The following is a 144179-nucleotide window of genomic DNA, read 5'->3' as shown; positions in this document are numbered from 1 at the left end:
GTCCGGGAAGATCCCGCATGCCGCGGAGCGGCTGGGTCCGTGAGCCATGGCCGCTGAGCCTGCGCGCCCACAGCCTGTGCTCTGCAACGGGAGAGGCCACAGCAGTGAGAGGCCTGCGTACCGAAAAAAAAAAATAATAATAAAAGAAGAAATACAAGTGATGCTATACACCTGGAACTAACACAACATTGTAAATCAACTATACTTCAATTAAAAAAAATTTTTTTAATTTTTAAATAAAAAAATAAATAAAAGAAATAGAAGTGAAATGTATTATTTGAGGTTAAGGAGTAACCACCACAAACAAACAAAAATCCCTTACAAACAGTGAGTGGACTACTGATGAAAATGATTATCCCCAGGAAGTGACACTTGGCATAGGAGGTGGGGGGAGTGGCAAGGAGTCTCAGAGAAGCTTGTATAATTTTAAAGGTTTTCTAAGTTTTTATATTGCTTTAATAAAAACAAATGTTTAAATGCTTAGTAGGAGGAAAACAGAAAAAATACACTAAAATGTTAATAGTGTTTGTTTTTGAATTATAAGAATTATGGACAATTTTGGATTTTCTACAATTCTACATTTTCCAAGCTTCCTATCTCTATTTCTTCTGTCATGGAAAAAAATCATTATTAAGAAAATGTCATGCCTACTGTATAGCACAGGGAACTATACTCAATATTTTGTAATAACCTACAAGGAAAAAGAATCTGAAAAAGAACAGAGATATATATACGTATAACTGAATCACTTTGCTGCACACCTGAAACTAATACAACATTGTAAATCAACTATACTTCAATAGAAAATAAAATTAAAAAAATGTTTTTAAATAAAAATTTTAATTAAAAATAAATTTAAAAAAAATTTTAAAGATAAGAAAAAAATAGGCTCTCAAAACACACACACACAAAGTGATGACCATGGGCTTGCTGTAAGGTATTATACATGCAGATAAAGAACTTAAAATAACATGTATCTGAAGGGAGGAGGCCAAGAGGGAAGGCTGGACTTTGCAACTACTGGTAGCTGGAAGAGGCCAACGCTGGACCTGAAGAGAGGAGGCTGGCACTGGTTTCAGAAAGGAATGATTTCTGCACGTACACAAAATGGAGGGTTTGACCAGCCATGGGTTTCCTGAGCCACTCCTGGATTTTCCCCCACTGAGATCCTCTGCTTCTCTAGATCTTTCTGTAGGATGAGACATGCATATCCATTTTCCTCCCTTATTTAAAACAACCAAGAGAAAAACCTGACCACTGCAGAGACCACCAATGAAACCTTCCCCATTAGGACATACTCTTCCTGGAGCTGCTACTTCCTGCTTTTGCACTGGCTGGTCCTGTCTCACACAAACCGGACATGATCTTACAGAGTTAGCTCCACAACCACCTGACGGCTGTTCCTACAAGTGGTCAAGTCAAGACCATGCAGGCTAAGGTCTTCTATGGGATGGTCACCACATATGGTGTGGTTAATGCAGAATATTATCAGAAAGTAACTGATTACCATAGTGGGTGCCTTTTCTAGCAGTCTCCATGCTGGCACAACTATCAGTGCCTCCAGCAAACCTGTCTTACTGGGACTTCAATGTCATGACCATGGCGTCTATCTCTGAGCCTTTCTTTTAATACTTTTTCTGCCAGTGTCCCAGAAGAGCATATTCTTTCATGCAATATCCAGCAAAGATTTTCTACAAAAGTCAGTAGTCAAAGATGCAGTGTTAATTGAACATCAAAAGGGAAGCATGCCAGCCTACTACAAAGAGGCCCTTTAGAAATATCTATCATTTCAAGGCACCCTGATGAAGGCCAATTGAGAATATTTTTGCAATGTTTCAAAATTTGAAGGACTGTTACGTTTTTCCCCCATTGCCAAGACTTTATTTATTAATTTTTTTATTAAGGTATAGTTGACGTACAACATTATGTAAGTTTCAGGTGTACAACATAGTGATTCACAATTTTTAAAGGTTTTACTCCATTTATAGTTTATAAAATAATGGGGACTGTTACTCTTTTGAAGGACTTTTTTACTGATCCTCTGGTGTGCTTTTTTCATTGCAGGATATAAAGAGATTTTGAATTATGTGCAAGTTTTTAGGAGTTACAAAGCCTCACCCCTCAAATTCTTTTCTGTACAATGGAGCAGTAGAAGCTATTGAAATATTAAGGGAGTCATGGCTACCTTCTCAGTGGTTTATCTAAATGTCAGCTGGGATTCTTTTGGTCAAGATCTTGCTTCTCAAAGTGGACTCCACAAACAAGCAGTGTCAGTATCTCTGCACATCACTTAGAATCTCAGGCCCCACCCCAGACCTACAGAATAAAAACCTTCGTCCAGGTGATTTGTACGCACAGTAAAGTTTGAAAAGTACTGGTTTAGGAGAATCCAAGGCTGCTTTGGGAATGTTCTCAGCTGTCAAAACAGAGGATCTATATCTATGAATTTTACGACTAACTTCTGAGCATGCTCTAATGGTTATTTGATATTTAAAATAGGTTACATTCTCATAATGATTGCAGTATTTCAGATTGCAGTTACTCTAAGCATGAGATGCTATGCCAAAAGGTTTGCAATCAACCCCTCATTGCCTTGGTGATTCAGACTCTTTTAATTGTGTTGCAGTAGACCAGAGAGACTCCCATCTCCCAAAGAGTATTCAGTTTGGGTATGGAAGCCACTTCTCAGTCACTACTGGAATTTTCCTTTGAGAAGCATTTATAGAGTCGAAACAACCAAGTGAAGAAAGAAAAGATGGAGTTCATAGCTGATGCAAGTCAAGCAACAAAGTTCTGGTTTTACCATCTAATCTGCCATGGCCTCTGAGTTCTTACCTGCCAGCCCCAATGTTTCTCTGATCAAAATTACAGAATGTTGAGGAAGATGGTGTTTGTATGTTTTCTTACACGTGGAAATATTTTGCAAGACTGGATTCTAATGAATCTCTTCAAAATCACAACAAAACCTCAGTTTTAACAAGATACACACATGTTCAGAAGAACCGAGTGCAAAAGAAAAAGTTTACCATCTAAATAAAAATAACCCATACCTGTGGCCCAGTGAAAAGAAGGGACCCCAAAATTCAGTGTATGTTTTGGTTTGTTTGGTTTCTTTTTTTTTTTTTACCACGTGGACCAGCATGCAAACATATATCAAAAAAAAGAAGGGTGAATTTTGCAGCCATGATGGACAGAAACCATCAGAATACCAAAGATCCTGGATGACTTAATCTTGTAACACTGAGCCACTTTCCTTCCTCTTCCACTAAGTATCTTTGATAATGAACAGGTTTCTGAGAAAATTATAAGGTTTGGTCCCATTTTTTAAGGACTCTTCTTCATTCTGAAGAAATGCTACAGTTATTGTTCAGAAGCTATTATTTATCATCCATTTCTCAATGGTCATTTTAAATTATGTGGTCAATTAATCTGTGTTGAGCTCATGAGTATAATTTTCAATGGCCTTTGAAGAGGCAAATGACCTGTCTTTCCCTCTTATTTTTCCTGTTGTGACCATAGTAGGTATATTAATACTATGTCATCATGATAGCTGTTTAATGTATAACAAAAAATTAAATAGGAGTTTCTGGAAGTGTCTAGAAGCTTTTTGAATATAAGAAATTCCAGGGGTGGGAGAGAGACAAAATTTTTAAATCACAAAGTTTGTGCTAAGGACATAATATGTGCAAAAATATTAATAGAGCCTTTCTAATCTTTTGACAAGTTCTACTGACAGTCATTTGAGAATTCTTGTTTCTGGAGTATTCTTTGAAATTCAGTAGAGGATCTATTGAGGAGTCTGCAACAGGGAATAAAGAATGCTGACTTGAAATTTGTAAGTCAAATGTACTTTCCCCTCAATCCTAAAATTCAGTCCACCAGAGTATAAGTCAAAAATATAAAATGGAATAACTTTCCTACTGCAGTGTGGTGTGGTTAATAGCACAGACTTTGAGGTCAGAGAGACTTGGCTCTGTCACTCAGAAGCTGCAAACTGGGGCAAGTTACCCAAATGCTCTAAGTTTTAGCTTCCTTACTTGTAAAATGGAAACCAAAATGTCCACTTCCTCAGACTTTTTTGAAAATTAAATAACATAATTTTTTAGTAAATCCCAAGTAAACCTCAGTGAACATAGGTATTATTATATTATTATTAGGTACCTGGCAATATGTAGTTGGACAATGAAAGAGATAGATATTAATAAATATTGTTATTACAGATATTGTTATCAGATATCTACCAATATCTGGCTAGATAATGTAAAAGACAAGATAGTTCATTCACAATAGTTACATTTCATGACCTACATAAAGAAAAAGCTAAAAATATACCATGTCCCTGGAAAGGAAAACTGAATAATTTAAAGGTGTCAAATCATCCTAAATTGATTTATAGGCTCAATGATAGTCCAAAACCATTTTAAAAAATTTTTCAAAAGGATCTTAAAACATATTTAGATGAATAAACATGCAAAGTAAGTTTAAAAATGAAAAATAATAATTATGAGGAGAAATATAACATGTTCAAACATTAAAATGTTAGAGTGCTACCACAATTTTTATAATAGTACTAACACAAATTAAAATATATGATAAGGAAAACTTCTCAAATCAAAAAAAAGAAAGAGGCGCTTCCCTGGTGGCTCAGTGGTTGAGAGTCCGCCTGCTAATGCAGGCAACACGGGTTCGTGCCCCGGTCGGGGAAGATGCCACATGCCGCGGAGCGGCTGGGCTCGTGAGCCATGGGCGCTGAGCCTGCGCGTCTGGAGCCTGTGCTCCGCAATGGGAGAGGCCGCAATGGGAGAGGCCACAACAGTGAGAGGTCCGCGTACCGGTTAAAAAAAAAAAAAAAAGAAAGAAAGAAAGAATTATTCATTAAATGACTCTAGGGAAAGTCACGGGCTTAGAGATCATTATTTATAGCCCATACCTTATACTATTTCATTAGATGCATATCAAATGAATTTACGAACTAAATGTAAAATTCAAAATATAAAAAGCAAGCATGAAATGAAATATTTATCAGATTTCTGCAAGGAGGAAGCTTTCTAAAATTAAAAATAGTGAAACAAGTCTCCAGTAAACATATAAACAAAAGATATGAATAGACAGTTGCCAAAGAGAAATTAATGCATGTTAGAAATATAGAAAAGTCTAACGTCATTAGAAGGCTTTAAAATTTTTTCAGAATGAAATGATTAAATCCAAATAGATTCCATTTTCATCTCTCCACTTATTTCTTATTTCAAGAATAAAAATACTGAATGCTGGTAAGGAGGTATTAAAACAGGCACTCTCAGACTCTCTGGTAGTATAAACTGATTTAAACCATTTTGTTAGTAGTACATCAAAAATCTTAAAATGACTGTATCTCTCAACCCAATAATTCCACTTTTAGAATTATTCTCCTTTAAGAAATTCCTATATACAAAACTTGTAATGTGAAAATGTACAATAATCACAAAAGTATTTAAAAAAGAAAATTGAAGATACCATAAATAGTAATGTGATTAAATATCATGGTTTATGATTAAACTTTGGAAACATTAAAAATGTAAAATTTACAATGAGGAGAGGAAATAATATGATAATTTTTAAAAAGAAACAAACTTCAATACAAAAGCATAATAAATGTGCAAAAATATTAACTGTTTTTGGATGATGGAACTACTGGAATTTTTTGTATTTGTTTTTTAAATATATGTTCTGATTTGTCTATTATGAACATGTTTAACTTTTATGATTAGAAAAAGATAAAGTACTTTTGAAAACTCAGAAAGTAACATATTTGTTTTTATAACAATTCATGCTTTTCTGTCTATGTGACAAAGATATAAAATAACAATTGCCAATTTATATTTCTTCCCGGACCACATGCATAATTATAGACTCCTAGGTGTCCAAGTAGAATGCTATTATATACATTGCAATAAACTTTGATTAAAAAACATGCTTTGTTTGTTTTAATCAGCAGATATAAAAGAGTACCTGCAATTTACATTTATAATATTTTATAGATAACTTCAAAATTAAATCATGATAAATAAGATGATTGGGAAAAGAAGATACACAGAATTATAATGTGAGTCACATTTTAATTTTTATTAAAGTTGATACCTATTTAATTTTTTTCCTTTTTAGTTCATGATCATTTTAGTGGTTCATGACACGAAAAATTAAAATTGATGACTATGGAGAAGATGTTGAGTTTTCCAAATTATTATTAAAATATAAAAGGTTTAAAATTCTTATTGAGCAACAAAAAGCATCCAGCAAAGATTTTCAAAAACATCTGTAAAATGAAAAAAAAAAAAATGTGGGGAGCTATTAATAGAGAAATGAGAGAAATGGAGCTATTCCACTGGGAATGTTCCCAGATTGTAGCAAACATTACCATGCAGTAACCTTCTGAGGGTAATTATGTTTGGAATATTTACATTTGGACTAAATGAGCACTGGAGGAAAATGCATTGTAATTAGTAGTGGATAAGCTTGCTAGGACACAACTTGCTTCAGCCAGCAAACATAAGATATCCAGAGAATATGTTTTTTAAGTCAGTTTCAATATTTTACAAGACAATTATTCATTTATGTGTCCCATTTGGCATGCAAAACTTTTACCAGAATGCTTCCAGGAGAAAAGTTACCCTGATTGTGGGGAGTTTGGAATTAATCAGGCTGGAATGGACAAACAATTATGTATATTACAGTTTATTATTTTGAACTTCACTGATTTAAGACACGATCATTCAAGTCTGACTGGGCTTTTGTTTTCCTTGGAATCATCAAGGGAGAAAATGTTTACAAGGCAAATGAGTATCATAAATGAGAATCTCCTAAACAAGAAAACTAATTTTAAACACATCAGCGCATTGACTTGCTATGAGGGTCAAATGAGTTTCACTCGAATGAGCCACACCTGCGAGGAAGGAGACAGCACAGCCCTGAGGAATGAACAGCAGATGAGAGGATGTGTGTGGAGTCTGCTGCTTTAACTCCTGCAGGCAGCTCAGCTCTGGAGATGGGTGGGGACTGGAGAATCAGCATGGTTTGAACACAGGTCATCTACACACAGAAGGGTCCACCACTGTCAAATAGGCAATGGTTGAGGGTGTTGCAAATATAAGGATAGCACTATATCCTGATGTCAAGACCAGCCTTCCATGATTGCATAAATGCATAATATAAATGTGAATTTTAGAATCCTTTTTGAAGAGAGGAAGCAATTTATTTGAGGGTACTTACATCACAGAATCTGTTAACTACATATAGTCATATATTCACTTTAAAAAATTAAAAAGGAACTCTCCTACACTGTTGGTGAGAATGTAAATCGATGCAGCCACTATGGAGAACAGTATGGAGGGAGGTTCCTTAAAAAAACTAAAAATAGAGTTACCATAGATCCAGCAATCCCACTTCTGGGCATATATCCAAAGAAAACTCTAATTCAAAAAGATACATGCACCCCAATGTTCATAGCAGCACTATTTACAATAGCCAAGACATGGAAGCAAACTAAATGTCCATCGACGATTGAATGTGGTATATATACACAATGGAATATTAGCCATAAAAAGGAATGAAATAATGCCATTTGCAGCAACATGGATGGACCTAGAGATTATCATACTAAGTGAAGTAAGTCAGACAGAGAAAGACAAATATCATATGATATCACTTATATGCGGAATCTAAAAAAATGATACAAATGAACTTCTTTACAAAACAGAAATGACTCACAGACATAAAAAACACATTTATGGTTACCAAAGGGGAAAGGGTGCGGGGGGGAGGATAATTTAGGAGTTTGGGATTAACAGATACACACAGATAAACAACAAGGTCTTATTGCATTGCACAGGGAACTATATTCAATACCTTATAATAACCTATAATGGAAAAGAAGCTAAAAAAGAATAGAGATATCAGGACTTCCCTGGTGGCACAGTGGTTAGGAATCTGCCTGCCAATGCAGCAGACACGGGTTCAATCCCCGGTCTGGGAAGATCCCACATGCCGTGGAGCAACTAAGCCTGCACACCACCTGAAGCCCGGGTGCCCTAGAGCCCACACGTCACAGCTACTGAGCCCATGCACCACAACTACCGCAGCCTGCACGCTCCAGGGACCACATGCCACAACTACTGAGCCCACATGCTGCAACTACTGGAGCCCGCAAGCCTAGAGCCCGTGTTCCGCAATAAGAGAAGCCACCGCAATGAGAAGCCCGTGCAGCACAAGGAAGAGTAGCCCCCGCTTGCCTCAACTAGAGAAAGCCTGCATGCAGCAACGAAGACCCAACACAGCCAAATAAATAAATAAAGACATGTGGAATAAATTAATATCGATTTAAAAATCAATAAATAAAAAGGAATAGAGATTATATATATGTATAACTGAATAACTTTGCTGTACACCGAAAACTAACACAACATTGTAAACCAACTATATTTCAATAGAAATAAAAAATTAAAACTCTACATAAGCTCTTTGTGAAATAAGAAATATCCCTAATTGACCTTCTGACCAATGGTGAGATGGCTATTGCTCAGCAAAATATTTTGATAACAAACTGAGGTGACTTTATAAGATGCATTCTTGTCACTTGGGGTGTTTTTTTAATTTAACTTTTTATTATGAAAATGTTCAAACATACAGAAATATAGAGAGACTAGTATAATGAGTCTCCATGTATCTATCACCAAGTGAAAACAATGATCAATATTTTGGTGGCATGGACTTTAATTAGAATTACCACTGCAGGGTGTGTCTCTTTCACCTTATTATCTGGAATACCAAGCATAGTCATGACACATATATAAATGAGTGACTTAATGAACAAATTTCAAACTAAAAGAAAGTAAGAGGGAAATTCCCTGGCAAGCCAGTGGTTAGAACTTCGAGCTTTCACTGCTGTGGGCCTGGGTTCAATCCCTGGTTGGGGAACTAAGATCCCTCAAGCCATGCAGTGTGGCCAAAAAAAAAATAAAAAATAAAAAAATAAAAGGATTTAGTTCAGAAAATTGTAATAGGAAAAAAGGGCTAAACCACTACTGGAAGAATACTGCACTCTAGCAGACCGATTTGATATAAGAACTGGAGAGATAAAAGTGTGAAATAGAGTAAATCACAATCCAACCATATACCCACCACAAAAAAAAAAAAAGAAAAAAGAAAAGTAAGCTGATCCACTTTCCAGGGCCCAGAAGGAAAGAAGAAAAGAAATAAGTCAACATGTACCAACTTTCCTAAGAATAACAGAGAACCTATTTTGGATCTGTAGAAGAAGGACAAATCAGGAATGAGGGTTGGGATTGGTGCAGTAATGGTGTACTGCAAGTGCAAAAAGGAAGCAAACAGGATGAAAGAATCAGAAGAGGGTAGCAAGAGGGAAGAGATATGGGAACATATGTATATGTATAACTGATTCACTTTGTTATAAAGCAGAAACTAACACACGATTGTAAAGCAATTATACTCCAATAAAGATGTAAAAAAAAAAAAAAGGCATCAAAAAAAAAAAAAAAGAAGCAGGTAGGGATGACTCAGATAAATGGCAGAAGATGGATACTTTTAAGGAAAAGAAGCAGGAAGAGCTCTGTCAAGTGAAAGAGCCCTGGAAGCAAAACAACAAGTGTAGTGAGTGCCAAGACCTTGTTCTCTAATGTCATTCCCTACAGAAAGGAAGGAACCAGGGCTTTTAAGAGGAATGACTGATTCCAGGGCTGGCATGCTATCATACTGAATCATACAGGTGTAGTCTACGCCCCTTGTTTCACAGACTAGTAAATGTGCACCCAGGGAAGTTATGTAACTTTTAAAAAGTCATAAAGTTGTTCAGAGGCAAAAATCAACATTAAAATCCACATCTCCTGATTACAAGAAAGTTGCCTTTGCACTATGCCGTATTATTTATGTGTGTATGTTTATATTTATAATATTGATATTTCTTTTATTTAGTTAATATTTTATTTTATGTTTTATGTTTATATATTTTATATTTACACTATTATATTTATTTATTAAAAAACACATTTAAAAATGAATACTATACTATCAATACAAGCTCCTTGAGAGCAGGGTTTTGTTTTTTTTTTTTTGATTCATTCACTGACATTTTCCCAGTGCCTATAAAAGTAATGACGGGGGCTTCCCTGGTGGCGCAGTGGTTGAGAGTCCGCCTGCTGATGCAGGGGACACGGGTTCGTGCCCCGGTCCGGGAGGATCCCACATGCCGCGCGCGTCCGGAGCCTGTGCTCCGCAACGGGAGAGGCCACAACATCGAGAGGCCCGCATACCACAAAAAAAAAAAAAAAAAAAAAAAAGGTAATGACGTATATTCAGTGCTTACGAAATATTTCTTGAACAAATGAATGTAGGGGCAAACAGTTATAAAATGTCAAAACCAGTAGTTATGTGATATTTTAATTAAGCTGGTACTATATGAAGGCAAGTACTATCTTTTGTTCACTGTCCTATCTTAGGCACCTAGAACTTGGGCTGATATCAAATATTTAATTAACACTTTGAAGTAGCTATGAAATGGTGATTGATTTGTACCACAAACTTTATTTTGACCAGAGGCAGCATGCTGTGGTAGAGAGCACTAGTCCAGATGGGTGGTCTGGGTTAGGAACTCAACTCTGCCATTAACCAGGCTTCATAGCTTTGGATAAGTTCCTTCAGCTCTCTGGGCAGTGCTACAGTGAAAGGGTGAACCAGATTTCCAGTCTCTAATTCACCTCTAACACACTAAGATTAATCTCCCCACACCTTTGCCAAAAAAATATTAATAATTTTGCAAGACTCTAGAGGTAACAGCTTAGTAACTCACTTCTTCTTCTGAAAACGGTCATATCAGATAGGTCACGAGGGAGCCAAGATATAAAGTTGGGTTACAACTGCTCTGAGCAATTTTCATCATCTAGATCACAGAGGTGAAATGCTGAAAAACAGACACCTTGGCCGTGGCATAAAACACATCTAGTAGCAAAATCTTCTAGCCCCTACAGTTAAATGTGAAATGAATCTAAACACAGATGTTTCTTTCAATTTCAGAACATCAGAATATGGAGAGTTACATAATGTCACTTAAGCATAGAATAGAGTACATAACAAAACAGGTCAACTACTATCACTGTCTAAACCATTTTCTGCATAAAACCGACCATCACCGATAAACTTTACTTAGTCATTGGTTCCCGTTCTACTCAGCTATGTAAAATCCATCCTAGGCCACAGAGTCCATTTTTTCAAGGGTTGCCACTGGTGTGCTTTACTGGTTTCATATACCACCCACCACCATCGCCACTCCCAATCTGACTTGTCTTGAACGGAAATAATATTAATCATTCATTTATTATTTGTCTGTGAGTTGAAATTTTATCATATTTAGAAAGTGATGACAATAGAAGTCTGAAAGGCAAGGTGTGTCAACTCTAAAAATTGCATTTTCTTACTGTTCTCTTCATGATTTTTAAGACTTCTTCTATCAGCATAGGCAAATGGGTTGGAATTCAAGTTTGACATTTAAAAATATAATCTAAGTTCTAGTTCAAAGCTTGACACATGCAAGGTTGAATGGTGGCCATATGAAGAAAAGGCAACGTCACGTATTTTCAGAGCAGGTTATGATGTTTACTCCTCCATGGCTTTCAATATAATGCTCCCTCTTTTTGCAATGAATTTCCCTCCTACCTCTCTATCTGTAAAATCCTGTGCATCCAAAACCAAGCTCAGGCATCACCATGTGTCACAGGTCGTTTACAACATTCCTCTCCTTACACCTGATGATCACCTCCCACACTAACTTGCTTGGCCAATGAGAATAACAAATGTGACACAAGCAAAGACTTGAAAAGGATTATGAATTGAAACTTACTTTCTCTTGCTCTTTTGGGTACACAGCAACAATGTCAAGAAGCCTCTGCTTCCCTACTACATGTTGGAGACATGTAACCCAATTGTTCCGGTGGCTCCTGCCATCCACCACACACGTGAGTGAGGCTGTTCACAAACAACCAGACCCCAGTGACACACCAGCTGAATGTAATCACATGAGTGAGTCCAGGTGAGACCATCCAGATATGTCCAGCCAAAATCGCTGGTCTACAGATTTGTGAGCTAGTAACCGATGATCCTTTTCAGGGACTAGGTTTTGGAGTGATTCATAATAAGCAAAAAGGAGCTGACAGAAAAATTTGTTTCTATAAGTGAGGTGTTGCTATAACAAATATCTAAAATGTTTGACAGCGGCTTTAGGGGGTAGGCAGCCAGCGGAAGCTGGAAAAGCTGTGGACCGAGGCTGTTCGTAAAGACTGGAATAGTAGCAAGAAAGCGGTTAGCAAAGGCTGGAAAGAATGCTGAACCAACTATTAGTGGAGACTGGAACAAGAATAAGTAAACTGCTGCAGCAGGCTGAAAAAATGGTGACCCATTAGTATAGTAGTCCAACAATTCACAGCTGCCACCTGTGGTACTTTGGAAGATAGCAAATATACCTAATAAACTTGTGGAGCTTTTATGGAGATTTCCAGGCAGTACCAACTGGTTTCTGCTAGCTGTCTATTAGAAGGTACTGTAAGTCTGGAAGAGAGTGGGTATATGTATATGTATGGCTGATTCACTTTGCTGTACAGCAGAAACTAACACAACATTGTAAATCCAACGTATATGCTCCAATATAAAATTAATTTTTTAAAAAACTACTGTTAAGAGACAGATGAGCTAAAGAAGGAACTGCTCAGTTTGTAAATAGAATTTAGAAGACAATGACCTTCATGCCCAGCAGGAGAAACTTTAAGAAAGTAAAAGTGCGTTACATTTTATTCAATTTAAAAATTTTTTATTCAATATTAATTTGTACTTCCCTTGAGTTTGCAAATTCTTTTACTAATTCTGCCATGATGCTTTGTTAGAAAAAGTGAATCTCTGAGGTTACAGATGAGGTCATGGAAGCTACTTACCCAATTACCCAGCACGTAATAAAGCCAGGATTTGATCTCCAGCTCTCTGGATTCAAAATTAGTTCTCTTTCCTTCTCCCCTGTTTCCCTAATTCTATCAATCAAGAGAGCCTTCCAATTTATGAGTTATTTAACTTAAAATAAAATGTATCCTATTTTTTTCATTGATAATGATTCTCAAAATATACACAAGAGTTTCACAGAACTGAATCTTTTTAATATTCAAGATGGGTGATAGAATGATACATTATGTATGAACGGCTGTTATATGCTTTTTTAATTATAATACAGAGGAAATTACTACAGTGTCCCGATAGCTTGTGCTGTTGAAGGTGGACTCTCTTTGATATCTGACCCGTAATGCTCCCCTGGTATATCTTCTGCTGTTTCTGGCTTAGCTTCTTCCTCTTTTTCTGGATAAGCTTTTTCTCTGTTTTTTTTTTAATTTGGAAAATTCCCATTTAGATTAATGAAATGGAATTTTCCCTGGCAGGAGAACAAGGAAGAAATGGATGTTGAACCGCAGGAAGATATAATATTAAACCTACTTAGAAAGGGAGGAATACATTCAGTTAAGATGATTGTTCCCTTTTTTTTTCCCTCCACACAGAGAACTTTATTCTTGGAACAATTTATATGTTATTTTCCCTGGAATCCAGGAACACATAATAAATTTCTTTAAGTTTTTCATTCTTTGAATTTTCTCATAATCTCCGTTCTCCTGGGATTTGGAAATGAGAAAAGTCTCCATCTTTTAAAAACATGAATACAATAATAATTAAGCCTCCTACAATGACCTTTATGTGTGGCAGAAGAAACTTCAAGAATATAAAACTGCACTGTATTTAATTTAATTTTTAGAATTTTATAATTCAACATTAGTTTGTGCTTTCCTTGAGTTTGCAAATTATGTCTTTTACTACCTGTGCCATGATGTTAGATTTAAAAATTAATGCTCATCAAATGCAGTTGTTTTGTCATGTATCAAATATCTTAAATATTGTAGAAGAAAGAGAATTAGAGCATAACTCATAGTTTATCATATTATTTGGTATCGTTATAATGCATGTTTCTCACTAGAGGCACTATTTAGTAGCATTTTGGCCAGAAAGATAATTCCCTGTGTGAGATTGTTCTGAGCATTGCATTAGTTTATCACGTCTGGTCCCAACACACTAAATGGCTACAGGACCCCAGAGTCACTGTGATAAGCAAAAATGCCCACACACATTTACAATTACCCTTTGGGGGTGTCGTATTGTCCCTGAGGATATTCATTGATACAGTGCAGATTTGAGACATCCCAAACTCTGTCTTTTTCCCCTCCACATCTCTCCCAGTGAATTACAGGAGTCCCTAGGGGGTATCTCACTTGTGCTCATGGAATAGACCTGTCCTCTCCTACATGGCAGCAGCTAACTTCCTTCCTCCTGCTTCAGCTTTCTGCAGTGATGTCCATCTCATCACTGCTGGTGCTTTTTCCTGCGACAGCTCTTTCCAGATGCACACTGGTACCACTGGCTTCTCAGAACCTGCCTGTTTCCTCCACATTCTGACAGTTAGTTGTGAACTAAAATATGCCTGCCATATCAGTAGACAAAGGATGTTGCAGCCATCAAGCCATCACATTACAGCCACCCTGCGGTGAACCCTGAGGGAACTCAGGGTGGAGGCAGGATGCCCCCCCCATCTAGCAGTCAGCTGCTGCAGCTACCCCTACGGTGCACCCTGAGAGGACTCAGGATGAGAAAACACAGGATACTGGCCGCAGACAGCTGAGGTGCGTATCAAAGGAATAATTTCAGTGAGCCCAGACTCTTGCATCTTCCCATATATAGAAAAGTGCTAAATTCCTTAACTTGAGATATCTGGTTTTCTTTTATTAATAGTAAGCTTTTAACATTCCAACTACCTGGTCTTTTGTTGCAAAAACTCTGATGTATCCTGGCTCCCCCCTTGCCCCTTCAGAACAGTTTCTCAGCATTATCTGAGATGCTATGTCCCGGGCTTGAAGATCTCAGAGTGCCCACCGAATAAAACTAACTCTCAACTTTTACGTTGTGCATTATTTTTCAGTCGACCTAGTATTAAGTGAGATGAACGGTATGCTTTGGTAAGTTTCGGGGGGGAGGAGGTTGGAGCTGAGAGCTCTAGCCTTTCATCCCAGAACCTGTATGTAACACTCTCCTCCCTTAGGATGAGTTACTTCCCAAGAGCATCTCAGCCCCCACCGGATTCTGGATTCCATGAGAGCAGGGAGTTTTGAGGAACAATACCTGGCTTATTGCCAGTGTCAAATATTTAGAGCTTGGATTTATCTTGAATTCGTGTATTAAAGTTCCTGAATGAAGCAGCAGCCTCTGCTAGACCTCTAGATATACTCAAAAGTGTCCCATCCAAACAGAGTCCTATTTAAATTCCCAGACTGAGACACTCCTCTATAATTTTAGCTTTTAAAAACTTAGTTGAAATCTTAACTGTGTGCTCATCTTATGCTTCCAAGTGCTTATATTTTTCTGTTGTCCCAAACTCAATATGTCCAGAACAGAAGTATTATCTTTCTCATCAAACCTGCTAGAAAGTCTTTCCAACTTCTTAAATTTGTGGAGGAGGGGAGAGGAATCAGTAGTATAATCATACTTCATGAAAAACTTTGAGGTAATCTTTGACTCTTCCCTTTCTTATTTTTATTAGATACTAATTATTATATGTTAGTAATTCCTTTTTAGTGACCTAATATGTCACTAATTTCAACGATACCTTTATAAATTAAAAAAAAAATTTTAATTAATTTATTTAGTTTTGGCTGCATTGCATCTTCGTTGCTGCACGCGGGCTTTCTCTAGTTGCGGCAAGTGGGAGCTACTCTCTGTGCAGTACGTGGGCTTCTCAATGGGTAGCTTCTCTTGTTGCAGAGTACAGGCTCTAGGAGCACGGGCTTCAGTAGTTGTGGCACGTGGGCTCAGTAGTTGTGGCTCATGGGCTCTAGAGCGCAGGCTCAGTAGTTGTGGCATGCGGGCTTAGTTGCTCCGCGGCATGTGGAATCTTCCCGGACCAGGGCTCGAACCCATGTCCCCTGCATTGGCAGGCAGATTCTCAACCACTGTGCCTCCAGGGAAGCCCCCTCCTTTATTAATATTTTCTTAATTCTCCAATTACATTCTTTCCACATTGCCATGACACTTTTTTTCAGACGTTTATTGCCTTGAACTGGATTAATCAACTACCTTGTGACTCAGTTTCTCCTTGATTTATTCTGCCCTCTACCCTATCAAGTGAATTTTCCATCAGACCATATACAGCTCTGTACCTACTTGATCAACTATTCCTTGATGTCACTCATTTTACAAATATTTATTGGACACCTATTATGTACCAGCCCTTGTTCTTCCTTTCCTTATTAAAAAAAAAATCCTACTTATTTAGTATGAAATTTATCCTGATTACTTTAATCCACATAACTCTTTTCTCTGAACTCTTATTCCACAATAGCTCATAGTCAGAAGTACAAAGCTTGGAATTATATTATTAATCAATTGTTTTCACAATAACTTATAAATCCTTGGAAGACATACATCATATTTTACTCCATTTACATATTTTTATATTATCTGGAACAGGGCTAGGTACATTACAATTGATTATGAATAAATACTTGTTCACAATTTTTATTGAAAGCTTAGATTCTCCCAAAAATGAGCTAGCTGGTATAGAACATATAAAATCTCCATTCATTGATCTTGGCTGGTTTCCTATAGGCTGTGATGTTTCATGTTTTTAAACAAAATAATATCTTGCTAATTAAATTTTTTAGGATGGATGTTACTGAGTTAACTCATTCCTTAATCTCTCAGCACTCCTTTAAAATTATTTAACACTTATTTGTGCAGTGTTTAACACTTATTTAAGTTAAGTATTTAACACTTATTTTCATCCTATGTTATAGAAAAATTATAATTAATGAAAGTACACCTGCAGAAAAAGTTTATTAAATTGCTTTTGTGAAATGTGATAAGTGAATTGAAATTTTACACAAAAGAGCAAAAGAATGAGAATAGCCAAGGAGAAAAAAGAATAGCCAATACACTACTGAAGAAAAAATGTGCATAGATGGATGAAGATAATTTACCTACTAGATTTCGATGCTTATTTAAAGTTTCACAAGTGTGTTAGTGGTGCAAAGATACACAAATATACCAATGCAACAAAAATAGGAACCAAACCTCAGAGACAGACCTTCACATATGTATATGAAAGAAGTCAGAGCTGCAGTTTTAGAGCAATGTGGAAGGAATGGACGACTTAATAAATTATGCATGGAGAGTTTGCCTTCTATATGGACCCGCATCATAACCAAAAAAATAAATTCCTGATGATTAAATACACATAAATTTCTAAACTTTCTAAAGAAAATATAGATTATCTTTTCAAACTTGTGTCACAAAAGCGACTTCTTAAGACCAAAAAACGGCACCATCCATAAAGTAAAAGAGACAAATACAAGTCTCTTAAAATATAACTTCTGTTGATTGGAAGACACCATTTTTAAAACGTAAAAAGACAAGATAGAAACCAGGGTAATACATTTCCAACACATTTTAGCTAGAACAAAGTGTTAGAATCATATACATCTATAAAACGTCAGTAAAAAAAAAAAAAAAAAAAGCCATGCAAACCAATAGAAAAATGGACAAAAAGCATGGGTACCCATTTCATAGAAGATGAAAAGCCAATATTAAGTAAACATACAAAAAGATGTCCCGCTTCACCTGTAATCAGGAAAAGCCTGAAATATCATTTTGCACCCAAAATATTGGCCACAATTTTAAAGCCTGACAGACCAATGTGCTGGTGAGGATAAGGGAAAACAGAAATTCTTAAATACTGCTCATGAGAGAGTAAATGCGTCCAACCTCCTCTGAGAATAATTTGACATTATCTAGTAAAGGTGAAGATGTACCCACTTAATAGCTAGCAATTCCAACTCTAGATAAATACCCTAGACTACAGAAACTCTCATATATATGCAACAGTACACAGGGACTAAAATATTCATTGCAGTACTGGTTTTAATAGTGAAAACGGGAACCAACTCAAAAGACCATTGACAGGAGACTGGATAAATAAGTTGTGGTAGATACATAAGGTGGAATACTTAATTTATAGCAGTGAAAACAAATGGACTAGAGTTTCATGCAGCCAGATGAATGAAACAATGCTGATGAAAAAGAAAGTGACAGAAGAATACATAGACTGCAGTTCCATTTATAAAACATGTATATAGAAACACATACAAAACCCCACAAACATATTATTTAGTGATACATAAGTTTTTTGGAACTACAAAGAAAAATAAAGAAATAACAACCCATAATTCCAGATAATGGTTACCCAGGAAGCCAGGAGTGGAGTAAGTGGGAAGGCTGGTGATGTTTGGTAATGCTAGGATCAAAAATATGTTATGGGGCTTCCCTGGTGACGCAGTGGTTGAGAGTCCGCCTGCCGATGCAGGGGACACGGGTTCGTTCCCCGGTCCGGGAAGATCCCACATGCCATGGAGCGGTTGGGCCCGTGAGCCATGGCCGTTGAGCCTGCGCGTCCGGAACCTGTGCTCCGCAGCGGGAGAGGCCACGATAGTGAGAGGCCTGTGTACCGGAAAAAAAAAAAAGTTACGGTTTTCATTCTTAAGCCGCGTGATGCGTAGAGGTGTGTTTATTTTACTTTTCTTATTTATACTGTGCATATGTACATTATATATTCTTTACATATATGAAATAATTAAATGAATTTGTTGTTACCATATGTAATAGGCGTTTAGCTAACTAACTGTGCTCCTGGTTTACATCCTGATTCTGAAGTGGGTTTGTTTGCCTAAATTGTCTGGATATGTGCCTGCAGTGGTCACTTTCAGCACAATTTCTGCTTTGTGTGCATGGTTCCAATAACTGAGTGTAAAGAAGACTCGCTCTTTACAGCTCTGTCTTCTTACTTCCTCGAGAACTCACATCCGAACTCTACAGAGTAAGACTATCCATGGGAACAAGCAGAAAGTCGGGGTGGTTGTGATGAAACTGGGGACTGGGATTATTTCTATTCATTCTGTATATCAATAATTTGGGAGATTTCCACTTTGCTCTATGCTGGGTGGTAATGGTCTACATGTCTACAATTTCAAAATAACATTTTCAAAAATAATCCCCTTCTTTTTTACAACTCTTCCCACACTCCGTATCTTCAGGAACATATGGTAGTTGCCAGAAAAAGCCAAGTGAATATCTGAAACATTAATGCGCCCTGCTGCTATAATCACAAGAATAAAGAAAACTGGGAATCCAGCAATCTCCTCACACAACCACTGCCGCCTGCCAGCTCTTATAGCAAATAAAAACCATCATCACTTCGGGGAAGGATGGTTGCACGGTGACTAAGCAGACAGATGGCAGGTGTGAGTCAAAACACTCTGGGGTGCCAGCTCAAAGCATTCTGCATTACCCACTGCTGGAGAAAGAGAGAAGCAAAAAACCATCGCCCAGTGGACGAGGAGTAAAGTGCTAAAAATCCAACCAATAGACACAAATACAAAAGGTAGAGGGGACAGCCAAGGTTTTAAGTGTTGTAACTTCTTAACAAATTCTTCAGTCCTGCCCTTTGATCTTTCTCTGCCTTCATCTGATTTAAGCCTCTCCCACCTTCCTGGCTGGTGTTCCCAGGGAGGCACAAAGAGATTATTGTTTCTCCGCCGTTACATCCCCGCCTGGGCTGGGACCACCTGTTAGAGAGGTTAGCCTGCTGCATTCCTGGAGGGCACTGTCCCAAGGCCACAGGAACGAGGTTAACCACATCCTCGCCTGGTCAGCATCCCCCATGGCCATCAGAGCCTTAGCTTTCCGTTCCTGTCGTCGGGGGCAGGGGGGACCAAACCTAATTTGTGTGTGCTGGATGCTCAGAAGAAAACAAAGATTCAACCACTCTCTCTAATTTGCATAACTCTTTTCCCTATTGCCATCCCAAAGATTAGCTTTCACGAATATGAATGTAATTACAGAAAAGGGCCCTAGGTGGAGCCTCAGTACTGGTGGCCACAAATGCAAGAGCAAATGAAAAAGAACATACATCAAAGTCCTCTAAAAATGCCACAACAAACGACAGCATTTTACCCCCAGACTTGTGTGTTGCTGATACTGTGCTTCCGGTATAGGAAAAAGCTGAATATAGAAAAATACATGTTTCGCTTAAGAATAACTCTCAAAAGAGTGTGTTCCCTAATAAAGAATGAAAGCACATTATTCTGGGGTGAGCAGATGTAAGCTATTATGTATAGGATGGATAAACAAGGTCCTCCTGTAGAGCACAGGGAGCTATATTCAATATCTTGGGATAAACCGTAATGGAAAAAAATATGAAAAAGAGTGTATGTATGTGTAACTGAATCACTTTGCTGTATAGCAGAAATTAACACAACACTGTAAATCAACTATACTTCAATTAAAAAAAAAAAAACAAGCACATTCATGCCGCTGTGGGTATTCTGTCTCAGGGGGTTTCTACGAGGCCGTGTTGGGGCGGGAGGGACTGTCCCTAACCTCTTAGCATGCTCTCCTCACCATTTCTCCTTGCTCCTTAGAGGGACACCACCACTACCTTATTTTTAGGGTAAAAAACCTCACATTATAAGAGAAATCATCAGAATTATTTTTAACGACTTTAATAGGTTACAAACGGAAGCCGCAAGATGTCAAAATTACCTTTTTCTGTACTTTTTTAAAATCTTTGTCACCATGGCCAAAGAATCCAGACAGACTTATTTGATGTTGAAGCCTTATTTTATTCTGAGGAATCTATATAGCACTTAGACAGAAAAACGTATTTGTATTTGTTATCACATGTAGAGATTATTAATGCAAAAGTGAGATTTGGAAGATTTTGCCAGCCAATGACAAATAAGTGGTGGAAAAGTGGTAAAGTGAGAATGCCTGCCTAAATGCAGGATTTCTGCATTCTGGGTAGAATTCTTTGGGTCTGCAGTTGGAATTCAGGACATACATACTGATCCTCTCTTTATTTAAAAATCTTGATATGTTGCTCATCATGATTCGTTTTGCCTTAATTTTCTAAAATACTTTAAAATATTGTAAATATTTTTGTAAAATGTTGATTTATTAAATATATTAAAATTCTTAAAAATATCTTGAGAATCGAGTTTTTTGGTGCTCCTTAAATTTTGCAGTTGAGGTGATGGCTTTACTCACCTCATCCTGGTCCTGGACCTGATCTACAGACAATTATTATTATTATTATTATTTATTATTATTATTTTTTTTTGCGGTACGCAGGCCTCTCATTGCTGTGGCCTCTCCCGTTGCGGAGCACAGGCTCTGGACGTGCAGGCTCAGCGGCCATGGCTCACGGGCCCAGCCGCTCCGCGGCATGTGGGATCTTCCCGGACCGGGGCACGAACCCGTGTCCCCTGCATCGGCAGGCGGACTCTCAATCACGGCGCCACCAGGGAAGCCCAACTCTTTATTCTGAAATAATTTTAGACTCACAGAAAAGTCAGAGGGTAAAGAGACCACCCACACATCACCTCCTCAACTTTTCCCAGTGGACATCTCACACAACAATGGTACTTTGATCAAATGAAGAAATTAACATCCATACATTACAAAATAACTAGAGACTTTATTTAGATATGACCAGTTTTTCCACTAATATCCTTTTTCTGTTCCAGATTCTAATCTGGGATACCATATTGCATTTAGTATTCACTCTTCTTTTTCTGCTGTATGATTATACTAAAATTTATTTCTCCATCCTTATATTTATAGACGATTAAGTTGTTTCCATTTTTTTCATTAATATATCTGATATCTTTGTGTACATGTATGATGTCCCTGTGCACATACATGTAACATGTATTCTTCAAAGCAGTTACACCAACATATATCTCACAAAGAAGTGAAAGTTCCCACTGCTCCAAATTCTTTCTAACGGTTGGTATCTTCAGCCTACCTTGTTAACAATTTTATGGGTATAAGATAGCACCCATTTTTATTTAAATTTACATTTCCTTTACTACTCGTGAGACTGAGTATTTTTCTTGTGTTTCCTATTTTGTGAAGTGCTTGTTCATATCCACTGCTATTTGATTTTTTGGTACTGATTTATAGATATTTATATTCACACACACATACTTACAGCTCATGAAACTGAAAAGTATAATTTACTAAAACTGACTCATATATAACCATATAAGAAATAATCTCTAAACATTAAGGAAACTGAAATGGTAATTTAAATTTTTTTCCAGAAAAAAAATGCCAAACCCCATAAAATTTACAGGTGAATTCTATCATACGATCCCAACTTTACACAACTCTTCTGCTCATGAACATAACTATAAAATCTTGGAAAAGTATTGATGAACCGAATTTAGGTGAGTATTAGATTTATAATATATTCTGACCCCAAATCACCTGAAGATGATTAAGTTTGAGGGCTATATGATAAAATTTAAAATGAGTGGTATTAGTAAAGCTACATAAATAGATCAATGGAACAAAATATACACATTTGAAACACACACATTTAGAGAAACTTGATTTATGGTATATTAGGCATTGCAGGTAAGTGAATAAAAGAGAGTCTAAGATCATTATCTTAGCCTGGATTCTTGGAATCCAGAGCCTAGGCAAAAGCTTAAGGGCTTTTACTTTACTGGGAGATCTAATTCTAGGGCAGCAAAAAAATGATTTAAAAAAAAGCTGGCGGGGGGGCGGGAGAAGCAGTGAAGCTGTGAAGGCGGGGAAACGAATATACTTCTGAGCTATCCACAGCTTCACATAAAGACATGGTTGTTTGCTCACTGCTCAGTGATGCTGGACATTTTAAGACAGGTTATTCAGCTCATCATGGATGGTTCACAGTAGCCTATCAGTGGGAAGACTGGGGAGAGAATTGATCTGCTGTTCTCTCTTGTCTTCTATTCCTCACTGGTCGAAGTTTGTCTCCGAAACCATGAACCCCAGCACAATTCCAGGCAGTATCACTTGACCTCTTTGGGCCACCTCTAGAACACTCACGCCAAGATCTCATACCTTGTAGTGTTGGATTTTGTCCAGAGTGGGCAGAGGCAGGAGGAGCCAGAGACTCTATGGGTCCATTTGGTTTGGGTCCGTGTTGGGCTGCACCCTGCAGGCCTTCAAGCTCTGTACCTGCCCAGCCTCAAGACCGAAGAAAGAGCCCAGAGTCAGCAACAGAGACATTAATGGTTTAATGGATGGGAGATCTTACATGTCTAAAGCAAGGTCCTGGAGCAACACCCCACCGTGTGCAGCAGGCGGCAGGCAGGACATGGCAGTAGTCTTTGCTATGGGGGTGGGGGTGGGGCGGGGGTGTGTACAGGGGGAACTGACATCAGGTTGGCTCATCTATTACCAAGGAAACCAGCCGAGGAGCTTGCCCTTCACCATCCCTTTGATAAGCTATCGTGGTGGAGATGTTCTGATCAAAGATCAGAACAATCACTAGCTGAGCCAGGGGCAATGTATTGAGAGGGAAGGTCAGTCATGTGAGCAGGGTATAGGTGAAGCAGGGACTGGTCCAGCAGGGGATGTACAGAGAGCAAGAAAACAGCCATCTTGAGTGGCTTGACCATACAGCCCGGGTTCCAGATCTACTGATGTTCCCACAGCGACAGACATGATGGGGGCAATGCTGGAGCTGCCACTCTCCTTGGGTAAGGTCAAGACAGCTGCAGTGCTGGTAGAGGAGGCATTAGCCACAGCAGCCAAGGAGCTCCCCAAGCACCATCAGTGGAGGACCCTGGGCAAGGTGAGGCTGAGTGAATCTGAGGAGCCCCATTTATTGGCCCCAAACAATTGGACGTCCACATGGGACAATATGACATCTGATCCCACCTCACACCTAAAAAAAAAAAAAAACAATTCTAGGTAGAGTCAAGATCTAACTGTCAATAGAAGACAATTCAGGAGAATACACTTATTTCCTGAAGAGACAGATTTCTTTAACAGGTCTCCAAAAGTACAAACCATAAAGATTTTAAAATTTTATATAACATTTATGGTTAAGAATCTACTGTTCATCAAAAGACTTCATAAAAAAGACAGAAAAGACAAATGACAAATGTAGAGAAAATTTTTGCTACACTTATAACTGAGAAAGATATTTAGGCTATATAAAAAAAAGTATTAAAATCAGTAAGAAAAGGACAAACAACCAGTAGAAAAAAAGGCAGATGCTATGAACAGTATTTAATAGAAGAACACAAATGGCCTGTAAACATATTTTAAATACTCAAACTTAACATCTGAAATCAATCAATGTAATACATCAAACAATATAGGACAAAAACCACATGATCATCTCAATAGATGCAGAAAAAGCACTTGATAAAATTTTATCCTTCATGATAAAAACACTCAATAAACTAGAAATAGAAGGAAATTCCTCAATTTGATTAAGGGTATCTATGAAAAGCTTCCATCAGACTTAATGATGAAACACGAGATGCTTTCTCCTTAAGATCAGGAACAAGAAAAGAATGACTGCTCTTGACACTTCTATTCAACATTGTATCAGCTGTTTTAGCCAGGGCAGTTAGGCAATAAAAAAAATAAAAGGCCTCCCGATTGGAAAGAAGAAAAATTATCTCTGTTTGTAGATGATATGATCTTTCTTGTATACAGAAAATCCTAAGGATTCTATTAAAAAACTATTAGAACTAATAAATGAATTCAGCTAGGTTGCAGGACACAAGATTTATATATCGGGCTTCCCTGGTGGCGCAGTGGTTGAGAGTCCGCCTGCCGATGCAGGGGACAAGGGTTCATGCCCTGGTCCGGGAGGATCCCACGTGCCGCGGAGCGGCTGGGCCCGTGAGCCATGGCCGCTGAGCCTGCGCGTCCGGAGCCTGTGCTCCGCAACAGGAGAGGCCACAACAGTGAGAGGCTCACATACCGCAAAAAATAAAAAAATAAAAAAATAAAAAATAAAAATAATAATAATATATGCCACAAAAATCAATTGTATTTCTAGATAGTAGCAATGTACAAACCATACATGAAATTAAGAAAACAATTCATTTTACAATAGCATCAAAAAGCATAATATATTTAAGAACAAATTTAACAGAAGTACAAAAAATATACTCTGAAAATTAAAAATCATTGTTGGAAGAAATTAAAGAAGACCTAAAATAAATGGAAAGACATTATGTGCTCACAGATTGGAAGGCTTAATATTGTAATGATGGAAGTACTCTTCAAATTGGTCTACAGATTCAATGCAATCCCTATTAGAATCATGGCTGGTTTCTCTGCAGAAATTGACAAGCTGAACCTAAAATTCATATGGAAATGCAGGGAACCCAGAAGAGCCAAAGCACTGAAAAAGAGCAGAGTTGGAGGGCTCACACTTCCCAATTATAAACCTTACTACAGGGCTTCCCTGGTGGCGCAGTGTACAGCAAAAAAAGAAAAAAGAAAAAAAACTTACTACAGTCCTGCAGTAAGCAAGACATGTGGCACTCGAATACAGGTCACTTGAATAGAATTGAGAGTCAGAAATAAACTGTCATAGTCAGGGTCAACTGATTTTCAACAAGGTGCCAAGACAATTCAATGGGAAAAGAGCAGTCTTTTCAAGAAACAGTGCTGGGACAACTGGGTATCCACAAGCAAAAACATGAATTTGGAGCCCTACCTTACGCCATACACAAACTTCAATTCAAAATGGATCAATCTAAATGTGAGTGCTACAACTATAAAACTTTTAGAAGAAAGCATAAACATAAATCTTTAGGACCTTGAACAAGTCAATACTTTCTTAGCTATGATATTAAAAGCTCAAGCAACAATAGAAAAAAAATGATAAATTGGACATCATCAAAATTTAAAACTTTGTGCTTCAAAGGACACCTCAAGACAGTGAAAAGACAACCCACTAAATGGTAGAAAATTTTTGCTAATTCTATATTTGATAAGAGACTTGTATGTAGAATATATAACAAACTCTTACTACTCAATAATAAAAAGACAGTTAACCCATTTTAAAAATAGGCAAAGGCTAGACATTTCTCTAAAGAAGATATATATATATATATATATATATATAGCATGTATAATACAAATGTCCTATAACCACGTGAAAAGATGCTCAACATCAATAGCTATCAGGAAATGCAAATCAAATCAAGCTGAGATACGACTTCACATCCAGTAGGATGAATATAATCAAAAGACAGATAATAAATTGATGAAGATATGGACAAACTGGTGAGAATATAAAATGGTAATGGCAGCCCCCATGGTAAAACAGTCTGGCAGTTCCTCAAAACGTTAAACATAAGAGTGACCATATGACCCAGTAACTCCACTCCTAAGTGTATACCCAAGAAAAATGGAAATATGTATCTATACAAAAATTTGTACATGAATATTTAGAAGTATAAACAGCCCATATAGTGTATTTCTATTTAACATTAACTGATGAATGGATAAATAAAATGTTGTATATCCATACAATGGAATATTATTTGACAATAAAAAGGAATGAAGTGCTGATACTGATACATGCTACAATATGGATGAACCTTAAAAAACATTACGCTAGTGGAAGAAGCCGGTTTATATGATTCCATTTATGGGAACTGTCCAATGCAGGCAAATCTATAGAAACAAACAGTTACCAGGGTTTAGGGTCTTGGGAGGAAATGAAAAATGACTGCTAAGGGGTACAGGGTTTCTTTTAGGGGTGATGAAAATATTCTAAAATTGCTTGTGGTAATGGTTGCATAACTCTGTGAATAAATCAGAAAGTACTGAATTGTACACTTTACATGAGTGAATTGTAAGTTGTGTGAATTATATCCCAAGGAAGTAGTTACAAAAAAATTTAAAAGTGCTCAACCTCATTCAATAGCAGATGCAAATTAAAACCACAAGGATATTTTATTGCAAACAAGTGGGGAAATTCAAATATTGGAAAGTGCCAAGTGTTAGCACGATCACAGAACAATGAGACTCTCATCCACCGCTTATGGGATGCAAATTAGAAGCACCACTTTGGAAAAAACTTCGGCAGTAACTTGTTCCATATCCTATGACCTAGCAAATCCTCTCTCTTGCATATAAACACCAGGAGACCTATGCAATAATGTTTATAGCAGCTTCTACCACAACAGCAAATGACTGGTATGACCCAAATGTACACCCACTGGGGAATGGATTCAATTGGCTGGGACAAGGCAGACACCTTACGAATCGTCCCACAGGAACTGCCCACAGTAGTAGAGGGGACATTCTGTAAATGGAAATTGGGTGCTATTAGGAAAGGAGAATGGCCAAAAGCAACCATCACCACCACCATGAAACAAACACCCTCTACACACTAGGGTGTCTTTTTTTCAATTGGTTCAGAACCCACAGGTAATATGGGTATGATTACCTAACTCCCTCAAACTCAAACTAAAAAGCAATGCACCCTATTATTAGCCCAGCATGAGCCCGGAATCACAGAAAGAATTAATGAGGGTAGAGAAAATGGGGGCTTTGTCGGCTGTTTTCAAAGGTTCAAGATGGGACTCTGTGGGGTGAAGGCCCCCCTCTCTCTTGCTATGATCAGAGAAGAAGAAAAAGCAGGCAGAAGGCAGCTCTCTCTCTACTTGTCCTCTGGCTACACCGCCCTGTCCCAGAGAATCAGGAACAGGAACAGAGGAAGCCACTGGTCCTTCCACCCTTGAGCTGGTTCAAAACCTGCATTACACACATTAACCACACTCCCCCAGGCGAGGGAGAAAACCACACTGACCCATTCCTATCTCCTCTGGCACAGAAGTAGATGCTGTGTGTCTTCTTACTGCTGAGAAAAGTACTTCCTTCTTTCACCTGAAGTGGGTTCCCAGCTTCTCTTGCCACTAATCATTTGTTTTCTAAGTGTGACATCTTCCCAGTTGTCCTTTCTATTAATAGATCCTCAACTTGTCCCACCATCTTCCCAGGTGACACTGGTGTCACTGATTTGCTCCATCATCACAGCTTCCTCTGAAAGCATCTCAGGAGCTCATCCTAAAGCACCCACTCCTCCCCTCCACCAGATGTAAATAGATCTCAGTGTCAGCTGAAGGTCTTCACGCCCTGAATCTGCAAACTTGGATCATCTGGCAACACTATTCACCTAAGGTGGTAAAACCCATGAATTGTGACTTTTAGGCAGGTTTTTCTTACTTAAAAAAAGGTGGCAGGGAACCCACTAAGCCACAGAGAGAAGGAGTTTTAAGTGGGTCTGCAAGAAAAAAAATTATATGTATGTGTGTGTGTATATATATATATCTTGTAGTAAAGTCATGCTTCAGCAATTCAAGTGGATTTTACACTTTAAAAATTCAACTATTTCACAGATAAATGTCATCGTTGTTTATGAAATATTTACTTATTCTCACTCAATACTCTGTGACAGCTATGTCACATGCCTGTAAAAAGGCCTTTTCAATTTTCTACAAATACATTCAAAGTTTCTTTGGTCACCGTTCACATCAGTATTTAGAGCTAATCACTCATCCTACACATCATTCTCTCTGTGAGATTCCTGAAATATCATTTTACTATGAAGGACCCTATTTTCATTTATTTATTTATTTATTTATTTATTATATGGTACTTGCTTTCAAGAAGATTTTTGAGGTGGCTTAAAACATAAAACATAAAAATAATGCAACTACAATAGTAAAAGAAATTAAAAGCCATGCAAAAGAAAGGAAACAAATATACACAAAAGGAAGCAAATACAGCTACACTGATTGAGCACTAACTTGAGCTTTCTAGCAACTAAAGTAAAAAGGGAAACAGAAACCATACCAACCCTTGAATTAGAAAGACCGGTTTGGTTTCATTTTACAACCAAATCTAAAGGGAGTTTATCCAAAAGGAAATATTCATTAACTTATTTGAAAAGTATTTATTTAATATTTACAATATGCCAAATCCTGCAGAAGATAATGGGAATACAATTTTAAACATTTCAAAATGGTCTCTTCTCTCAGAATTTAGAGTCTACTGGGAGAGACAGACAGAACAAGTAATCAAATAAGTAAAAATAAATCACAATTGAAGACATGTACAGGGAACTGAGAATAGCCAAGATTCAGTCAGGAAGTCCTCCCTGAAGGGGTGACATTTAAAAAACAAGTAAGAACAGACTTGTGGTTGCCAAGGGGGAAGGGCCGTAGGGGAGGGAAGGATTGGGAGTTTGGGATGAGCACATGCAAACTATTATACATAGGATGGATAAATAACAAGGTCCTACTGTAGAGCACAAGGAACTACATTCAATATCCTGTGATAAACCATAATGGAAAAGAACATGAAAAAGAATATATATATTTATAACTGAGTCACTTTGCTGTGCAGCAGAAATTAAATACAACGTTGTAGATCAACTATACTTCAGTAAAATTTTTTTTAAAAAGTAAGAAGAAAAATGTCATTTCTGCATAGAGGAAAGGCCCTAAAGTACTTTTACAGAAGATGGGATTTTTGAGGGGCAGAAACTCAGAGTGTGATTGTAGGATATATCCTGCTTAGGCACATCGGAAGACAGGCTCTAGATTTTTAATTAACATATCTATTTATTTTATTTTTATTTTTTAAAATATTTATTTATTTATTTATTTGGCTGCATCAGGTCTTAGTTGCAGCACGCGGGATCTTCATTGTGGCGAGCAGGCTTCTCTCTAGTTGTGGTGTGCGGGCTCTAGAGTGCACGGGCTTAGTTGCCCTGCAGCATGTGGGATCTTAGTTCCCTGACCAGGGATAGAACCCAGGTCCCCTGCACTGGAAGGTGGATTCTTAATGACTGAACCACCAGGGAAGTCCCCATACCTAAATATTTTAAATTAGTATACCTAAAGATATACCTAAATATATTTGTAATATTAATATACCTAAATATTTTAAATTAATATACCTAAATATATTTTAATTAATATACCTAATTTTTCATTAATATTCCTAAATATGGAATTGAGAGTCAAGGGAGATTTTTAATGTGAGGATGGCTGGAAGTTAGATTTACCTAAAGAAGGAGCAGAATCTGTTTGCAAGAGTCCTAAGGGTACATGTCTGCTTACTTAGACTTAGGTGATTTTGCCTGAACTCAAAGGTTAAGAAAAATGGTTTCATTTTGGTAACTTCTCGCTTTATAATTGCTTTCCTTCCCCTATCTCCTCCTTAAGTAAAAGAGAGGTAAGTAAGAAATGCAGTTTTACAATGGAAACATTATAATTCAGATTCATATTTGAAGTTTGAATAATTTAGAGACTGAAAAACCAAGATGAAATTATATGAAATGGCTTCATTCTTTTTTAGGCTGCTGAGAGAGTAGGGGCAGAGAGGGAGAGTGCAGGGGAGAGGAGAAAAGGGGCAAAAGGGGGAAGAGTAGGAAGAGTATGTGTGAGAGAGCCTCTGCTTTAGAAGGAGTATGATGCTGAAAAAAGCTGACAGGCAGAAAACACGCCTAAGTGGTGTTGCTATAGTTACCGTACCATCTGTGTTCCTGCCTACCCCACGCCAAAGAGTTATATAACCTTGAAACTAGATAAATATGAAAATGGACTTCACAGTGAAACCCGTTATTTTTGTTATTTTTAAAAAGGGTGGTCCTAAATCAAAATGAAACACTGTACAAATGCTTTTTAGGTCTACTTCCACATGAATTATTCTAGGAGGCAAGAACAATTCTCCTTGAGGGCATCAAGGAATCTCTGAAGTATTGCAGTGGCCCTGATTTTCAAATCTTTGAGAGGCTATTGTGCTTATTCAATTTACAATTAGGTGATGTCTCAGCAGTTGATATATTGATATGTTTTCAATTTCAATTGATTTACAAATAAGCCAAAGGTAAACTAAAACACAAGAACTGTTCTCTACAAGGAAATGAGACTCCATTGACCCCAAATCCAATTTTCCTCAAATGTGGGAGTGTCCAAAGAATATACTCTTCCAGACACAGGGAAGATAATATTCTAAATTCATCTCTCACTAGAAATGGAGCTTTTTTGTGCAAGTTTACAGGAACTGTGATCCAAATTGTTGTATCACAACTGGCAGAAAAACCATCCCTGACCCATCCCACCTACCCACGGGCCCACAACATGATATTGATATAATAGAAACGCCAGCCACAAATAAGCAACTTGCAACCATGATAAGTGAGAATTGGGTGGCTGTTGGATTTTGCCAGAGTTTCGTCCCCAAACTGCTTCTCAGTCTCCCTGGGAAAATTCGTGTTTGGGTCCCATGAAGGGCAATCATTCCTAAGACTGTATTTCCAGCTTTTAGCTTCTCCCAGTAGATATCCTGCAGGGACCTCAAAATTCACATGTCCAAGGATTAATTTTTCCATCTCCTATCACTCGTTCCACTTTACCTATCCCAGTTAATATCCAAGCCAGAAAGCTCAAAGCTACCTTCAGCTTTCCCACCTCCAAACACTTGAGCCATGTAGCTTAGGTGAGTTATCTCACCTGTCATGACTTAGCCTGAGTTTCCCTCAGTTGCCAAAAAGGTCCCTTTCTTCTCAAGTTAGTGATGAAGGTTAAATAAGAAATTGTGTGGAGAGTGCTCAAACAGTGCCTAGCACTAGTAAATGCTCAGGAGATGGTGGTGGTTTCACGAGTATTACTCACTGGATGACTGCACAGGATTCTAATCCATCGTCCTGAGGGCAGAACTTTCCCACTCTTTCCATGCTTACTCTCTGCTCCTTTTAGGGTCTGGGAGGGGGCACAGTAAATAATCATTTACCTATTGTAGTTTTCCTCTCCTTGTGTCGTCACTGCGTGTTGGGTATGTGGGGAGCAGAAAACTTGTCTATTTTTTTAATCAATTTTTTAAATTGAAATATAGTTGATTTACAATGTGTTAGTTTCTGGTATACAGCAAAATGATTCAGATATCTATATCTATATATTCTTTTTCAGATTCTTTTCCATTATAGTGTATCACAAGATATTAAATATAATTCCCTGTGCTATACAGTAGGACCTTGTTGTTTATCTATTTTATATGTAGTAGTGTATATCTGCTTTCTTTTGCCACACATAATATATTAAATGAAATGTGTACATTATAAGACAGTATGAATAGTATAATCCATTTTTTAAAAGTTTGTAAATAAGCATACTTATGCATAGAGAAAATCTGAAAAGTATATATGCCAAATATAAAGTGATTATTGCTCATGGGGTAGACTGTGGGAGATTTTTTTCCCTTTCTGCTTCCCTGTGATTTCCTAAAAAGACAGTGGTGTCCCTGGGCTGCTCTAGAGCCCCAGGTCCTAGAGGTGTCCTGTTGTGGAGCCATCCAGGCCCTGCTCACTCAAGCCCAAGTCAGGCAGCGGGGACATCTGAGGCCACTGGGCATGCAGCCCTGGGAGACCCAGGCCAGGGGGCTCCTTACCCCCCTCTGCAGCACCCCTCCCTTTTCTCTCCTAATTTATCCCTCCCGCCCTTTGGTAACCATAAATTTGTTTTCTGTGTCTGTGACTGTTTCAGTTTTGTAAATAAGTTCATTTGTATCATTTTTTAGATTACACCTATAAATGATATCGTATGTTATTTGTCTTTCTCTGACTTACTTCACTTAGTATGATAATCTCTAGGTCCAACCATGTTGCTGCAAATGGCATTATTTCACTCTTTTTTATGGCTGAGTAATGAGGCATGGAGAAAAGTGGCGACAAGTGTATTTTGCATGTGGCTGGAACGTGAACTGTGTTAGGAGGTGGAGAATAGTAGATTGTTTCCCAAAATGGTGGCATCAATATTCCCCATCCCACGAGCTTTTCACAATGTGATTCTGCCACTTCTCTCAAGAGGTAGTGCCTGTTTTCTCTCCTCTTGAATCTGGGCTGGCTTCGTGACTTGCTTTGACCAATAAAATGTGACAGAAGTGACATAAATCTTATAGTTTCACGTAAAAGATTTTATAGCTGAAATTCTCCAAGAATGTTGCCTTGAGCCCACCATACTGTAAGCGATGTGGAGAGGCTACCTGCGGTGAAGATCAATGTGCCGTGGCCGACAGCCTCCGCTGAGCCCAGTCCCCAGCCAGTCCTCCACATGGGCACAGCCCCGTGAACGATGCTGGGAGAGATCGGCGGAATCACCCAGGCAACCCACAGAATCGTGAGAAAAAAAATAAGCCGTTGAATGATTAGTCATGTGAATGAATACCTCCATAATCTTGTTCCCATCTTCTTACAGTTTAATTTCCTACCCCTTGCCCTTGACGTTGCATAAGGAATTATTCAGACAAATATTAAGATTTTAAGTTTCTTCATAGAGTATTATCCAAAACCACCTTGAATTTTCAATGTTTTGGTAAAGCTGTAATATTCACAGCGAATTTTTAAATGTGGGGAATTGAGACAATGAATACCCAGATGTTAAGTGCCAAGGTGAAATCTGGGGCGTGGGAATTCAAGCAGCTGAACAAGCAGGGTTATCATCCATAGACTGTGGGCACCCAGGAGAGTCAAAATGTGAAGAAAACTTTGAACATGTGTGGTTGATTATATCAGTTTGATCAAACACACTCAAAAGAGAGATGATTCCTGCTGAGCCAATCAGGAAATGAAAACAAGTCTGAAAACGTTACGGCAGAGTCGGTCACTAGGATGCACATTTCACCTTGAGATGCAATCTTGGTGGAAAATTTTAGTTTGGTTACTTCTTCTCCTGGACATAAAATTGCTGACTTAATCATATTAATCCGCAGTGGAAAGAAACCAAAGGCTTCTCATTTAAAATAAATAATAATGCAATAAATATTTAGAGTACTGTTGAATTGGTCTTCAAAACCTGACTTTGCAGGTTGGGGAACTGATGCTGAAAGGTCTTTTCAGAGGTGGGAGATGGGCGGGTAGAGAGGCTGACTGAGGAAACGCTCACAAATCACCGGGCATCCTATTGATCCGGGGTGGAGGCTGCAGAGAATCCTTCCTGCTGTAGGAGAGGACAAGTCTGCCCTGCCTAGACCCGGAAGCCTCAGGACAATCCTTACACAAGATTTTTAGGTTTTAGTTGGTGGGGCATGTATTTTGTTTTCCTAACCCTTCTTAGACACATACATACCTGTAGCTACCTTCTTTCCTATTCTTGGGTCTCTGAAAACTTATTTTCTTCATGTTGGGCATTAGATGCCCTTGCTGGAAGAATTCAGACCTTTCTGCTGTCACGATAAGGCTTACACTGCATTTCCCTTGCCATGCTGAGAGCTGCTGAGTAGTTATAACTGGGGTGGACGCTAGTGCATCAGAAAAACAACCTGACCTTCGGTGTCTGGCTGGCTGGCTGGCAGACCCTTTAGAAGTCATTTGCTTTTTGGTTAAAATGTCACAAGTTACTGTGTCAAGGAAATTTGATCTTTGGCTTTTTTGAAATCAGAAACTCAGATACCCCCTTCTTTTCACTAAGTACTATATTTTTTGGTCAGGAAAAAGTTCCTTTTTCAGATGAGTTTATATAAATGAACATCTTTTGTCATTTACTTACACACCAAAATCTGGATAGGAAGTTCTGCTAGTAGTAAACGTTAAGTAATGCCATTACTTATTACCACATTTTTTTAAAAAAAAGAAACGATTTCAGTTTTGGACGTTTATTATTTTCAGAATTAAACTTTGGGCTCCAGTTTTGAGATAAAACTGTTTAAAAGGAAAACACACGTTGTGTTTTTTTGTTTAAAAGGAAAACACATGTTGTTTAATTGTTTAAAAGGAAAACACACGTTGCTTCTTTATTGGAATAGAGAGAAACAAGCACCCCTCTATCTTTAGAATTTTTCAGGCCTTTTTTTTTTTTTTTTTTTTCTCACTGTTGTGGCCTCTCCCATTGCGGAGCACAGGCTCCGGACGCGCAGGCTCAGCGGCCATGGCTCACGGGCCCAGCCGCTCCGCGGCATGTGGGATCTTCCCGGACCGGGGCACGAACCCATGTGCCCTGCATTGGCAGGCAGACCCCCAACCACTGGGCCACCAGGGAAGCCCCCTTCAGGCCTTTTAAAGAGGCTTAGCTGCTCACTTCACTATGAGAATCCCATCCATCTCTCCCCAGCACTCGTTTTATAAGAACGTAAATAACCTTGCTCCCCAACACGCCCGTCTGCACAGAGGCCTGGGCTGTTCCCTGACTCACTCTGATCTCTGTTGATGCAGTTTGGTTCAGCTGGTCTTAAAATTCTCTGCAGTTTGGAGCTTCCTCCCCTTGGCTGATTCCCTGTAGTTTCAAAACCACAGCAGTGGACCTCTAGCCTTGCAACAGAGCATGCATAAACAAAAAGCCAGCAGCCTGACGGATAGATCCAGGGATGGAAAGCAGAGGGCTGGAACCTTAGGCTCAGAATGCACAGCTGGACAAACAGCACATCTGGGCTCCCAGTGTACCTGGCAGAAGGGAGAATTCCTGGCTCTTCTGATTTCTTTTTCTCTTCATTAGCATCAGCTTCCTCCCTTCTTTAAACCCACAATCCTGTTGAGCACTCCCTCCATGGACCTATGGCCTGACTGGCTATTCCAGCCTTTCTTCAATTCTTCCCTCAGAGGCTGGGAGGCACTTCCATACAGCTCGACCCTAACCTTACTGGGACAGCTGCACCCAGCACCCAGGTACCGCACCCTTGGGCATTCCATCCGTTATGAGACAAGAAAAGTAGCAGGAGACTGGAAAAGGGTCCTCCCTGGCCTCCTAGGAAGACAGCAGCATCACCTGGATCAAGGTGTGCCAGGATCAGCTCTTCAGTACCTCTGGCTCTTTCAGTCTGTAGTTCATCATCGGATTATTCATGTAGAAGAGTCTCATTTTCCATAGTCTAGATTCAGTGTCAGCTTCCTGTAAACAGGAAAATTGTCTAACCCACTGAGTTGCCCAAAGGGCCTGGCATATGGTAACTGTCCAAGGCATTCTGACTTAACAGGATCCAGAGCCTCCTCCAGAAAGACCACAGTGTAAACTGAGGGCAGGACCATAATCACATGCAGCATCACAACAGTGGTTTTCATAAAGATTCCTAAAGTGTCTCAGCAGTTATTACTCAGGGGGAAAATTCTCTTATGACTTACAAAATCTTTCTTTTTATTTTACTTTTTTTCTTTTTTTGTCTTTATTTTTTTTTAATTGAAGTATAGTTGCTTTACAAGGTCGTGTTAGTTTCAGGTATACAGCAAAGGGATGTATATCTATTCTTTTTCAGATTCTTTTCCGTTATAGGTTATTACAGAATATTGAATATAGTTCCCTGTGCTATACAGCAGGCCCTTGTTCATTATTTATTTTATAGAGCTTTCTTCTTTTTCTTCCCCCCAGAATTCAACCTAGGGATCTGGCTCCCATCCTGGCTGTAGATCAGAACCACCTGGGGTGCTTGTCAGAACTATAGCTGTTCTGCCCCGACCGCCATTCCCCTCACCACCGATTCTGAGGCGTTAGATACGGGATGCCGCTGGAAAATACGCATTTATTTTAAGTTGCCCAGGTAATTGTCTCACGCCTGGCAAGGTTTGGGTCCACCGGCCCCAGAGAACGCTGAAATGCAGAGCCGTGTGCTAAACCTCCCAGGGCCTGCAAAATTGCTGGGGAGGCCAAGGGTGTAGCACTCTTTAACAATCAGCTTCCTATCAGGGTTGGCTCAGGGAGGGGTGGAGATTCAGGTTGATCATTTACACTAAACATACATTTACTGTTGGTGCTCGAGGTGACTCCTCATGGGTAAGCAACAGGATTTTCCCTCGTGAGATAGGCGCCTTTCCAATTCATGACATTGGACGTTAGGATGTGTATCTGAAGCTGGTGGACTGAGAGGCAAAGGAATGAGTTAAGGTCTGTTGCAAAATAAAAGTTCTATGAGGAGAAAATGTTTACGAAGGGCAGGAAGCATGTACTATTTGGAAAGTCTCTGTTTGCCCAACAAGGCAAACTGCTTAGACACATCCAGGTGAGTCTGACTAGAAGACAAGCAATGGCCATACCCCCGTACTGGCGGGGTTTTTTTTTTTTTTTTTTTTTTTTCGGTACGCGGGCCTCTCACTGCTGTGGCCTCTCCCGTTGTGGAGCACAGGCTCCGGACGCGCCTGCTCAACGGCCATGGCTCACGGGCCCAGCCGCTCCGCGGCATGTGGGATCTTCCCGGACCAGGGCACGAACCCGTGTCCCCTGCATCGGCAGGCGGACTCTCAACCACTGTGCCACCAGGGAAGCCCCCCATACTGGCTTTGATTCCACAGCGTGCCTGCCTTTCCAGGCCCAGGGTCCCGACTGGCAACCGGCCCTGGCCTCTCCCTGCTGACAGGCATCTCTCCCAATTAGAGGAGTCTCTTTTGTCATTCCTCATATTTCTGTCCACCCTCATCCATCCCTCAACAGCACGGTTAAGTCAAGAGAGCCATCTGAGTTGGCGCAATGCTTTTCCTATGGTGATTATTAATGATTCATTCATACGCAGTTGATCCAAGAGCCATATTGATCTAAGCAGTCACACAGCTATATGTCCATTAGCTGTTAGGATTCCCAGACACTGAATCAGTCATGTCTCAGCCTGGCAGCCTTTATTATATAGTCTTATTTTCCACTTATGCAGCAAATATACTTGTGGACACAAAGTTAAAAGAGACTGGCTAGAATCTTATCCATTTATGCACCCAGAAAAGGCAGGCCAGTTAAGTCTCATTTCTCATGTAGCCCAGCAAAAGGAGTGATTATTGCACTTCTGCACATGGAAGCCACATCTCCAATGTCAAGTTAGAGAATTTTAGAAATGTCATTATGCAACCTGCTATAGTTTTAGAGATATGCTGCCTGAGTTAATGTCTGCCTTTCCATACCCTAACTTTACGTTTGCTTCTGCAAAGACTGCAAGACATTTTGCTGACATTCTTATTCTGGAGCAAAGGAGGGCACACTATTACTACCCTTTTTTATAGTGTTGAAAGATTCCAAAGAAGCTAATTGGGAGAATGAAATAGAAATTGGATGGAAGTCTAAAGTCCAAGCGTTACCAAGTCCAAGCTTGTACTGCTTGCTGTACGACAGGCCAATAAATCAACGTGTTGGGACAAGGAATAGTGATTTTATTTGGAAAGCCAGCAGACTGAGAAGACGAAGAACTAGTGGCCCAAAAAACCACCTTACCTGAGTTAGAATTCAGGCTTCTTTTATACTAAAAGTTGGGGAGTCAAGTCAAACATTTCCTGGTTCTGGTCAGCCTCTGCAGGGGATGTGTTCGTTTCTTCCTCCCTGCAGTTATTCACAGGTGGGCCTGGTCAGGATGTTTCCTACACTCTAAGCAAAGGTATTTTAGCTTAATGTTCATTACCTGGGAGGCAGGGTTCCCAGCAATGGGCCATTACGTATAATTTAAGCTTATAGGCAACATCCCTTACTGATTAACTTATAATAGAATACAATGGTTCTTCCCTATTACACAAGATTGCTGCTAACTAGTTATTTAACTTTGGATGGTCACGACTCATCGTGCTCACCTTTCTCAGTCATGCATTTTTTTCACTCAATATACATTTCTTAAATTATGTGCAAATATTTAGAGCCAAAAGATCTCATAAATAAAGTGGTCCAGGGACTTCCCTGGTGGTGCAGTGGTTAAGACTCTGTGCTCCCAATGCAGGGGGCCAGGGTTCGATCCCTGGTCAGGGAACTAGATCCCACATGCATGCCGCAACTGAGAGTTCGCGTGACATAACTAAGGAGCCCGAGTGCCACAACTGAGGAGCCCACAAGCCACAACTAAGGAGGCAGTGAGCTGCAACTAAGAAGCCTGTGAGCTACGACTAAGGAGCCCGCCTGCCACAACTAAGACCCAGTGCAACCAAATAAATAAATAAATAAAAATAAAGTGGTTCAGGGGTTCACGCTTTTGGCATAGAAGGACAGAGAGGGTCTCATGCATTTGAGACCAATGTGGAGGCTGCACCCTGGGCCTGCCTTGTGCCTGGTGAGGTCACTCTTATCTTCAAAAATGTTCCCAGCAGTTCACGACTTGTGAACTTGATGAATATGGCCCTTTGTTATAGAAACAGATGCTTTTCCTTATTCTTATTAATGGCACTGAAATAAATCGTCCAATGAGGTTCCAGTCAAAAGGCTTGGACTTCATTTTGTGCAGGACAAGTCACTCCAAAAAGTCACTCGGAATGGTATTTTTGACATTCACATTTAGGATCAAGTGATATCTGGTGCTCCAGCTCCTCTCTGGCTTCACAGCAGGTTGAAAATGTTTCTCACTAATTATGTCTCAGTCCCATGACTTAGAGCTCATGTTTTGGCCACGTACAGCCTTCTTATACAATGTCTGACATGTCCTGTCTTCCACACAAGGTCTGATAGTATCCAGGAATTGTGTGCGTATCTGTCGTATTTCACAGTTCAAGAAAGGACCGGTGTCTGGCACACATGTAGACCTCCAACACTGGTGGACAGTATGAAGGAGGAGGGCACGAACGGACACAATTCCTGCTCCATCCCCTGTCACCACCTGTTTCTTTACTCTTCAGGCCACAGGACCCTCTCCTGCAGAAGGAGGGGTGAGCCTCATGATCTTGGGCCCCATGTCCTGCTTCTACACACAGTCTGACAGAAAGTGTTCTGGGTCTGGGAGATGGGAGACCTGGCCATGCATAGCACATAGTAGGCATGCACATGAAAATGGATTCACTGAATGGAGCCTGCATTCTAGTCTTGGATTTGTAACTAACTAGATCTTGTGTGATTTGGGGTGTAGGGTTCTAAATCTAAGTTTTCCCACATGTCAAATAGAGGAGTTAGACAAGGTCACCTTGACTACCTTTTTTGGCTCTAAGATTCTATCATTTTATGATTTTATATCGTATCTACCCACAGCTTGGATCCATGGCCTGATCTTCCTGTATGGAGCCTGATAGCCAGTGAACTGCTGCATGAAGGGTACTAGAGAACCTCTCTGAGTCTCGTTATTGTCGCGTACAAAGGTGGACAGCAATCCTTCGGCTGTTTTGTGGCTCGAGTGAAATAAGGGACATGAGGTTCCTAGAAACATTTGTGACACATAGAAGGTGCCCAACAAATAAGCATTGTTGCTGTTTTCATTATTTTTTTTTTTGCGGTACGCGGGCCTCTCACTGCTGTGGCCTCTCCAGTTGTGGAGCACAGGCTCTGGACGCACAGGCTCAACGGCCATGGCTCCCGGGCCCTGCCGCTCTGTGGCACGTGGGATCTTCCCGGACCGGGGCACGAACCCATTTCCCCTGCATCGGCAGGCAGACTCTCAACCACTGCGCCACCAGGGAAGCCCAATTATTAAATAACAGTTTTTCCTCTGCTCTTTTAGCTAATAGAACTTTGCTAAATCAACTGGCCTTAAATTAACTAGAGTATATAGCTCCGGTCTCTACTCTAAAAATATTCAGTCATGGACAAATGACTGTTTGTCATTTGTTGGGCAAATCCAGATTCTAATAATAGCTCAGCCACTTACTAGCTGTGTAACCTTAGACAGCTCGGTTAACCACTCAGAACCTCAGTCTCTTCATCTGTAAAATATGTATTATTATGCTTCTTCTGCTGGTTTTCTGTGAGGATTAATTGTATGTAAAGAATCTGGCATAGGAGTGGCTCAAAAATATCAGCTATAATTGCAAGTCCATGGTGTTAGGCAAGGCTGGGGTCAGGTTTTTTAATAACTTCACCATGCATGGGAGAAAACAAACGCAGTCTATTAAATTCCATTCTTCTTACTGCAGCCTGCCTGCAATGATTTCGTGCAGCATTCCACGTGATGGTTTTATTCCTCTCACACCACCTTACCTGGGAACTTCCAGATTATTGTCAAGGGTCTGACAGTAAGTAGGTGAGAAACTTTAACCAGTTCCAACACTAAGGATAGTTAGTGCAGCCTACCCCCCGTAACAACGCCTAGGCAATCCAAACCACTTAGTACTACAAAACATCATTTTGATTTGACTTTGACATGAAGCTTGGATGTTATGGCGACAAACTTCCTCTCTCATCAAGTTCTGCTGGGTATAAAATCAACTGCCATTTCCTGAGTTCCCAGCAACTGAAACAAGGAAGCAGCCGTTCAAAAACCTACTTGGTTTCAGAGAAGCCCAGCTTGGTCCATGTTAAATATTTGCTACAGAAATCCTCCAGCAATCCACGAAATGCACAGAACCAAAAACTGTTTACTCATCAAGTGGGAAATGCGTGAAGAATTGACTCTATGAGTTCAGCCAGCGCTGGCCAGTCCCACTCACGTGCATGTGATCTTCCTGGCCATCTAGAGGCCTGGGGGCAGCCGTCGGGGACATCTACTGCAGCCCCTGCTGTGAGTGGCTTTGCCCAGGGGACCTAAGGCTCTCTGCTGAGAAAGGCCAGATTTACTGGGACTCTCTTTACCTGAGAGGCGGGTGCGGGGCCACCTCTGCAGGGCGGTTAACCCAAAGCCAAGTAGCACTCTGTTTAGCCCACAGCTAATAAAGGATCAACCAGGCTGCCCTTTTTTAGAATCAGAAATGAAAATGAAAATGAAAATTCTTTTCAGAAATGAAAAGTATCAAGTACATCTCTCTTCATTCTTATGACAGCCTCAAAACCCACATCAAAACCCAGCTGTTCGAATAAAGATGCAGACATAGAGAATGGACTTGAGGACAGGGGGAGGGAGAAGGGTAAGCTGGGACGAAGTGAGAGAGTGGCATGGACATATATACACTTCCAAATGTAAAATAGACAGCTAGTGGGAAGCAGCCGCATAACACAGGGAGATCAGGTGTTTTGTGACCGCCTAGAGGGGTGGGATAGGGAGGGTGGGATATGCGGATATAAGTATACATACGTATAGCTGATTCACTTTGTTATACAGCAGAAACTAACACACCATTGTAAAGCAATTATTCTCCAATAAAGATGTTAAAAAAAAAAAAAAACCAGCTCTTCAAGTGCCGGGAGAAAGCCTTCGGTCCTGAAACTGCCTGAGATAGTTAAGCAAGGACCTAGAGAAGGAAAGAGCCACATTCCCTTAAGTGAGTGAAACGGACTCTTTTAAAAAATATTATGTTTTAGTTTATAGTATATTAAATTATAATCCATAATTTCTGAGAATATTTGGGGGCAATAATGTACAGAAAGAGTCATACTCTCTTTAACCACCTGACAGTATTTGTACTCTTTTTTTTTTTAATTTTATTTATTTTGGGCTGCGTTGGGTCTTCGTTGCTGCACACGGGCTTTCTCTAGTTGTGGCGAGCAGGGGCTACTCTTCCTTGCGGTGCGTGGCTTCTCTTGCTGCAGAGCACGGGCTGTAGATGCACAGGCTTCAGGAGTTGTGGTGCACACGCTCAGCAGTTGTGGCACGCGGGCTCTAGAGTGCAGGCTCAGTAGTTCTGGCGCACGGGCTTAGTTGCTCCTTGGCACGTGGGATCTTCCTGGACCAGGGATCGAACCCATGTTCCCGACACTGGCAGGCGGATTCTTTACCACTGCACCACCAGGGAAGTCCAGTGTTTTTACTCTAGAGATAAAGCTTTTGTGTAAACTTTCGAAACAATGTTTGCACGAACTTTGGAACCCGTACCTGTCAGATCCTTCTACTTCAGTTACTCCTGGAAAGCAACTTATTGTGACTTGATTCTTTTCATGACATTATTGTGCTTTCCCTCGGGAAGATGGGTTTGGAGCGTTCGGTGATGTGAGACAGGGCCGCTGGAAGCTGGGTGTCGGCCCAGTCCCCAGCCAGGGGACAGTGAGAGGGGAGAGGCCACATCTGCCACCTCAGTTTCCAGAGGACACTCTGGGCACGTATACTGTGGTGCGTGACCATCTGAGCTGTTCAGTTATGTTTTTTCTCCATAGACGTTCTCTGTTCTCTCCCACTGCCCACTTCTCCCCAACACAGGGCGAGATGGGAAGCAGAAGGGTCTGCAGGCCCTGCTGGCTTTTGTTTTCCAAAAGCCAAACCCATGGAAGAGGACAGGGCTTGAGGCAGAGGCCGACCCCTGGAGGACCTTGGGAGGAGGTAATTAGGCTTACATTAGGCATGAATGGGACTCTCATGATGGGACTAATGCCCTTTTAAGAAGAGGAGGAGAGGCCAGTGTGATCTCTCCTTCCAGCGCACGCAGCGAGGACAGGCCATGTGAGCAAGAAGGCGGCTGCCTGTGACTGCAGAAGCGGGGCCTCACCGAGAATCGAATCTGACAACACTTTGATCTTGGACTTCCCAGCCTGTAGAACTTTGAGAAATAAACATCCGGTGTTTAAGCCACCTAGTCTATGGTATTTTGTTATAGCGGCCCAAGTCGCCTAAGACAGACAGAGAGGTCTTCAAAGACCATTATTCGGAGAACTTTTCGTCATTTTTAGCACTCTGTGGGCCTCCCTCCCAGACTCGGAGGCAACCGTGGAAGGGAGAGGAAGGGCCCCAATACTGACTAAATGAAGCCCAGGTCGGTTTGGGTAGAGGCCTGAAGTAGAGATGAAGTGGATGGATAGATTATAGAAAAAAAGGGACCTCCCTGGTGGTCCAGTGGCTAAGACTCAGTGCTCCCAATGCAGGGGGCCTGGGTTCAATCCCTGGTCAGGGAACTAGATCCCACATGCCGCAACTAAGAGTTCGCATGCTGCAACTAAAGATCCCACAGGGTGCAATGAAGATTCCGTGTACCACAATGAAGACCCGGTGCAGACAAATAGTAAATAAATAAATATTTTTTAAAAGGTTATAGAAAAAAACGAATATTTCTTGCGTAAATGCATTTGTGGACAGAATCATTTCAGCCAGTATAGATAGTGCTATGGTCTGAATGTTTGTTTTCCCTGCCCCAAATCCACAGGTTGAAACCCTAATCCTCACTGATGATGGTATTAGAAGGTGGGGCCTCTGGGAGGTAATTAGGTCATGAGGATAAAACTCTCATACACAGGATTAATTCTTCTATAAAAAAGACACCACAGAACTCCCTAGCCCCTTACACCATGTGAGGACACAGTGAGAAGTCTGTGACCCAGACGTGGGTCCTCACCTGACCCTGCTGGCACCTGATCTCAGACTCCCAGCCTCCAGAACTGTGAGAAATAAATGTCTGTTGTTTATAAGCTACCCAGTCTATGGCATTTTGTTATAGCAGTCCAAACAGACTAAGACAAGTGGATTTCTATTCTCAAATCATCCTGAATTTTAATTTTGATTTACACTGATCAGAAGTAATAATAAATGGGATTCTACTCTATCCTTTGTATTTTACCAGAAAAATGTCATATTCATCTGGAGCCAGTGCTCTTGGCACCAGAATAAGTGCTTTTCTGCTTTTTGTTCTGCCTTTTTTTGTACGCGGGCCTCTCACTGCTGTGGCCTCTCCCGTTGCGGAGCGCAGGCTCCGCGGCCATGGCTCACGGGCCCAGCTGCTCCACGGCATGTGGGATCTTCCCGGACCGGGGCACGAACCCGCGTCCCCTGCATCGGCAGGTGGACTCTCAACCACTGCGCCACCAGGGAAGCCCTTGTTCTGCCTTTTAAAAGTCATACAAGGGACTTCCCTGATGGTCCAGTAGGTAAGACTCTACTGCTCCCAATGCAGGGGGCCCAGGTTCAATCCCTGATCAGGGAACTAGATCCCACATGCATGCCACAACTAAGAGTCTGCACACTGTAACTAAAAGATCTGCATGCCGCAGTGAAAATCCTGTGTGCTGCAACTAAGACCTGGCGCAGCCAGAATAAATAAATAAATATTTTTTAAACAATTAAAAAAAAATATATATATATACAAGGTCGGGCAGTTTATTTAACCTCCCTAACCCTGTAGTTTTTCATCTGCAATATTGAGAAGGCACTTATTGAACTGACAAGAACCATGCACAAATGGGGTAATGATAGTCAGTCTCTGGCTGTTTCACTCCTGGTCTCTATGGCTGTGCCACCAGGAATTAGTTTCTTTACCCATGTTTAGTCAATGCTGAGTGAACAGTGGGTACTTGACAAACAAATGATGATGAAGAAAATTCTTATTGATAATAATGCCCTTGAGGGCTTCCCTGGTGGCACAGTGGTTGAGAGTCCGCCTGCCGATGCAGGGGACATGGGTTCGTGCCCCGGTCCGGGAAGATCCCACGTGCCACGGAGTGGCTGGGCCCGTGAGCCATGGCCGCTGAGCCTGCGCATCCGGAGCCTGTGCTCCGCAACAGAAGAGGCCACAACAGTGAGAGGCCCGCGTACCGCAAAACCAAAAACAAACAAACAAAAAAGTCCTTGAACATTTGTCAAGTGTTCTGTTGTTCACAAGACAGGTCCAAATATTTAATGTGGTTTGATACTTTTAGCAACGCTATGAAGTAGGTATTGCTATGCACTCCTGTAATAGGGAAGAACAAATCTGACTCTATATTGGATCTATTCCTTTAGCTCTAACCCCTGTGCTTCGCAGCCTGTGCTGAGTCATGCTGGCTCTGCACCGTTTGTAAAAGAACGTTGCCTAGAGCCTGATATGTACAGAATAGCCTATTCTCAAGTCTCTGACCTTTAAGAGTATAACATTTTTCCGTTCCTATAAAGATAAAAAGTTGCAGAATGGAGAAAAACATTTCTTTTGTTGGAGGTTTATAGGAACATAGTGACCTGACCGTGGTGGACAGCTGCAACAACAAAGGATTCCGGCACCAAGAAGTCTGCAACAAGTAACCCAGCCCCTCCCTTACCTTGCCTTTAAAAGTGCCTTGCTGAAACCCTCTGGGAAGCTTGGGGGGTGATGCAGAGCTTGTTTTAGGTCCCATATTCATACTCTTGAGTTCTGATTTCTTCCTTGATGATAAAGCCACCTCTTTTAACCAGAAATTAGAAATTGAAATGTTGTAAATGTTGTTTTCCTCATTTTGCTTCGTAATAAACACTACATAATGTATCTGGTTCTTCTAGCTCTCTTATGAAGGCTCTTACAGAAAACACTAAAATAAAGAGTATTTGTCGTCAGCAGCCCCGGGGCTTCCTTCTCAGACCCGTTTCTTACTCCGTCCTGTCTTCCTACTTCCTTGTTCCCTTGTGCTGCTTGGTTTCTTTTCTTGCCTGAGGAACAGGTTGTTGCCGGCGGGGACAGTGGAGTCACATTGCCTGGTTCATGGCTCTGCTACTTACTGGCTCCATGACCTCAGCAAATTCCTCAACCTCAGACTTCTCGCCTTTAAAACGTGGAAATGTGGAGTCACTCACTTCCTAACGTGACTGCAATGAAACGGGCTCACATAAAGAACCTGGCATAGCGCCTGTCCATTAGAAACTGTGCTGTACATGTCAGGTGCTGTGGTCTCTCAGGAAAGGCCCCTGATCATCTCATCTGGACTAAAGTGTGTCAGACTATTTTTGTTACAGGCGTTTTTACATTTGGTTGAATGCTATGGTCCTCAAACTCTGAGACCCACGGAAACTGCCTGGGAAGCTGTCCACCAGGCTGGGTTCTGAGTCAGTAAGTGTGGGTAGGTCCAGGGCTGCCCCCCTCCAAGGAAGCCCAAGGGGACCGGTGTTCAAAAACCACAAGTATAACAGGAAGAGCAAAGGCTTTGGAGGCAGAGGCCAGAGTCGGTTTCAAGTCATGTGACCTGGGACCTGACACTTAACTCTCCACACTACATCCAAAAACTAGGCATAAAAATACCTCTGTCATGGGGTTATTATTCGAAAAAAGTAGAAAGTGTATAAAGGCCCTGGCACCATGGGGTCTCAGTGCATGAGGGCAGTGTATACAGAAGGAACCTCAGAGAAGTTCTAATTAAGTCTCTTTCCATCAGAGAAGGAAAAACAGACTTACATGGTTAAATTAATAGATGCTCAAAAGACACTCACTGAAAGGTGACCAGATCTTGAACATCAGAGCTGGGACTTGAGTTTGTCTTTCCTGTGAGAGTCAAACTCAGAACCTTAACAAAACTCCAGGCTCCAGCACTTCACGACAAAGCTCACTCTCATATGTTGTGTGATTAGCGTGTAACCCTCTCCGGATCTTTAGAAGGAGGAGTGATCACGACACAGCACTAGATTGGTAATGGTGGAATTTTACGCAATCAAGGAGGGAAGTATTACCTACTGTACTGTATGATTTGAGGGCAGGACGTATTAACTTCCTTCCTCTTCACACTCCTCTTCCTGACCTCCTCCTCCCTCATCCTTTGGCAGATGCTCTGTGTTCAGTATGGAACTGCAGCCAGAGGGCAGCCAGAGGGCTTCCTCCTAATCTCTCAGCATGACGTTCTGAGCTAAATACTACGCTACCCTAGAAATCTGGTACTGTACCTGCCATCGCACTATTGTGAACAATTTCTTGAATTGAAGAAGCGGAGGCTAACTGCCTTGTCAGCACAACCTGAAGTGGCTGGCTATTGTCATGAGTAGCTCTTCCTTAAAAATGAAATGTTTCTGTTCATTTCCATCCTCAGAGTTGCAAAGAAAATTTGGAAATACTCTACACATTTTGAATACACATTTTGAATTTTAAAGCTGAGAGGGATCTAAAGAATTGTGCTTTCAATCTTTTTGGACCACAGTGCATAGTAAGAAATACATTGACATATGACCTGGGTCTCACACACACACACACACACACACATAATCTATTTCACATTATTATTTGTATTTATTCTATTTCACATTTTCATATCTGTTAGACCTATTAAATTGGTTTCTTGATCCATTACTGGGTCATGACCTGACGTTTTAAACATCCTGCTATAAAGGTGACAGTTCGACCTCTCCATGTTATACGGAGAAACACAACGAAAGCCCAGAAAAATGAAGTAACTTATCCAAGGTCGCAGAGCAAATAGATAGAACAGCAAATTCAAAGGCAAAGAGGGCTGAAAGAGGATGCAGGGGAGGTCAGTAAGGGTAAGGGAGTGGGGGTGGGGGTAGAGGTGAGTAAGCCAGCGCGCCAACATGAAGCTCTGTGTGTGCTCACACAAACTCCACAGGCTGTGGGAGTCCAAGAAGCATTTCAAACAGGCAGCTAACAAACAAAGTCTATGTTTTCAACTTCTGGTGGCCAGGGCACTGCGGATGCAGTGGGGCTGGAGAGCAGGGGAGAGGCAATCTCTCCTCTTAACGTCATACCTTCTCTCCTCCCTTGTCACAGCATCTTTCCAACCCTCGCCACACTCCCATCGAAAGCAAGCATCCCATCCCTGGGCTTCCTGTCTTCCTAGGACAGCCTTGCACTTCCTGATAGCAGCCCTGGTGATGACAAAACCCATTCGGATGATCCCTCTAACATCAGGATTCACAGTTCTATGCTCTCTTGACTCTGATGACCCCTATTCTAACTGCATCACCTGAAACAAGGTCATGCCTTAGACCATACGAGCACTAGACCCTGTTCCCAGGTCTTATCCTATGGAATTGCCCAGATTCATCTCATTTCTCCACTCACCCATCTCCAATTCCAGCAAGAATTCATTAAATGCTACTAATGTGCAAGGAAATTCATGAGGAGTGGAAGATACCAAGGTATGTAATACACAATCCTGTGCTCAAGAGGATCCTCATCTTGGGACAGACCAACAAATAAAGAATTAAAATCCAGGGTGGGGCTTCCCTGGAGGCGCAGTGGTTGAGAGTCTGCCTGCCGATGCAGGGGACACAGGTTCGTGTCCCAGTCCGGGAGGATCCCACATGCCGCGGAGCGGCTGGGCCCGTGAGCTATGGCTGCTGAGCCTGCGCGTCCGGAGCCTGTGCTCCGCAACGGGAGAGGCCACAACAGTGAGAGGCCCGCGTTCCGCAAAAAAAAAAAAAAAATCCAGGGTGATATATGCCATGCTGCTGGTGGTGGCATAATAATAGTTAACATCTGTTTGGTGCCTCTTATGACCAGGCACTATTCTACATGCTATGTGGGTACGAACTCAGTCCTCTTAAACAGGTAAAGGCAATTTAGCTGGTAAGTGTCAGAGCCAGGAATCACAGCCAGATACCCTGGCTCCAGAAGGCATGCTAATAACTATCAATGATAAAGAGAGACACATGCTGCTGTGGGAGTCTCTTAGAGGGGACCTCATGGAGAACATTCTGGAAACGATGACCCCTGACACGAGTCTTGAAACATGATTAGATTTAGCCAGTTGGAGACTGTGGATGGGAAGGAGGTGATCCAGGTAGAAAGAGCAAAGAGTTGGAGGTGAAAATGGATAGACAACATTATGGGTAAAGCAGACAGTTTAGCCTGGCTGGAATATAGGATGCATGTATGGGTAAGGCAAGAGATAAGGTGGGCGAGATACGAATTTTACCAGTTTTTGTTTCCCGGCACACAATGTTTGGGGCTTCAAAATGCTGTGAAATGCTATGGCCTCCTTGAAATCTTTCTTCATCCCTGACAGCCAGAGGTTTATCGACTTCTATTGTTTTCCAACTCTTGTTCCTACAGCATTTGCACTGGGCCACACGCTGTCGTGCTCTCTGCCTTGTCTCACCCTCTGCGGGGTGGTAAGCATCCCCTCCTCTGACCTGAACCTACCGCAGAGCTTTGCACATAGTAGATACTTAACTTCCTCACCCAACTAGTTCCAGGAAGGATTCAGGGGAGCTTCTGAGTACCTAACTGGCACACTGTATAGAAAAAGCTCTGAGAAACTGAGATAAGCCCTGAGTCAGGTCTGTTGACGGAAATGAAATGTGCGTTTCCTGGGTCATGGAGGTCGGTGGCCACAGGACATGGAAAGGGCAGTTTTTAGGAAGGGCTGGGATTGTAACCCAGGAGAGATAGCAGGCAGGTCCACCGAGCAGAGGAGGGCTAAAACCACTTTCTGATTTGGTGGGGCTCTGGCAGCAGAAACACAAAGAGCCACAGAAGTGACCCAAGGTGGCCTGGACGTTTATTCCCTGGGAGGATGTTCCAGCCCAAGAAAGCCGCTCCTGGTCCCCTGTCAGGGCTCAGCCTAAAGATTGCTTGTACAAGGGACTGACTCGGGCTCTGGCAGAGGCAGCCTGGAGGCCTCGTTATGAATGTCCGCAGGGGATGGTGGCCTCGGCACCAGCACTCAGACATTCCTGGGTTGCTTGGGTGCCACCCCACTGCTCGGGAGGCCATGAGGCCCGTGGATGCTTTAACTTCGGGACCGCCACAGAGGGGATCACGTCCTCCTGGGGTAAGGGCAAGGGGCTCAAATGAGGCTTGGGTTTCAGACAATGAGCAAGAAGGCCTAGACTAACGAGGTCATGAGTTTACACCTGGACTGTCTTCCCTGGCTGATGTGCTTAGAAAAAATAAAGGTTAGACTCCAGCTGAGTGGATCGTATCGCGACGGTGACCTCCATGAGGCCACTTCTGGGCAGGATAACTCTGCAGCTGGTGGAGTTTATTGGTTAATAAAAGTGCAGGCTTTGGCCTGGGGCCCAGATGCAAATGAGGCTCTGCAGCTTACTGGACAAATCATTTCATCTCTCTGAGCTTCCATGTCCTCATCTGTAAAAGGGGAATAATATCTCTCTTAAAAGAGTTGCTATGAGGATTAAGTGTCATCACACCTGCAAAATGCCCAGTGCAGTAACTGATACTTATTAAACACTGCACAAGTTGTGGTTATTTATTTTTACTTCAAGAACCATTGTCTCAATTTTAAAAAAACAACAAACTTAGGGGTTGGGTGATTGTATCATGTGGCAGGTAACTTTACTTTGTCTGCAAAGTAAAGTCTGTTGTTTTGTTTTTGTCTTGAGGGGAAGAATTAAGACCCCGGTGGTAGCACAGTTTAGCTTCAGTGATAATAGCCTTCCTCTTGCGTGGATTCAATTGCTGATACTTCCAAGTATGGTAGTTATCTTGTTAAATAAGAAACAGGAGGGTTACATTCATGTTTCTTCATACACTTACAGGGATGTGCACATGCAAAACATTTCTTAGGATTGATATGGATGTAAATATCATAAGATATCGTTAAGTCAATGTCATAATCATTTCAAAAAGTTTGGCAAGGGCTAGCATTATATTTATACACTTATTAAGAGAGATATCAATTTTAATTTTGACTGTACATATATGTATGTTCTCTTACACAGAGAACTGAATGCTCTATGCTCTGTGTCCTGCTCTTTGGGAGAATTATGAATGATATAGGAAAAATAGTATCTTTGTTAAAACATATCTGAAAATAAATTAATGAAGATCAAGATATTAAAAAAAAAAAAAAAAAAGCCACTGTCTCCCCCTGTTTGTGAGCTACAGCACACAACAAACTGTGCCGGTCAAAGGATTTCTGGATTTATATTTTTCTTCACATTTTATATTTCTTTTTACAAAATCTGTTTTAAGCCACCCCTGATTTCTTCATGGTTTTATTTTATAAGAATGTGGGCTGAAGCCACCTTCTTTGGCCGTGCTGGTGAGCAGGAGGCCCAAAGAGCTGTTAAGGACGTTTCCTTGGCACAATGTCACCGTGCAGCTCAGGACAGATGGCAGGGCACATACAGCCACAGAGAGACGCAGGAGCCCGCTGGAACTGTGATGCTGCACCCGGCCTTGCCCTTGAAAGCCCAGGTGAGACGGATGCTGAAGGGCGACCGTAGCAAAAGGCAGGGGAAGGAGAGACACGGAGGGTGCTGAGGAGTGGGAGGCAGGGATAATAAGAACCAGCGTTTCCTGGGATTCTCAGCTCTGTGGCAGTTCCACCCAAGGTTCTTCATACACATTTTTCTCACTCCATCCTCGTGATGACTATGTGAGACTAGACCATTATCCTGTTAGGAGGATGTGGGCAGAAGATACACCTCAGGGATGTCAAGTGACTTGCCTGAGATCACACAGGGGCTTGGCATCCACGCCTTCCTGGTTCCAGAGCTCATTCTTTTCCTGGGAAGAATGACAAAGCTTCAAGGAGGTGGTCCTAAATCTTCACCAGCCACTGCCCTCAGGGACCAGACCTCGTTTTCCTGATGGTCACATTAGGGGGTTGGACAGGTGATCTCCACGATCCCTTCCACCTCTCACATGCTGCCTTTGTCACTTTGGGAAGCTCTGTTCAGTGATCCAGGGAAGCAAAAAGAAAATGCATGGAGTATCTATTTACTAAGGGCCAGATATTGTCTCTTACTCTATTCAATTCAAATATGAATTTTCACCCAACTTTTGATTATGAAAAATATCAAAACCTTGATTCAACAATTATTAAAATTTTGACATATTTGGTTCTTCCATACCTATCTATCTCTCTACCAAGCTATCTATCTATCTATCACCTATATGAATTTTTGAAATGAAGTAATGGACATCTCAAGATTTCACCCCTAAATATTTCATCCTGCAACTCCTTAAGAATAACAATATTTTCTTACATAAGCATAAACCATTATCACACCTAAGAAAATTAACAATAGTTCCATATATATATCCAAGTTTACTAGCCAGTCCAGATTAAAATTTCCTTGTCCCCAACTGCGTTTGTAGCTTTTGCCTGTGTTTTTGAACCCAGATCCAATCAAGTTTCACTCACTGTATTTGATTAAGCAAGTTAAACAAGAACAGCCCCTCAAACTTTGCTATGTTTGTTTTGTTTTCTGGCATTGACTTTTCTTAGAAGAGTCCAGGCCAAAGTCTGCTGGAATAACCCATATTCCGGATTTCTCTGTTTCCTTGTGGTGTTACATCACTTTCCCCCCTGATGTTTCCTGTAAACTGGAAGCTGGGTCTAAAGACTGGATTGGAATTATGTTAAACACCTTTGGCAGGGATACTTCATAGGTGATTTGTGCTTCACATCACTTCAATCAGGAGACTCAGTGCCAGGTTGAATATGACGCTAAATATGATCTCTTGGCTAAAGCGACAGCCCACAGGTTCTCCCACTGTAAGGATAGGATTCTCTTGAAAATCTGTTTGGCAGGGTGTGGACCATCTATCTGTTCTGTACTTGATAGTATATACATCCATTGATATGTAATAGTATATATTGTTTAATTGATAGTTGCAAATTGGTGATTTTCTAAGTTTTCTTTTCTCCTTCATTTCTTTGCAGGCATACCTCTATAAACAAGAGCTTTTCCTTACCTATTGGGGATGAATTACATTTCCTTTTAAAAAGGAACGAACTTTCAGAATAAGGAGTCGCTACAGTCACTTTTGATGGTGGCAAATTGGTTTTTTTCTGTCTTTCTTTGAACAGTGGTACAGACTTGTGGCTTTTTATTAATTCAATTTTTATGATCAATTGCACTCATTTTTGGTGCTCAAATTGCCCCAAATCTGGCCAGAGGGAGCTCCTTCAAGCTGGCTGGCTCCTGTGTCCTTTGAGATGTCCCCATCATTCTTTGAGCACTTCCCTGCTTTTTGGCACAAGAAAAGGTCCTGGGCTCACCATGTACTTTCCCGCCCCAGAGCCAGAATTAGCCATTTCTCCAAGGAACGCTGGGATCTTTTATTGAAAAACAGTATTTGAAATCCAAGATCTCTGTACTCAGGGAGCTATTGTACTCATTGCCATTGTAATATCATTGCCTGTAAGCTCTTTCAGTGGCCAAAGCTAAGAAATGTATTTAAATCATGAGTTCATACTGATACTCTCAATTCAAATGTAATATTACATGGCTTTTCTTAACTTATAAAATTTTACATTGTACCTCTTTTCTCTTACATAGAAAAATATCCGTTTCTAATAACATTTACATATTTACTAATTTGCTACAGTTTACAATAGACATAAAGTAGATTTAAAATGCAAATAGCAGAAAATTACTTGGTGAATTTTAGATTTTTTTTGAATGGGTATTTCTTTTTGTCCTTAGAATATATTCAATTAAAGATGGGCAATAAGAATATTGTGTTCCAATGTCACTCCAAAGAACTATTTTTCTGTATATATTATGTCATCCATATGATATATAGTTAGAGTAACGTGTTTTGGTTTGATTTCAAATTTGGTTTGCTTTTATTTTCTTTGTCAGTAAATTTTAGTTTTGAACAGGTAAAACGTGTTTGAGCATTTATGTAGCTCAACTTCAAAATTACATAAAAATATAGCTAAAGAATTCAACTAGACTCATGCACGTCCCCTTCCAGCTGCCCTCTTCTTCTCCATCTCTAGGTAACCAACGATTTTATCAATCTGTTGGTTTGCTACTTTTTAACTGTACATGTGATTTCCTCTCCCTTTTGACACTAAAGAAAGCACTCTATGTTGACTGCTCTGTGCCTTGTTTTCTTCCTCCCTAATGATACTTATCCTGAGAATCCATTTGGTTCCTAAATACCTTCTCCATTCTTTTTCTTACTGCATCCTTTATTCAGCAGTCCTACACTTTTGTTGCTATTTAGTCTCAAAACAAGCGGTTTTGCTCGTATTATTTTATTGGGGCTCTTTTTGCCTTTGTTCATGGCCTTCTGGTCCTCGGAGGCATTTGAGGTCCTGACGTCTGCTGAGGTTTTCCAGTGGGGTGGAGGCCGGGAACCCAGGTGCGGTTGATTCCCAAAAGAGTCATTACATCAACCCACTTCCCTTTGGTGGAGATGAGGATAATGAGGAACCGAACTCAGCTGTTTTCCCTCAGATCCAGCCCCAGGCACCCTGGGCTTTTTCCTGTTTAGATGGAGAGCTGACGTGTAATGAACAAGGGGAGGGTGCAGCTTTAACACAGCTTGGTTTTAACTTCTGGTTCATTCCCTTCCTTTCTCTAGTAGGTACAAATGGGAATCGTTTCCCTCTTGTGCTAACTTAAAGGCAATTAAAAAAAGAAAAACGAAACACAAGATTTTACTAATATTCCAAAGACATACCATTTGGTTGAAGAAAGATTTTACTGCACACTGAAGCTGGAGCTTCCATTTTCAAATTTAATGTTTCAGATTTCTCAGAAGAGCTTTAACTATTTAGTACGTGAGTTTTCTTTAGGCTGAGTTTTTTCCGTGCTCATCTCCAAAATTCTTTTTTTTTTTTTTTTTTTTTTGCGGTACGCGGGCCTCTCACTGCTGTGGCCTCTCCCGTTGCGGAGCACAGGCTCCGGACGCGCAGGCTCAGCGGCCATGGCTCATGGGCCCAGCCGCTCCGCGGCATGTGGGATCTTCGCGGACCGGGGCACGAACCCGTGTCGCCTGCATCGGCAGGCGGACTCCCAACCACTGCGCCACCAGGGAAGCCCTCCAAAACTCTTAACACACACATTCTCTCCTTTTCTTTTTCTGCTGTGTTCCATTCATCAGTCTCACAGGAGCCAGGTTCTGCCTTTTTTTTTTAGATAAACAAATGTTCTTTCTTGCTTGCTGGGTAATTCTTTTGCAAATATATTCTTTCAAAGTTCATTTCTTAAGTTATCTGTCCTGCTTCTGCCCTATTCATTAAAAAAAACAAGGTGGAGAAACCATTTTGGTTAAATGAAAAGTTTTTTGCCTTTCCCTACAACAATTTTATTCTGACCTTTGAGAGTAATATGGCAAAAAGAAACGAATGCAATGACGTGTGTTCATCATCTAATCCACGCATGCTAGGTGCAGGACTGCCGCCTGGCTTGTGAGTTACTTAAGCTTCAGCACACGCAGAATAAATTAACTGAGCTCTGAATAGATCACTTATTAGTCCTTGGAGGATAACTGTCTCATAGGAATCTGGAGCCCTGTGTGAGGGTCAGCATCCTTTTCAGCCTTGGAGTCAGGAGCAGTGGCAAAGCAATGATGATTTCCTGGCCTGAAAGGAAGGGAAGGGGCTCATGAGAGAGAAAAGGAGCATGTGTGGGCCAAGAAGATAGAAGAGTACAAGTGAGAGCAAGTAAGGAAGAGAAGAAAAGAATGGGAAGCAAGGAGAGGAATGGAAGATACTGCAGGAAACGAGCAGAAAGGGTCTAAACTGTGTTACAGACGTATGTCTGGTGGAAAGGACTCTCCTCTCAGGGTTGGAAACCATGTTTTCCACTTGTGTATCTTCTGCACGTGGTGCTATCCAAGGAATCTGAAGTGGGTTGTAAATCAAGAACTTTGGGAAATACAGTGGCTCTTTTTATTAGTAGCTATTATTTACAAATGCTTACCATGTACCAGGCCCTTATTCAAGCACTTAGCACGGGTTATGCCATTTAATTCTTACCCCAAGCCTAGGAATTGGATTTTATAATTATCTCAGTTTTCCTTCTGTGGAAACTGAGGCAAGGATGCTGATTAACTTACTCAAGGTCACACTGAGCAAATGACAGTTACTGTTTTTGGCCACTCACCCTGTCTTCCTTGCTGGCAGAACCCCAGTAGTTTGGGTTGGCTATATGCCCACCCTCCACCCCAATCCTTGGGGATAAAGACCTAAACCCATCTTGCCTCTGGCACTCTCCTTCCTGATATGTACTTTCCCAGCCTCCCTTGGCCATGTGACCCAGTTCTGATCAAAGAGGTTTAGGGAGAAACCCACTGGTGGGCTTCTGGGAAAGCTTTTCCTCTGTGCTAAGAGGAAAGCATATTTTCTGACTGCCCTCTTCTTTCTTCCTACTTGGGATGATAGTGTGACAATGCCATCCTCGTGGCTGAGGCAGCCACCTTGCAACCATGAGGCAACGAGCCCAAGGAAGAACATCACTAGGTTGAGGATGGCACACTGGAAACTGGAAAGTGTCCTGGGCTTTGAGGACATTGCTGAATTGCGGTGATCAACCTGGATTCACCTCCCTATCCTCTTCTTGTTATGTAATATTTCACATCAAATGTCAGGATTGCTGCCGGAAATTTGTTAGATTTAGCCAAACCTACAGCTGCATGTATGTTAACTGTTATGCGAACAGAAGTGGATTTTGGACACAGGTAGCCTGTTTCTGTTTTGGGCTGATAGGCCGCTATTCAGTACCACAGAATTCTGTCTGCTTCAGCACCTCCCACCCTCAACCTTGACTCCACATACACAGTTGTTACACTTGATTGAGGAACAAAGGCAAAATGTAGCAAACTGTAGGAAAATACACATTGATGAGATGTTTAACTACCAAAAATATTACGTATTCTACTAAAACCGGAACAAACATGATACATATTGCAAGTAAACTTTATTTTTTATTTTATTTATTTATTTATTTTTGCGGTACATGGGCCTCTCACTGTTGCGGCCTCTCCCGTTGTGGAGCACAGGCTCCAGACGCACAGACTCAGCGGCCATGGCTCACGGGCCTAGCCACTCCGCGGCATGTGGGATCTTCCTGGACCGGGGCACGAATCCATGCCCCCTGCATCGGCAGGCAGACTCTCAACCACTGCGCCACCCGGAAAGCCCAGCAAGTAAACTTTAGATCATACTACAGAGATTTCTTTCTAGGGACCCATACTCCATGTCTCTGCACTGTTCGCACATAACCACTCACTCACTGGCCTTTGTGCTTCTATCCAGGACTTCAGTTTGTGCTAAAACTGTTTTATTCCACCTCTAATGCACACACTCTGTTTTATGAATCTTCATATACCCGACATCTAGTAGAGTGCCTGGTACCTAGTAGGAAATTGATATATACCAGCGGTATGGAATTAAAATTGCATAATATCCCCTCTATTGAACAGCTATCCAATTTACATGCATCTCAGGAAGTACAAAGACATATTCATATTTTTATGGTCCTGAGAGATGATTTCTTAATAATTATTAAACATTTAAAAAAATGCACATTGCTTAAGAGAGGAAGTTTGATAAGTTGCTAATAGAGAGCAGGTGCTCAACAAATAAACTGAACTGAACAGATTGGCTCCTAAAAAGCTACACGTTCGGGGCTTCCCTGGTGGCACGGTGGTTAAGAATCTGCCTGCCAATGCAAGGGACACGGGTTTGAGCCCTGGCCTGGGAAGATCCCACATGCTGTGGAGCAACTAAGCCCGTGCGCCACAACTACGGAGCCTGAGCTCTAGAGCCCACGAGCCACAACTACTGAGCCCACGTGCCACAACTACTGAAGCCCGCACACCTAGAGCCTGTGCTCCTCAACAAGGGAAGCCATGACAATGAGAAGCCCACGCACCACAACGAAGAGTAGCCCCTGCTCACCGCAACTAGAGAAAGCCCGTGCACAGCAACAAAGACCCAACTCAGCCAAAAATTAAAAATAAATAAATAAAATAAATAAATAAATATTTAAAAAGCTATACGTTCACCATATGATCCAGCAATCCCACTCCTGGGCATATATCCAGAGAAAACCAAAATTAGAAAAGATACAGGCACCCCAATGTTCACTGCAGCACTATTTACAATAGCCAAGACATGGAAGCAACCTAAATGTCCATCAACAGAAGAATGGATAAAGAAGATGAGGTGCATATATACAGTGGAATATTACTCAGCCATAAAAAAGAATGGAATAATGCCATTTGCAGCAACATGGATGGACCTAGAGATTATCATACTATGTGAAGTAAGTCAAAGACAAATATCATATGATTCAGTTATATGTGGAATTTAATTTTAAAAAATGATACAAATGAACTTATCTACAAAACAGAAACAGACTCACAGATACTGAAAACAAACTTATGGTTAACAAAGGGGAAATGTGGAAGAGGGATAAATCAGGAACTTGGGATGAACATACACACACTACAATATATAAAATAGATAACCAACAGGGCCTACTGTATAGCACAGGGAACTGTACTCAATGTCTTGTAATAACCTATAATGGAAAAGAATCTGAAAAAGAATGAATATATGTATAACTGAATCACTCTGCTGTACATCTGAAACTAACACAACATTGTAAATCAACTATACTCCAATAAAATCTTCAAAAAATAAAAAAGCTACATGTTCTGGGAAATGTAAATTGTGGTTCAAGTAAAATAAGGCATTCCCACTACATTGTTTTCAGGGCAAGAAGAATGTAATGGGTTTTTCAAATATGTCTGGTTTATAACCAGAAAGCAATTAACACTAGAAGGACTAGAGCTTCATTATTAAGTGCTTCATTTTGTCATAAACTTAGTGGTACCTGGGCCAGATCATAGCTTCCCAGTACAGTGAGCACATTCACAGAGAAGTCTCATTCCCTAACCTTGGTGTTAAATGGGATTCCACTTAATGCAAAAATGCCTTCCCTCCAAAAAGATGCTGTTTAAACCTGACAGCTCTCACTGCAGTGGAGACCAACGTAGAGTGACGGCTGCAAGTTAAGTTGCTCTGAATAAACAGGCTAGAGATGGATGCAAAACTGAGGAAAAGAAGTGCTAACCTAATAAAGCGCTCTATACTTTTTGTCGCCCTTTGATTTTACTTTTTAGGAAAGAGTTGAGAAATTTAAAGGTAAAGAGCTCATTGTTTTTTTCAAAATCATTATAGCTCAAGGTATTGAGAAGTACTAAAAGCAAACGTTCATCATTTCCATTGAGTAGGCCCTTCAAAATCATAGGAAAAGCGATAATAAAAAGTAATAACTGCTACCACAACATCACTTTATATTTGCTTAACCTGACTTTTCCATCTACTCTAATTGAAGCTATATATAAACTTTTTCTTATACTTGCTCTGTTGCAATTATTCGAAATGGCTTTATGCCTAGCATAATGAGAAATTATAATGAACTGAAAACTCATTAGCAATGTATTCATGAGGAATCAAAATAATTTCAAAATTCAACAACCTAAATGTAAATTTTTGTTTATTATAATATGGCATTCATTTATTAAGTACTGAACTAATAATCAAAATATTGTAGAGTATTGGGAGTTCCTCTAATTTGCCGAGAACTATTTAAGCAATATCAACTTTTAACCTTTATCTTGTTATGGTGACATCATCTCTTGATCTGGAATGTAAACTTGGAGGGGGTAGGGGGAGATGTGTACACACACACACACACACACACACACACACGTGTGTGTGTGTGTGTGTGTGTGTGTATGTATCTCCAAAAAATTGATTAGGAGAGTCCTACAAGATTAAAAAACAAAATAAAACAATAAAAATAAGTCCTTTCCTTCAAGCACCTAGCATACTCTTGTTCAGTTTTCATCTTCCTGAGAAGCCATAATCTCCATGAGGGTGAGGTAGGAGATAGATGGGCCCCTGGGCCAGACAGCTGGTGTTTGTCAAACAGAGTAAAACTGAAGTTTGTTCTCACCCAGACACTCCAAGGACAAAGCTGGATGCAAGAGCTGAGCTCTATTGAAGTAAAGAGATAAGATGACCACTCCCGAGGTCAAGTAACACTTCCCTGTCTGCACATGCACAGGAAGGTTCCTTGGGGGTCAAAAAGGGAGGGGGCACTGCCCCATAATAAGTGTGGACATGCACCCACAGGCCTCTGCGGTGGGGTCCATCTTGACAAAAAGTTGCTCACCCCTCTTAGGGGAGGAGGGTTCTAGGACTGGTCAGGTGTGAAAAAAGAAACAAGATAATTGGCCAAAGGTAAACAAAGACTCAGAAGGACTGTCCTATATAAGTGATTCAAATCACCACTTTACTGGGCTCCTCCTCCTTAGAGAGGATGCCTAGCTTCTGACTTAAATAAACTTAAATAAATAAACTGCTTCTCTGTGTGCTCTCCCATACGTTGTGCTGTGTCTCTAATAATAAATTTTGTACCTGTTTTTACAGTTTTTGCCTCCTTGAAACATTCTTGCTTTCAGTGGGGTAAGAGCCAGGGGAACTTTGCTTCTAACCTCTAACCCCTGATGGTCTAGTGGCTAGGATTCCTGGTTTTCATCCAGGCTAGCTCCTGGGAAGGGAACTGAGATCTCTCTTCAGGGCCGCTGACTGCTTGTCTCTCCGAGATCAACTGTAGGGACTATGTTTGATTCAGTGCTGAGTCCTCAGCATCTAGCATAGCACGTGACACACACTGAATGACTACAGCTGCAAGAAGTTAACTGCATGCAAGGTTTTTAGCCTTGATTCGTAACAGCTAATACTTTGTGAGTCCTGTGTCCCAGGCACTGTGTGAAAAGCACTTTACTTACATCTTCTCCACTAAGCCCCCAACAACTCGGAAGGAGAGGTATTGGAAAGTTACCTAAACTGTCTAAGGAAGCTCCTACAGCTGGGACATCAATCCAGGTCTGACTCCGAGGCCCGTTCCTTAAACACTCTGACCTATCCCTGCCCTACTCCTGCGCTTTGGCTTATAACCTCCACTCCCACACATCTGTCGCCTACTAACAGCCAGATGTGCTCACTCAGCTTTCAGGGGAGCTACTGCCTGGAGTAGGGCAGGGATCGTCACGCGCACGGTGTGGTGACCGACATTCTTTAAAAAGTGAAATTCCTCGGGCTTCCCTGGTGGTGCAGTGGTTGAGAGTCCACCTGCTGATGCAGGGGACACGGGTTCGTGCCCCGGTCCGGGAAATCCCACATGCCGCTGAGCGGCTGGGCCCGTGAGCCATGGCCGCTGAGCCTGCACGTCCGGAGCCTGTGCTCCGCAACGGGAGAGGCCACAGCAGTGAGAGGCCCGCGTACCGGAAATAAAAAAAAAAAAAAAGAGAGAAATTCCTGGGACTTCCCTGGTGGTCCAATGGGTAAGACTCCGCACTCCCAATGCAGGGGACGCAGGTTCAATCCCTGGTCAGGGAAGTAGATCCCACATGCATACCGCAACTAAAGATCCGGCTCAGCCAAAATAAATAAATAAATGTGTGGGGTTTTTTTTTAAAGTGAAATCCTTGGGGAGTTAGACAGTCTTGGATTAAGTGCAGTTAAGGACAAAACAGAATTATCAATCAGATTCAATGCCACTCTAAAAATAAAATCTGGACAGTTGGGGGACTCCAGACTGTTTCAAAGAGCTCTTCATTTAATCTGTAGAGAAACCGGAAAGAAGACTGTTGCTGTTCCCTGACTCCCCTGCAAGCTCTGTCCTTGTTCATTCTCTTCTTACTCCTCAACGTGCAATTAGAAAAGACTAGATCGTTCCCTCCACTGCCTCATTAGCTATCGTCCCCTTAGGCTGCTGCATGTGGCTTCCGCCTCTGCCCTCCTGCTGGAAGTGCTCTCATAAAGGTGAGCAATGATAACAAACCATTATTATAACAACACCGGGTGTTTCTTGGGGCTTTACTGGGAGCCAAACACCAGGCTCAGAGCTTTATTTACGTTGGAGGGAGAAACCTGGAGAATCCTAGGGCTGTATGGGACTTACGAGTCAATATTGAAAGATCAGGATATTTTAGGCAAAAATCTGTATTTTTCAGCAGTGTTGTCTAGTTTGCTACAGTCCTCCCGGTGAATACACGTGCACTTGGACCTACCCCACCTCTCTCATTTATGTCATCTGCCTGACCCCTGTAGGAAGAGGATTCACTACCTGCGCTTTACATAGATATTCTGGCCGGGATTGTGTAGCTGCCAGGAAAAGAGACATTATACACCTTAAATTTACACAATGTTATATATCAATTACATGTCAATAAAACTAAGGAAAAAACCCACTCTTGCCAGATGTTCTATCACGACTTGTAAAAGGGATCGATTTCTAGGCAATGCAGGAGCACCTTCCATGATGCCTAATGACCTACTCCATTTTCTGAGTTCTGTCTTAAGTTTCAGCCACCTGCTCTATCTGCAGACTTGACTTGTCAGATCAGCACGGAATCCTCTCTGTGCTATGATACTCTGGTGGTGATCTTGGACTCTTAGCTTATGTTCCAGATTGCTTTCTACTCTCTGTCACTCTCTGGGTCCCAACTCTGTACTGGCTATTGTGGGTTCCTGCACTGCTAACACTTTGTCCTGAATACAAGCTTTAAGGATAAACCTCTTCACCGAGGGTCCAAAAAACAGAGCTAATCTGTTTTTATTAAGAATAGACAGAATGGGCCCGATGAAGCCACATAAAAGCAGCGAATGAATTCTCTTACAAAATTCAAGATGCCTTACTTGACTTTATTGCTGCTTCATTTCACTAATACTCCTTTTCTCCAGAGTAATCTTCTCAAAGTACAGTTTTTTTTTTTTAAAGACTTGGTTTTAACAAATTTGTTCTAAAAAAATTTTTTTTGTGGCTGTGTTGGGTCTTCCTGGCGGTGCACGGGCCTCTCATTGCGGTGGCTTCTCTTGTTGCCAAGCAAAGGCTCTAGGTGCGCAGGCTTCAGCAGTTGTGGCATGAGGGCTTCAGTAGTTGTGGCTCGCAGGCTCTAGAGCACAGGCTCAGTAGTTGTGGCGCACAGGCTTAGTTGCTCCGTGGCATGTGGGATCTTCCTGGACTAGGGCTCGAACCGGTGTCCCCTGCATTGGCAGGCAGATTCTTAACCACTGCAGCACCGGGGAAGTCTTCAAAGTATAGTCCTGATCATATCCTTTTCTTCCTCAGAATGCTTACAAATTAAGTACAACCTTCTTAAGGCACTTTGGGTTGCACAAAATGGAAACCTATTTGGGGTGACTTAGGTTAAGATGAGGAATTTATGATATGAATACAGGACTATGACACAGGCCTCCAGAGCAGGGATACAGGAAGAGGCTGAGCCATAAACAGGGACTAGCAAACTTCTGTAAAAGGGCTACAGAGTAAATGTACTAGGCTTTGCAGGCCATATGGTTTCTGGCATTCTGCCAGAGACAAAAGGAAAACTATTGTGTTCTAATAAAACTTTATTTACAAAACAGACAAGCAACTGGATTTGACACACAGGCCAGAGTTTTAGGGCCCCGGGGCTAAATCATTATCAGGACTCTCTGAAACATCTCTATCGCCCTCCACCGTGCCTGCTTTGTTGTTCTCTTCCTGTTGACTACCTTCCTCAGCTTCTCTGGTTCTCACGTTGGAACAGGGCTTCTGAAAGCACTGAGCTTCCATGTCACAAGATGAAGTTCAAGCGTTCTCTCTCTCTCTCTTAGTCCTAATTTTATTATATTTATTTTTTTCAAATTTTTATTTATTTATTTATTTTTGGCTGTGTTGGGTCTTCGTTTCTGTGCGAGGGCTTTCTCTAGTTGCAGCGAGCAAGGGCCACTCTTCATCGCAGTGCACAGGCCTCTCACTGTTGTGGCCTCTCTTGTTGCGGAGCACAAGCTCCAGACGCGCAGGCTCAGTAGTTGTGGCGCACGGGCCCAGTTGCTCCACGGCATGTGGGATCTTCCCAGACCAGGGCTCAAACCCGTGTCCCCTGCATTGGCAGGCAGATTCTCATCCACTGTGCCACTAGGTAGCCCTAGTCCTAATTTTAAATCCTTAGGGAAGAGATGTTGCCTGGCCTTACTTGGCTCAGACGCTCACCCCTCAACCCATCAGCTGTGGCCAGGGCTCTGGGTCTTGCTCTATGAACCAGGGGCGTGTTGGGAAACCACCCCTACAAGCTCTTGGATCAAAGCCAAGGAAGAGATTCCAGAAAAAGGCAGGGAGTTAGGCAGACAAACCAGTGAGAGCCTCTTGCTGCATTCAACCAAAGCTGTATTTTCAGCATTGCCCCCCGTTAGGACTCTGATTTTCCTTCCTGAAGCAAAACGGACCCCTTGCTGTTCCTATAGACCCTGCATATTCCATCCTGCATCCCTTCTATCTGCCAGCAGAAATTCTACACACCTTTAAAGTCTCTTCTACAAGGCTACCCTTTCTCTCTCTTTCCTTTATATCCATACAACACTCTGCTGGTACAGTGTATCTCGTTCTGTCGCTATTTCTGTACCTGACTTTTTGTTTTGCAGACAATAGGTGCTCTGCTGACTGAGGAAATGACTTATTCAGCTTTTCACCCACTCTGGAACCTGTTAGAGCACAGCCTCTGAGTTCTCATTTGTTGAGTTTAACCATATCCTCAAAGCTGAATAATTCCAAACCGAAGAAACTGAGATTTTATAAAGTTGCATTTATACAGGAAATACGGTATCTACCATTAAGAAAATTATTGTAAAAGTAATAAACATTCATTTCTGCGTTTACGGTGGCCAAATTAAAGTAAATCTGCAGAGAGAGATTATCTACAGCCAGCAAAATTTATAGTTAAAATTGTTGAATAGTAAGAAGAAATAAAGTCCCATTAGCATTGTATCTTCTGTCACTGTACTAAATAAAAAATGGAATATACAGACATGACTTCTGATAAATAGGGACGGTTATACACTTGAAATATTCAAAATCGCTCTAAACAACAAATGCTCCAAAACGATTAGTGTTTGTGCAAGAATTTTACCAAAGAGCCGGAGACCTCAGCATCTAATTTCTTTGTTCCTAGAACTATTAATTAACATTGCTCCCAGAACTCTGCTAAAACTCCCCTGCTGAAAGGAAGAAAGTAAGTACAGTACTGCAGGGAAAACGGGTTCATTTTCACGGAGCTGCGAGAGGCTTGCGCTTTCGTGAAACAGAAAACACTTGCTGAAGAACTACTCCTAAACTCTTAGCAACTACGTAAAAGCTTTTTATTTTAACAGCATCCTCTTGGGAGACTGCGCTGGAATGTGCAGCAGGTCTGAAAAAGGCACAGATTTGGCTCAACTGTAAATATCAGGTGCACAGAGGCGAAGCCATTGTGTAGGGGAGGGGGTGGGGCGGGCGGGGTCCTGATTCCCGATGCTGATAGTAGGATTCTGATTTCGCTTGGTATTTATTTTTTCTGCTACAATTACAGTTTTGCTAGAAAAATAAAATATCGGCTGTGCTCTCACCTGGGTTTCTAATTTTCAGCGTCTACCGAAAAAGAAAACCTCTCATTTACCCCGCAAAGAATCACCTTTCCGCACCGCCAGAGCCGCTGGGAAAAGAGAGGAGCGCGCGTCCCTACCGCCCTTACCGTCCCCACTTCCCCGAGCGCCCGGCCCGCCCCACCCCGCCGGCCGCGGGTCGCTGGGGCTTGCTGGGCGGGCAGGAGACGCGGAGACGATGGGTCCCCGCGGCACCACTAAGTCTGTGGACGTTTCTGGGAGGGGATGCTCCACACCAGTAAACCACAACATTGAAACCCCAGCTTGGACTTTGAACCAAGCTCCTCTTGCCTAGTTTTCTTTTTCCCCCTTCGTCTCGCCAGGATCCTCGCCACCCCCGTCATAGCTTCTTCCCGGCCTCGGGTGGCCTTCCAGCCACCTGCGCGCGTCCGGCATCGACGCGCAGCAAGGAGGCGGTTGGTAGGAGCTCAGTCCACCGCCATCCCAGGGAACTGCGGGGACTACAATTCCCATCATGCCCCGCAGCCGGCTCCTTCCCCTCCCCTCTGCCCCTCCTCTCTACCTTGGCCGGCGGTCGGGAAGCTCTCAGCTTTTATCTGCAGACCGGGCGGGAGGGATCCGGATCCCTGCGGTCTTCCCAGACCGGAGCGCTGTGCCCGGCGGTGGCGGTGGCGGTGGCGGCGGCTCTCAGCCGAGTTCTGCCTTTGCGTCCGAGCCATCCCGGAGCCTCCGGGGGCCGACGGTCAGTCCCGGCGCGGCGAGAGGATGGTCATCCGCGTGTTCATCGCCTCCTCCTCGGGCTTCGTGGCGGTGAGCACGTAGGGGACCGGCCGCGGGCCGGGTCTGCGTGGTAGGGGCAGCGGGGCGCCGATCCTGCGGGAGGCGCGCGGCGCTCGCCCCGGTGCGTCTCGGCGCGCTGCGCGTCCGGCGGCGGGAGCCGGCGCCCGGCAGGTGATCATCATCCTCGGACAATGAATAGGGCGGGGAGCCAAGGTTGGTGGGGGACCCCGGACTCACCCACGTGCCCACCCTGCACGGCCTGAGAGGGAGACAGGAAAATGGAGTCGGCGGGAAGCCCCCAGCTCCAGTTGAGTGGCTCGGGGATTTGGGGATGGGTGGTCCGAGAGCTTCGGGGGTCCCGCTTCCCTTGGTGTCAGTTCTTGCCGATTTGGGACACTCAGCCCGGTTCTGTGCTGTACGGGAGCTTGTCAGGCTGCTTGGTTTGCTACCCTAGCTCCTGAATGGAACAAGTTTAAGTGGAACTTGCTCTCCACCCTCTGTGCCCCGCCACCAAGCACGTTTCTTCAGTTTTATACCTGCGCAGAGAGAACAGTAAACCAGGTTTTTCCTGTCGTGCCAGGGGTTTTTGTTTTGTCTTTTTTTTTTTTTTGGCCTCTGGTACTATAAATATTTTTACATCTATATGTAAAATGTGGTGCGTTTGGTTTCTTTCCTCCAGTAATGCTGTGCTCAGTTTCATCTTGGGGATATATAAATTGTGGTCTCTTTAATTATTTTAAGCTGTTTTTTTGGTCGATATTCTTGCATTTTCTTTTAGGAAGAAGTTACATAGCTAGATGTCAGACTTTAGGGAAAAATTCAGTAATATACTTAATAGCCCACTGAATGAGACAGGTGGCAATATGCTCTACACGATTAGATTATTAAGATTTGGTTACTTTAGCTAAGAGTAAAACTCTAGATTTAAGAGGCTCTTTGGTGAGATACAGAATCAAATACATCAAAAAGGGCAATGCTGATAGCTTAAAATTTGGTCTGGCCAGTTGGTTGCAGGCCCAGCAACTCAACCATATTTTCCCAAAATTTGTTTCTGAAGCAGGTGAGATGGAGGATGGAAGAAAATGTTGTTTGCAGCACAACACTGAGGTTTCTTATTTTAAAAGGAATTAACTTACAATAGAAAAAAAGGCCCCCTTTTGCATTAGTTACAATAGATGGGAAATTCCAACTTATCTTTGTATGCAGGCATGCCCTGGTCCCCCACATTCCTGATAGTTTTGGTGTTTCTTGTTATTTGGGGCTGCTTAGTCATACCTGCCTTTTATAGATGTCTGCACTGAAGCTGCACTTCATGTGTTTGGAAACCCATACTGTTTCATGGATAGATTTTTTTCCAATTCACTTCTTCATAAGAGTGCTACAAGGCTTTTGGTTTCACCATCAACTTGCGTGCTCCGATAATTGTTGCAATAGCATTTTATTGATTGAAAAAGAGATGCTTTATGTATTAAGAAGCCTACGCTGTCTATGTTGGACAAGTCAAACTTATGGTAATGACTTGGCTTATCCTGTAAGAAGGTCATATATCAAGAGAGTTCTGGAACCCCGACATCTCTGTTTCCTCAATTCCATTAACAAATATTTATTGCCTGCCTGCTATGTGCCTTTTTAACTTTTAGATTTAATGTTGGGTGTTTTGCACATGAAGCTAGACCTAAGAGACCCCAGTTTTGAGGAAGGCTCTGACGAGTGGTGTGAGTTTGGTTGAAGTACCTCATCTGTGCTGGAGTTTCTTGTCCATAGAATGAAGGGTTGTGATGAATAACTCAGCATTGCACTCTAGCTTTAAAGTGCTTTGAATTAATTAGTTGGGTAAATGTGGATAAACCCTCATAATGACTTCTTTCACATTGACAATATACATGTTAGTATCAAAGTGAATTTATTCTTTTCCTCTGGTGTTTTACTGGGATGGCTCAGGTCCCTTCACTAACACACCCGGTAGTCTGTGTTCCAACAAGATACGGTTTCAGCTGGAAGACATACTCTGTTATCACATACCATATGTACAGCCCATAAATGCTAATTATGTATTTTAAAGTACCTGATCTTTTCAGGTCTCAGACAATCCTCAGTCATTGAGTCTCTCCAATTGTAAATTTAGCTCCTATATCAGTACAGAGTTTTTCTGTAATTATGTAACATCAGTACTTTGGGTGAGGGTAAGTTTATGCTTCTGTGCAAGAATGGTGATTTCTAAGAGATAATGAAGTTGTTTAGGTCAGCTGTTGAGCAGAAGAGGCTCACTAGGGCTTATGGTATTATGCGGTATTGAGCCGTGAGGGCACAGCTGTGTTTTCCCTCCAGCGGTGTTGCATTGACCACTGGCTCTGGCTCATTCGGTGACCAACCATGACCAGCAAGTGCACGGGAGAATGAATAATGTGATTCCCAAGTCAGTTTGGTTTTAGCCGGAGTGGATTAAACCACAAGGAAGGAATGTGACTAGAAGTAGACGTGGCCAAGTAAGTCCCAGGAATTTCCAAAAAACATGCTCTGCCCAGTCAACAATAGATTTAAACAGTCTATCTGGGGAAAACTCTCATATCTTGTTCTGATTTGCCTGAACTCTCCAGCTTCCACACCTAACAGTGGTAGTTAGAATAATTAACACAAGGGGTGATGGCCCTTTTCTCTTCCCCAGCTCCAAGGAAAATCTGCTTTTATAGGAAATAAAAGCAATGCCACGTTATTATGCTATGGCTACTTGAAAATCAGATTTCTTCTGCGACTGATCACGCTGCTGCATTCATATCGTAGAGAAGGGCACTTTATTTCAGTCCTAAGAACATAGTGTAGTCATAGCAGTGCCGTTTTAAAATCTGATTTATTCTGGTTGTATACCCAGAAGGGGAGGTCTTGGTAACTTTATCCAGGAAATACATTAATATGACTTTTTAATGTAAAAACATTGTAATCAGTCGATTATTTCATTCGTTCATTGTTTTACTCACTCAACAAGCATTTTCTAAGGGTCTGCCGCTTGCCTACCTCTGTCCTTGGCCTTGTGGGAATTGGAGGAGAGCAGAGGGTGTGGTTTCTGTCCTCAAGGAATTCAGGTGGGGATCAGGTGGGGAGATAAGATAGGAAAGGTGAAACCACCAGTAATAAAGTACAACCCAAGGACACATGCCTCTGTCAGGAACATTCTTTACCAGAGACAGAAATAATATAGGCACTGGAGGGATGCATTGCAGGATGTCAGATAAGGAGGAAATGTGCCAGAAATCATAAAATATGCATGTGGGAGCCTCAGGCAGATGGCAGAGAGAGGGATTGAGTTGGATTTGGAGCCCGGGAGAGAGTGCCTAAGCCCATCTTGTTCAGGCTGGAAGGGGAGGACCCTTCGGTGGGAGGGGACAGGCAGCAGGGGTCCCTGTGGACCTTTTGAGTACGGAGTGGACTCTGAGTCCTTGAAAGCAGCCCGTGATAACAAACTCCAGAGTACTCACCATCTTGGAGATGTCTTCAGGATCTGCAGCTGGCGTGCTGTCTGGAGCCTTTTGTCCCCAGGGAACAAAGTGCTGTCTGACAGGGAGAGACCCCTGGTATGTGATTTCAGAAGAATCTTTACCCTCCTGCTTGCCTTGACTAAAATTTCGCAAAAAGGAAGTAAAGTTTGTCACTCTTTCTGAAAAGTTCTTGGGCTCAGTTGTGAGAGCTGGAAGAACACCAAAAGAGATTTTCTAGTGAAGTCCAACCACCTCATTTCACAGAAGGAAGTTTGGGCCTGGAGATTCAATGACTTCCCCTGAGGTCATTAGTGGCAGTCAGCGCTGAGCTGAGGGTTAAATGGAGGCCAGGTCTCCTGAGTCCGGAATGTATTCCTTTGTACATTCATTCAGCCCTACATTCATGCATGCCTTGATTGACTCATGCTCTTAGCAATCATTGAAAACCTACTAAGTACCAGGCTCTCTGTTAGGTGCTGTTAGGTGTATGAGGGTCAGAACAGAACAGGCACACACTCTGCCTTCATGGCATAAATCAGTGCGGACACTCCACAGCCCAGAGACTTGGGTTGCAAACCATTTCATCAAGGAGAACGAAGGGCTGATGCTGGCTTGGGGGATGTTTCCATGGGACAAGGGGACATGAGTTAGACAGAAGTAGTATATCCCTGGCTGTTGGAGGGGACTGTCACTGGGAGGGAAAGGTACAAAGAAAGCAGAGTTGGAAGCAGAGTTGGAAGACATGGACCTTTGTCCACGGCTGCAGCTGTGTTTTCAGGTGGGTGTGGGAATGGAGGGGAAACATGTAGAAACTATGCGCAGAGTTCTCACACTCGTTTTTAGCTGTAGAAAGGCATGCCCATGCCTTGCCTTGTGTGACTTATGACTGTTTTAAACATGCAATGATCAGATCCATGATAATGATCAAAATGCATTGTGAAGCTTCATTTGTGTAAGGGAGCTTCTGAAAGGAGCTCCAAGGTGGTTAAAGTCAGGATGTGACCATATAAAACAGAGTGAGCATTAATTCGTCAGTGATTCTAATGCCAAAGAAAGCTAGTGAGGGTAAGCCTGGGCTTGCTAGGATCTTTAACTCAATCCTGAGTCACATGGCAAGGTGTATTCCCATTTTACAGATGGAGAGACTGAAGCTCACTGACCTGATTGAGATGATACACAGTAGATGGTGAGACCCTGAGTCAAAGTCTGGCAGGCAGGTGGCTCCAAAGCTTCTAGAGCAAAATTTCTCCACCCTGGGCCCTTGGCAGAATGAAAGTACCAGGGGTGCTCCACATCCTGCAGTGTACTGGACAGTCCCCTGTAAGAGCTGCCCGATGCAAAATGCCAGTGGTACCCCTGACAAGAAACAGTGCTGAAGGGCATTGGTAGGGGAGGGGAGGGAGTGAGTTTAGGGAAGTGGCAGGAGCATTATAAGAAATAATTAGGAGAGACAGGAGTAAGTTGGGAGTGCAAGGACAAAGTTGTAAGGGAATGTCAGGCTGGGAAGGCTTGTGTATCGGTTTCCTAGGGCTGCCATTAACACAGAACCGAGAACTGTGGGGCTTAAACAACAGAAATTAGTCTCACAGTTCTGGAAGCTAGAAGGCGAGATCAGGGTGTTGGCAGGCTTTCTTCCTTCTGAGGGCTGTGAGGGAGACTCTGTTCTGTGCCTCTCTCCTAACTTCTGACGGTTTGCTGGTAATCTTTGGCACTCCCCCTTGGCGTGTAGATTATGACCCTGGTATCTGTCTTCATGTCCACATGGCATTCCCCTTGTGTGTGTGTGTCTCCTCTGTGTCTACATTTCCCCCCCCCCTTTTTTTTTTTTTGCAGTACGCGGGCCTCTCTCTGTTGTGGCCTCTCCCGTTGCGGAGCACAGGCTGCGGACGCGCAGGCTCAGCGGCCATGGCTCACGGGCCCAGCCGCTCCGCGGCATGCGGGATCTTCTCAGACCGGGGCACGAACCCGTGTGCCCTGCATCAGCAGGTGGACCCTCAACCACTGCGCCACCAGGGAAGCCCTACATTTCCCCTTTTTATATTGAACTTCCGCCTACCCTATTGGCCTCATCTTAACCTGATCATTTGCAAAGATCCTATTTCCAAATAAGGTCACATTCACAGGTACCGGGGGTTAGGACATCAGCATCTTTTAGGGGGACACAGTTCATTTCCCATAACAGCATGCAAGTTGACAGTTGAAATAGAAGGACTAATTGATGGCATTTCCCCCTTTTAATTGGAAAGACTATGGGCGAATTTCCTGAATCTTAAAGTCAGCATCTGGGTATGGAATTATAGTCAATATATACTAAGGTCCATTGCTAGAAAGGGAGATTTATCGATATCCCAAGTGAAGACCTGACCTCACTTTTTCTAGTTCATCTTAATATTTCCCAAATTTGATATTTTTTCCATTCTCTGATACTTTAAACTTGTAAATATAATTAAGGGCATGGACTCCTTTACGAAATTAGGGACTTTTTAAAATCCATGTGCATTAGGACATTTTAAATAAATATTTCATTCGATTTGAGGAAACTAAATTTTGACATCTGTTTATAAAAGTATGAGGTGGTTTCCACATCACAGGAGTGTAAGCCTAATTGAGCCTTGTTTATTTCTGTATTTTTCAATGTTTTGATCAAAAGCAGAAAACAGCTATTGTGAAAAAACCCAACAACTCTACCGGAAGCAGTGTGAGATACTAACTCTAAAGAATATTTCTTCTTCAGATTTTTCATGTTTAATTTATAAAAAGTTCTGAAATGAATTGTTTTTTTTTCAGTAAAGTTAGAAATGGGTGACAGAATAGAAAAATTCTAGATTCTTAGTGAATGTTTCACTTTTAACATAAAAGTTAGTATGACTTAGCGATCATTATATATGAAAGTTTGAAACACTGCATTTTGAAATGCAGATTTGAAAAAAACTGGATCAAGAAATTATTAGTTTAGCTGCCCAGGGTTAATCTTTTTAAAATTTGCCCTCCAAACTCTAAACTCAGAAGGAGACCCTTTTAGGTTTCATCAGTTTTTCAGTAGACACGGCTTTCAGGGGTGTTAGTTTAGCCGCAGAGTTCGTTAGAAACTCAAGTTCTCATTTAAATCACATTCCTGTATTCATTATTTTTCTGTGATCAATTTTATATTACTCTGTTTATCCATTTTGCAGAAAAAGAGCTTAGCTTTCCAGATGAGAAGTGTAGTGAAAAGTTATTTTTTCTCAGAAATGGCCAGTGCTTTTTTTTTTTTTTTTTTAACCAGTACGCGGGCGTCTCCCTTTGCGGAGCACAGGCTCCGGACGCGCAGGCTCAGCGGCCATGGCTCACGGGCCCAACCGCTCCGTGGCATGTGGGATCTTCCCGGACCGGGGCACGAACCTGCGTCCCCTGCATCGGCAGGCGGACTCTCAACCACTGCGCCACCAGGGAAGCCCAGAAATGGCCAATGCTTTTTAACATGTGAGGGAAATCCTCTATTCCTGATCATGTACAATTCTCTTTTTGGGCCCTCTTTCTCGTTGTAGCTTAACAACAAGTCGCTGAAACCTGTTTGGTGTTTTTTAGACCAATAGGGATCAGTACTTACCGTTGCCAGAGTTTTGATTGGCAGTTGGTGTGGCTGGGAGAGTGGGACGGGGGGAGTCAGAGGTTGGAAATGGACACCAGCTGCAACTGAGCATCTAGTTTAAGGCAGTGGTTTCCCTCTGCCCTCTGAAAAGGCTTATCTGAGTTTATCTGCCAGCACAGGCTAGTCCCCCAGGAACTGGGCTGTGGTAATTTAAGGTTAGAGTTTTTATTTCTTTTATGTTTGATTGTTTTGTTTCCAAATGCTAAAAAAGAAATCGACTGAGGAAAGGTACCTAATGGAATGTTTCCCTTCTGGACTCATGACAACTCTGCTGTGGGACTGAAAGCTGAGCTAGATGCTGGCAGAGGGGGCCCCGACCTACAATCCCAGGGACTTTTAGGCTGGTATGGCCCCTGGGAGACTCTGGAACGGTTTGATTGGTCTCCTAGATCTGATGCCTTGGTTTACCATTGACAGCTTATGTACTCCTGAGGGGACCTGACCCTTTTGGGCTGGCTTCGTAACTGGCAAAACCCCAAAGGGGGTTTCCTGGAACTGACCCCTGAGAGTGGAGTGGCGTGCATCAGGGTGTGTCTGCCTTGTTGTGGCACCTTTGCGTGCTCCCTGCCAGTATGACCTCAGAGCTCCCAAAGCCGGAAAGGGAACACTGGCTGTGACTGCGGGCAGAGAGTTCTACTACTTCAGGATGCATTTTCCATTTCCTACTGGTGATGGATAGCCCAGATCTGGAAATGGCTTTTTGTCATCTTGGCTCTAGTGGCTTGGGAGTGGAGGGCTAAGAGTAAGGGGTGACTTGCTTGACAGGTCAGTTCAGTGGTATTTGGTAAATGCAAATATATGTAGTTAAAGTCAGCAGCTATTGCTACACACCAATCCAATATTAAAACCAAAACAACGAACAAGGACCTACTGTACAGTACAGGGAACTATACTCAATATCTTGTAATAACCTATAAGGGAAAAGAATCTGCAAAAGAATAGATATAGATATATGTATATCTGAATCACTTTGCTGTACACCTGAAACTAACACAACACTGTAAATCAATTATACTTCAATATAAAAAAGGTAAATAAAAAAATACCCCACCTGTATGCAACTTAAGTTGGGAAAAGAGTTTGTGACTATAATATCTGACTTAAATCAGTTTATGACCACCATCCGATTTCAAATAAGTTCAAGAGAAAACAAAACAAAATAAAACAAAGCAAGACAAAAAAACCTAAAGCAGCACAGCCAACATAGCTTTTGAGTTAGTTTTCCTTCTGTGGGTTGCACAAGGAGTGGGAGTATGGTCTCCATTCATGACATTCCCATGTGGATTGAAGCTTCCAGGTTCTCTGCTTTAGTTATCATGTTCATCAGGATAGTCCCTTTGACTGGAAATTGGCCATTTCCATAAGCCTGGATCCCCAGTTGACAGGAGGTTTGGGTTACGCTGTCATTTTATGATAAACTACATACTAGCCAAAGTAGGTCTTTGGATTGAATACCTACTGGTTTATTTAATTCTGGAGTCAGTTTACATTCAACCCGTGCACCTACTTATGCCTCATCTTTGGATTATGTACCATTGGAGAGATGTCACCCAGTGCAGCACATTGGCTACATTGGTGTAGCCTCATGGTTAAGGCGGGGCTCAGTCCAAATCCTAGTCTGCCATTGGTGAGCGACATAACCTTAGGCAAGGAGCCTCAGCCCCTTTATTTGTAAAAGTGGGACAGCAGTGGTACCTTCTGTGTAGGATTGCTGTGAGCATTGAAGGCCTGAAGTATTCCACATACAGTGCCAGGTACATAGAAAGTACTCGGTGCATTTTATCTATTAGTTCTATTATATCATTATTAACAGCAGCAGCAGTAGTAATAGCAGTAATAAAAGCATGAAAAAAATTATAACCCTGAACTGTGCAAGGTCTTTAATCATCAAAATATTACATACAGTACATAATGCTTACTAAGCCAAGGATGCATGCTGATATAATTTTTGGAGAATTTTTAGTAAATTTAAGTGTAAAGAGTTTTCAACTGAAATTTGAATAAGAACATTACAATTTGAGGTCGTTCCCTAACAAACCACCTAATTAGAGTTCTTCTGTAATTTTTGAACACTTTATAGGGACACAGCATGCTGTGCACAAGTCACTAAACCATATTTATTCACAGCCTACAAAGTGCTTACTATGATGCAAATGGGCACTATTCCTTTGCTGTACACAGTACATGACTTTAGAGTCCTCATCTGATTTAAGGTTTCCTAAACTTGGCAAGTAGATTTCACCCCAAATGGCAGCTCTGTCTGATGAATGGTGGCTGCCTGCAGAGCTGGGAGAGGGGTTTTGGAGCCTTGTCTGGGATCAGCTGGATAACACCCAATGTGGTTTTTTTGTTTGTTTGTTTGTTGTTGTTTTTGACTGCATTGGGTCTTCATTGCTGCGTGCGGGCTTTCTCTAGTTGCGGCGAGCGGGGGCTACTCTTCATCGCGGTGCACGGGCTTCTCATTGTGGTGGCTTCTCTTGTTGCGGAGCACGGGCTCTAGGCGCGCAGGCTTCAGTAGTTGTGGTGTGTGGGCTTAGCTGCTCCGCGGCATGTGGGATCTTCCCGGACCAGGGCTTGAACCCATGTCCCCTGCACTGGCAGGTGGATTCTTAACCACTGCGCCACCAGGGAAGCCCCCCACACAGTGTGATTGATTGTTGATGTCTGCTGTGGCCCCGGAGGAGGGAAGACCAGGGCTTATCCCCATACTTGCCAGCCCTGTCTTAGACTCTGTGTAGTTGGACTCTGTCTTTCAAATTCGTGTAACTGAATTCAGAATATCTTCAGTCTGTAAGAGGGAAGAGAGATATGAGACAGGGGGTTGAGGTGGTGGATTATATCCTCTGCAAACATCTCACCTCGAATATGGGGTGAGGAGGTGGCGGCAGAGAAAGGGCAGGATTTCTGTGGTTAATGAAAATGAGTGATACTTCCCGGAAAAGACAGTGAGTATCCTGACTGTGAAACTGAACACCGAACCTTGTTTGTTGTTGTGAGACGTAGGCAGGGTTCTTTCAAATCTGGCAGATGGGCAGGGGTGGTGGTAAAAGAGATAAGGGGCTTTGTGGAAAAAGGTGGTAGAGACGGGAGAGGGAGAAAAGCACTGGCATAGGTAGATTCGAGGATCCGCCTGCCCGCTGTGCCGAGCCTCGGACATTGAAACGTCAGGTGAACATGAGTGTTTACCTGTGCCCAGCAACGTGGGAGGATTTTTTTCTGCAGGTAATTTAAACCTTACAATCAGGGCTTCCCTGGTGGCGCAGTGGTTGAGAGTCCGCCTGCCGATGCAGGGGACTTGGGTTCGTCCCCCGGTCTGGGAAGATCCCACATGCCGCGGAGCGGCTGGGCCCATGAGCCATGGCTGCTGAGCCTGCGCGTCCGGAGCCTGGGCTCCGCAACGGGAGAGGCCACAAAAGTGAGAAGCCCGCGTATCGCAAAAAAAAATAAATAAATAAACCTTACAATCATCCTACAGACTGCAGTCTATTATACCCATTTTACAAATGAGAATATTGAGGCACAGAGTTGTTAAGTAACATGCCCAGGATCATTCAGCTCAATGAAACCAGATTCGAGCCCCTGTCTTCTGACTTTGTGTGTGGTACTTGTTTCGTGACCTCACATTGCCCACCAGAAGGGCTCCTGATCGGAGATCAGTGAGGACCTGGTCATGCCAACCCAGAAAGCTGGCTGGGATAACAGTGTGTGAACTCATGCTAACGAAGGGGGAAGGGCCAGAACTCCACTCAGCAGGTAATTTTTAGGCACAGTGTCCTCAGGGCTTGTGAAAACAATAGCTTTGCTTCTTCAGAGACGCTGATAAAAGCTCTAAGGAGTATGGGTTGAGATGGAAAGCTAATATTTCATAATAATAATAACAACTGCTGTTCACAGCGTGTGCAGGAAGTACTCAGGGCTTTGCGTTTGTTATTTGTATTCCTTACAGTAATTTGGCATGGTAGCCATTGGAAGTGGAGAGAATAGATTTTTCTGAGCAGAGAGACCTGGGTTCAAATTATGCCTCTGGTTCCCTAACTGGCAGGGTAGCTTAGCAAGCCTTTTTATTTTTCTGGATCTCAGCGTCCCCATTTGTAAAGTTGTTGGAGCTTCAAGAAATGGCAGCCATCAATAATATTATGGGTTTAAGTCAGCAGTAATTCTCTGGTCTTTGGTAAATTTTCAACTTTAAGTGAACTATTAAGATTTAATTAAGGGAAAAGAATTGTTCTTATAATCAGACAATAGGTCCTGCATTCGATGGAACATGTCCCTAGGAAGACCTGAAACTGTGAAACTGACATTGCTTATTGGGATTAGTGTGAGCTAAGAGGTCACGGTCTGGTTGCAGAGGCTGGGACCCCATTGTTTTTGATTTGACAGTGTTTAAAATTTTTTTTGAGCAAAGATTTTAAATCCTGGGAGATGTCTTTCTCACCCCTACACATCATCTGGATTTCCCATTCTTCTTGAGACATCTGGAGACCTTTTGATCTCCATCCTGGCATGGATCCACTGAAGCTGACTAATGGTGGCCCCTTCATGGGGGCATATACCCTGGGGGTCCCCACAGCCCCCCACCATTCCCACCATCTTCCCCACTCTGAGCCATTTGTTCTTGAGCTCGTGCTATTCTTTTTCTTATGTTAGAAAGTATTTCTTGGCATCCGTGTCTATCCAAAGTGGGTTAGATTGAGAGGATTATATATGTTTCATGAAGAATGGGAGCCAGTGAGAGTTCTTTTGTGGAAGAAAAGACATAATAGTCCCAAATGGTTATTAGGTGTTTGTTGGCTGCATTCCTTTCTGTTAACTGCCGGACTCCTGCGGGCATTTGAATAGTCGACTCTCTGTGGAAGCTAATTATTCTGGGAGGTAAAAAGTGTCTATTTCCTGTCTCTGCTGTGCCAGCCTCCCAGTCAGTCTGTAATCTCAGAACTGCGGCTTGAGGTCATCATGCTCTGGAGCTTCTTTGGAAAGGTTGGAAATGAAGCTGATCATACCCTAAGCCCGGGTTCATCCGTAACACCGCTGTCAGCATCTTGGGCTGCATAGTTCTCTGTCGTGGGAGGTTGCCCTGTGCGTTGCAGACAGAGAGCAGCGTGCCTAGTCTCTACCCACCCGGTCCCCCAGTTGCGACAACCAGAAATGTCTCTAGACATTCTCCCGTGTCCCCTGAGGGGTAAACTCCCTGACTGAGAACCCCAGCTCTCGTCACCAGTAGCGGAGAGGAAATGCTCACGATGTGATATGACTTAGATCGCTAAAGCTGGAAGGAACAGAAGAGATCATTTAGTTCATCTTTTTCTTCTGCTGAGGTGTGAGCTAGTAAAGGGCTAGCTGGCTCACGTCTACACTACTTGTCCTGATCCTCCTGGAGCAGTGTGCTGGGCGTCGGGAGACTTGAAATCTGGTTCTGGAGATGCCGTTTAATCAGCTTTGTGTCTTTGGATAAGAAACTTTGCATTTCTGGGCCTCAGGCTTCTCATCACGTGACTGTTGTTTTCTAGTTGAGATAATTCACATACCATAACCCTTTAAATAGTTGTTTTAGTGGTTTTTCATGTAGTCACTGTGTTGTGCAACCATCACCACTAGTTCCTTTCATCAACCCCAGAAAGAAACCCGTGTCCATTAGCAGTCGCACTCCCCAGCCCCTCCTCCCCAGTCCCTGGCAGCCACTAATCTACTTTCTGTCTCTGGATTTGCCTCTTCTGGGCATTTCATATAAATGGAATCATACAATACGTGACCTTTTGTGTCTGGCTTCTTTCACTTAGCACATGTTCTCCAAGTCCAGGCCTGTTGTAGAATGTCTCAGCGCTTTGTTTCTTGGTATGGCTGAATAATATTCTATGTATGAATATACCACATTTTGTTTATTCATTTATCGGTCGAGGGATATTTGGTTTGTTTCCATTTTTTGGCTACAAGGAACAATGCTGCTGTGAACATTTGTGTTGGAGTTTTTGTGTAAATGTGTTTTTAGTTCCCTTGGCTATATTCCTAGGCGAGGAATTGGTGGTTCATATGGTAATAACTGTGTTCACTTTGTGAGAACTGCCAGACTGTTTTCCAAAGCGGCTACTCTGTTTTACATTCCCACTAGTTATGTATGAGGGCTCCAGTTTCCTCACATCCTCACCAGCACTTGTTATTGTCTGTCTTTTTGATTCTGGCCATTTTAGTGGGTGTGTGGTAGAATCTCGCTATGGTTTTGATTTGCATTTCCCTAGTACCTAGTACTGTTGCTATTGTTTCTTAAGCACTGGTTTAGATCTTTTTTATTTTTAAGAGCTAGCTTTAACTTTTAAATTTTTTTCTTTTATTCCACACTTAGACCAGTAAGACAGAATTGAGTCTTTAGGGGATGTGTGTGTGTGTGTGTGTGTGTGTAATTAATTGAGTTAATCAATTCCCCTATGTTCATAAGTACCTTCTATTGCCCAGTGTTCAGCCATGTTTAGGACAAAATATATGGCATTATCCTTTTCCCCCAAGTAGCTAATCATCTGATTGAGGGAAGAGCACAGAAAACAGAGCCATAGGGAATATAGTGCTAGAATGAATGATCTATCCTGTAGGTAAGTCTCCAGGGCAGATATATTTATCTGGGTAAGGGCAAAGGAAGTCATATTCTGAGCGAGACAGAAAGATAGCATATCTTCAGTGGGGAAGGTGGCTGTTTTTAAGATTCTAGAAAGTGTCACTTAAATAAAAGGCTCCAGTGGAAAATTGAGAGACTTTTTTTTCCCAAAATATTTTGTTTGAGCTTGGCTTGTGAACTAGAACAGATGTCATCTTTCCTGTTCTTTTTTAAATTTTTTAAATAAATTTATTTATTTATTTATTTTTGGCTGCATTGGGTCTTCGTTGCTGCTCACAGGCTTTCTCTAGTTGCAGCGATCAGGGGCTACTCTTCGTTGCGGTGCACGGGCTTCTCACTGTGGTGGCTTCTCGTTACAGAGCATGGGCTCTAGGCGCATGGGCTTCAGTAGCTGTGGCACATGGGCTCAGTAGTTGCAGCTCACGGGCTCTAGAGCGCAGGCTCAGTAGTTGTGGCACACGGGCTTAGTTGCTCCACAGCATGTGGGTTCTTCCTGGACCAGGGCTCAAACCCGTGTCCCCTGCATTGGCAGGTGGATTCTTAACCACTGCGCCACCAGGGAAGCCCCCCTGCTCTCTTTTTGTCAAAGAAATGAATTTGATTTGTGTACCCATGCTGCCTTTTGTTGTAGACTGGATGATTCCTTTTCCGCTGGCGTGCATTTCCTGTCAAGTGAGAGCGTGACACATGCATGCTTTATAGTGAGTTCCATAGTGATATTTTAATAGTGAGCTTGGTTCTAAGAGATAATTAACCAAGATGAGATGATTAATAATTCACCTTTTTAAATTCCTTTTCCATTAAAGGAGGGAAAACAGTGTCATCCTTCTAACAAGGTTAAGTCTGCATGTTAGGTTCAGAGAGTGTAGGAGAACCTCACGGCTGCTGAGAGCTTCTACCTTCAGGGCCTCACCTTTTGGCCTTGCATCTTGGGCCCTCTGATCTGAATCTGACCTACCTTCACAGCATTTTCTTTCACTATTCTTTAGACCACTGTATACACACGCCAGGCTTTTTTTTTAAACCCCTGCCTTCTGGGCGTTTTCTCATGCTGCTTTCTTTGCCTTGACTGTGCCAACCTTGCATTGAAACTGGTCAGAGTCCCCTCCCTTCTTTGAAGCCCATGCCAATAACATTTCCCAATGAAGGCATCCGTCCTTTGCCCTCCAAACTGGGAGGGTGCTGTTTCCACAGCCCTCCAGGGTGTGGAACTGCTCTCCTGGCACCCAACGCATTTCACCCTTGGTTACAATTATTTTGTACCCAGGTGGTTTGCATGCCAAGTTCTAAGCTCGTTGCGGTCAGGTCCTATTCATCTTCTTATCACACACTGCCCCATGTTTTCTGTTAGAGAGCTTGGCATGTTGTATTTATTGAACACGTGGAGAAGAAGTATTGTTTCTGTAGCTTCCACATCAAAAACAAAAGCTAATAAAAGTTGGTGACCATGCCAGGGCGGGACTGGAGTGGAGTATGTAGTAGACGAAAGTCTGATTGGAAAACAGAAAGGCTGCGAGGGCCATGATTTATTTCTCTGCTTTGTAAATAAGTGGCATGAATCTACGTTATTAGGGATAATTTTATTACAGTATTACGTCTCTTATCCAGATATCATAATTCTAGAACCTTCATTTGGGAGGAAGCAGGGAGACCTCTGAGAGGCAGTCAGCTGTTCTACCTTCAGTGGAGCAGGGGTCAGGGAGCTGACCTCAGGGCCTCACCCAGAAGACTGGGCATGCAGTAGGCCCCTGCGGCCTTGGGACCCGCTGAGGGAGCGCCAGGGGAAGCTCTGAGAAGGGACAGCCACCTTCTGAAAGCAGAAATGGAGAATTCCAGAAGCGCAGCTTTGGGCTCTGCTTGACATAAAATAAAACAGCGGGCTCTTGTAAGTGGGCTCTGAGAATGTCAGTGCACCACATCAAAGGACAAAAATGGGCCAGAGGGATGATGTCTTGTCCAGAACAGATCAGATCAGCTTTGGCACATTTTGGTTTGATGCACCCTGCTGAACAATGCAGGAACACATGTGGTACATTTCAGAAAGATTTCTAAAATAAAGGTAGCTTAAAACAAGATAATAATAAATTTGTGCTCAAAGGGCCAAGTTTCAGTTACACGGAAAACCTCACTTTCCGACCCCAGGAGAAAGTAACTCACTTGCTCTTAACTCTGTGGCCGTGTGGCCTGCCACTTTTCTTTCTCTCTACCTTTCAATATCACAGCTGTAGACTCTTTTTCCTCATCATCTTAGGAGTCGTTTATTTTATATTCTTTCTATATTTCTCATGCTGTGCTTCTCTTCCTTGCTTCCACATCAGCTGCAGCGTTTATAGCCCATCCCGGGCATCTTCCCCACGGAGCACCTGCCTTTGGGCTGCCCTGGCCCTGTGGGCACTCCTGTGTTACTGCCAGTTTTATATGGAAGTTACTTGTTGACAAGCCCTGTCTCTACCCCCTTCCCCACCGACTATGCACTGCATCACACTGGAGCCCTTGATTTGTCACTTATGTTCCCCTAGTTACTAGGGCAGCATTTACAGCCTCGCGAGGTGTCCGCAAGGTCTTGTAAAACCTGTTGAGTGAACCATGCCTCCTTGACCTTTTAGAGACTTCCGTTTTTCTTTGTGCTACATCTCTCTGCTCTCTCTCTAATTCCTTTTTTTTTTCAGTTTTAATATTTTTTTCATTGAAGTATAGTTGCTTTACAAGGTTGTGTTAATTTCTCATTCTTTGTTAACTTTTCCACTGACTCTTTGGCGTCAAGACGGAATGCAGAAATGACATGGCTGAAGATAATGAGGAATCTGAGGCAAAGACACCAGAATTTGGAGGAGCTCTTCAAGACAGACTATCTTATCTGGGCTGCAGGAATCAGGGTCGTCTGTGGGAAGGGTGAGAGCTTGCAGAGATTCGAGCTAGCTTTGAAAGCTCCTCGTGGCAGTTGTGTGGCATCTAAACAGAATGGAGTGTCCAGCTGAATGGGAATTTTCAGCAGACAAGGCGCACTGACCGGCCTGGCTCAGTAGCTCGAGGAGGGAAGAGAAAGCTGACGGGACCGGTCCGTGGGACGCGAGTGAAAAGGCCCAGACTTTGTCTGAGGCATCAGTGTGCACCCACTATGGAAATACTAATTCATTATATGATCCCCCTAAAAATGTAATTGTGAGAACAATCAGCTGTCCCCATATTATTTGTCAAATGTAAATAGATATAGTTTCTAGATCACCTCTTAGGATCTCTTTTTGCACATCTGAGAATGGACTGGCGTAGAATTGGGAAGAAACACACTGTTGCAGGGCAGCATCTCTGGCCATTGATAAAAGCATGGCTTTTGGCTGCAGTCCTGTCGTTCTTGGTGGAAAATACCATCCTCAGCAGGATTTCCTCATTACTGCAGAGGGTTTGGACTATTACAGCAAGTTTTGCTGGAGCAGGTTTTTCTACAAACTATCCTCTAATTAACAGGAAGCATGTGTGTGAACAGTAGTATGTAATTTTCATAGATAGTCTTGCAAAAGAGTGGCATTTTAAGTTCACATTTTATACTTGGCTGACTTTTTCCTTTAAGGAAGTAAACATGTAATCTTGACAGGGAATGTAAAAACAGAAACATCAAACCACCCACATCTTTCATTCCAGGTTTTTGCTAATGTTTTTTATGGCTTCGCATTGCTAAGTAATACAAGTTGTTTTGTTTTCATTTTTTCAAAATGCAGAGTAAAAGTAATTTATTGCATGAGTTGATAGAGAAATTAGTTAAAGCCGTTCATATCGCATCAAGCAGGTGGGAAAGGAGACAAATCAGCTAACAGGTATGTGACGAGCAGCTCTTTGGAGCCACCCTGCTGAGTCCTGGGGGAACACAGATGTGATACACACATGGTCTTCCTCCGCCAGAGGAATTTACAGTTAAGTTGGGGAAAGAGGCACAGGTACACTCAACTGTTATCAACAGTGCCAGGCTGTATATCATTAAATGGTGGTGACCGTGGGTATAATGGGAGTTTGATGAAAAGAGGATCTGGGAGGGCTGTGGTTGGTATAAGTCAGGGTTTCTCAGCACCAGCACTCTTGACATTCTGGGGGGCTGTTCTCTACATCACGGGGTGTTTAGCAGCATCCCTGGCCTCTGCCCACTAGATGCCCGTTGTACCTGCCAACTGTGACAACCAAAAATGTCTGCAGACATTGACAGCTGTTTCCTGGGGGGGAACAAAATTGCCCCAACTGAGAACCACTGGGTAAGCATAGTTGATCGCAGTGTGGGCTTTGGGGCTGAACCTTGAAGAATAAATAGAACTTGGACAGGAAGTGTGGACCATATGGAGATGATTTAGTTAACAGAAACCATTATGTAAAGACCCAGTCAATTTCTTTATTTACTTGTTTACTTATTTATTTATTTATTTATTGGAGTATAGTTAATTTATAATATTGTGTATGTGTCAAGTGTACAGCAAAATGATTCAGTTATACATATATATATATATATATATATATTCTTTTTCAGATTCTTTTCCATTATAAGTTATTACAAGGTATTGAATATAGTTCCCTGTGCTATACAGCAGGTCTTTGTTAAGGATCCAGTGGATATTTTTGAGGTGGGAGTGATGTTTAGGAGGGTATTTGTCATTTGGCCTGTCTCTGGATTTAGGCTTCAGTCATCTGATTATTCCCACTTAGAAACCTTTTCTAGTTGCTTGCCCTTGGACCATGATTTTGAACTGGTCATTGTCCATTTGAAACGTTCATTTGTACGTTTTACACCTTGTGTTCACGTTGTGTGTGTCCTTCTCTCTTGGGATTTTTAAACAGTTTAATGTCTTTGGCACAGGGTAACTTTTGTGATTATTTGGCAATGCTTAAAGCTGCTCCCTAAAGAAATAAAGGAGAATGCGTTTTGGTTCATTTGCATCTTCTGTGAATGGAAAAAGATCTGTGCCTTTGGCACTGTTTTTATAGTGGTGTTGGTAGGTCTGTGTCTCTCTACTCATAATTTGGATTCCTGTTTGGACCCCTGGATGGCACTGGTGTCAGGTTATGGAGGCTGATTGCTTAGCCTGTGGTCATGGTCCTTTGCTCATGTCTTCTCTAGAAGCTTTGAAGAACTTTAGTTTGCTGAAATTCCACCTCCCACTTGAACTTTAAAAAAAAATTTTATTGAAGTGTAGTTGGCTTACAATATTGTGGTAATTCTGCTGTACGGAGAAGTGATTCAGTTATACATATATGTATTCTTTTCCATTATGGTTTATCACAGGATATTGAATATAGTTCCCTGTGCTATTCAGTAGGACCTTGTTGTTTATCCATTCTGTATATAATGGTTTGCATCTGCTAATCCCAGCCTCCCAATCCATCCCTCCCCCACCCCACCCCCTTCTGCCACTTACTTTTTGTTTTAATTAATTAATTAATTAATTTTATTTTTATTTATTTTTGGCTGCATTGGGTCTTCGTTGCACTGCCTGGGCTTCTCATTGTGGTGGCTTCTCTTGTGGAGCACGGGCTCTAGGCGCACGGGCTTCAGTAGTTGTGGCACGCGGGCTCAGTAGTTGTGGCTCGTGGGCTCAATAATTGTGGCTCATGGTCTCTAGAGAGCAGGCTCAGTAGTTGTGGCACGCGGGCTTAGTTGCTCCACCTGCCACTTACTTTTTAATTACCCCTCTTTTCTTTCTTTGAACATACTGCACATACTTATTGTATGTTCCATATCTGATCATTTTAATATCTGAAGTGTTTGTGAGTTTTTTTCTTCCCTTCTGTTTTTGCATCTCTGACTCATGGTGCATTGTATGTTTCTGGAATGCTTAGTTTTTAAATATTAACTGCTTCCTTGCTAATATCTTGAAACTAGTTGCTTGAAATAATGCATGGAACTTAATTAAGGCTTTTTATTTTCGTTTGGGATGATATTCTGGGACTAGAATTCTTGGTTTCCCAATTCCTAGACATAAATCGCTTGGCAGAGTGGGGAAGCGGATGTGGGGCTGCTTGTTAGGAGATGTGGATTCCAGTCCTAACTGCTGGGTAAGTTCCTTAACTAACCTCTTGGTGTCTTAGTTCTATCATTTTGCCAAAAGAGTAGGTTGACAGGTCATTGAATAGTTGTAGAATAGATGGCTCATTTCAGGATCACGGTCTAGGCATTGGCAGTTTCATGTCCATTGTTTCTGCAAGTTTATCATTTTCCAAGGCAGGGTATAGGGTACTTTAAAGTCAAAGAGGTATAGCATCAGTTCCCTGCCCTCCAGAATTGAAATTACTTGACTCGACAGGAGCCAGTAGCTCTTAGACACACAATGAAGATGGGTCGTGTTCTCTGGAAGTTCAGAAGAAGTAAGTGGAGAATATTCTGGACAGGGGTGGTACTGTGTGAGAGGTGGGCTCAAAGCTGGGCGTTGAAGGAGGTAGGACTTCACTGTTGAGAAGTCAAGAGGGTATTCAGGCATGGGAAGCAAGGGTTAGTCACTGGGGTGAGGAACTAGGTGTAGGGAGAGGAGAGGTGCGAGGTTACGTGGAGAAGTTGGGACCTCAAAGGCCAGTCCCACACCCCTTAGCCATACCTGCAGTGTCCCCATCCTCCTCACCCTAGCCCTCGACAACCACTAATCTACTTTCTGTCTATAGATTAGTCTGTTCTCTGGACATTTTATATAAATGGGATTATACAATGTATGGTCCTTTATGACTGGTTTTCTTCACTTTAGCAAAATGTTTTCAAGGTTCGTCCTTACTGTGCCCTGTATCAGTACCTCGTTCATTGTTACGGCCACATAATACTCCACTGGATGGATATGAAATGCAAATTCTTGAACCCCGTCCAAGTCTTACCAAATCAGAAACTTTGGAGTCAACCTCCTCTCTGCAGTCTGTGTTTTGACAAGCCCTCCAGGTGACCCAGGTGCACTTATGGGTGGAGAGCCACGGCTGCAGGTGGGTGGGAGAGGGGCCTGAGCTTCAGAGGTGGGCCTCGTGGGCCTGGGCATGGATTTCTGCCTTCATTTCAAGGATAATGGGAAGTTTCTGGAAGGTTTTGAAGCAGAGATCTGAAACCGTTATGTTTATGCTTATTTAAAAAATTCATTTTAAAAAGGATATATTGTACAACACAGGGAATATACCCAATATTTTGTAATAACTGTAAATGGAAAGTAACCTTTTAAAATTGTATAAAAATTTAAAAAAATTTTTAAATAAATAAAACTAAAAAAAAATTCATTTTAGCTTCTCTGTGAAAAGTGGCTTTGGAGGAAAGCTGGTCAGAAGAAAATACAGGAAGATACAGGTTGACCAGAGATGATAGCTTGGCATGGGCTAGTGGGAGTGAAACTGAAGAAACATGGATGGGTTCAAGAAAAAATTTGAAAGGGGCTTCCCTGGTGGCGCAGTGGTTGAGAATCTGCCTGCTAATGCAGGGGACGTGGGTTCGAGCCCTGGTCTGGGAGGATCCCACATGCCGTGGAGCAACTAGGCCCGTGAGCCACAACTACTGAGCCTGCGCGTCTGGAGCCTGTGCTCCGCAACAAGAGAGGCCGCGATATGAGAGGCCCGCGCACCGCGATGAAGAGTGACCCCCGCTTGCCACAACTAGAGAAAGCCCTTGCACAAAAACGAAGACCTAACACAGTCAAAAATAAATAAATAAAAGTACCCTTAATTTAAAAAATGTATAAATAATAATAATAATAATAATAATAAAAAGAAAAAAAAAGAAAAAATTTGAAAGCAGAAACTTGATGATTAATGACTCGATGATTAATTGTATCATCAGGGAGAGTCAAAGATCGAATCCTAGTTTCTGGGTTGGGCAGGTGAGTGGGTGGTGGTACCATCACTAGATCTTCTGAATTTTCTGGTTTTCCAATACGTGGGTAAATGTTAATCACCTGTTCCTCCCCCTGGAACCTCCTCTTTCAAGCAACCCTCGGGGACAACCTATCAGATGACATTTGAGTACATACTACGTGGAAAATACTCTCGGGAGACACGCCATACACATCTAGAACCATAATACTAATATTAATGTGTCTAACTATATAAAAATAAAAAATGTCTGAGAAGGTGAAAAATAAAGATGTAACCAAGGTGTTTGGGCTCAGGTGTGTGTCTTTCCAGGCACACTGGTGAATTTCCATAGTTTAGAGAAAAGAGATGGAGTGTTTGATGAGAGGAGAGAAGAGATCTGAGGTTCGTGGCCAATTCTGAAAGGACCGCCGGCATGAGGTGAGGTGCTCGGCTGTAGGGGTGTGATCCAGGGTTCTGAAGGTGAGATGGAGACAGGACACCACTGGTGAGAGGCCTGAGAATCTAGGAGCAGCAGACTGTAGAGCTGTCTTAAATTTTTTATTTATTCGTTTGTTTTTTAAAATCGAGAGCCAATGAGGAATTGTAAAGATCTGACAAAGGTAGTGGTATGTGCTTGAGAAGAACATTCTCGCCTGCCTTGAGAGGGGAATGGGTAGGACAGTAAGATCCCTGGAGGCGTGGCTGCCAGCAGCATAAGAGTTGTAGAAATGGGGTGAAATCAGCAAGATAAGGGGAGTGGTAGAATTTTCAGGGCTTGGCAGCTGAAGGAAAGAGAGAAGAACAAAGAAGAGGAGATGACTTCATGCTTTCTAGGAAACTGGAAGACCCTATGCCTGCTGTAGCTCGTGATGCAGGGCTTGTAGAGCGAGGAAGGCTGTGAAAGACACTGACTGTCGTTTTTTGTTTTTTTTTTTTTACATCTTTATTGGAGTATAATTGCTTCCCAATGGTGTATTAGTTTCTGGTTTATAACAAAGTGAATCAGTCGTACATATACATCTATTCCCATATCCCTCCCCTCTTGCGTCTCCTTCCCTCCCACCCTCCCCAACCCACCCCTCTAGGTGGTCACAAAGCACCGAGCTGATCTCCCTGTGCTCTGCGGCTGCTTCCCACTAGCTACCTACCTTACGTTTGGTAGTGTATATATGTCCATGCCTCTCTCTCGCTTTGTCACAGCTTACCCTTCCCCCTCCCCATACCCTCAAGTCCATTCTCTAGTGGGTCTGTGTCTTTATTCCTGTTTTACCCCTAGGTTCTTCATGACTTTTTTTTTTCTTAAATGCCATATATATGTGTTACCATATGGTATTTGTCTTTCTCTTTCTGACTTACTTCACTCTGTATGACAGACTCTAGGTCTATCCACCTCATTACAAATACCTCAATTTCATTTCTTTTTATGGCTGAGTAATATTCCATTGTATGTATGTGCCACATCTTCTTTACCCATTCATCCAATGATGGACACTTAGGTTGCTTCCATCTCCGGGCTATTGTAAATAGAGCTGCAATGAACATTTTGGTACATGACTCTTTTTGAATTATGGTTTTCTCAGGGTATATGCCCAGTAGTGGGATTTCTGGGTCATATGGTAGTTCTATTTGTAGTTTTTTAAGGAACCTCCAAACTGTTCTCCATAGTGGCTGTACCAGTTCACACTCCGGCCAGCAGTGCAAGAGGGTTCCCTTTGCTCCACACCCTCTCCAGCATTTATTGTTTGTAGATTTTTTGATGATGGCCATTCTGACTGGTGTGAGATGATATCTCATTGTAGTTTTGATTTGCATTTCTCTAATGATTAATGATGTTGAGCATTCTTTCATGTGTTTGTTGGCACTGACTGTAGTTTTTTAACATGAACGAGTGATCACATGGGATTAAATATTTAATTGTAGTTTTGAAGAATAAAGTTATTAAATTTGAGGTAGCAGATTTTACTGACTCCTTTATCTTTTTCATTTTAATTCAATTCTTGTACTGTGTTACTAGGCTGTCTTTTAAAGTTATACCAAGAATTAGAAGCAAATATTGTTTCAGTAACCTATGATCTGGAGTGTGAAGGGACTTGCCTAGGTTATTCTGAAAATACCAGTTCACAATCAGAAAATAACAGGTAGGACTTCCCTGGTGGTGCAGTGGTTGAGAATCTGCCTGCCAGTGCAGGGGACACAGGTTCGAGCCCTGGTCTGGGAAGATCCCACATGCCGTGCAGCAGCTAAGCCCACGCACCACAACAAAGAGTAGCCCCCGCTCGCCGCAACTAGAGAAAGCCCGCGTGCAGCAATGAAGACCCAACGCAGCCAAAAATAAATACATAAAATAAAATAAATTTAAAAAAGAAAAGAAAATAACAGGTAACATTTTTGTTAGTGGCAGATTAGATTCGAGTTCACTGGAAGAATCATTCTGCCAGCAGCAGGACAGCTGGAGCCTCTCTTTGATCAGTTCTAAAACATTTCTTTAAACCCAAGAACCATAGACCATGAACTCTGCTGACACCTGGCTAAGTTTCGGTTAGGGAACTAAATGAAGTGATTGGATTTAATTACATGTTCTTGATCTTAATCTGTGATTCCAAAACTGTGACTCCAAATAAACAGGTGCTTAAATTCATGTTGATTATCAGCTTAAAAAATTGATGTTGGTTATCAGTTTAAAAATACGCCGGACGGACTTTTAGTCCTAGAGGACAGCCATGGGGACATTTGTTAATTCCTCTTTACTTGTCTGACATTTGTGGTTCTCCCTGTTCCACTTTATAGTTTTTTTTTTTTTTTAATTTATTTTATTGAAGTATAGTTGATTTACAATGTTGTGTTGATTTCTGCTGTACAGCCAAGTGATTCAGTTATACACATATATATACCTTTTTCATATTCTTTTCCATTATGGCTCATCACAGGTTACTGAATAGAGTTCCCTGTGCTACAGTAAGACCTTGTTGTTTATCCGTTCCATATATAATAGTTTGCATCTACTAACCCCACTCTCCCAATCCATCCCTCCCCCGCACCCGTACTCTCTAGTTTTTTTTTTTTTTTTTTTCTCTTTTTTTTTTTTTTAATTAGTTTCTGCTTTATAACAAAGTGAATCAGTCATACATACACATCCGTTCCCACATCCCTTCCCTCATGCATCTCCCTCCCTCCCACCCTTCCCATCCCACCCCTCCAGGCGGTCACAAAGCACCGAGCTGATCTCCCTGTGCTCTGCGGCTGCTTCCCACTATCTATCTACCTTACGTTTGGTAGTGTATATATGTCCATGCCTCTCTTTCGCTTTGTCACAGCTTACCCTTCCCCCTCCCCATATCCTCCTTTTTGACTTTCCCGTCTCTGCTGCATACAGGGACTGAGAAAAAGAATGCTAGAGTTAAAACTAGAGAGTAGTTCCGTACTCTCTAGTTTTAACTCTAGCATTCTTTTTCTCAGTCCCTGTATGCAGCAGAGACGGGAAAGTCAAAAAGGTTACTCTTGTGAACACACAGCAAGGGACGGCGCCTGTCTGTTCCTGGGTTTGGTGAGTCTGGCCTGGGCAGTTGAGGTGCATTCTGCTGTGATGAGCTCTGTGCAGCGTGCGCCTGAGGAGACCCGTCCTGCCCTCATCACTTGTTGGCATGAGGATACAGCCTCGCAGAATATGTGCTAGCGTGATGGCAGTCATGCTCATCTCTAAAGGGAAGCCCATTCTTACCAAAGGGTATGTTCTCAGAGAGTGGATCCTGTCAATGGAAATAATCAATAAACAGTCAATCGTAAGAATAGAAAAGAGTTTTATTTGAGCCAAACTGAGGACTAGCTGGAAGCCCGCTTCCCAGGTGACTCTGAGAAACTGCTGTGCAGAAGCAGGGTTTCCAGCACAGTTTTATATCTTGTCACAACAGAGAACATGAAACTAGTCAGGGTTACATTTCTTCAAGGTTTCAGAAAAAGAACATTCCAGCCAGTACCCAGCAAGTCAGCATGGCCTTGGCCCCTGGGAAGGGAGTCTTAGCCTCAAAGGAGGACCAGCATTGGCATCCCAGGAAGAGAGACATTTAATCTCTGTTTTTAACATGGACATCCTTTACTTTTAATCAATGTGTCCTCTTCTCTAATAATTAAAACAGATGTCCAATGTATGTTTGATAGGCCACAGTCTGTTTTAGTCAGCATAAAATTCAATGTAACTCATGGGAAAGCCAGAATGACTTCCCCATATCTCAGTCTGTGAACATTTCTTTTTATCAATCCTCTCTGCGTTACCTAGTTTTATAGTTTGGGTACTATCAGTACTTTGACTCCCTGTAACTCCCAGCTTTCTTGGGCGTGAGCTGAAGGAAGGCAGAGGCAGGTGTGTACCCACTAAGCCTAGCACAGTGCCTGGCACGTGCTCGACCCTCAGAATGTCCTTCTGGAGTGAACAGATGAGTGACTCCCTGAAGGAATGGCGTTGTACTGGGCCCAGGTGTCCTCAGTGATTGGCAGGAGAGTAAGCTTGCCAAAGAACAGAAGAGCCGATGAGGTGTGTGGCCTTAGAATTAAAAGTGTAATAATAATAGTGACTAGAGTGTGTTGAGATCTTTCCCTACGTGCTGGGCACTAGGAACATTACGTCATTTAATTTTCGTCACCACCGTCTGCCCTAAATTCTGATCTGCCTTTCACCGATGAGGAAACTGAGGCTTTGATAGAAGAAGTAACTTGCCCGAGGTGACAGATCCATCCCTTGCTGGTTGTCCAGAGCTAGAACACAAATCAAAATGAAGTGGCCCCTATGGGGATCAGGCCACTGCCCTTGACATCATCATCAGATGTTCTGACTGTCATGGAAAAAGTCACAGATGAGCCAGGGCCCCTCGAGGACATCAAAGTCACAATTCCAGTACCTTCTCTACACCATCCCTGTTCTAGTGCTACCAAACTGAGATAGGAGAGGCTCTTCATCTAAAACAGGGGGAGAGAGAGGGAGAGAGAGAGAGAGAGAGAGAGTGTGTGTGTGTATGTGTGTGTGAAAGCTTTCCTTAGGTAGGTTATTTTGGGAACAGTGTTAGGTGTTGGACTCACAGGCAGGTCTGTGGTCATGCTGAGCCATCAACACAGCGATGTATTGTTAACAGAAACAGGGACGTTAGGGGAAGGAGGTAGATTGGTAGGTTGATCTTATGACGACAAAACCTTGTCAAAACCTTGTTGTGTTGTTCTGTTTTAGCAGTGAAGTTTGAGGTGATGGTGGGACATTTAAGCATACATTTCCAGAAAGGCTTTGGCACTATGGATTGGCCCTGGTGAAAGAGGCCAATTTTGAAATGGGAATTTCAGATATGTCTCCGTACAGGTGACAGTTAAAGCTGTGGAAGTATGTGATGTCTTCACAGTATTAGCATCAGGAGAAAGCAGGTTATAAAGGATATGCAAGTGGAGGAAAAGCATCATTAGAACTAAAGGGCAGTGATCATCATGTTTCTGGTCCCATCCATCAATAACGCAAAAGTGGTAAAAATCTTGTAGTTAAAATCCTACTGTCTTCCCTGATGTCAATTAGTTGTTCCTGAAAACGAATTGAAAGATGTTAGATTTTTACATTAAAAAAACTCGCTGAAATTTTTCATTTCAAAGATTTTTTAGTAGATTAGAAAATTCTGTTTCTAGGTTTTCGTAATGAAAACTTTTATAGACAACAAGCGTTGTTTTCAGTAACAGAATCATAATATCAATACATTTCCTAAAATCCATTTTGTGAAATAGTTACCTGATGAAGTATCATCTTTACTTTGAAGGGACAAATCAAGAAAGAAGAGGGGGTGTGTGTGTGTGTGTATATGTGAGCGTCTCTGTGTGTTTTAATATCTGTTAGGTAGCTTACTATCGATATAATTTTGTCATCATGAAAAATGTCAGCCCGTTTGAAACAGCTTTCTTTTCTTATAAAAGAAAAATGTATCTAGAATATACTTAAATTTCCAATGGTTGGATAATGTTCTAAACATTAGAGTTAAATACTTAATAGAATCCATGCATGCAATAAGATAACTATGAAGATTATAAAAGCAGAAAATATTTGTAATACAACCGAAACATTCTACCCAAAATGTGTATGTTATTATGGCAACCATATAAAGTCTGTTTCTGAATGTTGAATCCTTGGAAGGTAATATAAAAAATAATTACTTCAGGATGATATTATTTTTTTAATTGAAAAGACGACTTAACATTATAAACATGGAAAAAAGAAGCCAATGCAAGTTGGTTAAGAAAACAGGATCCAAAGTATTTACTGGTTAAAAAGAAAATATGTTAAAGTTATTTATTCAAGCTCAATAATGTTTATTTGTTTAATACAAACATATGGAGTGCCTAGTAAGTACCAGGGGCTGTGCTAATGATACACAGACAAAAAAGCACAATCTTTTCCATCATTGAAATTGTATTGCTTTAATTTACGACATATAATAATGATTCTTTCAAAAATTGCCCTGTAGTTCACAGTTCCTCTTTCTGACACTCTGATTCCCTAAAACTCAAGTTTCAATCTCTTGCAGACAGCCTCTCTCATTGTTATCTTCGGCTTGGTAGCCTGGTATTTGCTTTCTAGTAAGACAGACTGAAATAGACACCAGAGACACAGTACTTTACGTGTAATCTCATGTTGAGTTAAACAGCATTTGAATGTTGCCAGTGAGCCAGTGGCTTGTTGGGGTTTCTTCTACACCCTGTCCTGCTTCCCAGAAAGGAAACATATCCGTGGGTGTTTTAGGGGAGGAGTGTGTCCGTTTGCAGGTAAGAGAGAACCTGAGTAACGTAAACTTAAATGAACAGAGGTGGTTTGGTCTCTCCAGGTTAAGTCTGGAGACTGATTTGTTCAGGGCCTGTATTTCTGGGATCTCTTGGCCTTTTCCTGATGCTTGTTGTCTCATAGTGGAAAGGCGGCCCCTGCACCTCCAGCCCTCACACCAAGGTTCCAAGCGAGAAGAGGGAGGAAGGGCAGGGACAAAGGGCCCTGGTATTGATCCATTAGCTTCAGCGGGAGAGCAGAGCCTCGTGCAGAAGCTCCACCCATTGGACTTTGACCCCCAGCTTAGCAGTGGGCTCTGGGTCAGTGACTTCCCAGCTGCAAGGGTGGCTGGGAACACAGGGCTTTCACTTTCTAGTCTTCACAGGAGAGGTAGTGAATAGCTTGGAGTAACTAGTCCATCGCCTGCCATTTACATCCTCTTTATGAGAATATAATGCCTAGTGAGTCCACCAGTGTGGTATTAGTTAAAGAACTTGCCATGGAATGATAGATCTTCGAGGTACCCTACTCTATTGCTTGGAAGTTCCTGTGTCTTTGACCCAGAAAAGATCATCAGACCTTTCTTCCCTTTTTATTTGGAAGGAGGAGTTGTCTTCGGGCCCCCTACCCCTCCTAGTCTAGTCCAGCCCCTCCTCTGTAAGTCTCATCAGGTTATAAGAAAATCTGTCCTCTTTCCTCTGCCTGCCTTTGATTTCTTCCTTGTGACAGACATAAAAGGCCCTGATCAGCCTTACATCTGCCTCAGGTCAGAAGAAAGAAAACTGTGTATTTGAAGTGTGAAAGGAGGTGAAATGAAGAACTGTTACATCCAATGCCTAAAGTCTTTGAAAGTTCTATGAAGTTACTTTATATTTTTTGCAGAAGGCCACATCTAGGGCAAAGAAAGAAAAGTTAACACGCTTGAATGAATGAAACAACTGAGCAGTGCCTATTACTGTTTGGCTCTTTTCTTATTTAATCCTCTCAATAAACCTGTGAAAAAAGATTCTGGGTCCATTTTACAGATTTGGAAACTAAGGCCAAAAGAGACGCTTAGTAATATCTCCAAGGCTACTCGACTGACAGGGCCAGGGTTAAAACCAGGACAGTCTAACTCTAAAATACATACTTTTCTTTTTTTCCAGTTTTTCTTGTTGTCTGCCATCTGTGCTTTGTCTTTTTTTTTTTTTTAATTGAAGTATAGCTGATTTACAATGTTGTGTTAGTTTCAGGTGTACAGCAAAGTGACTCAAGATATACATATGTGTGTGTGTGTGTGTGTGTGTGTGTGTGTATGTATTATATATATAATATATATGTATTCTTTTTCAGATTCTTTTCCCATATAGGTTATTACAAAATACTGAGTAGAGTTCCCTGTGCTATATACTAGGTCCTTGCTGTTTATGTATTTTATATATAGATGTATGTATGTGTTACTTCATAATTTATCCCTCCCCGCCACCTTTCCCTTTCCCCTTTGGTAACCATAAGTTTTCTATGTCTGAGTCTCTTCCTGTTTTGTACATAAGTTCATTTGTATCATTTTTTTTAGATTCCACATAAAAGTGATATCATAAGATATTTGTCTCTGTTTGACTTACTTCACTTAGTATGATAATCTCTAGATCCATCCATGTTGCTGCAAATGGCATTATTTCATTCTTTTTTTGTGCTTTGTCTTTACACTTGGTTTCCCCCAATTGCTCACATTAAATCTCAGTTAGAAAAAAAAACAAGCCCTATCTTATTCAAATTGATAATGTCTTTATTTACTAGGGACTCCCAAGGTCCCAGGGTACAGCCTCTGCTGTGTTCACCCCGGAATTCAAACATGATTAGACACGTCTGGAAGCGTCTGGAAGAACCTGGCAGGGCCTGCTTAATTACATAAGTTAACTGGCAGCCTTCTGGGAAAGAACTAATCCTACGCAAAGAGAGAGTGGAGAAGTGCAAGTTTACTTGCACTCAGTGCCTGAGAATAGGGGGTAAGTGTAAGTCAAGTGCAGTATAATTTAGTTAGCCTGGCCTCTGATCCAGTCCCTAGGGATTCCTGGAGTCAGGAGGTTGCCAGTGAAAGCTACCAGTGTCTTCACTAAGATTTGCATGGGTCATTGAGTGTTCATGCTACATCAGCAGATTGAGCAGGACCAGCCCAGACAGCTTATCACCGGGGCCGGTTCATCAGGGCTTGGGTCTTCAGCAGATCTGGGTCCTGCAGGGCCCCAGAGTTGAAAGGGTAAAGGTTTTTTGTCTTAGTCCATTAGGGCTGCTATAAGAAAATACCACAGACTGGGTGGCTCAAAAACAACAGGAATTTCTCACACTTCTGGAGGCTGGAAGTCCAAGATCAGGGTGCCAGCATGGTTGGGTGCTGGGGAAACCCCAATTCTGGGTAGCAGACCGCAGTCTTCTGGCTGTGTCCTCACATTGTGGACGGGAGCAAGACAGCTCCTGGGCCTCTTCCATAAGATCACTCCACCCTCATCACTGAATTACCTCTCATTAACCTCACCTTCTGATGCCATCACCTTAGGGGGTAGGTTTCAACATAGGGGTTTTGGGGTGACACATTCAGGCCATAGCACTTAGCAACACAGTGGCCAAGAAGGCTGCTTCAGAGCACATGTGAGAAGCTCACTTCAGAGCTCCTGGAAAGATTGGGGGGAAAGTGGTAGGGGGTGATAGAATTCTATGGTAGCAGCTGGAAGCAGGGTCGGGGAAGTACCAACATATTTGCTTGATTTTCATTTATCATCAATTTGCAGATATATCAACAATCTCATAAAAAAACATTTGGGCAAAACAAAATACTACATTATGCACTTGCAGGTTTTAAAATTAACTGACAATAGCATTTGTTTAAACATAGAATCACATCCAACTTCCTACTTCAATGTCAGTGTCAGTTTTAGAAGGGAAGTCTTTTTTGCATTCGGGGTCCAAAGATTCTTCTGAATTATTTAGGGTGTTTACTGTTTCATGTAACATCATAGACACACTCCTTTTTAAATTCATACAGCTTTAGTATTCACTGAGAAATATTGGTGTTTGATCTACATTCCTGTTTGGCTAAGCTTCAGTTACATTTGTTCCTAAATTAAATTATCTATTTAGTTTGACCTCTTGAATATCACCTGGAAAACTTTGATGTTCAGCAGTGGGGTAATAATTCTTTTTTTTTTTTTTTTGCCGTACGCGGGCCTCTCACTGTTGTGGCCTCTCCCGTTGCGGAGCACAGGCTCCGGACGCACAGGCTCAGTGGCCATGGCTCACGGGCCCAGCCGCTCCGCGGCATGTGGGATCTTCCCGGACCAGGGCACGAACCCACGTCCCCTGCATCGGCAGGCGGACGGACTCTCAACCACTGCGCCACCAGGGAAGCCCCTGGGGTAATAATTCTTTAATCATCCACTCAGTTAATATTTTCTGAGAGCCTCCTGTACGCCAGGCCCCGTGCTTACGGAGCTGACACTCTAGAGCAAGAGGTGAGCATAAAAACAAGTAAACAGATAAATAAAATTGTAATAAATTTAACTAATAAAACTTCAGCTTAGGTGGCAAGAGAGGGCTCTCCAAGGAGGTGGCACTTGAGGTATCTCATCCTCATGATGAAAGAATCAGCACTGCTGTTACACTAGTCCTTGTACTTGTGAAAATCCTGGCTGTTCATTAACAGCCGTTTACTAAGTGTCTGCACTGTGCCAGATACCATTCTAGACCCCAGGGATCCAGCAGTGAGCAGAACAGCAGACAAAAATCCCCTGCCCCAGGGGCTTTGGCCTGTGCCGAATTTGTGTTCTAGTAGGACGAGGTGGACAAACAAATGTGTAAAACAACAGTATGTCAGATGCTATGTGCTATGGTAAAATCAAGCCTGAAAGGGAATAGGGAGTTTTGGGGGAGGGAGGCTGGTAAAAGTGTAAAATCGCATAGTCAGGGAAGGCCTCACTGAGAAAGTGAGCTTTGAGCCGGAAATGAAGATCTGTGATCTAGCGTAGAGTTGGCAAACTTTTTCTGAAAAGGGCAGTTGTTAAATACTTTAGGCTTTGGGAACGGTACAGCCTCTGTTACAATGGCTCAATTATGCTAATTTCTCTAGGACGAAAGCGTCCAGGGAGAACATGTAAATGAACGGATGTAATTGTCTTCCAATGTAACTTTACTTATGGACACTGAAATTTGTATCTCATAGAATTTTTATATGTCATGAAATACTATCATTCTTTTGATTTTTTCCCCCCAACCATTTAAAAAGATAAAGATTATATTTGGCTGTGGGCCATAAAAACACAGTTAGTGGGGCTAGAACTGGCCCGTGGGCCTCCCTGAGATAGAGCCCAAGAGATTTAACAGTGTCCGTTCCCCTTAATTGCTTTGGATGACGTGTAATGGTGTACGTTTGAAAGATAAGGTGGAATGCAACTCATGCTTTTGCAGGTATCTGCCTGTTTTAGGTGCAACAGCTTTGCTGTTGCTTCACAAAGAAAAGAATGAAAATTCGTCTGTTTATCCAGCTTTTTTTTTTTTTTTTGTCTTACAGCTTTTATTTCTAGGCTCTGCTGTGCAATAATAGCTTTTATTTTCAATCCATCATACTACAGTATTGCCGAAGACATTTTATGTAGCAGTTAAGAGTTTTCCAGGTAGCATTGCATTGGGATGCAAGCCGTAGAAAAGTTGCTAAAAAGTGGCTTAACTAATTAGGGGTTTTATTTGTCTAATAAGGTTTAGAGTGGGCTGCACAAGACTCGTGTGGCAGCTGTAAGATGTCATCAAGAACCCAGGTTCCTGTCATTCTGCTTGACCACCGCCATTCTTGCATATGGTGTTGGTTTTCACAATTGCCAAGTGCTTTCTGCACCTCTGGGCACCACGGGTGCATTTCTGCAAGAGAGAAGGGAGAAGGGTCACCAAGTGCAAAATGGGCTTTGTCTTTTCATTCATTCGGTGGAGGCTTCCCAAGGAGCACACGCCCCACATCTCACTGGCCAGCACTGTGTTCTGTGATCACCCGTAGCTGCAGAGGAGTTGGGTCAACAAGTTTTTGTAGCTGAGCACATTGCTTTCTAAAACAAAATCAGGCTTCGGTTATTAAGAAAGAAAGGGAGATGGGCTACTGGATAAATAGCGTTATCTGCCATGGCTTCTAAGTGTGTTTGAAGAAAAAAAAACAGTCACGTGAGTTACAGGTACCGTCACCCATGGCTAAATTGACATGGGTGAAGGCCTTGACTGTCGCCCCGCAATTTACTTCTCTTCCACAAATTTCTCTCCCCAAACTTCTTTTGATATTGATTGCAAGGTGCGTTTTGTTTCAGAACGGTTGAAACGTAAATAAAACTCTTTGTGTTAAGGAAGTGACGGTATATGTTATTGTTATCTGAACCCTGGGTTTATGCCGGCCGTGCAGTGCCCTTGACGGCTTCCTCTTGTCACGAGGAAAGCCCTTCCCGTGACCTATGACCCCGGCTTCTCCCAGGCCCCACCTCCTGCGCTGCCCTGTCCCTGCCGCTCATCCCTGGGCTTCCACAGTTCCAGCCGCGTTCACCTGGGAGATCTCAAAACAGCCCTGCTGCCGTGACTCATCTTCCTTCCTGAGGCTAATGTCACAAACATCCCCTTGAAACTTCCTTCTCTGGAGTACAATTTCTCCCCTTTGTTTATTTGGGTGACCTGCTATCGTATTAATTTTCTGTGGCCTTAGCTCTTTTTTTTTTTTTAATTTTTAAAAATTTTGAACATGTGCTAAAATTATTTCTAAACTTCAACAAAAGCAAAGCAAAATATGATAATTTGTTTCACCTTGTCTCAAAAAAGTGAACTTTTCCCTGACACTGCATTCTGAAAGATTTTTTTTTAATGTGATGTCAAATAACAAATTCAACAATAATAATTAAGACGTTTTACAGCACTGTTATGTGCCAGGCAATAAATATTGTAAGCTACACATAATTTATCTATAACCTTCACAATATTCCAGTGAAGCAGGTAATACTATTATTCCCATTTTAAAGATGGAAAAACTGAGGCATAGATTAAGTAGCTTGCTCAAACTCTCCCAGTAAATAAGTGGGGGAACAAGGATTTGTAGCTCTTTTTTTTTTTCTTTTCTTTTTAATCATCTGGCCTTTCTTCTAAGTGTAAGGAGTCAGGGAGGCCAGCAAGTAACGAAACGCTCCAAGTCCAGCTTCATGTCCTGCTGATGTATACGAAATGCCCCTGGTCTCTATGGCCATGGACTCCTGCCCCCCTCCAGGTTGTTTTCTATGGGAGGCTTTCTTTCTCTCTTAAATTTCTTCCCTTTAATCTTTTGAATGTTGACACATTCACACTTTTCCAAAAGGTTTACACACATAGAGTGAAAACTCTTGCTCTCACTTTGTCCCCATCCTCCAGTTCCCACCCACCCCCCAGGCAACCGTTTTTGTTAGTTTCTTATATAAACCTTCAAGCATTTTTCTAAAAAATGAAAATACAAGTAAATACAAAAGTGTTCCTATTTTTCTCCTTTTTTTTTTTAAAAATGTGCCTAGTTTACACACAGTTCTGCTCTTTTTTTTTTTTTTTTTTCCATGTATACATCTTGGGGACCTTTTCATAGCAGTGTTAGCAGTACTTACAGAATTTCTCCTTTTTTCTTTTTAAGCTGCATAGTATTAAAGTGATCTCTTTGAAACACAAAGCTGGTCGTGCCTCTCCTGCTTTCCTCTTAAAATACAGATATAATTACTTACATTTCACACCTCATGCTACCATCAGCCATAACCAGTGTTGGTGAGGAACTGTGCTTTGCTTCCTGAGCATTGATAGGGTATAATGATGCATTTGAATTTTTTTCTTAAAACAGCGACCCTTTTTCCCCAGTTTTATTAAGATATAATTGACATACAACACTTGTATAAATTTAAGGTGTACAGCATAATGATTTGATGTATGTATATATTGTGAATTGATTACCACAATTAGTTAACATCCATCACCTCACGTCATTTGAATTTTAATATTCTACGATGTAACTTTCAAATATTGGCTATAAGGAGGAGGGGTGTTGAGACATGGACACTCTTAGACTAATGGTAATGTAAATTGAGGTGGCCTTGATGGAAGACAGTTTTACCCTGAGTCCTTCAGGAGTCTGAGAAATATCTCTGCCCTTTCACCTGGGTTTCATTCACAGGGCTTTGTCCTAAAGTAGTCTTGAGCTATACCATCAAAGATATATAAAGATGATATTATTTCTAGTGGTGAAACCTACAAGCATGCTAAGTATTCAACAATAGAGTAATAGTTAACTGTATATCTACATGATGGAATTGCCAGGAAGATATTAAAATTCATACTTCTGAAAAATTTTCAATGACAGAGGGCAGTGCTCATGATACATTTATTGTTCAGTGAAAGGGGCAAGGTGCAGTTTTTTACCAGGTGTGATTGTGTGAAAGGAAAGACCAGGTGAGCGGTAGGGGATTATAGTCCAGCAATAAATACCCTGTTTGTGTGTGTGTGTGTGTGTGGGTGTGTGTGTGTGTGTGTCCCTATGTGTTTATGGCCAGGAGGTGGGGGGAGTAAAGAAGCTGTGTACATGTCTTGATTTATCCTCATATTGAGCCTTTAAGCACCCGCATTTTGGAGTCGTGGTGGATGTTATATGTCTGTACATTATATATGGAAAACCAAGGTTTGACTATGGATAAGTTTCATTTTTGATCATGCTCAGGAACAATTGAAATGTGCTGGGTATGTAGAGCTCCAAATATGGATATTAAATCCAGACCCTTCCCTCTATTTAAATTTTGGCAGTGGCTGTCTGGATAGTAGGGTTGTAGGTAACTTTTTGTTTGCTTTACAAAGGCCAGTGGGGACCCACTAAAGAAGGATTTTAGGACAGTGACATGATTGTCTTGATAAGAACGCACACTAGGACTTGGATCAAAATAGGTGAACGCCTTCAGCCTCAGGGTCGATAAACTCTACCTGGTAGAGTTGTAAGGGGAGATTAAGTAGGATGGATGATACTTTTTTGCACACCGAAGTTACAAAATAATATATATTCTGAAATTCTATGAGTGAGGAGAAAAAGTTAACTTTTTCAGACGTGAGAAATAGCTTAATTCAAGAAATGGAGATAATATCATTTTCAACTTGGATTTACAACCATACAGTAATTCTCTCCTTTTATAATATTATTGTGCTTAAAAGATGTCTTTTTTTTTTTTTTTTTTTTTGCGTTACGTGGGCCTCTCACTGCTGTGGCCTCTCCCGTTGCGGAGCACAGGCTCCGGACGCGCAGGCTCAGCGGCCATGGCTCACGGGCCCAGCCGCTCTGCGGCACGTGGGATCTTCCCGGACCGGGGCACGAACCCGTGTCCCCTGCATCAGCAGGCGGACTCTCAACCACTGCACCACCAGGGAAGCCCGATGTCCTTTCTTGCCAGCCTTTTATTTCTGTCCATACTAACTATGCCGTCTGGTCATTAGTCATTCACAGACTTGAACCCAGTGATCAGAGACACATGTCCCTGAGGCTTTTGGGGAGCCGTCGGATTGAGGTGGGGTGGAGAGGATTGGCTGGGACAATCTGTCTGTGAAGCATTTTATTTTCTTTGTCCAGAGGTCTTTCTAGCTGCTTCACTTCTCAAATGATTCTTTTCTTCGGCCATCATAACGTTTACTTCGCCGCTTCAGTTTGTTTTTTTTGCAGATTTCCCAAGATCGTTTAGACAAAGCACACTTGTTTTCTCGTGTTTTACGTGCCGTGGGTAAGACACCTGGATACTGTCACCGCATCTCAATGAGTTAATCCGTCCCTTCCATTAAGAAGGTTGGTACCATCTGGAAAACCCGCAGATACGTTTGCAGCTCCTCAAGAGCGTACCTGACCCCTAGTGACTGGAGAAGGAAACGTGCACCATCAGGGGAAAAAGAAGGGTTAAGACAGAGAGTTCACAGTAGGATGGTGCTTGTTGTTTACTCTCACCTTGGAAGTGGAGAACACTTGACTCCTGTGAATTGATGAAAGGATGCTTTCCTGACAGTGGCTACAGCTGTGGAATATCTGAAAGAGGCTGCTGAGGGGAATAAGAATGTTGCCTCTCCCAGGAATCAATGAAGTGTCGACATCTCAGATGGGCGCTCTGTGGTTTTCAATTGGTTGGGGACAGAGAGGGCTTTCGTGACTGTACATGTCAACTTCTGGGGCTGGGAGTGGGTAGTGATGGCCCCCTGAGAACTAAGTGAATCTCCCACCTCAGACCTCGTCTGTCCCTCCCAGACCGGCGGAGTTGTGCCCCAGAATTCTTGGAGAAATCACTGTGTCAGCACTTGCTGAGGCGTCTGCTGGAGGATCACCAGGCAGTGGACAGCGTGTGCCGTCTGCAAAAATCACCTCTCTTTTTTGGCTCAGTGGCCTCTGACGATGAGCACTCACATCGAGTTCAAATCGGAAATATTTCCACTGGGTTTTGGAGGAGCATTTCTCCTTATGTGTTTGTCTTCTGTCTGCAGATAAAGAAGCAGCAGCAGGATGTGGTTAGGTTTCTGGAGGCCAACAAGATAGAGTTTGAGGAGGTGGACATCACGATGTCGGAAGAGCAGAGGCAGTGGATGTACACGAACGTGCCCCCGGAGAAGAAGCCCGCCCAGGGCAACCCTCTGCCACCGCAGATATTTAATGGGAACCGGTACTGTGGAGTAAGTAGCAAGTGATTGTTACCTCATCATTTCTTTGCCTGATTCAAAACAGTCGTCTGGAGAGCAGTTGGGTGTTTTTCAACGCTCACTGACCTCCTTACCTAGTACCTAGTCAGTTCCACCAGTCCAACAGAGGGTGAATTCGAGAGGGTGTATGAGTCCAAGGTCACAGACTATGCCTTCCTGTTTGCTGTGGGAAAAGGGGGTGGGAAGGGAAGCCGCGTATGTGTGTGTTTACTGTGTTCTATATATATATATTTTTTTTTGTGGTACACGGGCCTCTCACTGCTGGGGCCTCTCCCGTTGCGGAGCACAGGCTGCGGACGTGCAGGCTCAGCGGCCATGGCTCACGGGCCCAGCCGCTCCGCGGCATGTGGGATCCTCCCGGACCGGGGCACGAACCCGCGTCCCCTGCATCGGCAGGCGGACTCTCAACCCCTGCGCCACCAGGGAAGCCCAGTGTTCTACATTTTAAAGCGTATTTTTTTATTAATACATTTTGGGGGGCAGAGGGGAAGAGGTCATTGTTCTTGAATCTTTTTCTCTCTATAGTGTAAAAAAACTGCTAATGGCTGATTATAAACCAGAGTTTCACTTTTTTATGATCATGAGCCAGATGGATCACGATGAACAACTAAAATACATCAGCTGCCTTCCTGCTGCATGTGGCATTGAGAAGATGAAGGCACTTTCGACTAGTTATTTTCCTTCTCACCTCTTCGGTTTAGAAAAAAAAGTGAGAAATGTCTCCCTAATGAGTAGTTAGGATTTGCTTTCTGCCATAGCTTTAAGTATGTAAGTCAGTGTTTATTTTGAGACCTGAACTGCAGTTCTTTAAGGGTGGCCAGGAGAAGGGGAAGGGGCTACAATGCACAGGTGCTCAAGGTGAAATAAATAACCTGGTGCTCGTTAGGGTGGAGAAAAAGGATAACAGTGCTTTTGGTGGCTGGAAAGGAAACAGTTCTCCAAGAACATGAGGGAGAATGAAATGCTGGAACATAAAGCCATAAAGATTGTGCCCAGTGTTTTTACATGTCATGAAGAGAAAACCGAACCTGGCACTAGACACAGATTTGAGTTCTAGTACTACTTTATGTTGGCTTGACATCTTTGGAAAGTCACTTATCTCTTTATATCTCAATTTTCTCATCTTTAGCAAAGGACGATAATATCTATCTCACTTCCCAGGATATTTGTCACTGTTTCTAAAGTACTCCTAAAACTCTATACCCACCGAAACTGCCATTCAACTGTAAGACCAGAATAAAGGCAGTTTCACAGCCGCAAAGTCTGAGGAACAGAGAACCAATGGATTTTTGTTTTAAGTTTTCTAGCACCGTTTGACTAATAGCTTTATTTTGAACTGTACAGCTCATACACATTTTCATCCATTATCTTATTTTGGTCTGCAGGCACAAAAGTACATTTTCTAGACGCTGTAATCATGAATGGGATACACTCTTGGTAACCATATACTTTCCCTAATATGAGATCGTGATGTAAAAACATTGCACAACAATAATAACCTTTATTCTTCTATAATAATGCAGCCTATTTCTTGTCGAAGCTGCCTCTGCAGACACTGAGGTTTGACCATCCTCTGCTCTTGACTTCCCTCTCCATTTCTCTACCCACGTCCTGCATACATGGTTCAGGGCTGTTGACATCTCCCAAGTTTATTTTAAAAGTGGAGTTGTTGCTGGTTTTTTTTTAATCCTTGTTGTTTCATAGACCTCTCAAGAGGAAGGAGGCAGAAACATGTTTGCTCTATCACCATAAAAGCCGAAGTCTTCAGAGCCCTTAGAGGAGAGGAATGTATTCAATGAATAAAAAAGAACGTGATGTGAAATAAAGTTAATTCCTTCCCTTTATTTCCACCTCTTTATGACTTTCTAAATCTCTGTGTATCTTTGCCCTATAGAGTCTATGGAGGTTTTTTCAGGTAGACTGGGAGCTGGCTAGAGGCTTCCATATTGATTAAACTGTGCCAGATAAATGGCTGCTCGAGCAGTGTCAGTCGCGTGGCAGTGTGATAGCGCTGCTGGTGTATCCCTTCTGTCTTCGTAGTCTGTTCTGGCAGGAGTTTTGAAGACAGTGTCTGCTCTTATCAAGGTCAAATACATTCGACTTGGACAAAAGCAAAAACATTTGAGGGCAATGAGCCATGGCCTCGTGCGTCCCGCCTGCTTCTGTGCACCTTGCATTGCCCGGTAATAGTTTATGAGTGGTCGTATCTGGTCAGATAACCTGTGGAAACCTGCCATATTGCAAGTGACAGGATCCAGTAAGCATGAAGATTCTCCTGTTTCCTGGAATTGGCTGGAAACTTATTACTTTGTTTTAAACTGGATGATCCAGGCATGTGAGACATACACAGCTGCTAAGCTGCTTGCTAACCAGTGTGGACAACTGCCTTCTCTCTCTCCTTTAGCACATGAAAATCCTGCCTATTGGGAGGAATTCCCCACCGAATGGAAGCTCCCTGGCATGTCCAATCAGTTCTTCCCACCCCAGATTTGGACACTGAGGAAATGATGCCAAAACACAGCATCAGTTGGAGGTGGCTCAGTGAGTGTCCAGGGGTGATGGGGCCAGGCAGAGCCTGGTGGCTGGACACCACATGGCTGGTGTCCTAAAGAGGCTGATCCTGGGGTGTGGCCTAGGTGTGTTCTTGGTTCCCCAGACATGGAAGTTCCTCCTGTTTTCTAAACTGGTCCTCCAGGCTTAATGTGGATTCTGTGAGCTCCCCGCTATACCTTCATACGTTCTTTTCCTTTTAAGTTGCCAGTGTCTGTTTCAGTTGTCTGTAGGCAAGAACCCTTATTGGGGCAGACTGGTTGTCCTTGCTGTTTCCCTGAAGTGTCCTACTATAAGCACGATTCTTCTCTGGAAATGGGTTCCTAAAGGTCAACATCCCAATGCCTATAGGCTTTTCTCATTTTAGAAAGCTCAGATCCTCACATTCAAGGTTTAAACTCTGTTCTCTCTCTCTGTGGAGCTGGCATGTGTGGAATGCACTAGAAATAAAAACACACATATCTACACAAAAGGAAAACATTTCCTCCCATTTCTTTTCTACCTCCCCATTCAGAAGAAAAAAAAATTGGATTTCTTTATATTTTTTCTTATTTTTTATTGAAATTTTTTTATTGTGATAAAAACATACATCATAAAATTTATCATCTTAACCACAATTAAGTGTACAGTTGAGTAACGTTAAGTGTATGCACATTGCTGTAAAACAGGTTCCCAGAACTTTTTCATCTTGCAGAACTGAGACTATACCCATTAAATAACTCCTGTTTGTCCCCTACCCCCATCCCCCGATAACCATCGTTCTACTTTCTATATCTATGAATTTGACTACTTTAGAGACCTCATAAAAGTGAAATCATGTAGTATTTGTCCTTTGTTTTATTTGTTTTGTTTTTGTTTTTTGGCCACGCCGCGAGGCATTCGGGACCTTAGTTCCCCAACTAGGGATTGAACCCGTGCCCCCTGCAGTGGAAGCGCAGAGTCTTAACCACTGGACCGCCAGGGGAGTCCCAGTATTTGTCCTTTGTGACTATCTTACTTCACTTGGCATCATGCCCTCAAGGTTCATCCATCTTGTATGTCTTAGTCCATTAAGGCTGCTATAACGAAATACCACAGACTGGGTAACTTACAAACAATAGAAATTTATTTCTCAGAGTTAAGTCTAAGATCAGGGTTATACTAGGGTTGGGTTCTGGTGAAGGCCCTCTTCTAGGTTGCAGATTGCCAACTTCCTGTAGTATCCTCACGTGGTGAAGGGGGCAAGGGAGCTCTCTCGGTCCTCTTTTTTTTTTGGCTGCGTTGGGTCTTTATTGCTGTGCGCGGCGTTTCTCTAGTTGCAGCGAGCAGGGGCTACTCTTCGTTGTGGTGGACGGGCTTCTCCTTGCGGGGGCTTCTCTTGTTGCAGCGCATGCGCTCTAGGCACATGGGCTTCAGTAGTTGTGACTCATGGGCTCAGGAGTTGTGGCTTGTGGGTCCTAGAGCACAGGCTCAGTAGTTGTGGCACACTGGCTTAGTTGCTCCACAGCATGTGGGATCTTCCTGGACCAGGGATCGAACCCGTGTCCCCTGCATTGGCAGGTGGTTTCTTAATCACTGTGCCACCAGGAAAGTCCCAGACCTCTTTTATAAAAGGCATTAATCTCATCCTCGAGGGCTCTGCTGTCGTGACCTACTCTCCTCCCAAAGGTCTTTGGGCATCTGCATTTCAATGTATGAATTTTGAGGGGATACAAACATCTAGCCTATAGCATTGAAGCATGTGACAAGATTTCCTTCCTTTTTAAGATCTCCATTGTATGTATGTATCACATTTTGTTTTTCCACTCATCCATTGATGGACTCTGGGTTGCCTCTACCCCTTGGCTATTGTGAATAGTGCTGCTATGAACATGAGTTTGCAAATATCTCTTCAAGATCCTGTTTTCAATTCTTGGGGATATGTACATATTAGTGGGATTACTGCATCATGTCGTAGTTCTACTGTTAATTTTTTGAGGAACTGCTGTACTGTTTTCCATAGTGGTTACACCATTTTATAAACCCATCAATAATGTACAAGAGTTCTAACTTCTCCACATCCCTGCCAACACTTGTTATTTTCTGTTTTTGTTTTGTTTTGAGAGTAGCTATGCTAATGGGCATGAGGTGATATCTCACTGTGGCTTTGATTTGCATTTCTTTGATGATTAGTGTTGTTGAGCTTGTATATAATCTTTGAAGAAATGTCTATTCAAGTCCTTTGCCCAGTTTTCAATTGGGTTATTCGGCTTTTTGCTGTTGAGTTGTAAGAGTTCTTTGTATATTCTGAATACTAACCTCTTATCACATATGTATTTTGCAGGTATTTTCTCCCATTCTTAGGTTGCCTTTCACTCTGTTGATTATATCTCTTGATGAACAAGAGTTTTTAAGTTTAAGGTAGTCCCATTTGTCTGTCTTTGTTTTTGTTGCCTGTGCCTTTGAAGTCATATCCAGGAAATCATTACTTGCCAAATACAGTGTCATGAAGCTTTTCCCCTAGGTTTTCTTATAGCAATTTTGTAGTTTGGGGTCTTAAGTTTAGGTCTTTAATTCAGTTTTAGTTAATTTTTGTGTATGGTATAAGATAAGGGTCCAACTTCATTCTTTTGAGTGTGGATATCTAGGTTTCCTGTTAGCATTTGTTGATGAGACGGTGCTTTCCCCATTGAGGGGTCTTAGCACCGTTGTTCATGATCATTTGACCATATATGTGAGCATTTATATTTTTTTGGACTCTATTCTGTTACACTGGTCTGTGCCAGTACCACAGTTTTTATTCCTGTCACTTTGTAATATGTTTTGAAATCAGGAAACATGATTTCTTTAACTTGTCCTTCTTCAAACTTGTTTTGGCTATTTGAGGTCCCTTGAGATTCTGTATGAATTTTAGGAGGTTTTTCTTTTCTATTTCTGCAAAAAATGCCATTAGGATTTTGATAGGGAATATGTTGGATCTTTAGATTGCTTTGAGTAACGTTGACATCATAACAATATTAAGTCTTCCAGTCTATGAACATGGGTGTCTTTTCATTTTTTGTGTCTCCGTTCATTTCTTTCAGCAATGTTCTGTAGTTTTTAGTGTACAAGCCTTTTACCTCCGTGGTTAGGTTTATTCCTAAGTTTTGTGGGCGTTTTTGGTGCTATTGTAAATAGAATTATTTTCCTAATTTCCTTTTCCAATCATATATTATTAGTGTATAGAGACACAAGTGATTTTTATGTGTTGTTTTTTTGTCCTGCAACTTTGCTGGATGAATTTATTAATTCTTTCATTTTATTAAAAAAAACACCTTGTAGTTAGAAATGGGAATGCAGCCAAATTTTATTTGACTGGGGTCACATTAACCAGTTTGTGCATTTGCCATCAAGGGGGAAGAACACAATGACCATTCAGATAATCAAGATGAGCTGGTGCATGTTTGGCCAAGGATGCCAACACTTAGAACTGGGCTCTGGGTGAAGGTGGGGAGAGAGGTGAAGTGAGGTAGGATGTGTGGCTGGAGATACTCATGTAAAGTCCTGTCTAATGAAGAGAGGACAGTTCAGCTGAGAGACAGAGGGCAGACTTTTATAGAAAAGTAACCATTTGATTATTTTCCAGGAGGCAACTTACAAAATTATTTATATTTTAAAACTGTTGAATTACTTTTTTTTTTGCACTTTTAGATGATACTTGTAGAATGTTAAATTTGTGCCCAAGCATTGGGTGTATTGCTAGCCAAATAAGATTACATTAAAGCTACTGACTAGTTTTGTTTAAGTAATGATTTGGGGGCCAGCTATGGCAGCCTTTCCCCATATTACCTAGATTAATGGAGCCTGAAAGTAGACGACAGACAGGTTAAGACTAATCTTCGTGAGGCACAGAAAAGCTAAATGACCAGCAGTGGTTCTTTGTAGAGTATCCTCTCCTTTTCTTTCTTAGGTGTGAAAGGAAACAAGGAGATGTGTTGGCATTTTCTAACCACTGGTAGAGTTCAGAAGCACACCACAAGAATACCTAAACGTATGCAGTTGTACTGTTCCCAAGTGCAGTGTTTACGTAAGACTCTTGAGAAGACTGTCTCTGGATGATATATTTTAAGTGTGTTTGGGGATCTTTTGTGAAGCTGAAGAACCAACTCCCTTAATTATTAGTTTTACAAATCCCTGCCTCATACATATAATTTTATTTTTAAGAAGATTACACACAGGGCTTCCCTGGTGGCACAGTGGTTGAGAGTCCGCCTGCCGATGCAGGGGACACGGGTTCGTGCCCCGGTCAGGGAAGGTCCCACATGCCGCGGAGCGGCTGGGCCCGTGAGCCATGGCCGCCGAGCCTGCGCGTCCGGAGCCTGTGCTCCGCAACGGGAGAGGCCACAACAGTGAGAGGCCCGCGTACCGCAAAAAAACCCAAAAAACCAAAAAGATTACACACACAACACACACACATACATACACATACCCTTGGTATCTGCAGGGGATTGGTTCCAGGACTCTCCACGACTACCAAAATTCACAAATGATCATAGTGTATATACCATTTTGTGCCCTGCTTTGTTCTCCCAACAAAAATAGCTTCCATGTCATTGTAAACTAATTTTTTAGAGGTTGCCTCTTATTTCCCTGGGTGGATTATTAGAAGTAACTTAATCATCACCCACCTATGTTGAAGTCCAACTGTCTGCAGTAATTAATAGAACTTTGTTTAGAGTCCATAAGAAAAAGGAAAGTTAAAGTCAAAATTTTTCATTTTCCACAGAAGATGTGGTCTGTCTCTAAAGTAGGGATGTTATTTATGTAGGTTCAAGGCAAAGCCCTGAAAGTCACCCGACACCCATTTTCCTCATCTCCATACTCCCTTGGTCACCAAATCCTGTAATTTTTACCTCCTACATAATTCTCTCCTGTTTCTCTTTCAAAGCTCAATTCAAACGAGCCTTGCCATTGACTCTCTCTAATTAACTAGGACTCTGGTTACTCCTCCCCCTCCCCCATGCCCAGCAAACCTGCGTGTCATTACTCCTATTATGACCTTTAGTTCACAGAATTTTTTTTCATGTCTTTGCCTTCAGCTGGTCTCTGAGTTCCCTGTATTCACCCTCAGCAGGCTACGTGGCATATTTGTCTTAGTATCTGGTACCTATCAGAAAGCTGGGAACACAGAACATACTTAACGAAAATTGGTTCTAGAAGTGGCTGAATAGCTCCACACATTTTCAGCCAAGCAGGTAGCTAACCCATTCTCTTGGGTCTCGCCTTGTCAAGGTTCTGAGCATTTCCATTCCTGTTTATTAATAAAACTCAAAGCCAGATCTCTCAAAAGCAAGCTTATTGAAGCTTCTTCTAAATTTTACAATGAAATCTCTTTGGTATATCACCTCTATTAGAAGCTTACCTATCCCACAGGTAGAATTTTCTCAGGAAACTTGTGATCTGAATTTGAAAATCTGTATTCTGAGGTTTTCTGTCTAAAAGATCAGTTATCTAATCAAGGAGAATCTTCTCCTTCAGATGTTTTACTATACGCGATCTCATGCAGCATCCTCACAGATACTAGGAAAGAGTGGTGGGGGAGGGAGATATCAGTTCTCTTTATCGCTGATTGCTGGATGCCCAGAAGCATAGCAATTCAATTAGATATTCTTTGCAGTCTTATCTCTTCTATATAACCCTAGTTTTTATTCTTCTGTCTATAAATGTTTAATCTCCCACTTTCACTTTACTGAGATGTTTGTCTTAGTATTCCACAGTGATGAATCCCTAGGACATGTCTTTCATGAAAACTGTGGTTTGTGCTCTGAATATTGAAATATTCAATATTTCAGTATTCGTCCAGACAATTTCAGGGCACCCCAGTTGCATGTTTAGCCGTGTATCTTAACTAATATCCAAACTGGCGGTTTCCCCTTTGTTAAAATTTTCCTCTTTTCTGAGCCTTACACAGTTTAAGTTAATGAAAAGAAAACAAAACTGTTAAAACACTAAGGCCATGTTAATATCAATGTTAACACAATAAAGTCTGTTGACGGGAGGGTACAAAGTGAAAAGTCAGTCTCCCCCAGATTCCCAAGATGTAGCCTCTTTTATGAGTTTCTGCTTTGTGGTTTTAAGTTACCACCACTCTGTGTTTCATAGACTAATATCTATATTCCTTGATTTTTTTTTTTTTTTTTTTTTTTTTGCGGTATGCGGGCCTCTCACTGTCGTGGCCTCTCCCGTTGCGGAGCACAGGCTCCGGACGCGCAGGCTCAGCGGCCATGGCTCACGGGCCTAGCCGCTCCGCGGCATGTGGGATCTTCCCGGACCGGGGCACGAACCCGTGTCCCCTGCATCGGCAGGCGGACCCTCAACCACTGCGCCACCAGGGAAGCCCTATATTCCTTGATTTTAAATTAGACAGTATTTACTTTTTTCTTTGGAAGATGGGAAACTTGCATTCTTATAGCTTCTCTCATTTCTCCCCCCTTTTGACTTACACACATGTGCACGCACACACTGCATTGCTAAAGTTTATAACAATCACATACTCATCTGTAGTTATAATAACTATTGTATACTTTGTAAATATACCACATTTATATTGTTATAAACATATAAATATTCTCTACAGAGCTGTTTAGTTGTGTGAGTGGTCACAGAGGAAGGTGTATAAGCCTATTTTACTAAATTCCTATGGCTTGAAGAACGACACAAATATTTATGAGATTTTCTTAATTGATTTTAGCCTTTTCACTTACTCCTCTGAGTATTTCTTAAACTTTTATTGCTGGTTGCTTTTCCTGTGTTTAGCACAAAATTGTTTCCCATCCGATTTCAATGGGTGCTTGGGTAGATGTATTTGCTTGCTCCTCCATCTTGTATCAGAATGGTCAGAAGTGTTAAATGTGTTAGGAATTTTAAATCTTCAGCTTTGGACTTATTCGTATTTTTGGTATTTGGCCTAAAAATTGCTGAATGAAGCTGTTTTAGACAGCTACATCTTATATATTCTACCAGGATTGGAGCTGTCAAATATTTTTTCCTTCTCTATTAAGATTTCACAAAATGGAATATAGCATTAATGGTCCTTAACCACTGAATCAAAAAATTCTTCTCAGAGGCTACCCTCAGGCTTGAAAATTTTCAGGAAGAAGGAGTCTCTGCCCATTTTCAGCAGCAGCAGTAGCTCTTGTAGTCTTAGGAAGAATTTTTTTTGTTTTAATTTCTCCTTTGGGGTAAACCAACTTTGCTTTGGCTCATTTAGAAGTGCTTGCTGCCACCATTTCCTTGTGGGCCACGTGTTGTTTTTGTTCCCTGCAACCTTCTGTCTGGAAAGGCCCTTGGCATGTAGAAATAATTTGGGTCTGTCACTTGTTACCGACTTAGCGTGGGAAGCGATACAGCTTTTCAGAGTGGCTACTGTGGGTTTTCCTCGCTGTTCTCTGAGGGAACGCTAAAAGGGCAAAGAACTTTAAGGCCTTTGTCTCAGATGCTTGTCCAGTCCATAATAGTCTAACCGTAGTGAACGGGTAATGTCCTTAAGTAAGCTCTGTGGAAGAATGAGACTGCTGTGAGCTCTACCTGTTGTAGATTTTATCATGAGCTTATAAATGTCTCTAACATTGGTTTTCACTTAAACGCAAACAGAAGTATAGATAATAGAAGCTTTTTTTTTCTTTTTCTTTGTAACAGCTGTTTAGCTTGCTTTATTCTTCTTAAAATTGTAGCATTTAGATAAATATTCCATTAGTAACAGTGCTCAGTTATGCTGATATCTTTATAACCCAGAATTTTTTCTTTTCATTTGGCACTAGAAACAAAGTGAATTTTTCAGCCTTTGTTTTAAATGTAGTTAAAAATGTTCCAGCTTCTGAAACTGAATGATTTTTTTTCTTGAATATGCTTTATGTATTTGTACTCTCCTCCAAAGGTGATTTTAACTGATCGTTATATTTTATAGTCACAGGAGGTTGATTGTCTTACAATGTGCAATTTGCAGACATGTATTTGCAAACACTTCAGAGAGTGTCTTTGACTATAAGGAATTCAGCAAGCCTATTTAGAAACTTTATAGTGAGTTTTAAAAATACAGTGCTTTTAACTCGTGCAGTATCAGTTCTAGTGTGGTTTGTTTCTTTTAAAATATAAGCCTGATAAGTGAAATGAATTTGATAAGAAAGCAGATCTTTCTCTTTTACTGGGGAATGTCTAAGGCCAGAATATAAGAGAACTTTCTATCTTAATAGAAAGTGATTTTAAGATTTCTAATACTATTTTACTTATATTATTTCACATCATAGTATTTAGTTTATTACCTCTAAAAGAGGGTATTCAGAACTTCTAGATTTTAAATTATCAATCATCTACTCTTTGCCTCAACATGACAAAGAAGATGATTTAACTTCTTACAATTTGAGATTCATCAGGCCATTCAAAAGCTTTTGTATGTCAGAAAGTAAATTTTTTACATAATTCTTTAAATCGGTAAGTAATAGAGTAGAAATAGGATTTAATCAGATTACATTATTAGCATGAGATTACCTAAAACATGGCATGTCGGTCATTAATTAGCAGACACAACTCATCACCCAGTTTGCCTGGTGTGTGTCAGGTACTATTCTCACGTTGACTTTTAAAAATGATTTCCTTTAAATTATTCTGCTTTTAAAGTTAATTACCAAATTTTATGTTTGTCACTTTGGGAGTTAATTACCTTGGGTGACAATTTCTAAACTGTTGGGAGCATCCAATTTAATATTCGGTAAGAAGTCCCCCAGCCGTGGTGATGTGGCACTGAGTTAAAGGTTCATAAACTAAAAATAGTGGTTATAACTTTTATGACAGAAATACAGTTCAAGAGAATTTTTTATACAAATAATAAATGTTGCCATTCTGAGATTTCTTAATATCTGACATTTCTAAATACCTTTGTTGGTGACTAAAGCCCGGTGCCAGTCTTCTGAGAGGTCCAGCTTGTGGGGTGGAAGGAAGAGCATGAATTGCGATTTAGACCCATTATGTTTAATAGTCTATTATGCACAGTTAGTTGCTTACCTGGAACCGGAATAGAGAGGAGAATCAGAGCTAGGGATCTGAGTTTAATTAGAGCCGTGGCTGCGATTGAGGTTCCCTAGGGAAAGAATTTAGACCGAGTAGTGGCAAAATATGGTGTAGAGAGAAACAGGTACACCAGTTTTCATATGGTGGATATCTAAAAGGGTAACTGTAACTTAGCTCTCTTCCTCTTGTTACCACATTGAACATAAGCAACAAACGATCAGATAGAGAAAGTGTGGGTCAAACAGGGTTATTTCTTGAGCCCAGGTCAATGAAATGCTACTCAATTATTTGGAACTGTCTTTGTTACAAAGAATATTGGTAACAACATTTTCAGTTCATGGGATTTTGCCTAAAATTCTACATCAAATTGAGACATAGTTTTTCTTATTAAAAGTTATACAATTTTCCATACATTTCTATGAAACCTGTAATACCTAGAGTCAGTCGGAACCTCCAACTGCCCCATTGAGATCGTCTTCACTCAGTGTCTCATACAATTTCTCAAACTTAACATTTTAAAACTCAGCTCCAGGGTTTCCCTGGTGGTGCAGTGGTTGGGAGTCCACCTGCCGGTGCAGGGGACACGGGTTCGTGCCCCGGTCCGGGAGGATCTCACGTGCCGCGGAGCGGCTGGGCCTGTGGGCCATGGCTGCTGAGCCTGTGCGTCCGGAGCCTGTGCTCCGCAACGGGAGAGGCCACAACAGTGAGAGGCCTGCGTACTGCAAAAAAAAAAAAAAAAAAACTCAGCTCCAACCTTACCCTCAAACCTACTTTTTCTCTGGTCTTTCCCATCAAGTCACAAAGCTCAGAGCTGCTTTAGATTTTTTTTCCCAAAAATTTTTAATTGAGGTATAGTTTTTACAATATTACATGTTTCAGGTGTACAACGTAGTGATTCACAATTTTTAAAGGTTATACTCCATTTATAGCTATTATAAAATATTGGCTATATTCCCTGTGCTGTATGATATATCCTTGTAGCTTATTTATTTTATAATAGTAGTTTGTACCTCTTTATCCCCTCCCCCTACCTTACCCCTCCCCCTTCCCTCTCCCCACTGGTAACAACTAGTTTCTTCTCTATGTCTGTGAGTCTGTTTCTTTTTTGCTATAATCACTAGTTGGTTTTATTTTTTAGATTCCACATATAAGTGATATCATACAGTATTTGTCTTTCTCTGTCTTATTTCATTAAGCATAATACCCTGCAAGTCCAATGGAAAAGGTGTCATTCTTTTTTATGGCTGAGTAGTATTCCATTGTGTGTACACACATCTTCTTTATCCCTTCATCTGTTGGTGTGGACACTTAAGTTGCTGCCATGTCTTGCCTATTGTAAATAGTGCTGCAATGAACATTGGGGTGCATCAATCTTTTTGAATTAATGTTTTCGTTTTCTTCGGATATATACCCAGGAGTGGAATTGCTGGATGATATGGTAGTTCTATTTTTAGTTTTTTGAGGAATCTTCATACTGTTCTGCACAGTGGTTGCACTAATTTACATTCCCACAACATGAGGGCTCCCTTTTCTCCACACCCTGGACCACATTTGTTATTTGTGGTCTTTTAGATGATAGCCATTCTGACAGGTGTGAGGTGATCTCTCATTGTGGTTTCCATTTGCATTTCCCTGATGATCAGCGACGTTGGACATCTTTTCATGTGTCTGTTGGCCATCTGTATGTCTTCTTTGGAGAAAGTTTTATTCAGGTCTTCTGGCCACTTTTTAATTGGGCTGTTTGTTTTTTGATGATGAGTTGTACGAGAGCTGCTTTAATTCTTAATTCTCCCTAACCCTCTACATCAATTACACAATTGAGTATGATCAATCCTCCTCCAAAATATACGTCCAGTCTGTCCTGTCCTGTATTTATGACAGGGGCTCTGGTTCAGGCTGCCTCCGTCTCTTACCTGAACTCCCCCAGTGCACTCCTAACCCTTGTCCCTGCTCCTCTTCTTCCTGCCCTCTCTCTGAGCCATTCCCCACGCAGGCAATGCGGAGATTTTCTTAAAGGAAATAGGTCATTCTACTCCCTTGCTCAGAACCCGTCCGTGATTTCCTTTTGTACTTAAGATAAAATTCAAAATCGTTGTTTTGGTTTAGAGTCTGGTACATGCTGATCCCGGTCACATCTGCCAGCTTCGCTCTTCCCCGGTGCTGTTTCCTGTCTCAAAGGCTCCTATCCCAACCCCTTACTTGGCCAATTCTATTCATTCTTCACATTTCAGCCTAAATGCCATTTTCCAAGGAGGTATTTGCTGAGGGTCCCCCTTCAGATGTGTTGCTTCTTCTCGGCATGGTCAAGGAAGGCCTCCCTTTGCAGGTGACTGGCCTCAGGGCTGACCCGAAATGACAGCAGGAGTGACCGCTACAAGATCTACAGAAGGAGCAGTGCCTGCAAGGCCTGAGGCTGAGATGACCGGGAATTGCAATCAAGCTGCCTTCAAACCACACGAGGCTCAACAATTCAAAGATTTTTCTTCAGCTGAGGCCTGCTTTGCAGGAAGCAGATCTCCACTCTTAAGTCATCAACTCTCGTTTAGATCCCTAAACAGGTTTCAAAAGTATTTGTAATGCCATTGACCCAGCTCAGCAGTGGGTTCGTGAGGGCTCTGACTGATACGCTGGGTACCCCACACCTGGTTTCCTCTTGGGCAAGAAGCATCATAGCATACAAAAAGCATTGATTTCGGGCTTCCCTGGTGGTGCAGTGGTTGGGAGTCCGCCTGCCGATGCAGGGGACATGGGTTCGTGCCCCGGTCCGGGAAGATCCCACATGCCGCGGAGCGGCGGGGCCCATGAGCCATGGCCGCTGAGCCTCCGCGTGCAGAGCCTGTGCTCCGCAATGGGAGAGGCCACAACAGTGAGAGGCCCGCGTACCACAAAAAAAAAAAAAAAAAAGCATTGATTTCAACACCAATGAAACTTGGGCCCAAATCTCAGCTTTGTTACATATCGGCCGTCAAACTTGGGTACCATATTTCTTTGCTCTGAGCCAGTCTCTAACCTGGTGGGCGGTGGTTGGGATTAAACAATGTACTGATGACCTGGCACTAAGCACAAAGCAGTTGCCTACAGATGATTCTGATCTTTGTCTGCCTGTGACATTTACCCTCTGCCTAAAGTTATCCAAGGGATTTCTCTCAAATTTTAAGACTGCTTCACATCAACTTAGCAACTATGTACAATAGTATTACACATGCAAGCTTTTGAAAAGAAAACAACTGATGAACATATTGGCCAGAATTCCTTAATGGCTTCTCTCCTGAAAGAAGGAAGAGAAAAGTGATTCTGTGAGGTAAAGATAAATGTTATAGAGAATATAGTTTCCTCTAGTTTTTATTTGATCTTTTTATTTTCTCTGATCTGAAGACAGTCTCAAGGAATGTGGAAAACTTCAAAAGCAGAATAGAAGCACTCAACTTTGACACATGGAGACCTTTATGGCTTTTCTGTTTACACAGTGTTTTTTTTTTTTTAAGCCCTAGATAACAAAATATCAAGAGTGGAATTGGGAGGCAGCCTTCCAGATTGAAATGCTTAAGTAAAACCTTAGGTCACAGTGATTCCACACAAATAAATGTTAGTTTGACACTCCAGGGAGCATGTTCTGATTTGATTTCTGTCCTCAATGTTTTACATTTTAATCCTGTCACAGATTTTGGATTAAAAAGTTGTTACCTTTATCATCATGCTCAAATGTTGAGGCTCAAACAGAGCAAATCCAGTAAATTTATGTAGCTTTTCCCTGGCCTGGATGGAGTAGTGGTACATTTTTTATTTACATAGAGACTTTGTCAACAGCACCAAATACAAAGACAATTGTTTGCTTTTGTTTATTTTCTCCTTCTCTTTTTTCTAGGATTATGACAGTTTCTTTGAATCCAAGGAAAGCAACACAGTCTTTTCATTCTTAGGCCTGAAATCGCAGTTGGCATCAAAGGTAGGTCAATCTTTTCTTGTTTTAAAATGTATCTTTCTTGGGGCTTCCTGGTGACGCAGTGGTTGAGAGTCCGCCTGCCGATGCCGGGGACACGGGTTCATGCCCTGGTCCGGGAGGATCCCATATGCCGCGGAGCGGCTAGGCCCGTGAGCCATGGCCGCTGAGCCTGCGTGTCCAGAACCTGTGCTCCGCAACGGGAGAGGCCACAGCAGTGAGAGGCCCGCGTACCGCAAAAAAAAATAAAAAAATAAATTAAATAAAATGTATCTTTCTTGAGTTGTTCTTAGGGATTGAGGTTTAAGGAGTCCATATCTAGTCTCCTAAATTTTCAGCTTTTGCTTTCTCAAATGCACAGTTAGGACTGCTCAGGGTAAAGACGCACAAGGAAGCCAGTTTTTTTTCTTTCCCATTTTCAATTGTTGCTGTATATTAGAGTTTATCTTTATTTAAAATTCAGTTTATTTATAATTTATATCTCCTTCTTCCAAGAAAAATTTAAGGTAGCAAAAAATAGTAGGTGCTTTTTATTTTAAAGTGCAAGCTCACATTACTTTACATTTTTTGAAATAGAATCAAAGCCATGTTTTTAAGGTCGTCTGCAATTTAAGTCATTTACATTGGAAGGGACATGGTTTGCAATAATAAATGGTCAACCTTGAAAAAAAGGGCAATTCCTAAACTAATCAGAGTGTTTTGAAGCCACTTTATTATGTCATATGTCTTTTAGCAAATGTAAAAGGCTCAAACTTTTCTAATATTTAGAGCTATAGATGATATATATTATGGTAACTTTGTGAAGCACATGGATTCACTTTCAAAATAAAAACTAACATTTCTTTATTAAATAAGGCAGTATTTTGATTGTTATTCCCACTTCAGAAATACTGTTTTTTTTCTGATTATGAAAGTAGCCTAGGCTCATTTAGAAAAATTGGGAAAATGCAAAAAAGTATAAAGTAGAAAATAAAAAGTCACCAGAGAAAACCACATAAACATTTTTGGTGTATTTCCTTGCAATCTTTATATACATAGCAATTGAGGTTTTGACTGTATTTCAAATTGAGACTGAATTCTAAAGCTTCTGTTTGTAACACTGAATTGAAATGAAGGTACATTGCTGGGAACTTTGATATCTGTAAGTAATAGGTCTTTTGAGGCTACCCAGGATTTGTGCCATTTCTGGAACACTTGTGGGAGGAAGGCAGAGACTATCAATAATAAAAATGATACAGCAACACCTGTAGTTCCTCGCCGATGTGAAATCATGCTTTATTATACATCAGTAAGTCCACAGATGCTTGTGGGTGGTTTCTGTGCACATGTTTTAAACAGAGACAAAACCCACACAGAAAACCCTTAAAGGCTCTTAAAACTATCTTTATAAAGATGGGACATTGGAATACTTAGGAAAATGAAAGTATTTTTGTAACATGTTTCATGCAAAGACATGTAAACCATCCAGATTTATCTTCAAAGAACTGGAAAAAACTGGGGTAGGAGCAGTCTGACGGATGCATAAATCCAGCGGACACCAGCGTCTGTGCAAAAACCTTTGAAAAATACTGTGTGCTTTTGCCATCTTGGTTCTCATTTTCCCTGAAGATGTAGGTTCCTTTGAGAGGCTTTGGGCTGACTTTTGTACTCTTTAAAAATATTTATTCTCTTAGAAATTTCTCAGGAAACCTATGACCTGTAGAATGTGCATTCTCACATGACTTAACGGTCATGGGATTGGAGTTGGTTTTGATGCCATTGAGGTTTGCTTGATTGCAGGAGGCCATTGCATGGTCAGTGAGGGCGCTGACCTCCATTCAGCCATTCAGCCCCCCGCTTTCAGGCACCTGAGTCAGTCAGACATGGGCAGGGGCCCACAGAACCAGAGTGGAAGGCCACAGTGCCAGTGTGTGTTCCATCCCCTCTTGTGAGCCATTCGGGGTCTTAAGGGTTAATAGCAACTCATACTTCTCTTCCATAGGAAAGAAGTGCAAATATCTTTTTTTTTTTTTTTTTTGCGGTACGCGGGCCTCTCACTGTTTTGGCCTCTCCCTGTTTTGGCCTCTCCCGTTGCGGAGCACAGGCTCCGGACGCGCAGGCTCAGCAGCCACGGCTCACGGGCCCAGCCGCTCCACGGCATGTGGGATCCTCCCGGACCGGGGCACGAACCCATGTCCCCTGCATCGGCAGGCGGACTCTCAACCACTGCGCCACCAGGGAAGCCCTGCAAATATCTTTAAGAACAAGTCAGCATTTCCCCCCTTTCTAGTTATTCATTTTGTGCCTTGGTAGTAATTCATTATACAGTCTACCCTCTAAGGCCTAGACGGAGCATTCACGGGTGTAATGTACCAAAAGATGGAGCCCCCTTTCCTGTCTCCTTTCCTACCCTCTCTGCAGTACACACACGCAAGACCAGGCGAGCAAGCCTGCCAGGGGACATATAAAGACTCCATTAGCATCTAATTGCTGCCACACAGTGAGGGGAGAGAAGGTCCGTAGGAAAAGAACATTCCCAGACCCAACTCTAGACCCTGGGCAGTTCTCCAAAGTGGACGGGGCAGAGGAAGGTAGGAGGTCACAGAATGGCGGCCTGCAGGCCACATTGGCTCTGGATGTGTTTGTCCTGCACAGACTTTTTTTTAAAGACTTCAGGTGGGTTGCTGATATTTAAAATACAGATTTCCCACTTTTCTCCAGAATTGGAATTGTTGCAGCCTTGGTGGGGGGTGGAGGGGGTCCCACATCCTCCTGTGGCCGGCTGGAGCCCACCGTGGTACCTACCGAACAGAAAAGAAGGCCTTTTCACCAATACTTTTCAGGTAGAAACTCATCAGTTCTCTTATCGTGATAGATTCAAAGCAGAGCCTGAAATGGCAGTTTCTGCTTTCGGATTCCTGCCATGCAGGGGTGATACTGAAAATATGCAACCACCAGTAAACCCTGAGCGCTGACCAGCCGGGAGCAGGTCTCAGAGGCCCACTCCCGGCCGATGCCAGGGGTCAGCCGTCCAGTGGCTGGATCATGGTAGCACTTGGGGGAGAGTGGTATCAGCTATTTACCAATAGGTATGGCCATTCCAGTGCCGTTCTTCCCCTCAGGTCACCCTCCGCAGGGCCCCTGAGTGAGGTAACCCCCGGCCACACCACTCACCCAGGTGTGAGTAGACCAGTACCTCAGAGGAGTTTCCTCAGTTGTTGAAAACATGTGGCTTTCTTTCCACTTTTATATTTGGCAGGTCAGGTGGGTGTGACTTAACTCTGGGCTCTGATCCCTAAACCCAGGATATATTTGCTCTTATCCATCACATGGCGGTGATTTATTGTGATTTCCAACATCTCTGTTCCTGACATTTAAAATATCACCGCCAGGGTGAAATTTCTTGCCTGCACAATGCAATAACTGGCTTTTTTTTTTTTTTTTTTTTAATAAACAGGCAGAACCTTAGCGAAGACAAGCGGAAGAGGACGGAGATGCATTTTTTGGAGCGCCCCTGGTACTCAGCACACACCTGCTTACCTAATGCATCACTGTGACAGAAGCCACATGCATTATCAGTAACTTTGCTTGCCATGGAAAAGGTGTTTTGGGAAGACATGGGTCTAATGGGATTGCATGAGTGCTTTAAACCAAATCAGGACCGTGGTGGGTTTTTTCCTTGTTTTCAGAATTGCCTGCAGTTGCCTCACTCATCCGGAGGGACTATCACCTGTTACAGGTGTGCCTCCTGAACAACTGAATGATAAGCAGGTGGCACCATCAGAGAGAAAATAACTGGATCTGCCCTGGGTTGTAGTTGATGCCAGGATTGCTCAGACCTGCTTCTCTTCAGGCTGCCTAGGTGGTGTCCTTGAAATTAGTCTGCCAGGCTATTAGAATATTTTGATCAGAAAGAAAAAAAGCAGTGTTGGTTGACAAAGGGCTAAAGATCTTTGCTGCAGATTCACAAGCATCACTATTCCAGTGCTTTGTCATAACTGTAGAAAAAGTTAGATGTTCTAGCCTCCTTTTGGTAATGGAAATTCTTACCCCCATAAATCCTCCAAGCCCCTACAGATGTTTCCAGAAATCACTGTTGCAACAATGTGTGATCAGGACCAAGTGACAGGGATGAAAAGAATTGCTATTTTGAAAAATACATGCTTCTTTATCTCTTACAAAGGAAAAGTTTCACCTAATGTGTAAGATGACTTAAAAGATACATTTAAAGAGGTGCACTGATAGTTAATTTATAGGGACATTATCTGACTCATACCTGAAGGCATTTCAGCTCTAGCAACTTATTATGCGTAAGTGCACATATATTTTTAAACGCAGCTCCCCTAACTAATAGCTGCCTATATATTTTGCAAAGGGATTGTATTTTTCGAGAAAGGAAGATCTCGGTTAGATATATTTTGTGACCCCTTGATGAGGCATATTAAAAGATACTAATATTGCTGCACAGTTTAATTTTTTTTCCTGTGTTACTTTTCATTGGTCCTCTGACTCTGCCAGCTCATATATCTGGCCAATGCACAGTTCCGGATTTTCACAGTAACATAGATACATGTTCTCATTCCATATATGAACACCAGTGATTTTCAGAACAGAGCACATACAAGAAAGGGGCTGTCAGAGACTCACTCTGAATTGTACTTGGCATGTGAAATCTCTCCTTCCTTTGGTGTGGATGCTGATAAACACTGAACCTGTCTACTTCGTTAGGGCAGAGGCTCCTTTTCTGCATCCTTGTCCCTGCTCACATTTTTTTAGAGTGTTTAGTTGCCAAACCTGGGAATAGTCTTGAATAGAACAAATTCAGAGTGCTGCCTAAGATATTCTGCTATTCTCAGTGTCCTGATGGTGGACCTGCCCTTTAGATTCTGAGCAGGAAGTTTGTAAGAAGTGGAAAGAAAAGAAGAATTTAGTCCCTGTCACCTGGGTTCTCTCTCCCTCCAACTTGCTAAATGTGGACTATTCTAAAGAACTTGTTGAATGCTAAAGCCGACATCCCAGCCTGAGATTTGCATCCAGGACTACAACCAGAAGAAAAGCATGCCGCTGATTCCTACATGACTGGAACGGATACATAATCCACAATTTTCTCTGCAAGGAAAGCTGCTGTAAAATCATGGCTATGACTGCTTAGTTGGCATTAAATACGATCCAGGTCAAATTCCACTTGATAAATCCCAGGGACTATCCAGGAAATTGTTTTGAACTGGATATCGTGTTAAGGTCTAAGAAGACTTAGAATTTCTTTTTAAGATACAGCAACTTTTAAAAAGTTAATGTTGCAGAGGTCTAACTTACACTTTGTCAACTCTTGCCAGTGAGTACCAAGAAGCAACTTGGTAAGATTGAGTCTTGGGGTTGTAGGATCAATACAATACTTGCTAGACCAAGAAAGCTACTCAGAATTATTTGTCTCAAAACCTCTGAATTACTCTGGTTGTAGTAGGCCCAGTATGGTTGTCCTAAACAGACTAGATGAATAGGAGTGCTAAATTATTTACCACAGACCATCTACCCCACCCCACTTTTTTTTTTTTTGGAGCAGCAAAGAAATAGGAGAGACCAGCTTCACCTGGTATTGTACTTGTTATGAGCAAGCTAGAAACACATTGTGTGGCATTTCCCTCAGTACCCAGGCTCTGCAGAGTCCTAAGGTATTGCCCTCTGGGACCACACCGTGTTCAGAGAATATTGTGTCCTTACTTGTGTTTTACCAGCTGAATTCCAAACCTGTAATGGTTTTCTTCATCCCTTCTTTAACTAGCTGCCTTTAGATCTGAATAATCACAGTCTTAAAAATCTAGGAAAGAAGTGGATGGGAATTGCAGGCATAGATGTAATATCAAAAGCATTTTAAGACAGAATTTTTATTTCCTATAGTAGGCTTGTGGGGGCAAAGAAAATGTGCTGCTAAAAATCAAATTATGCCGTTTTAAAATGAGATAAAATACAGAGTGCCATCCTGCTAGGTATATGCAGACCAAAAGAAAATTTAGTTGGGGAAGTACTTGTTTTTCCACATTCTGGTATTCTATTAAAATCAAAGAGGAGAAAAGGAAGATTTTTTTTCTCTCAGGCTCTAATATATTTTAGATTTGTTTCTGTTTTATAGATTTATTCAACACTCCCACATAGATGTTTTTATATTACATGAACTTAATAATGAACTAAACTTATTTTTGTCCTTTGTTGTTGAAAGGTACCAAAGCCTCTTTCTGGTTTGTTTTGTTTTGTTTTTTAATTTGATTTTGCTGTATAGGGTTTTGCTTTTTCTAGAAATGCTTACATCTTTTCTGAAGTGTCAGAGCCCACTTTGATCTGCAAAATTCTTGTGTTTAGATTTCAGTTTGTATGCATTTGTCTCTAAAGGCATTGGTGAAATCTCAGATTTTATATCCAGCATTAAAGAGAAATAAATTACAGAAAACACATATTCTGAAAATGGAGTGCTTGTTCCCGACCATTTCTTACACCTTTTCTAATTTTGTTTCTGTGTTTGGTTGAAACCTTGTTGTTTAGTTGGGATGCTGTATTTCTGCTCCCATCATGAACCCCATACCTGAAAGCTGCAGATTTCGTTGTAAAAATGGAGATGGATCATTTGAGCACTTGAGGAGACACACTTGTGGTTGTGTGTGTGTGTGCGTGCGTGTGTGTATATGTGTATGTGTGTGTGTTGGAGGTGACTGCAGAATCATCTCAGATAGTGACCAGGACAAAGGATAGCGTTAAATCACTCATCCCCTGGTTGGTTCAAATAGATGACGGTGGCTTCCTGAGTACAATGAAGCCATGGGCTGTGGATTCCCTTCCCTAATTTCGTGCAGGAGAAAAGTACAGTGTAGCCACAACCCTTAATAGCAGGGCCGCCTTTGCTATAGTCACCTCTGAAGGCAGAAGACGTTTCTGAAAGCAGCGTCTGAGGTCAAGCCCATCGCTGAACAATTTCTAACTTAAACACCAAGATGAGGGAGGCTGAAGGAGGAGATAAGGAGAACAGGCTGTCAGTTTCCAGAAATGCACTAAACTGTGAAGCCAAAGAAGCCAAGTGATCCCCGCCCACTTGTAACCCAGATTTTCAAAGTTTTCCTAGTTTTCTAGAAATGCAGGCCAGGTTAGTTTGGTCATCCCATTAATCAGCATGGGTTGAAGCCCTAGAATGTGACAGGGACTGTCTGAGCAGGACAATAGTCTCTACCCTCAAGGAGGAGAGAAACGGAGAAGCATTAGCAGCAGTGACAGTGGCAGTGACTTGAGAAACAGGTCAGTTCACAGTGTTCCAAGCGATGGTTCGTCATCTGAAACGTGATGTATAGTCTTTTTCTTTGTATGTTTCAACCAGTCCAATTTTTTAAATTATTTCATACGTGCAACGGAATAAATACGTACACACACACGTATATAATATATACACTGACATGTAAAGAAAAATAAACCCCCGTGTGTCTGCCACCAGCTGCCTGCCTTCCTTTGGGGCTCTGCGTGCTCCCTCCCTGACCCTGTCTCATCCCTGTTTGATAGCGGGAGCCCCTCCTGAACGCCATGTTGATCATAGCCTTCCTGTCCTTTATTATTTTACCTTTGTGTACATATCCTTAAAAACTAATAAATGGAATTAAACTCTATTCTTCTTCTGTCACCTTCTTTTTATAGTCATTGCCTTTGGGCATAATCATTTTGAAACACGTGCCCTAGCTTGTTTATTTTCACTGCTAAGTATTATTTTGTTGTATATCACACTTTTTCCCTTCTCCTGTTGCTGAATGTGGAAATACATCTTTCTTTGAAATAGAGAAAGGAAATGTTGCTACAGACATTCTTTTATGTGATTTCTGGTGCACATGCACAAGTAGATGTATACCTTGAGTAGAATTGCTGTGTCACACATGCAATAAAGCACATCATCAACCTCAACAGATACAGCTAAATTGTTTTCCAAAGTAATGGTACCAACTGACACTCCACTGGTGTACTAGAACTTCTGGGACTCTCAGTGTTCACCAACATTTAAGATCATCAGACTCCAAGTTTTGTCAAGCTGAGGTGTGTATCTGGTTGTGGTTTCATTTTGCATATATTTGTTTACTAATAAGACGAACGTGTTTTTACTATGGGAATCACTGTTTCTTCCTGGAAACCACCCCTCATGTCTTTTACCATATTTTCTATGGTGGTGTGTTTTCAATTATTAATTTTTAAAAGTTCTTTATACTTAACCTTTTCCTGGTTAATGCTCACCTATTAGAGAGAAACCATATTTGGAGTGAAAATCCTCTGAAACTATTTCCAGAATTATGAAAAAAAGCATGTGAAACTTTATTCTACTTGGAGAAAATAAACACAGATACTGTGTGTTTTTACTGTATGCTAATTTTCACCTTGTCAGCGTATCAGCCAAGAGAAGATACACCTTGGAAACCTCTCTATGCTCTCAAAGGGTCCCTTCTTTGAAGAGATTTCAAGGCTCATCAATTCCAGTTATTTGGTAGGAAATTAATGTCATGATTTGGTTTTCTGCTACAGAATGAAACCAGAAGGAAATCTGTATATAGACTGCATGTTTATATATGCACATTTCCTTACTATGTTAACATAGAATAGGCTTACAACAGTAGGCCAAAATGATGTTATACTTAAAAGGACATTTAAAAAATGATTAATTTGCAGGACACAGTTTTGAGAGCATTAGCCCGCTGTGGCCCCCTTTGCCTGGCAAAGCAATAAAGCTGTTCTTTTCTACTTCACCACCCGCCCCCCGCATAATGATTTATTTGAGTTATAGGAGACTGGATTGAACCTATACTCATAATTAACTAATTCTTAATCTGAATGCAATGTGACCATCATGTGACTATAACCCAGTATGTTGTAGTAGTAGTAGCATGTTTTCATGTGTGTAAACTGGTTGGCAGGTATAAGAACAGGAAACTACAATGCAGTCTTCTTTTCTGAGGCCCCTGCTAATCAGGGGACAGCATTTTTAATAGACCAAGGACCCTGACATTTGAAAGCATATTAACTGAAAACTTGGTACTGCTTATAATGAACGGCACAAAGATGTAGACCTTTTTATTAAAACAGCGGTCCATACTCCTGCAATATACATCCTTTGGGGTTCTATAATGATAAAACTCACTGTAACCAAACTTTCCACTGAAGAAGCTCTAGTGCAAATATCTATCATCATTAATGTAATGGAAATGAAAGCTCTGTAGTACAGAACAGCGCTGCTCAGCCTGGTACCAGCAAGCCACATAGAATTATTGGACACTTGAAACGTGGCTCATTGACTTTGTGATGTGCCATGAGTGTGACATATGTTCCAGATTTTGAAGACTTGGTATGAAAACTGTAAACTATCAATTTTTATATTGGTTATGTTTTAAGTGATAATATTTTGGATATATTGGGTTAAATTAAATATTAAAAACTAATTTTGTCTTTTTTTAATGTGGCCACTAGAAAATTTTCAGTTACATATATGGCTTGAGTTATAGTTCTCTTGAACAGTTCTGTTCTGTTCCAGCCTCTTTACCTGAATTTCCAGTAGAGAAAGAAATGCCTTTAAATGCTTTTTTGGATTTTGGCAAGATATCTCCTTTTTTTATTTGTTATCTGAAAGGAAATGTGAACCTCTTCTGGAATATAATTTTCTAATACTGATGCCAAGGACAAATGCTTTATCTCATTTTGCTTTTTGTCCCCCTAGCTTGAAGCATTTTTGTCTTGAAGGGGGAGAGTGTTTTTTTCCTGGAATAAAAAGAGTAACGTGTGTGCCTTGTAACATGGGACATCTCTCTGTGTCCAGCCTCTCGTTCCTGTATTGTCACGTAAAGTTGATGTCCCCTGTTGAATCGGTCCACGCCTGTGAACTAAGTCATGGTGGCCTTTATCTGTTTTTCCTTTTTTTAAAAAAGAGAGGGGGCTTCCCTGGTGGCGCAGTGGTTGAGAGTCCGCCTGCCGATGCAGGGGACGCGGGTTCGTGCCCCGGTCCGGGAAGATCCCACATGCCACGGAGCAGCTGGGCCCGTGAGCCACGGCCGCTGAGCCTGCGCATCCGGAGCCTGTGCTCTGCAACGGGAGAGGCCACAACAGTGAGAGGCCCGCGTACCGCAAAAAAAAAAAAAAAAAAGAGGGACTTTAATGAGTCACACAGATACCATCTATAATCTGCAGAACAGTGATGAATATTAATAGGATTTTGTCATAGATTTCCTAAAATGTTAGTTCTCTGTATCTGTAAAACTCATCTGAGCTCGAAAGAATATATGGATAATATGCTTTTAAAAGCATTCTGGTCTCGTTGTCAAAGATTAAAACAGAATGTGAATATTAAGGGAAAATAGCTTCCTTTCCCTGCCCAGGGTTTTTAACCATTTTCTTTTTGCTACTCTCTTAGCAAAATAGTTTGGGGGGAAAACCTGTATTATTTTTATCATAAAAACAATTGATGGCAACAGTACTCACTAAGTGGTAGAATGTTTCTTTGAATCATTTAGTTTGGGACCCTTCCCTGAAATAAAAGAGTGATTGTAGTATAGCCTTTGCCAACCAAGAGATGCCAGCCATCTGTGTTTCCTGTAGCTGCTTTTGCATGCTGCTTTGGGGCTCTTTATTTGTCATTTTAATGAGCTACCACACCTAGGAAGGATTTAGCCTTTGGGAATGGGTGGAACAACTTGAGATAGATGATAGACACATTTTTCATGCTAATTTGATTTAGCTTATTGATATTATTTTCCCATCTGTTCAGTTGGGATGATATTTTTCTCTTAATTTTCTCCCTGTCAATCCATTTCATGTCGTGTGCTAATATTATCACTAGGTTAAAAGACATGGGCTCTAGGACCGTCCACAGCTAGACTCAGAGATGACTCTGAGATCAAGAGCTGGGGCAGAAACACCACCAGTTCAGCACTGACACTGTTTCCCTAGTCCAGACTCGTCCTTTTCTCTCTCCCTGCCTGTCTTTCGGGATAAACCACTCTTACACAATCCGCTCCTAGCCACATCCTAACCAACATGTACAGGGGGAACAGGGTGATGAGAACAGCAATATTATTCCTCTCCAGATTGGCAACCAGAAGGACCCCGGCTGCTTCTTCCCGTCCTGTACTGTTTTACAGGCCTAAGACATATTTATTCTACTGGATCCCAGTCATAAATGAAAAACCAAACACTGACCTGTTTCCCATCCTAGTCATAAGTTGGCTGGGCAAACAGAACATTTAGCGGCTACATATTTAGCAGGTAAAATGACCACAGCATTCAGACTTGTGGGCAGTCTCTGAACGACGACAGCAAGAAACCAGTTCCCTACTGTTGACTCATTTAGGGACCAGGCTGCCTCTTAGACCATCCAGAGTGACCCAGTTCTCTAGGGCCAGCTTGACCCGAGCCCCAAAATGTAAACAGCTACATCTGCGGTGAGGATGGATGGGTATTACTGGAATCAGGTAGTGCAGACAAAATGACAAGTGGATGAAAGGGGAATTGGGGTGATGGAAGTGCCTACCCAGGGAGACAGCTATCTTCCTAAAAATGGGTCATTTTAACAGAGCATGGATTTTAAGTTTTCTCCAGTGTTACTGAAAACTGTTTATTAGTCATTCTCATTGCAGATGGCCCTTTACTGGGTAGTATTTTCAATATGCTATTGTTATAATGTACATTTTAATTTTCTGCTGGTTGGAACAGCATCCTTTGTGTGGTGACATAAGTCACCAAATAAGCTGTTCAGCCAAAGCCCAAGAACTCTATGCTAATAAGTCATGGGTTTTTTTTGTTGTTTTGTTCTTTGTACTTTGGTTTGTATCTTTTACCTTGTAACCTCTGAGAAAGTACAGAATAACCCTTTCCTATTTCAGAAATGGCATAATCACTAATCACCAGTTAAACCCAAATATGCTGTTATAAAAACCAGATCCATATCTCTTATCTTGTATTAAGACCATCGTGTGGGGCTTTTTGATAACTACACTAGTACCTGTATTGATATTTACATTTGTGTGATGTAGTATTCTTTGTACCTTACCCATGAGCATAAATGTGTACTGTTGAGTATCTCAGAAGCTGCTTTTTTTGGGTGTTTCTTATCTTATACTATTTGGTCTGGGTCAGCTTTGTATGAAGAGAGAGGAGTTCCTTATATGTCCTCTTTTTACTTCGATACAGTAAAGTTGTTAGATAAAAGCTGACCCTACAGTCAAATGAAATATATGGTTTGTTAGTGTGTGTTCAGTAGTCTTTGATAATTAATTACATGGCCATGTACTGAAAAGTCTAGTTTTTTTCTTATGGTATCACTGGTAACTTTGATGCCTTCTGTCTTCTGCTGACAACTACTGGTTGCTAAGTGGGAAACGTGTTGTATTAGACTGTGACCAATCAGGAGATACACACCCCATGGTGATTTAAACAGGGGAAGTTAAATATCAAGAATTATTAAACTTTGATGAAAAGGTAACTCCCAGATATAAGAAAACTATATTTTACCCTGGGGCTGAAGGGGAATACCCAAGGAAGGACAAACTTGGGAGGAAGGGTGGCCGGGCTTCAGAGCTTGTTGTAGTTACAGCCTACTGGCTGGCTGAGAGGTTCACGGTTCCCCTTGGGCAGGGCTGCTCTACGGTCGCTTGGCAACAGGAAACAAACCCCACCCCGCCCTCCTGACCCCCACCCCGGAGTGTAGGCGGGGCCAGGTGAGCCCTGGCCAGCAGGTGCTTGCAGATGGAGATGAGGTGCCAGTGCTGGCAGGAGGCCTGAAGCATGTGTGTCTATGTCAAGGGCGCTTGCAGGGAGGTTGGTCATCACCAGCCAGAGCTACAAGGTCCCCGAGGCACCAGGTGTTCTGGGAGCCCGAGTTAAAGCAGCACCATCAGACCGACACCACTGACCCACGTCGCAGCAGCCCCACAGGAGTATCCCCTTGGTCCTGCAGTGTCCCTCCAGCACCCTCTACTGAGAACGCAACATCGTGCTCACTGTGCAGGAAAGATGCTTAAAGGAGTGCTGTCCGTCATTACGGAACATGCGTTGGCGCATGAATTTGGAGCTAAGACACAATAAAGTGATAGCTGCCACATATCATAAAAGGATTCTCTTAGTGACTTTTCATCTGGAATTAGCCCTGTACTTTAAGAGCAAAGGATGATCCATGTTTTGTGAAGTGTAGGTAGTTTAAGTGAAAACTTGAAGTCAAGCAGTACTGATGCCTGGCTAACAAGTATCCATTGTGGGAAGCTAGCAACTAAGTTGCTAACTAAGCTGGTGAGTGTCTCGTCACAAACATAAACGTTAGGGGAAGATGCAAAGCTCAGGATGTAACCTTGACTTCCAGTCAGCCTTACTTTGTGGTTCTCAGTTTTATAAAGCTGTTGAAATTTAAAGGAAAAAGCATAATGCTGAGGAATATATTTAAAGCTTCTAGAAATGACTCTTCATGTAATCTGTTCCTTAGAGGATATTCACCAACCTGTTTTTAGAGCATTGTTCTTAGCCTAGCACTGGAATTTCTCTTGAATTCCCAAACAATAAATACCAAGAACCAAATACTTCCATAAAGACCAGAGCTATTAGCTCTTTTTGTTTTTAATTTACTCCTGTGGCAAACAGAAAATTGAAAAAAAAAAAAAAACCTGTGAAGTCTGACCTATTTACTCACCCTAAAAGATCTACCTCTAATGGAAAACAAGGCAGAAAAGCTTATTAGGAAACGGTAGGCGCCAGATCCAATTAAATCCAGTGATTAGGTGCTTTCCCAGACTCTCGGTCTATGGTGACTAGTGATTAAACGGATGGGTAAATGAAGAGATGGATGATCCAGCCAGCGAGCCTTCTTTATTAACTTTTAAGTGAGCTTGAAGTGAAAGAAAAATTAATTTTACTGAGAAAGTAATTGGCTTCACAAGATGACTAGTCCAGGATTCTCTGTTCCTTCCCAGTGCCTTTCTCGGCTTGCTGCTGGAATGCTTGTTTTCTGTTTTGATTTCTCAACGGCATCTGAGGCGTTTGTGTGCCATCAGGACATGTTTACTAAATCAAGAGTAACAAATAGATATTCAGAGTACCAGCGCCCTTCTGGACTTTGTTGGGAATAGAAAAGTAATTTCTAGCGTGGCTCTGTCATTTTAGGAGCCTATGGTGTTGATGTCACTGTGGTGCCACCAAGCCCACTTGTAGAAAAGGTTTCTGTGGCTCAGAGGAGCCGCCCCCGACAGCCTCTGCACCCTTTTAATTCTTAGTTTCTATGGTGTGGATTTCACTGGTGTCTGTAAATCAGTGGTAACATTGGTGTTAGTTCCGGTAGTTAATTACCCTGACCCACAAGCCCAGACTTGTCAACTGTTAATATGTATGCCAGGGAGGTCGGGGACTTTATTATTTTACATAAGTATTAGTTAAGGAAACATTCTAATTTCCCCAGTAGCCAAGTGGAAGGGTCACTGCTGGCTTACCATGGAAGCAGACCAAAATTTGATACTTACTTTTATTGTGTAACTACCCACTTTATCAATTTTTTTTTTTTTTTTTTTTTGCGGTACGCGGGCCTCTCACTGTTGTGGCCTCTCCCGTTGTGCTCGGCCCCGGATGTGCAGGCTCAGCGGCCATGGCTCACGGACCCAGCCGCTCCGCGGCATGTGGGATCTTCCCAGACCGGGGCACGAACCCGTGTCCCCTGCATCGGCAGGCGGACTCTCAACCACTGCGCCACCAGGGAAGCCCTCAATCTTTAAAAAAATTTATTTTATTGAAGTATAGTTGACTTACAATGCTGTGTTAATTTCTGCTGTACAGCAAAGTGATTCAGATATATATATATATATATATATATATATATATATATATACATATATATATATATATATATACATATATATACACACATTATTTTTCATATTCTTTTCCATTATGGTTTATCACAGAATATGGAACATAGTTCCCTGTGCTATACAGTGGGACTTTGTTATTTATCCATCCTATATAAAATAGTTTGCCCTACTTTTTCACTTTGATTGCTATTATTTTATATACATACAGAAAACAACAACAACAAAAACAACCCTTCATTAGCACAGCCAATTCATTCACTAACATAGCCTTTGGGTTGTTTCTCTGTTCAAGGAAAAACCGTGGCCTTCCTGGGCTCCTTATTAATTTTAGCTCCAAAGTCAAAAAATCAATGCGAATTGTTTTTAGAAGCCTGACAGAAACCTGCCAGTTTAGCAGTTAACTAGATATAGCCCTTAATACGAGCTCTCTGCTGTTCAGTATTTTTCCTGGGTAGAGCAAGGGGGTGGATGATAAAAACAGCATGTTCTCTTGTCTTACAATAACCTTGATTACAGTCAAAGTTCTTTGCCTAACAATAGCTTTGGTTACATTCAAAGCTGTCAGAAAACGACTATCTAAATTTGAAATGTAAGACTTAGAAAGTTCCCATTTATTTATGTGTATGTGTATGTGTGTATATGCAAACACATGCATACATATATATCTTAGTGGAGATTTGTCTCAATTTTTAGCTCTACCAAATCTTAGTTTTAAAAAAAAGAGAGAGGCAAGGAATATCTTTAAACAGAATGTTCTTTCCAGTTATTCAATTTAAGTCTTGGCCTAACCTATGAAATGTGACCTACAGCAGACATAAGAAGTCAAATGCAATAACTACAAAGTCAGGACCGAGAAGAATCATGGGGAGAGAGTGACAGGTAGAACTGCAGAAGCCGTAGCCCTGCCATGGCTTATATAAGGACCCAGGAACAAAGGAGGCGGTTCTAGCATAAAGAGAAAAAGTTGAACAACTGAACTGATGATTTTTGTAAAAGTTTGTCATATGTTTTGAAATCAAGACGGACACATCTTCTGAATAGGCAGCTTAGAGGGAAACTTCACAAGATCACAAAGGAGCAGAATTGGAGGGCAGACTTTCGACCCTTGTGAACCCTTCTGAATTCTCCCACCCAGCATTCGTATTTCAGAGTCCAAATACCATATATGTATATTTCTAAGTTGTAAAAGTTCAGAATGTGGAAGAACCAAATGTTAGTGATTAACTAGTGAAATTTCAGCGTGTTTCCAGAACTCTAAACGCGTCCTCACGTCCATGTTTGCTGCTTTCCACTTTCTGTGAAAACCAACGCACAGTAGTCTCCAAAACTGCATGCGAATCCAGAGGAAGAGAAAACACTGACACCATGTTGTATGAGAAGAATTTTGTGTGTGGTGTCTGTGGAACTCGGTGCACCTTTAATGAATATTCTGGTAGCCAAACAAAGTCCAGGATTTTCCAGTGCTGATGTGGAATACAGAATAAAAGAATAAAATTTAACAGTAGCCAGGTACATCATTTACTCTCTTAGCTTGAATTTTGCACAGAAAACTAGAGCTGGAATGGAATGGAGGAAAAAGCCAGTGTTCTTTACATATATATGAAATCTAGGCCAAGAAAATATATATTATATATATATATATAGTATAGGAACAAATATATACATTGTATATATAATACATATTATATATACAATGTATATTATATGCATTTTTTTTTCCTGGATAATTTGAAACAATACTGAACGTCTAGCACGTAGGTGCAGGGCCGGCCCCCCTCTGATAACAGGACTTGGGTGGTGGCGACACCTAGAGGCCCGACGGCTGATTGCAAGTTACAGAGTGGACTTCGTGTTGCATTTTAACCGTCGCCATAGCAATTCAAAGACCTGTGGAGGTAACTGTGAAAAGGAAATCTACCGTTCCAAAAAGGTCTTTTTCAGTATATATTTACATACGTTACATTGGAAATGAAGGCTTTGGGAGGGGAAAATTTTGCAGTGTCTCAGAAGGTTACCGAAGTGGGTCGGGAAACCTGGGTTCTCCAAGGAGGTAGGCGGTCCCGTCTTCCAGGGGGAGAAGGGGAGCGTGGAGAGACCCGGTGGAGGGCGGAGGATCGCCAGAGGTGTTTTGCTTGAGTTTACCTTGTTGCAGAACTCGTTCTCAAGGAGTTCTCGAGAATCTTAAAGTATAGACCTAATAAGAGTCCCCACGGCACCAACCGCTGGGCCTCGCACCAGTAGGTGATAGAAAATACTTCGTGATGCAGGACTTTGAGTTTGGGTGGAGTGAGAGCGTAGGCAGCCCCTTCCCATATCCCCTCCCAGCCCTGACCCAGCTGGGCCAACAGAACGCCATGGGGTGGGGGGGTGGGGGGTTGCGGAACACCTATGGGTGTGAAATGTATCTCGGTCAGGTCAGGAGGTGAGCCCCGAGGCATTTTCCTCTTCCTGTATTCTGTAAAAGAGCACTGGTTGAGCACTGTATTAGTTTCCTTTTGCTGCTGTAGCAAATCACCCAAACATAGTGGCTTAGAACAACACAAATATATCTTAGAGTTCAGGAGGTCGGAAGTCCTTAAATGGGTCTCAGCCGCCAAAATCAAGGTGCTGGCAGGGATGCATTCCTTTCTGTTGGCTCTTGGAGAAAATCCATTCCCTTGCCTTTTTCCGCCTCCAGAGGCCTTAGCTCCAGACTGCATCACTCAACCTGTTTTCACCTCACATCTCCTTCTCCAACTCTGACCCTACATCCTTCCTCTGAGAAGGATCCTTGTGATGACATTGGTCCCACCCAGATAATAATCTAGGATAAACTCCATTCCAAGATCATGAGTTCCATCTTCAAAGTCCCTTTTACCAATGGAAAGCAGGTGCGGGGGATTAGGACATGTACATCTTTGAGAGGAAATAGCATTCTTCTGCCCACCACAAACACCATGTAATTCGACACTCTTACAGCCGGGCACAGGAGATATAAGGTCCCTGCCTCTAATGGGCTGGGAACGGGGGTCATGCAAATAAATCAGATTTTCCACATTACAAATGGCGGTCCTCGTAGGTAACTCAGTAAGAAGCTATCTCAGCTGAGGCCATCAGCAGCACAGGCTTCCTGATCTAGGTGACGTTTGACCTAGTTCTGAAAGATCAGATGAGTTAGCTACAGAGGTGAGAAAGGGAATTTTAAGCAGAGCGAATGGCATATGCAAAAGTACAGGAATGTGTAAAAATAGCTCAGCAGTTTGCATGACCAATAATACGTTGGGTTGTATTGCTGGACATGGTGGGAGAGGAGGCTGAACCTAACAGCTCAACTGTGTATGTGGTGAGAGGTGTTTCTTCTACAGTAGGTTCTGTACTGACTCAAGGAACAAGGAGGTTGATTTTCTCTCACATAAATTAGGAGATTGGGATTAACATATACACACTACTATATATATAAAATAGATAACTAATAAAGACCTACTGTAAAGCACAGGGAACTATACTCAATATCTTGTAATAATCTATAATGGAAAAGAATCTGAAAAAATATATATATATCTGAATCATTTTGCTGTACAATTAAAACTAACACAACACTGTAAATCAACTATATTCCAATAAAAATTTTAAAAAGCAAACATTGCTTCCCAGTATTCAGGGTGTTAGGAAATTTTGTTCAACTCTGGTCAAACAGCCGAATGTATTTTAATCTACCTTTTTATTAGCCACTTCTAACGATAAAAGAAAAAGAAGCTATAAAGCTAGAACGAAGATAAGCAACTGACAATCTCATGAAAATATTAAAAGAGTATCTAGAGGAAGATGTATAATATATTTTTCATAAGACTCAATATAGTTTTGTCCTCTTACCACTGGCCTCATGAAAATTTTAGTGAGATTTTCATTAAGAAAAAAAGATTACCATGGTAAAGACCCAAAGGTGAATTGTTAAGAAATTTGAAACAAATGTGATATTATTGAACCATTTCACACTAAAGAGCCTGTAAAACACGTATTGCCTCGCTATTATGGAAATTCGATTTTATCTTTTGAATATGGACTAATCCTCAGCGGGTGCTTATTTCACTGGCTGGCAAAAGAAATGGGAAATGTGGCTAGAAAACCATGAGGGTCCCTGGATTGAGGTGGAATGAAGGTTTGGAGCCCCAGAGGTTTGACAGGTAATTCCTGGGCAATGTCAGGAATTGCAGATGTAATGTTAAGCAGAAACCAGACTGTCAGAGGCTATGGGATTTGGACGTGAACTTGGAACTCTTGCTACTCAAAGTGTGGTCCAAAAGGCTGCAGCATCAAGGGGAGCCAGCTATACACCCACCTCATCAAAATCACATTTTAACAAGCCCCCAGGTGATTCGGAGTCACGCTGAAGTTTGAGAAGCACTGCTGCAGAGACTAGAAGGCACTGAAGGGTTGAAAGCGAGAGTGCCACAGAATCATATCTGCATTTTCAGAAAATTACAGAGTTGGCAGTAAGAGAAGATGGGGTGTGGGGAAGGGTGATGATGGGAAGAATAGAGGCTGAGAGACCAATTAGAAAGTTACTTCCGGGATGATAAGGGCTTGGACTAGGCTCATGGCCATGGAGATGTCTCATTAGCAGTCGGGGAGAAGGAGGGTGACACTCACAGTTTCTGGCTTGGTTGATGGATGCAGTTTAACAAAACAGGGGAGATAATGAGGCTGCTTTTGGATACTGTGAGTCTGAGGAGCAGGTGAAACACCCAGGTGCTTAAATTCACCATCGGACAGCACAGTGGCTGTGATGAGATAGTGTAGGAAGTCCTGGAGAACAGAAAATGAAGGACCACCCGGAGAAGTAGGAAAGCCAGGAGAAAGCATTGACTGGAAAGCTGCAAGAGAGAAGAGTCTCAAAGAAATGTCAGATCAAACAAACACTCAAGTATATCCTATGGATTTGATATTTTGGAAATTTGGGGTGAGCTCCTCAATTATTTGTATGCTGAAGAAATGTAAGAAAGAATTGCCGAAATTGGGAGATAGTCACTAGAAATGGAACAGGACCCATGAATGCTTACAGGGAGTCACTAAAGAAAAAAAATCTGAGTTGGGGCAAGTGGACTTGTAGTAGCAGGTGTGATTTTAAGGGCTCTCCTGGAAGCAGGTAAGCCACTTGAAAAGAAGAATCCTTCAGCAAAAATCTTATGAGAGCCAACTGAAGCATGGGGAACCCAGGAATAAGAAGAAAACTGGAGAAAATGGAGATCAGAGGTGTTAGAGGCTCTATGAAGATTTTTACAGAAGGAAAACAGAGAAGAAAGTTGGAAATAAGTGATGGAGACAGGGTGACTCTTTTTCAAACTGTGGTCATTAAGAGTGTCTTCAATTTAGTGCTATCTCATTAACAGCAAGTATATGGAGTTAAACCTACCCATTAGCTTACATAACTAATTGCTTCTCAGTTGGGTGCTCATGCCACACAACGTGTTGGAAACTCTCTGTACCCCAGGCCTCCTGTTACCTCTCCATATTTCACTCCCAGATGTAGTTCTTTAGTGCATTAGAAACCGGGGGTGGAAGTAGGAGTGGGGCTCCATCAAGTTCTTGTACTTTCTTAGTGCTTCTCAGTCCATGAGCTACAGAGAGATGGTTTTTGTTTTTTTGTTTTTTTTGGTCTCTTTGTATTTCCTCTCCGATCTTTATTATTTCCTTCCTTCTGCCAACCTTGGGCTTTGTTCTTCTTTCTCTAACTCCTGTAGGTGTTAGGCTATTTATTTGAGATTTTTCTTGTTTTTTGAGGAAGGCTTGTATTGCTATAAACTTCCCTCTTAGAATTGCTTTTGCTACATCCCATGGATTTTGGAGTGTCGTGTTTCCATTTTCATTCATCTCAAGGTATTTTCTGATTTCTCTTTGATTTCTTCACTGACCCATTGGTTTTTTAGTAGCATGTTATTTATTCTCCACATATTTGTGCTTTTCCCATTCTTCTTTCTGTAATTGATTTCTAGTTTCATACTATCGTGGTCGGAAAAAATGCTTGATGTAATTTCTATTCTCTAAAATTTGTTGTCACTTGCTTTGTGAACTAGCATGTGATCCATCCAGGAGAACATTCCACATGCATGGAAAAGAATGTGTGTTCTGCTGTTTTTAGGTGTCATGTCCTGTAGATATCTATTAATTCTAACTGGTCTATTGTGTCATTTAAGACTACTGTTGCTTTATTGATTTTCTGATCAGATGATCTGTCCATTTATGTAAGTGGGGTGTTAAAGACTCCTACTATTATTGTATTTCTGTCAATTTCTCCCTTTATGTCTGTTAGTATTTGCTTTACATATTTAGGTGACCCTGTATTGGGTGCATATATGTTAATGAGTGTGATATCCTTTTCTTGTATTGATCTCTTCATCATTGTATAATGTCGTACTTTGTCTTTTGTTATAGCTTTTGTTTTAAAGTTGATTTTGTCTGATCTGAGTATTGCTACCCCTGCTTTCTTGGCACTTCCATTTGCATGAAATATCTTTTTCCATCCCCTCACTTTCAGCCTGTGTGTGTCTTTAGCTCTGAAGTGAGTCTCTTGTAGACAGCAAATAGAAGAGTCTTTTTTTTTTTTAATCCAATCTGCCACCCTATGTCTTTTGATTGGAGCATTTAGTCCATTAACATTTAAAGTAATTATTGATAGGTAAGTACTTATTGCCATTTTATTACTTGTTTTATGGTTGTTTTTGTAGTCTTCGCTGTTCATTTTCTTCTTTTTGTTTTTTTCCTTTGTGGTTTGATGATTTTCTTTAGTAGTATTCCTGTGTTCCTTTCTTTCTAGTCTTTGTGTGTATATTGTAGGTTTTTGATATATGATTACCATGGGGCTCATATATGTTGACCTGTAACTGTATCTACTTGTTTTAAATTGGTAGTCATTTAAGTTCAAACACATTTTAAGGGCTTCCCTGGTGGCACAATGGTTAAGAATCCACCTGCCAATGCAGGGTACGCGGGTTCGAGCCCTGGTCTGGGAAGATCTCACATGCTACGGAGCAACTAAGCCCGTGCACCACAACTACTGAAGCCCGTGCGCCTAGAGCCCGTGCTCTGCAACAAGAGAAGCCACTGCAATGAGAAGCCCATGCACCGCAACGAAGAGTAGCCCCCACTCACCACAACCAGAGAAAGCCTGCGCACAGCAAAGAAGACCCAATGCAGCCAAAAATTTAAAAAATAAAAAGACACACATTTTAAAAGACCTACATTTTTTACTCCATCGAGATCGAACCTGGGCCACTGCAGTGAAAATGCCAAGTTCTAACTACTGGACCACAAGGGAATTCCCTAATTCCTCCATTCTGATTTCAGTTCTCCTTATGCAATCTCTGGAAGGAATTTGTCTTTTCAAGTAGATTGTGCAACTTCTAAGAAAAAAATATACTGATCAGAAAACACAATATTCTGGATTACTTAGCAGCTATTTTCTAATTTCAAACTGATATATTGGTAATCTGATTTTTACAACATGTGTGTGTGTGTGTGTGTGTGTGTGTCGTTGTGTGTGATGTATTTGTTTCAGTGAATCAGATCAGTCCAGCATATACTGAAAAACTTCAGTTTGGAGCTGGACCTTGGAAAATGGTCACCACTGGTTGCTCTATCCTGGGTGGCCCATCTAGGAAAGCAGGCAGCATCCCTTTTTCAAGCCCTATCCGTTTTCTGTAGGGGCAAGTGATTGATAGTTGAAGTGACTGAATAGGAAAAATGGCTGAAATCTGACAGAGACATTGCATTCTTGGTACCAAAATGATGGGTTCCACTCCACCCTACTTTTTGGTCCTTTTAGGTATCACTTTACTTCTCTATCCATCTCTTCGCACATAGGCTGTCTACAAAGATGGCTGCTAACACATTTTCCACTCTTGTACCTGCAGACCACTTGCCCCACCAGGAGGTGGAGCCTATTTCCCCAGCCTTGGAATCTGGATTAGCCTAGTGACTTGCTTTGACCAGCACAATGTAGTGGGAGTGATGCTGCACTAATCCCAGACTTTATAAGTCCTGGCAATACTGCTTTTGCTCTTGTGGGCTCTAGCTCCTGTGTAAAGAAGCTTAGTCTAGAATACTGAATAATGGCAGATGAAGTGGTGAGACCCAGCCAGCTTTGGCTGAGGTCCAGATGTGAGTGAAAACATCTTAGGTGTTCCAGTCCCAGCTGAGGGCCTGGTTGAATGCATCCACCTATGTAATCACTGTGTAGGCAGAACCTCCCAGTCTAGTTGATCCATCCCACACCATCACGGGAAATAAGAAATTGTTGTTTTAATCCACTAAGCTTTAATGTGGCCTGTTTTAGTCGACAACTGAAACACATCATCTTCTCTCTCCTTACCCCTCTCCCCAGCAGAAGGCTTCATGCTCTGCCCCTCGCTGCATCAGAGGACAGCAGAATGGAAGAGCAGGTAACTCAGGAAACCTCCCCAGGTGATCCTGATACTCCCCTCTCTCACTTAAGGATAGTATGGGCTGCAACTAGTAGGCAAAGCCCTGGTTACAGTGGCTTAAATGACATGGAAGTTTATTTGTCTCTCATGTGAAAACGAGAGATACTTTGTGAAATAACTGCTGAGAAACAGTGTAGAGTGTCACAACGTTTTCTACTTTGGTTGAGAACGTGCCTTTTCCAACGTAGTAATTCCATAACTTTATCTGCCCCCCAACTGGCATTTTTCATTTCAAATAGTATTTAAGATTAGTCACTGCATTAAAAAGACCTTGAAATGCCCTGAAATCTTACAACATGTATATGGAAGAAATTTGCTAGAAATTTCCTAAAAATATACAAGCCATTACCAATAATGAGGTGTGAGATTTGAAAAAAACTTTTCTAAGCTATCAATAATTTTCTAAAAGTTCAATCAAGTATGCCAGAGGAAAGAATGAATTATTTCTAATTTCTCTCCAGAAAATTGGATTTAAAAATAATTTTCATATGAAGTGATCAAAGAATATACAATAAAAAATGTAGGAAAATTTATGATAGAGATGTGTTAGGCACTTAATTATAAGAAACATCCTTTCTTTTTGCATTTGGGAATGTTGGTATTAGTCAAATTTTACATGTTATCTTTTCTCATTCTAACCAATGTTTATTTTCATACCTAATTTTGTATTCTTAATTTTGTATAAGTTCCAGGACCCATAAAATTTGAATGCACCCCTGAACACTAGAAGAAAATCTCCATCAGTTTAGCTAACTAAGAATAGCCTGTTGTCCCAGAAGAACAAGGCTTCCTGTTATGTTGTGTCGCTGTGATGCTGGCGGTCCAAGATGGCACTCTGGACCTGCAGACACATCTTCCCCAGAGCTGTAGGAGGAGAGGCTCTGGGCTGTGTGGAGACTGTATTGTCTGGGGAGGGTCTATCTACTGGAAAACATTCTTTTGTTAATATTCTGGGAATTGTTGTCGCTCTGATAGGGACAGTTCTAGTCTGTTGAATTCCACATTCTGTTAGAGCGAAGGGAACCTCCCTAAGACACATCCACAGTCAGCCATCTCAGTGGCTACCCCTGCTTGCCAGACAGCTACATGCTCTG

General features: G+C 41.8%; 1 protein-coding gene across 1 annotated transcript; it reads left to right on the top strand.

The window, feature by feature from the left end:
• The first annotated feature begins 66151 nt into the window (after nt 1-66151).
• On the top strand, nt 66152-126308 carry SH3BGRL2 (SH3 domain binding glutamate rich protein like 2). The gene is made up of 4 exons (XM_081250659.1): nt 66152-66338; nt 104093-104278; nt 119724-119804; nt 123235-126308. Exons 1-4 carry the CDS (start codon nt 66294-66296, stop codon nt 123244-123246), a joined length of 324 nt encoding a protein of 107 aa, XP_081106785.1. The 5' UTR covers nt 66152-66293; the 3' UTR covers nt 123247-126308.
• Nucleotides 126309-144179: the final 17871 nt, after the last annotated feature.

The sequence above is a fragment of the Mesoplodon bidens genome (assembly GCF_964165515.1).
Source record: "Mesoplodon bidens genome assembly, chromosome: 12".
Lineage (NCBI taxonomy): Eukaryota > Metazoa > Chordata > Mammalia > Artiodactyla > Ziphiidae > Mesoplodon > Mesoplodon bidens.
The sequence above is the reverse complement of the archived record's forward strand: the minus strand, read 5'-3'. Positions and strand labels throughout refer to the sequence as shown.

What these genes read in the sequence shown, in the direction of transcription:
- SH3BGRL2 (XM_081250659.1), top strand. Translation starts at nt 66,294, where the DNA reads ATGGTCATCCGCGTGTTCATCGCCTCCTCCTCGGGCTTCGTGGCG. An exon ending in CCTCCTCGGGCTTCGTGGCG is followed by an intron (nt 66,339 to 104,092) that starts GTGAGCACGTAG and finishes TTCTGTCTGCAG; the next exon opens with ATAAAGAAGCAGCAGCAGGA. An exon ending in ATGGGAACCGGTACTGTGGA is followed by an intron (nt 104,279 to 119,723) that starts GTAAGTAGCAAG and finishes TCTTTTTTCTAG; the next exon opens with GATTATGACAGTTTCTTTGA.